This window comes from Anastrepha obliqua, chromosome 5 (assembly GCF_027943255.1).
Source record: "Anastrepha obliqua isolate idAnaObli1 chromosome 5, idAnaObli1_1.0, whole genome shotgun sequence".
Taxonomy (NCBI): Eukaryota; Metazoa; Arthropoda; class Insecta; order Diptera; family Tephritidae; genus Anastrepha; species Anastrepha obliqua.
Window position 1 is genome coordinate 107,027,053 of NC_072896.1, and position 144,179 is coordinate 107,171,231.

General features: G+C 37.8%; 1 protein-coding gene and 2 pseudogenes across 1 annotated transcript; all 3 read left to right on the top strand.

Moving 5' to 3' along the window:
• The first annotated feature begins 951 nt into the window (after positions 1–951).
• LOC129248301 (alpha-tocopherol transfer protein-like) lies at positions 952–60,013 on the top strand. Its single transcript, XM_054887793.1, has 8 exons — positions 952–1,478; positions 55,018–55,235; positions 55,349–55,440; positions 58,173–58,326; positions 58,720–58,778; positions 58,854–59,099; positions 59,269–59,419; positions 59,511–60,013. Exons 2-8 carry the CDS (start codon positions 55,049–55,051, stop codon positions 59,555–59,557), a joined length of 936 nt encoding a protein of 311 aa, XP_054743768.1. The 5' UTR covers positions 952–1,478; positions 55,018–55,048; the 3' UTR covers positions 59,558–60,013.
• Positions 60,014–132,129: 72,116 nt separating this feature from the next.
• Positions 132,130–132,313, top strand: LOC129249530 (U2 spliceosomal RNA; annotated as a pseudogene).
• Positions 132,314–132,567: 254 nt separating this feature from the next.
• LOC129249522 (U2 spliceosomal RNA) lies at positions 132,568–132,753 on the top strand (annotated as a pseudogene).
• The last annotated feature ends 11,426 nt before the right edge of the window (positions 132,754–144,179 follow it).

Genomic DNA, 144,179 nt, shown 5'->3' on the forward strand with positions numbered 1-144,179 from the left:
AAGTCTTGAACAAATTTGTTTGTGGCTTGAAAGCACATCCCACGAAAATTGACAGCTGAAAGATTAAATTCAATTGGCTTCAGAAAATCCTAATTTGCTTGCAGTGCGATCGAGGTGGCAGGCCAACATATAGGATAAATAAAATATTAACTTAAACATAGGCCCGTTTTCTTCTAAAAGGACTTATTACGATGAAAATAAAACATACTTCAATTTGTTCTAAGAACTTAAACAAAAAAAAATATTGCTTATACATTAACATTAACAAGATTAACATTGTTTTTAGTAAACAATATTTTTGTTTTTGTAAAAAAAGGGAGAAAAAATTGGTTTCCATAATACATAATAATATGTATATGTATAGTATGTATGTATGTATGTATGTAGGCGTATGTACTTCTTGATATTGCCAAAATCCCACCAAAACCCATTCAAGCCTATCAATTTAGCAAAGGGGAAGAATTCTACCAGTTTCGGTAGGAAAAGCTCAAAATGGCGACACTGGCTGCGCACATCGTTTAAATTCAAACGAAACTTATTTGAGTGCTTTTATGCCAATTGCGGCGCCGTTGTCTTAAGCTCAGCTTAAAAGCTTTTTGTTGAACTGCTTTTCATACACACACGCACTTATATATTACACGTGAGTAACCATTTAGAAGGGGGGATAAGCGCCATGACGCGATTTGGATACATTCGCTGTGCGAGCTTTGGCAGCAGCTCCAACACATGGATAGCTAAGGTTAGGTGGTCTGCTCTGAGAAAGAGTTCACATGGATAACTAACTCAAGCGGAGCGGAGAGCAAATACCCACAAACCCATTACATTAGAGTAGTTTAAAAATTAAGTTGAGTATATTCGTGGCTCATCAACTTCAAGCGCTGTAGATGGAGAACTGAGCGAAGCGTCATAAAAAGCCACAATGCGGTGTACTTCGCCTCAAATGAGTTTGCTTCCCACTCCATTTCGTAGTACAACACATTTCAGCTGTAAAGTAGGTTTTTGCCAGCTATCAAATACCAGTTACTTGCGCACAACGGACGCGAATACAACAAACCAATTGATCGACGGCAGCGTACACTACGAGATATATTTTATGGAGGGTATAAGCGATTAGTGGGGAATCAAATGAAATACTTGTCTAAAGTCTAAGAAAGTGAGATTAACATTGCCGATAGCAGCGATTAAAAAAGTTTGACGGTTAAGAAAAAATAAACACAGTTTGGTAGCCGGTGCGAGTATAAATTGGCACAAGACACGGCGTATGCGCTGCGAACATTTCAATTCATAAATAAATGTAGCCAGTGGTACATTCGAAAAGAACGATTGTTTCATTAAATTAACTTAGTACGGAGTTGGGTTGTTGGTTGAGTGCAAAGCGCAGAGCCGAAAAGTGAAAAAAGTGCCAAGGCAAAGCAAACATAGAATTTTGTAAGCTTCGAAAAGGCGGAGACCACAAATAAATAGTTATTTAATTATCGGTAAGTAAAGTGAATGGCAAAGGGGGCATTAACGAAATTTACTATATAAATATGTAAATAACTAAAAATATAAATATATACGTACATACAAAATTGAAAGTTGTACTTTTTAAGTTCGAAAATTTATATAGGGGAAATAATGCGAAAAATCGTAAAAGTCTGAAATGAGCGCATGCGCAACAGCTGTGGCCCACAAAGCTCCAAGTGTTGTTGAGAAAATAAAAAAAATATGTAAAAACAACAAATGCAATTATTGTAGCAACAATCGCGAGTAATAAGCTTAGCAAAAAAAAAAAGGCAACAACATAATGACGATGGCGAAATTTTTAAAATTTTGGAGTGAATGAATGGCAAACATGAAGCACAAAACCAAAAACTACAGATTACATTTTTTTGGTTTTTTAATACCTGCACGTATAGACATTTTTACGATTTGTCTATTTTATGCTAACTCTATATACAGGGTGAAACAAACGGGAATATCTTTTTGGGAAAATTAAAAGAAAAATATATTTTTTAAATAAATGGAAAAAAAATAATTTTAAAAAATATATATTTTAAATAAGGAAATAGAAAAAAATGTTAATAAAAAAATAAAATAAAATGAAATAAAAATATATATGTATATATTTAATAAAAAATATTTAAAAAAATGTTTATTTTATTTTTTTATTAAAAATTTGTTTTTTTTTTTTTATTTAAAAAATATTTTTTTTTATATTATTATTTTTTAAAATATTCGAAATATAGCAAAAACATTTTATTTTTCCAAAACAATATTTTTGTTTGTTTCATCCTGTAGAGTTAACATAAAATAGACGAATCGTAAAAATTTCTATATGTATATTCAGGTATAAAAAGCAAAAACAAAAATTATAATATACTATATAGGTATGCATATATAATTGGCGCTTACGTCCTTTATTTGGTGTTTGGCCGACTTCTACTTCAATTTGTGGTGTACGTTTTGATGCTTTTCCACAAATGGAGGGACCTACAGTTTTAAACCGACTTCGAACGGCAAATGAGAAGCTTTATGAGAAGCTTTTTCCTGGCAGAAACACACTGGGAGGTTTGCTATTGCCTGCTGACTGACAGAAGAAACTTTTTCTGTCATTTAGTGTTGTTGCACGGAGATTCGCACCTGTGTACTTCCGAATGTTAGTCACACACCAAGTCATTCGGCTGCAGCGGCCGGCTTAGAAAGACCAATAAATCACTTTTGCTTTTTGCAATTACGATTCCATTCATGTGATTACTCTGACTGGCTTCGTAGTTCGAGTGCCAACCTAATTTTTCCATGACCTTGACGTTGATATTCGTTTCCAGGGAATCAAATCGTAGCAGCGAGACGTCCAAATCAAATCGCCATGGTGGCTGATAAGATAACTTTCGAACTTAGTTCGAATAAAAAGTATTATTTGACGAATTATGTAACTTGGCTCACCACCTGCCTAACACTGAAAATTTTCCAAGTGCATATTTTCAACTGGGCCTATGTTCCACGCTGGAACTCTAGGAATTTTCGATGATATATTCAATACTAGCCCAGAGAAATTGTTATTGTTGCAGCAACTGCACCCAGCCCTGTTTAGGTAGGTGTTCCACTAAGTGTTGTTGTTGAGTTCTGCCAGCAGTACGCCCGCCAAACGTGTAAGTTTGACGGGGTCGGCCTAAAAGAAGCTAATAATTATGGCTCTGATGCCAGTGGCAGAAGATGCCACCACCCCGAAATTCCCACTTAACTGTCACTTATTTGCATTGTACAGATCCATAAGTAAAAACACTCTCAGTTGGTTGTCAAGAAATACCCACAGCTGAGATCACCTGCTTCCAAAACGCTCTTTTATGGAACAGGGTTGCACAAAAAATTATTAAAATTCATTGAAAAATATATGAAAAACGCTATAAAATGAATATTTCTGAATAAAAAGCATTATTATATATTAACTAAGAGATATATTAAAAATATTTGCTATAGTAAACTTTCCGAGTCAAAGATATAATTTTGTCCTTTTTTTGGTCAATATTCTATTGTTTTTAAGGTTACCATAAAAATTCTGATTTGGCATAGAAACCCGCAAAACACTCAAGCAAAATGATCAAGCACTCACACCATCACACACTGTCAAAAAATAAGAAGAAGAAGCGTGTTTTTACTTGCATTCTTCTGCAATGCTCATTTGTGAATGCGCTCAGCTCCCCACAATCACTTGCTGGCTTTCCCGTCGTCAGATATGGCAAATATTGTTTGTTCACAATAGCCAGTGAGCTCAAGCCTTCGCTTTTCGAATAATTTTGTAATATTCCGTAAAGTTCCCCCTTAACGCGGAGTACAGCTACAAATTAACACCTAATTGAAGGAGATACCCGTGTTTTGACCACCCTTTGTTTTAATCACATTTACTTGCATATATGTATGTACGGTGCGTGCTTCATTATTCATATGAAAAATTCACTACTTATATTTATAACTATACAGTCTTAATCACTTTACTTGTTCCTATAGGTATGTCTGTATGTATGCCGGCATGTATGCAAAAGGCTTAAACCCAGTTCATCAACTGGTTGTTAGCCACAATATGACTGACAAATCACTGTGCAAAGTAGCTTCTTGTAACCACTTAAATTGATTTGGAAATTTTGCTATTTTATGGCAATCATAAACCGCAGAGCTAGATTACAGATTACTTAACAAACGTAGAAATATGCAAATACCGAAGCAGAAGAGTAGAGTTAATTTTTATTGAAAGGCTTCATTTGGCTTACAACCCCAGGTAAAAGTAAAAATAAAAAAATCTCCGGTCACTCTACACATTTTGTCTAGACGACACTGATTTTTTGGCATCTACGAGTAACTCGAATGTCTCCCTTATTTGCCACTTGTTGATGTCCTTGCAAAGTAAGAGTTGAATTTGAAAGATGCAGTTGTCGGCACAAGACCAGAGTGAAGGGTTTAGCCTAGCTGACACTGCATTCATGAGTATATTTTTAAAAGCTTCGAATTCATGCCAGCTAAGAAAGAATGTCGCACAACTCTGGCGGTAAAAAGTAACCACCATTAACCTTCTGGAACCATAGTTCGTAGATGAAATATAGGGCCTCAACCTTCTGGACCCATGGGCAAGTAAAACTGTTCTTAGATGAAACGGAGATGGAAATAATTGACGGTAATTTGTCAGAATTTATGTTATCAATCACAAATAGAAGCTTCCCAACCACTGTTTTGAATTAGTAGGAGTTTACGTACCGAAATTTTGCTGGCATTACCAGGAATACCAAAATGAAATTTTGTTTTCTAAGAGCGATCGCAATGGCTTCTCATTCCTATTTCTGCCATTAACAGCTCCTCATAAAAAATATCTTCCGTTCAGAGTCGGCTTAAAACTGTATTTCCCTCCATGCGCGAGAGCTCATAAGGCATCAGTGTAATATACTTTACTTGCGTTTACTCTAACAGCAAAGCGACCATCAAGCACTTATCTTTCGAATGCCTTCTTTTTAAACTTCTATAGCTACGTGGACAAAGTAATGTACAAGGGCATCGTAATTAGACAGCCAACTCTGAGCAATAGGTGTTTTGAGGCTCATTTGCATCAAAATTGGCAGGTTTGCTACAGTTTAAGGTCGAGAATTTATGCTATCCCGAAGTTGACGGTGATTGTAGACGTCAACAAATCAACGCAGAAAAAACCAACTCAGCTAACTTAACTTTGGTGAATTTTTGAACAAAGTTTAAGCTTGCGAGCTTAGAAATTTTATCTTAGCTTAGTTAGAAGTAAAAGCTTAAAGGGCCTGCTAGCACTAAAATCTTCGTACCTAAATATAATACATAACTCGAATCTTACTATACTCAACCATAGTTTCTAGCTCTTCGGAAGATCTTTCAGTGTAGGAATCCAAGAAGGCAGGAGCTTTCTTTCACTACATTTCATTTGTTCTTAGTTTTACATGGAAAAATTTATAATTTTGCTTGTGTGGACCGCTTTTGGTGTTTCTTGTTTGTTTCAGTCTATTTAACAATTTTCGGAGTAATTGTCGATATACACAAATAAACTACGAACAATAGGTTAAGTTGGCAGCCATTTAAGGGGGTGGTAGGGCTTAGCGCTAAAAAAAAACACTTTTTTTTTGAATTTTTTACAGAAATATGGCTTAAGATACTTTAATAAAATCAGTTGCATGTTATTGTACATCTTTTCAATAAGTTTTTAAAAAATATTAATAATAAAATATTGATAAATAAGCCCATGACAGAGTTTTTTTGGGGATATGTTTTTCGAGAGGTGCTCTGCGGTGCCAATCGGCATTCGTCGTAGAATCATCTGAAACTAAAAAAGTCGAATTTTTCAGTTAAAGTATGACGTAATCCCCTCCCCCCGCCCCCCCTAATAAAATTTTTTTTTTTTTCATTTTTGTAGTTTTGGTGGCAAACAAACGTAAAACGAGCATTTTTGGCGAAAAATTTCGCCATATTTGTAAGTGAAAAACAACCTTAAAATAAAATAAATAAAAAAAAACAGTGGGGGGGGCGAGGTATTTTTGATTTAGAAAACGTGTGCCAAATTTGAAAAGAATCGGTTGAATAGTTTCGGAGTTGTGATTGGCACCGACTTTTAAGAAGTCGTTTCGGGAAAAACGCGTTTGAAAAAATGACTCTGAAAAATTATCTATGCTCCGCACTCGAAGTAGAGTGCCTACAAAGGCTATAACTTTGAGAGTTCTGCTCCGATCCACTTAAAATTTTGACACAACATTCTTGAAATGATTTACTATAAGATGAGTGAAGAAAAAAAATTTCGATTTTGTGACCCTACCCCCCCCCTTAACAAACAATTCAATTTTTCTTCTGAAATGGGTTCTTGGGGCCCATACAAGGATGATAGATTTGAAGGTTTAATTGATGGATATGGTGAAACAGAAAATTTGAGGGGAACTATGCTTCCACGTCACTTGGGATATGTTTAACAAAATTTAGCTTGTGTTAGTGATATACGAAAAAAATCAACACAGTTAATGCTCATGTCATTCGTATATCACTAACACATGCTAAATTTTGTTAAACATATCTCAAGCGACGTCAGCCCATTAACCGATTCTGTCAAATTCACTCAGACTCGAATAAGGGTCTGCTCATAGAATACCTCTAAAAATCTTTTCAGATGAAAGTAAAAAAGAAAAAATAGAAACTCATTGCGGCATGTTAGGCTGTTCTTAAAAAGAGTTCATTCATAGGCCACAAATAGCCCACTGTAAATATTAGCCATTAAAGATGTTCTCAGTCTTATCACTACACCCCCAACCCGAACTTAGGCGAATCTTATTAGCTTCTCCAATGAGAAGTTGCTTAATCGCTCCAGATCCTGATCCAGATTATTCCTCAGAATTTTGAAACCAATTCTTTGAAGTCTTGCACAATCGTGCTTATGGAGGTGAATATTCTCTGACCCTTTCTCATATTACAGATTCTACGGAAATTATTATGCGCAATATTGTGCTGTGACAATTTGGCCGCCAGTTTCATCGTTTTTACATAGACATAGAGACTTAAGAAGTTTCAAGAAACACGAAATTTTGCAGCTATCCAGATAAGTCCATCTGCTGGCACTAGCTGTTGTAGCCATTTCTTGAATTTGTTAGACCAAAAAACTCGGCAGGGTTTGTTTGCTAAGGCTTGGAGAAGGTCTTATTTGAGTTAGTTCTCACCGACCTAAGCGTCCTTATTGCAGAAAAGTGGAATTTTTCCGAAGCGAGGACCATTATGCTTACCAGCTTTGTCGCCAAATCATTTCTTTGAATCTTAGCTTGAAAAACGTTTGGAAGTTTAAAAAAAATCCTTTTGTTAGAGTTACTGTGACGCTCTTCCACTCTATCCATTTCACTTTTGAAGAGGAAGCAATTTTAAGTCAAAAGAGTTTGTATGTGACTATGGTCCTATTCAGAAGGGCCCGGTTTTGAGAACCACTGTGTGCACAAAACACCAAATGATGGTTATAGTAATGGTAACGGTTGTACGGTTAGGCAGCCGAAAAATGGGGTTGGCCAAATAAATAAAACTTTTGCGCCTTTTTGGCATAAAACTCTGCCTTCTCGTTTTCCTTCGTGTCTCTCATGTCCTGGTACCCAAATCAGTGATACCTAATTATGGGTGGCCAGTTTGTTCAGTGCATTGCTACACTCTACATCAAATGATAGAAATAGTTAAAAAAATAGCGGTCACCTCTCTGTAGACAATGGCAAACCTCCGAGTGTATTTTTGTTAAGAAAAACCTTCTCATAAAAAATATCTGCCGTTCGGAGTCGGCGTAAAACTGTAGGTCTCCATTTGTGGAACAAATACACAACGCATACCACAAATAGCAGGAGGAGCTCGGTCAATAAAGGCTGTAAGAGCCAATTATATATATATTTGAGTTGTGCAGGAAAGTGCGCAAATGCTGTGAATGTCGGAAGCAAGCCGATAAAGCTTAGCCCTATGATGTTTTGAATAAATTTTTGCTTTCGGATGTTTAACCAAACCCAACTGGTCAAGTGAAACTAAAGCCAGCATAGCTATGGAAAATTTTCTATATCTTCACCCCCCCCTCTATCAATCATCTCTGTCAGTCATCTACCGTTTACTTACCTACTACAATAAACTCATTGAAATACATTAAAACGAAATTTATTGAAATACATTTCAAACGAATCAAAAGACAGTCTATAAGTAACCACTTTAAAAAATATCAATAAAAATATCTTTGTGATGTTGACCAAAATGGATTGACAAAATTGACAGCCGAAAATAGGCATAAATATGTAGGCATATATGTAAGTGTTTTATTCATTATTAAAAGTCATATATGTTCATATGTATAAGTTTACAGAAATACATACCATACATATTTTTGTGCATAATATTATTTATACTTATAGTATAAATATAAATACATTAAAAATTAGGCCTATTAATACGAGCTGCTGTGTCTGCTAAACTTGTCTGCCATTAAATATCAACACTGCGAAATTTGTATTTGTTGGCCAAAGATTTATTAATAATACTACAGGCTGTCCTTGAGTGCAGTTCGTTGTTGCCAAAATCAACTTAAAACTGTGAAAAGAAGTCAACTTAAATAAAATAATTTAGACATGCACGTTGCCAGCGGAAAACAAGTTTCAAAATGTTTTTCGCGAAAAGTAGGCCAAACTGCAGACGTTCCAAAAACGGTGGTCAGCACAAAAGTAGCCAATTCAGCAAATCAGAAAAAACAAAATAAAAAATTAAAAGTATAACAATTTTTAATTTGCAAGAATAGGCTGGAGCTGGTTAACAGTAAATGTACATATTTATGTATCTAAATATGATTCGTCATCATTCGCGGAAGACCTTGAAGAAAAAACCGCAATAAAAACATTTCCTGCTAAAAGTACTTACAAACTTATGTATGTATGTATGTGTACATCTGGTACTTTTGCGATATCGCTAGCACTTTTTGGAGGTCATATTTTCAACATAATGTCGGATAGGGCCATTGTGAATGGTGATGAGTGGGCATTTATGTATTATATTTATTTTTAACGGCTTTAGTAGTTAAAATATTTGCGTAGTTTCTGGAAGAACCTTATAACTCATAACAAGAAAAATGCCATCGAATTCAATTCTTTTTCAATTTCTTCTTCAATTACTGCTTCAATTTACTTTGCCTCCATAAGTAAAAGTAAATACGAAGGTGGCTTGAAAACTTCGTGCGAAGTCAGAGAGATGGCACTAATGGCGCGTATCGAGATCATGTTTAGTTAGTAGCATCTCTTGGAAGAACACACACCAAATTTCAGTCAGATCGGTCTTTGCCTTTGGGCTTGGCTTGAATCGCGGAAGACTAGTGATTTTCCATCATTCCATTCCATTTTTCCATTACGACAACGCACCAGTTCCCGCCTCAGCAGTTGTGGTCGCAAAATGAATGGGAATAGGGTTCCAAGTCATTTAATCTCCTCCCTATTCTCCATACTTGGCTTTTTAACTTGAGCATTCCCTCTAAGCTTGGTATCCAGAGTCACACCTAAGTATTTGGCGTACCACGGGATTTGCACACCCGTTATGTGTGCAGTCTATATGAGCCGATTTTGGGTTGTTTAATTTTATGTGTCATGTAGCGGCCCACTCCAGGTTTTGAAGTTTTTCGATTGAATTAATCGGTATTTCTCCAACCGACAAGTTGGCTGTGTCGTCAGCAAAAGTTGCTGTGGAGCAATTTGTGTCATTAGACAAGTCACATGTGAAAAGTCACACGCGACCCTGTGTGACTCCAGCTTTTATTTCCTTAAGTTCGGAATGTGCGTCTGCGTATTTTATTCGAAAAAACCGATCGGATAGTACGATTTTGGAATATGAAATTTTGTTGGTAGAAGCGGTAGACTATTGCTCACATCTTTTTTTGGCCAAGTACTAAACAATGAGGAATTTATTGCCACATTTTCTCGTTCCTATAGTTTCTGTGAAAAATGTATTCTATCCTTTGTAAATATGTACGAATAAATCAGCTCTGTGTATGGTAAAATATATTTCTTAACTGGAGGTATGTTTGTGAGTTTTGTATCTGAGCCTGCATAGATTTCAAATAAGCTGATACCTCAACTTTTATTCAGCTTTTCTTCATCCACAAAGTGTAGCTATTAAAAGCTGTTTATACGCGTTTAAGTATTATTTGACTTTAACTTTCAACAAATTGCTTTCAACAAAGTTGGTCGCCAGCCAACTTCGAGCCATTCATATTTTTCTGCAAGCAATACTGGTTTTTTATATATTCTGTGCCATATGTGGGCCCATTTTGAATGTCAAATAGAAGCGAGTGGATCGTTTACGATTCTTAGTGTTATAATATATAATGAAATTAATACTACATACATAGTTTTTGGAACGATAAAATCATTATTCTGAGTTATATTGGGCACCTTCGATTCGCCATTTCCTTGCTCGCTTTGTTTGTGCTCTGCTCACTTGATTAAATATTTTATATTATGATATCGATACACTTTTAGCAATCAGTTCATGCTCACTAGAAGCATCCGATGTCTGCTAATGCTTGTGAGAATTGGGAATCAACAAACGATAGGCAAAGCCGGAACGAAGCCGCTAATCCATCTCATATGTTCCCACGACAGTCGGTTCTACCTTACCGAAACCACTCGGATTTATATCCGCTCAAGGACTGTCACTCCAGCAGCATTCCCCGCACACTAGGGCGGGTTGATTTAAAAATCGCTCATTGCTCTGTGAAAATCGTATTCTAGGGATCAAAATAAGAAACTTTGCCGAAGGAACCATGTTGTTGAGGTGGTTGAACATTTCTTAGCTGAAATGCTCCTAATTAGTGACCAGCACCGTTTTAATACCACTATCTCGTGAAATGATGAGTTGTTGTTGCATTTTTATTTTTATTTTTATTTTTATTTTATTTTTTTTTTTTTTTTTTTTTTTTTGGTGTTTCCGGGTCAGATCCACTTAGTGAGGTCCAAGTATAGGATCAAATCCTTTATCTCGATGACTGAGATCTCCTTAATTTGCTGTAGGAAAGGCTTACCGAAGGATCGGAGTCGTGCCCTGGCTAGTCCCGGACATTCACATAAATAGTGGAACAGACTTTCCTTCACCCCTTCCGTTTGACAGCTTCTACAGATAGGATTAAAGGGTAGGTTGAGTCTAGCTGCGTGATCCCCTACTTTCCAATGTCCTGTAAGGGTTGCAGTGATACGTGAAATGTTTGGCCGAGAACATCCTAACAGGTCATTCGTCCTTTGGATTTTATATGACGGCCATGTGTTTTTTGTTGTGATACATGTAGGTATTTGCTTCCATCTTCTTTCGGCTAAAGCATGATAGTGTGAAGCAATAGATGCTTTAAGTTTGTTCAGTGGGGTGGAAACTGCCACCGCCTCTGCTACGTCTAGTGTTGAGCCCTTTCTTGCTAGCTCATCCGCTATCTCATTGCCTCGTATGTTCCTATGACCGGGAACCCATATCAGGGTAATTTCAAGCCAATGGCTGAGCAGTTTCAGCTTCTCTCTACACTGTAGGACCAGTTTGGATGAAATGTAGTTGGAGTCTAAGGCCTTGATAGCTGCTTGACTGTCTGAGAAGATAGCTACTCTTGCACCAACTACCTTGTAGAGTTCTAGGGATTTGCATGCTTCTCTGATCGCTAAAAGTTCTGCCTGGAACACGCTGGCATAGCCGAAGGAACCATACCTCTAAAACGAATTCTGATGTCCCCCAATTTGGATCGAACGAAAAATCCCACTTTGACCCATTTAGAGTGCTCCAATCGAGTCCAAATGTATGATCGACCCCCACTAATTTTGGACGGCCGATCCACCCATGCCAGTGGCACACCCCCTGGAACTCCCCTGGGGGGTTCCCCATACAATAATTTCAAAATATCACCATTTTTGGCCTTTACATGAGAAAAGAAACTAAAAAGTTCGACCCAAATTAGGGGACATCAGAATTTGTTTTAGAGGTATGGTTCCTTCGGCAAAGTTTCTTATTTTGACCCCTACTATTATACGATTTTCACAGAGCAATGGGCGATTTTTTTGCCTCCCCACAAATCGACCCGGCCTACCGCACACGTATTAGTAGTGAATGTGCTTATACAAACACAACAACATCTCCTATCATTTGATGAAATTCTAATCTGTATTGGACATAATTTACTGATAATTAACTATCTTTAAACAAATTGTACGGATTTGCAAGTTCCACACATGAGATCATCACTCGACTGTCAATGTTGTATGCCGTGCAAATCAGAAACTGCTTATTGTTTTATGCAATGAATAGTAGCTAAATTAAAAAAACTATTATATATCAACAACAACAATGGGGTGACCGGATAAGAATGATAAGAAATAATTTAAATTTTAATTTTAAAAATTTAATTTAATTTACTAAATTTATTAATTTCATCAACATCATCATATGATGCTACAGCTCTGTGTGAGCTTTGGCTTGCTGCACTAAATGTCTCCATTTGAACCGAACCTTGGTGGTTTCGCTCCAATTGGTGTTCTTAAGTTTCCCCATGTCGTCTTCTAGTTCGTCGATCCCTCTTGATCTTGGTCTGCCTCTTCCTTTTGTTGCAAATGTTTTAGCGTCAATTAGTTTTCGTTGAGCTCTCGTGGGGTCCATTCTCATGGTTTGGCCTACCAATCTTAGTCTTTGAGCTTTGATGAACCGCGCAACATTTTCCCCTCTTATAAGATGGCCCAGTTCGTGGTTCCATATTCTGCGCCACTCACAGTTGTCTTTGACAGTACCGAAGATTTGCCTCAAAAGTTTATTAAATTTATTAAAATTAAAGAAAACAACAATGCTGTGAGATATCAAATTGATTCTGGCCTTTATTATGAAGCTACATGGCATGACGCACCATGCATCGAATAACACATCCTTTAAGTGGCTGCCTCGACTTCACCGACACTGCCGCAAGGTGTGGGTTCAATCTTTTATGCCGCCATGCAATATATGCCGAAATGCGATAATATTTCCATCATTTCCACACGCTCTGCAAGCGTGCAAGTACGTAGGATGAAATGGCAAATAGGTATGACTGAATATTTTTAAAGCTTGATGACATTGGTAACTTTAGGTCTGTTTATTTGAAAATTATCCTGTAACTTGCCAGTAACTTAATTTCCGAATATTTGGTCTGAAAGAGAAAAATATCAAAAAAAAAAGACATTAAGCCAAAATCAGTAAACATTTCCAAGTTTAACGAAGAGCTGATGAAATTGTTGGCTGGAAAAATTAGAAAAAAAAATTCAGTTGCAAAATAACGAGCTTTGGCATCACATGATTTTATATTGTTCTCAATAGTTTGTTCCATTTCATCATCGCTGTCAGGTGAAGAACATTCCATTGGCAATTGTATTGTTGTGGCAATCACAGCTTGCGTCAGATTTTCTTTGCCTCCGTCTAAGCGACGAGGAACAGACCCTTAGGCAAATCAAACGTAGATAGTGGCGATGGATAGGTCACACATTGAGAAAACCACCAGATAGCATGGCAAATGGCATTGGGCGGGAACCTGCAAGGGAGCAGAGGTCGCGGTCGACCAAAAAACACTTGGAGAAGGTCGATACTGCGCGAACTAGCAGATGCCGACATCTCATGGGACGGTGCAAAAGCAATACGGTGGAAGAGTTTTGTCGAGGCCCCATGCTTCCAAGAGGAGTGAGCAAGAAAAAAAAACAAGCATAAATCACAAAAGACACCTTCAATAGTCTAGAGTTGTATTTCGGAAACTGCAGCATTGGTGACTGGAGGTTGTGGTCCCGCAGTGCATGCCTCTATACCTTTGGCTGATTCCTATTTAATAAACGACTTCGAATAAACTTGATGAATTTTGTCTCAAATAAATTTACTTACATTCTCCACTTTTTTTTTTTTTGTTTTTTTTTTTTTTTTTTTTTTTGTAGGGACAACTAGCAAGTGCAGCACTCAGACATTAATTGCACTTGAATTTCCATTCTCCACTTTAATCACCTTTTTTCAAATTTAGAATTTTGACTAAATTCGCAAATTTTAATTCGTGTTTATTTTTTTTTGCGATCAGCTGATTTTCTCACTTGCAAATTCTTGCAAGTAAACATTTATCCCGTAAAAACTTGCAACTTCTCCTCAAAATGAAATATCATTTTGCTCGCTCACTTTCCCCTACTTTACAAGCTTTTTGGATGCATGAACACCAAAACTTGATGATTTCTAATAATTATTACAAATTATTCGCTTCATGAACAGACCTTTTGACAGCTGCTGAAATATAATAATTGAAAAAACTACCATTGCTATTTAGTCACCCTAGTCACAACTGCAAACGGTAGCAGAATTATATATTTTTTCGTATACTGCTCGCGTGCAAGCGTCAAAAATGGGAATTCGTGAACCTCATCCCACTTACATATCTGCATGTAATTAAAAAGTGATAATTGGCTGATCTGCAATTACTTACATTCGAAACGTACAGCTAATGCATGAAGACAGCTGCAACCTCATAAACGCATATTAACACATATTCATATTATGGCCGCTTTCAAAATAATAAGTTCAGCAAGATTGCACTGCTGTCAGCCCTCCCGCTGTCCGCTTTAGTTGTTGGCAGGCCCAGGCATTGATGGAGTTATCAAGTGCACGCAAAGTGTTATGAAAAAGCTAATTAAGCAGCTTTTGATGCAAGAAAAAATAAAATAATAAGATCGTAAAAATATGAATATTGCATAATTGCTAGATATGCACTTACTTGTGTTTGTGCGAATATTGCAGTTACTTTAATGGTTTAGGGTATTTTAATAAAACTTGCACGTCGCTTGTTTGAGATGCTGGTCATCAGTATCGAATGTAGTAATGCGGGGAAATTGTAGTAATCTTTCGAGACTTCGTTTCTTCACCTGCAATGGGCACATGTGTATGTATGTAAGTGTGTATTAATTTCGGAGTTATGATAAATGTGGACTTAGTAATAGATGGAAGAGTTGAAGCGCAATTGTTAAGCAGTGAATCAAATTTCCAAGTCATAACCTTTCTACAAATATGAACTAGTCTGGCACTAAGCAGATTCCAACCGGTTGAGAGGGTCACGAGTACTTTAAAAACAGGCAAGGCTTTGTAGTTGTTCGCACTACTTCTCTACAAATACCCAGAATGACGAGAGCAATCGATTTAGCTAAGTATAGCTGCCTCTGTTCGCTGTGCACACGATAAAGCGAGTAAAAATTTAGATAATTTATTGGAATTAAGTATTCAATTTACCCCCTGTTAAAGTAGAAAACTTGGTTCAATTTTAGCAGCGTTAGTTGTAACTACTTTTCATATAACGGCAATGCTCAAATAAATGCGAAAAGTGCAATATTTCTGTAACTAGCAGCTAAATTTCAGGCATTTTGTAAATTTCCGAAAGTAGGCGCGCCAACGCCCACTTTTAAATTAATGTGCATATCTATAGAACTAATTTGGCACACACATTCCATTTGAATTTACGTAGCGAGTTTTTGACAAGCATTGAAAAGGGTTAAAGGTTAAAGGACGCGGTTCATCTTCCATTAAATAAATTTTGATTTCCGATTTATATGCGTATATTTGTATTATATTATATTACATAAATTGTAATTATTAGTTGCTATAGTGCCGACTTTGGGTGCGTAGCGCCGATGCTTGAATGCTTAACGACTAAGTCAAGCCAAATTTGGCAAATATATGATGATATTTAAAATATGCATGTGCAATCGGCAATCGACATCGGCAAATAACTAAGCCCCACTTTTTATAGCAGGGCAGTTTTAAAATTTTCAAAAACATCATAAATCATTGCTTAATATTGGGTTAGAGTATGACCTTTTATTCATTTTTAATTATTTGATTTACCAGGTGGCGCAAAATTAATCACTCAATCTCATGATTAGCCAAAATCATTTTTTTGTTATTTAGTAAAAACTTACTTACTTAGGTGGCCATAAAAACCCGTTACCGAGTTACGGCCGACCTCACTAGCTCTCTCCAGGCGCCTCTGCTCCGCGCGCACCTTCTCCAATTCTGTATACCAAGCGAGCATAGGGTTTCCTCCTCCTGGTCTTTCCACCGGAGTAATGGTCTTCCTCTTCGTCGGCTCCCTTGGACTTCGCCCTCGAACACCTTCTTTGCTGGAGCTTCTTCATCCATACGCACGACATGCCCTAGCCAACGCAGGCGTTGGATGGCGATGCGTTGAACTACGTCAATGTCGGCGTAGAGCTCATACAGCTCGTGGTTCATTCTTGAACGGTAGTCTTCGCCAACGCGCACAGGACCGAAGATCTTACGAAGAACTTTTTTCTCGAACACCCCAAGAGCGGCTGCATCGCTTTGTGACACTACCCATGCCTCTGCGCCATAAAGCAACACGGGTATGATGAGCGTCTTGTAAAGTGTTAGTTTGGTCATGCGAGAGAGGGCTCGACTACTCAATTGCTTACTTAGCCCATAGTAACACCTATTAGCAAGAGTGATTCTCCGTTTGATCTCCAGGCTGATATCGTTGTTGCTGTTAACGGCGGTGCCAAGATAAATAAATTCTGGCACAACTTCGAAAGTATAGTTGTCCGCAATGACGTGCGTTCCTACACGCCGTGTGTTCCGCGTTGTAGACAACATATACTTCGTTTTACCCTCGTTCACCGCCAGACCCACTCGTGATGATTTCTTCTCGATAGCAGAAAACGCAGCCGTGACATCTCGCTTACAGCGGCCGATAATGTCAATGTCATCGGCGTACGCAAGGAGCTGGACACATTTGTAGAAAATAGTGCCATTACAATGCACACCTGCTTTTCGGAGCACCCCTTCCATCACGAAGTTGAAGAGGTTGTATGACAGTGAATCGCCTTGTCTGAAACCTCGAACGGTACTGAATGGCTCGGAGAGGTTATTTCCTACCTTGACGGAGCTGGTTGTGTTGCTCAACATCATTCTGCAAAGCCGTATGAGCTTCGCTGGTATACCGAACTCAGACATGGTGGCGTACAGGCAATCCCTTATCGGGCTATCGAACGCAGCTTTATAGTCGACAAAGAGATGATGGGTGTCGACTTGCTTTTCATGGGTCTTTTGGCGTAATGTGAAAATCTGGATGATGGACTTACCACTTCTGAAGCCGCACTGATAAGGCCCGATCAGTGTGTTGGCAAACGGCTTAAGTCTTCCACATAGGACGCTAGACAGGACCTTGTAAGCGATGGTTAGAAGACTGATGCCCCGGTAGTTGGTGCAGATCGTCGGGTCACCCTTCTTCAGTACAGGACAAAGGACACTGAGATTCCAATCGTCGGGCATGCTTTCTGCTAGCCATATTTTGCAGATGAGCTGATGCATGCTCCCTATCACACATCGCCGCCAGTCTTGAACAATTCAGCGGGCAAGCCGTCAGCGCCAGCCGCTTTGTTATTCTTAAGCCGTTGGATGGCAACTCTGACTTCGGCATGACTAGGTGGTGGAACGTCCAAATTATCGTCGATTGGCGGTATCGGGTCATCTTCTACTGGGTCGGAATTGTGTGCGTCATCGCCAGCAAGTAAATTGCAGAAGTGTTCCCTCCATATGCCCAGTGTGGACTGTATTTAGTAAAAAAGTGATTAAAAAAATGAATGATTAATTTTGCACCACCTTGTACAAAACAAAAATAAGAAAACTTAAGATGGCGGTTTTTTTTCAAAAATGATAAGAGACAATTATTTTAAATTTTGAACAAAATGTAATTCTCTTTTTTTAAATAAATTTTTTCCAAAGGGTGTTTTATCCTAGAAAAGTAAAAAATATATATATAGAAATGCTATAGAATGCCAAAAAAGTCTTTACCATAATTTTCAACATTGAATGAATCTCAAAATTATTAATTTTTTTTCAAAGTCGTTTGAGCTCACTTCTCAGGGGTTACTGAGCTAGCTTAAGCTAGCCTAAAAAACAAAACAGAAGAAGAAAATCTGAGGTAGTGTGTTTTTCAAAACGTGTTTTTTTCAAATATAAAAAAATTTTTTTTTGAAAATTTTTTAACAAAATACATATATCTTTTTTTCAAATTAATTTTTTTCAAAAGTATATGTTTTCCCAGGAAGGTAAAGAAAAATATATGGAAATCCTAAAAAGAACAGAAAAAAAAATATCACTTCGAAAAACTGGTTACCAGAATTTTAAACTTTAATGAATCTCAAAATTGTTAATATTTTTTTTTTGTTTTCAAAACCTTTTGAGTTCACTTCCCAGGGGTTACTGAGCATAGTTTAAGCTACTATTAAAAAAGGAAAAAAATTGCAATGGGCATGATTTTTTCAAAAACAGTATAATTTACAAAATAAAATCTCTTTTTTTTCTAATAAATTTTATTTAAAAGTATATTTTATACTAAAATAAGAAAAAAATGTCTACATGGAAATGTTGAAAAAACCCGAAATAAAAGTTCTAAATAACGAAATAAATAAATTGATTAAATCTCAAAATTATTACATTTTTTTCAAAATTTTTAGAGTTTATTTCTCATCATACTTCTTCTTCTTCTACTTCTTCTTAATTGGCGCGATAACCGCTTACGCTAACCGGCGCCAGTTGGTCACACCAAGTGAAGCCAAGTTCTTCTCCACCTGATCTTTCTAACGCAGAGAAGGCCGCCCTCTTCCTCTGCTACCACCAGCTGGTAACGCATCAAATACTTTCAGAGTTGGAGCATTTGTATCCATTTGAACCTCATGACCCAGCCAACGTAGCCGCTGGATCTTTATTTGTTGCGCTATGTCTATGTCGTCGTAAAGCTCATACAGCTCATCCTTCTATTGCCTGCCATATTCGCCGTTGCCAACGTGGAAAGGTCCAAAAATCTTACGCAGAATCTTTCTCTCGAACACTCCAAGCGTCGCTTCATCGGATGTTGTCATCGTCCACGCTTCTGTGCCATACGTTAGGACGGGCATGATGAGAGCCTTATAAAGTGTTAGTTTTGTTCGTCGAGAGTGGACTTTACTGCTCAGTTGCTTACTTAATCCAAAGTAGCACTTGTTGGCAAGACGAATTCTACGTTGGATTTCCAGGCTGACGTTATTATAGGTGTTAATGTTGGTTCCTAAATATACGAAGTCTTTTACAACCTCGAAATTATAACTGTCAACAGTGACGTGGGTGCCGAAACGCGAGTGCGCTGACTGTTTGTTTGAGGATAGGAGGTACTTCGTTTTGTCCTCGTTCACCACCAGACACATTCGCTTTGCCTCTTTATCCAGTTTGGAGAAGGCAGAACTAACAGCGCGGTTGTTAAGGCCGATGATGTCAATATCATCGCCACCCGCCAACAATTGTAAGCTCCAATAGCTACTTTCATTATATTTCAAAAGAAGAAACGCGAACTAATTGTGGCTCCACATTCACTAGAAACGCACCAGTCGAAAGCAGTAAATTCAACTGCGTGGTTTTTATGTAAGCTTATCTTCAAATAAATATTGTACAAAGTCTAGCTTAATGACGAAGCAACGTGAGCGTCACGTTCATTTATGAAAATCGACATTTAAATATTTGATTTTGTAAGTGTCATTACTTAAAGTGTTAAATTGGCATACAAAGCGAGAAAAGTGAATGAGTTACAAATACTAACGCACAACACGTATTTGTGGAGCTTTTCTAGGAGACAATGCATTAACTATAACAAATTGTGACAATTATTTCATTATCAGCAGGTGCGTGTACATAAGAATAACAATTAAAAGCTAGTTAAATATTCTAGATATGGTTTTTTCTGGTTATGGTTATGGATATGGTTACACTGTAGCTCCTGAAAGGCGCATGCAATTTATATTATTTGTATATATTTATATTATTTGTAAATATTTTTATGTATTTATATATACATATATACATATATATGTATGTATGTGTGCATACGGTAAAATACACTGTAGCTCTTGAACGGCGCATGCAATTTGTATTATTTGTATATGTATATGTATATGTGCTTGCGGTAAAATATGCGTGTGATTTCTATACACTTACACTTATGTGTATGTATGTGTGTAGTTTAGCCAGTCTAATTCCAATCGAACTTTGATTTATAGTAATTACTTGCATGCGAGTTCGATTGCGACCAAAAATTATAGTGCAAAGGTTATTGGGTGTGAGTAAGTTTTGGAATTTTTTCTTGTGAAATTAAAACTTTATATTATAAATGAGTGTGTCGATATGTATTTGTATAGAAAAACTGCTAGATATGAAAAGTTAATAGTGAATTGGGAGCCACAGTTCTTGAAGTTTATCTTTCAAAGCTCTGCTCAAACGCTTCAGTTCGCAGAAAATCCTCAGTAGAATAAGCGAATGACGGCTTTTAAGAATGGACTAGGTTTTACAAGCAATAGGTTAGGTTTTTGTACCAGTCGATTTAGAAAGGCCAACTCATTTAGACCATCTAGATCACTTAGACCATCTCGTACCACTACATATGTAACACAGGAATTTTTGTGTTTATTCATTATTGCAACCATTTAGATGCTTATATGAGGCTTTATCCCAACACCGAATAGTTTCGTAAGGGAGTCAAAAGAGTGTTTTCCTAACACTCTTGCTCTACTCCTAGCTAAGGCTGCTCAATTACAGAGGAAGTGTTCTACTGTTTCTTCCGCTTCCTCATGAGAAAATACTCCTAGTCTAGAAAAGTGCCTACGTGACAGTCATAGACTGGTAACACAAGTCACGACCTTCGAGATGTTCTCTCTTGAGTGGTTGAACAATTTTCCTGGCCTTTTCTTATCTATTTGCGGCCAAATTAGCCTGGTTGTAACACAAGTATTTTCTTCTCTCCATGGCCTATTGGCATCTTGGAGGATATTATTTTTTATTTTTATTTGCAAGTTGCGATAGGAATTCCAATTTTGTACCTCTGTTTTCAAGCAGTGGAAGATTAGTACCCTTTCTGGATGGCCCATCGGCTTTGCAATTTCCTTCAATATCTCTATGTCTCGGAACCCACATAAGACTGACCTTGAAGAGTAGAGATGCCAGTCATTTCTGAGCAACCTTTGAACTTAGTATAACTGCCTCCATTGATTTGATGGCGGCCTGGCTATCGTAGTTTTTGTAACGGCGTGTGTGTGCTAAGGTACACAGTTACCTCCTTTATGGCCAAGACTTCTGTTTGGTAGATGCTACAGCAGTCCGTAAGTCGGACAGCTAATTCTAGTCCTAATTCTTTTGAAAAAACTTCATAGCCTACATTATTTTCTAGCTTGGATCCATCCGTGTAAAAAATTTATGAGTTTGCCACTCTCTTCTTGACGGGATGTTAGTCTTGATGAGCCTGTCGAAGGTGGGTTTAGGGGAGAAGTACTCGATTTCTTCATTATAACTACTCGTAGTATGGAATATAGAAGTGTGACTGAACCGGGTCGAAAAAAAAAATATGATTTTGAGTGATGGAAATATTTTTTTTGGACTTTTAAGCGGTCTTTTTGCTTGACTGTTTGTATACAAGGTGGCGAGAACTAATCATCCAATTAAGTTTTGGATTAACTTTTGTACTAAAAAAAAAAAAAAATTATTTTGAGTGTTGGAAATCTTTATTTTAACCTTTACGCCTTCCATTGCTGTTTTTGTTTGTATACTGCAGCTGTTAAGTTCACAAGTGTCAAAAATTATTGACGTGCGACGAAATTTGAAAAAAGTATAAATTTTCCGAAAGGGTGATTAATTTTGCGCCATCTGGTATATACCTTCAAATGTAAATATTTATATGATTTTATTTATTTATTTTCATAATCGCCTCGCCATCCTCTATTTACTTGCTTAGCGACACATGTTTGCTTTTTTTTAAAGAAAAAAAAAGTTATAATAATAAATAAATATAAATTTAAAAAAATCTCTATATGAAATAAATATTTGTTTTCCGTACATTGCCAGCTCAGCCAGTTTTTTAAGTCTGCGCACTTTATTTATCCGTCAGAGTCATACTTTATTTTCCATGTATATGTATGTGTATATCAGAGCTCTGTTATTGTTGTTACTGTAACAGATGTCTGATCTTGCTCTTCTTGGGGCCTTTGTACTTGAAATTGTCGTTGCTTGCCAATTAGCGCATTTCGAGTGGCATTGGCACTTGGAAACTTTATCGCTTCATTCGCTCAAGCGGAGCATCAACTTTCGATATCTATGGATTGTATGAACTACTTCGTGCAGCTAAGTTTTGATGATTAATTGTTGCAGCCACCTTGATGAAACCTAAAGATTGACGCTTCAGGTGGTTTGCGAGTTCAATGAAAACCATTTTTTAAGTTATTTTCTTATTTATATTAACACTTTAAACGTGTTTTTAAATCGGTCAGCGATTAAATGCGGGGTTAGGGTAGGTTAAGTTGACTTAGCTTCTTGACAGTGATCTCAACTAGTTGTCATTCTTGCTAAGAGATTTTACGGAGCCGTAGGCTTAGCTCTAATCCAGTTGTACGGTATCTAGAGCGAAAACGAAATTATGTGAAGAACGCGAAACCAAAGCAGATAAATTGGGATTTTTAAAATGCTGGGCAGTGACTTAGCATTACTTTCGTTAAAACTACGCCTATTGAGTTGTGCAGTCGTTCTAAATTGGCCGCGTAAGATAGAGTAAGACACTGCTCCGGCTATACGTTTCAAAAATTGCTGAACGAGATGCCCCGTTCATCGACGATGGGCTTGCACCGGCTTATTTACTTTTGTGTCTTTGTGTTCAGGCACTGAGTAGATTATGACTTGCTTTGTCTTTGCATTGTACTCGTGCGCAAAGCAAATTAGTCATCGCAACAGTTAAATGACTATCTGGCTGTGTGGCTGCATGGTTTCTGATTGTTCGGCTGTCTACTCACATACTCACACTGTTTCATCTGTTTCAGTTTGAGTAATTTTTAAATCAATTTTTCTCATGCCTTTGGTTGATATTGCGAGTATTAAGGCCAATATACATACATACAAATATAATACAATCCTGTATACTTTGGAACAAATTTTTGATTTAAAAAAAGTATAAATATTTTTCCGAATAATTTTAAAAAACTCAATAATAACAACAACCAATGCATTTATTTTGATAGTTACTATTTATTTATTTGAGTTAATTACAAAAACAAAAAAGATAAATAAAAAACTGCGTCAATATTAGCGCGTAAGAGCTAATTGGCTTAAACATTTTGAAAAATAAATATTACCTTCGACGAAATAATCATCTAGTGTTGATAACCGCTCGTAAGGTAAACATTCACCTTTTGTGTAACCAATTTTGGTTAGCACAAATTTCTTGCGTTTACTTAATATTTTGCCGAAAATTTCGTCACTGCCAAAAAAACAAAACTTTTTGTTTGCAATTTACACTAACGTTTATGCCACCTTTTTAGTTGAGAAGATATGCAGGTCGTGAAAAATATACAACACCTCAACAGTTGGACAGATTTTGACTATTTATTTGTTTACTTATTTTTTGTTTAAATAATATTTTTACACAAATGTACTTCATACCATCATTTTAACTCAAGTTTCAAACTTTGTACAAGATTTGAAATTCAAAAAATTTTCATCAACATTTTTAATCCGAATTTAAAAAAAAAAATGTGGTACGCAGTCTTTTGGCCCAATAAGTTTTAGTACAGAGTGGCTGATGAATTTTGCTACATTAAGAAACTCAAATAACTTTTTTTTAGTGTATGGAATTCATTTATTTTTTTTCAAGTTGAAGGTCATTAAATTTTATTAAATGTAGCTTAACTAGTTTTAAAAATAATTGAATTTAAATGCCCCCCATGCTCGTTGACACAAGTGCGGCATTTTAGTAAAAAGTTGTTCATTGCTGCTTTGAGAGTTGCGACAGGAATAGCCGCAATTGTTGCCCGAATGGATTGTTTTAGTTCATCCAAATTTGTTGGCTTTGTTTTATAAACTTCTTGTTTACATAAGCCCCACAAGAAAAAGTCAGGTGCAGTAAGGTCAGGCGACCTGGGGGGCCAACGAAATTCGGAGTTTCTTGAAATCAGTTTACTGGGAAATTTTCGTCGCAACTCTGTCATAACAGTCTGGGCTATGTGAGACGTTGCCCCATCTTGTTGAAACCACACAGAGTTGAAAGGAATTCTCTTTCGGCGTAGTTCTGGATAGAAAAATTCTTTCAGCATTTTCAAATAACGGTCTCCAGTAACCGTAACGGTGTGACCATTTTCTTCAAAAAAATAAGGCCCGACAATACAGCGTGAAGAAACCGCACACCACACTGTCACGCGAAGAGGATGCAATTCCGTCTCGTGGAGTATCTGTGGGTTAGAAGTACTCCATATTCGACAATTTTGTTTGCTCACATTGCCGTTTAAATCGAAATGGGCCTCATCAGACATGAAAAGGCAGTTTAACATGTTTTGGTCTTCTTCCACCATTTGCAGGATCTTCTGGCAAAATTCCAAGCGAATCGGCAAGTCTGCTGCATTCAGTTTGTTAACCATTTGAATTTTGTAGGGAAATAAGTCTAAATCTTTGTGCATTATTGTTTGCAAAGACTGTCGGCTGACACCAAGTTGAGCAGATAAGCTTCTTGTTGAAACCCTTGGATTGCTTTGTATAGCTGCAGCTACAGCAGCGATCGTTTCTTCCATCCGAACTGGTGGGTTTCGATGATAAGGCCTTCTTGCCACTGTTCCTTGCTCAGCAAAATTATTCACCAGTTTCATTATGGTCCATCTGCTCGGGGGATCGCCGCCAAATATCCGCCTGTACTCTCTCTGTACCAAAACTACGAACTCCAGTGCGTGATAGCGGCGGACTATCCAAATTCTTGTTTGCGTGTCCCAGTTATCCATTTTAATAAATTTTAAAAATCAATCTGCAAATTAAAACAAAAATGGAACAGATAACTTAAAAAGAAAAAAAGTTATTCAATTTTTTTTTGGTAGTGGCTTTCATCAGCCACCCTGTATAATAAAGAGCAAGTTTGAAGAGGCTCACAATTCTTGTTGACTTTCGGCAATTTTTTCCCCTGCTTGTGTTGCATATTTTTTCCACATAAGAAATATTTCGTGGATTTGTATCACAAATGATGAACCAAACTTCTTTCGTCCAAGTGGGCCGACTTTCTGGACAACCATAACAACCTATATGGAGAAAATGCGCAACACCATAAAGAAAAAAAAATATAAAAAATAAAGGCATTTTCTAACCACTTCAAACTTGTACTTTATTGAATTGTTTTATTTTTAATTAAATCTAATTCATTATTTTATTAATAATTCAATTTTATTATATTAATTAAAATTTTGTTCAAATAATTCACTTAATAAATGAAATTAATGCGCCTTAAAACTGCATATCGATTTTTTAGTTCTATTTTAAAAGTTTGAAATGTTGATGAAAATTGGGCCAGTATCTTTAATTTTTGTATAAAGTTTGAAATTTGGATTTATATGATTTTTTTGTTAGATATTAAATAATAAAAATAAATAAAAAGAGAAAAATAGTCAAAATATTGAGTTGCTATATATCTTTCGCAACCTGCAAGTCCTAGGGGAGGGACCAATACCCTTATTCACTGCGATCAGAATTAATATATTCAACAAACTTTTCGTTTTACAAGTTTTTATTATGTAAATCTCATAACAGGGTGACAAAAAATAAGTGTATACAACATTTTTTAATGAAAAAAATTTATCAGTGATAGTAGCTCAAAACAAATTGTAAAATTTTAATAGACAATGTTTGAGTAACATTATATTCAGGCAGTTTCGAAGTGCCCACCCCTAGCACGAATACACGAACTCAAACGTTTCAAAAAATTTTGGGCTATAGGCCGTAGTTCGGCTACCGTTATGCAAACCCACTGTCGACGCAATGCTTGCTTCAAGGACTCCAAAGTTTTGTGATGTTTTGCACAGGCCCTCGCTTCCAAAATCGACCATACACTGTAATCTAGCGGATTCAGATTCGGTGAGTAGGGAAGTAATGAAAGAAGGGAAATTGGCTTTGCACCACTCTTGGGTTGATTTTGCTTCGTGGGCTAGTGCCGAGTCCTGTTGTAATGTCCACAATTTGTATTGAGCTTCTATCAATGATAAATTTTTTTCTTTAAAAAATGTTGTATACACTTATTTTTTGTCACCCTGTAAAGAACCGCGCAGGGTTCTTTGACGAGACGTGAAATAAATGTCTGGGCTCGGTAAGATCTTCAAAGTGAAAAAACCTTTCTTACCGGTAAGAAAACGTAGTAAGATTAAAGAGTATTGTGGATCTACTTCGTAAATATTTCAACCTTTTACTTTCCATTAACTTCCATATTATACAATAAAGTGGATCCTTCTTATGTATTCAGATATGACACCGTGTCACAAAAATCAACTTTTTTGTTAGATAGGAAAAAATTCAACGCACGCGAAACTATACAGTAAGACTGCACATTCAATTTATCCTTTTCTTATCAACTTAAGTGTTTAAAGGTCCTTAGAGCTTAATAGTGGAAAATGTTAATATAAGTACCTATTGCGTATGCTTTATTTCGGAGGAGAAAGTTCAACTATGTTTGTGTATTTTTAAAGGATTTTCCAATAAGAGGTGTTATTTCGATATTCAAAGAAAAATGCTATTTTTTAATATGCATAAATGATCGGATGTTTATTTCATTATAAAGAGGAGGGTATGGCGTTAATAGTGGAAAATAACATCAAGCAAATGACCATCACAACCACGCTTACAGGACAATATCCTTTTGATGAAATTTCTCATAACCGAATTGCAAAGTGGCTGCCCTATGCACTCGATAGCCTCACGAACTCCATCTTTGAAGTCGACCCTGGGCTGTTGGCGTAGATCTTCTCTTTCAGGTGGCCCCAAAGAAAAAAGTCACAAAGTGTTAAATCACAAGATTTCAGTGGCCAATTGTGATCACCTCTTCGAGAGATAACACGGTCCGGAAACTTTTCCCGTAAAAGATTAATGGTTTCGTTGCTTGTGTGGCACGTAGCGCCGTTGTCCAGATCAATACCATCCAATTCCGGTCATTAGAAACCGTTAATCATTCCTCGAAATAGGACCTGTTATTCAAAATAAGACCTGTTATTGGAAAACCCTTTACTTACGTACATATAACTTCAATATAAATTTTATTAAATTAATTCACTCGTCAACTTCAAGGCTATTTAACGATACATTTTTCAAAGCACACTTTGGCACTATATTCGTCCTGGCGAGAAATAAGGAAAAATTTATTTTCAGTAGCTGGGTATATCCTCATTCGATTGATGCCCCTATTAATACCGAACATTTAGTATAATCATTTAAAATATAATAATTTTTTGAAAATTTAACCTTTTGAAGCTTTAAAAACTTGTAAAGTATTAAATTGATGAGAAAATTAAATACTGAGTATGCAGCATTACTCTATAAGTTCTATAGGCACACCTTCATATGCAAGTTTTACACGATAAATTTTACCGTCACACGGTGTAGTAGTTTTGCCAAATGGGGCTTCATATCATTCCGAGGTGCTGGGCTAATATATTTTTGAGCTGCACTTTTCTTGGCAAGTACCATATATCTTCTACTTCAAGAGCCTATGTATCCATTGTGTCTAGGTAGCTATACTCAGTATAAGTAGGAATGGGCATTCATAGTTGAAGGCAGCCCCACATGAGCTTGGAGGTATCCCACACGAGATTTATGTGCTTTCAAGGCGAGGGGAGCCGCTCTGCTCTCCGAGCCTATTAACATTTGTTTATTGCTCGCTCTCCCATTTGGCACATAATTCTATGCCTCATAGTTCTCACCATGAAAAACAGTGTTATCTTTGTTCTTGGCATTGGCGGTTGGTATATAAAAGTATTTTAGTTTGATTACCACAAACCTCTGCTCCAATGCTTTGGTTTCTCTTTGAGCTTTAGAAAGCCATTGATTAGTTTAGGTCGCTCCTGGTCCGAATTGACCCAGTTTGTGCAGAATATCTTAAAAATGTGTGTGAAATTAAAATTCGGTAGTCACCGTTCCTTATTTTACTAGTTGAGGACGGTTGTATTAGCTTCTTATCCACCGTTATGAACTCTTTTTCCAATTTTTCTTTTACTTTTAAGCTCTTTAGCTCAAAAGGTTAAAGTAAAAAAAGTTACAAAGCTTAAAAATTCATTCACAATGTCATTACGAGGTGTTTCCTTATTATATTTGGTGGTGGATGGCTGTATTAGCTTCTTATCTTCAGCATTTTTTTTGTTATGGTAATATTAGGTTAAGTTAAAATATTACCCATGAAAGAGCTCACTTGCACTCTGGTATGACTCGTCTTCCAATTTTTTTTTACTTTTTTACTTTTTAACTGAAAAACTTAAAAACTCATTTACTCATATTTTAACAAATATTATTTTCGTTTCAGTTGATTACCAATGCTGTTTTCAAATTAATTGCTACTATTTTTCCCTTTTCTGCTTCTATTTATTTAAATGTATTTTAATTGATGTATTATTGCTATTTGTCTACATTTATTGTCACCATTTGTCTCGTTATTTGTCATTATGGCTTGACTTTGACGCTTTTTGAATGCGACCTTGACTTTTACCTTTAAATTTTGAGAGTCATCCAACTCAAATAAAATAAACTTGACAAAAAACAAAACAAGATTGCAACAACAACAAAAAACGACTACCTTCCGATCACCTACAAATACCACTAAAGTTACTAATGATCAGCGTGAACAGCCTAATGGCGTTGGGTACACATCTACATATGTACGTGTGCATATAGAAATGCCTGTTAGTATGAATGCATGGTTGCCCATAACACTTAAAAATGCACCGTCACGTTCGCGACAGACAACTAAAATTAGAAAAAAATAAATTGAACTCAATTGTCGCTCGCACGAGAATATGGGCTGCAACAGTAGGGCTGCGCATGCGCATAAGGTGGGTTTTCATATTTCTATACTAAGTGGCATGAATGGAGTCGAGGCAAAATGTCTTTGGACAGATTTACAATAGATTAATATTTTTTTTTTAATATTAAAGTGGATAAGATTTGTGGCAGGTTTGCATATTTTATTACTTGCATATTCTTGAATTTTATGTACGCACTTTTATTAATGAGCGTTCAGTACGAAATTCACTAAGGCGACAAATTAATGCGTTGAAGGCCGCTTCTTTGAATAGAAATATGAATGAATTATGAATGGAAAATTAATGACACATTTTCAAATGTAATTTTTGTACTTAGTTCTGACTTTTTATTATGTATTTTCTAATACATACGTGTATATGAGATTCTTTAACTACTATTTGGAGAATAGGGAGTATTTTCTAAAAGGTATACAAAATTTTTACACCGCCTTGTAATTTTTCCATTTTTTTATTAGAAATAACTCAGCTCTTAACGATTAACCCCATGCCACTTTGAACCAATTAATACTCGTATTACTCATACGTCCTGACAACTTTATTCTGAGTACATAAACAAATTTTATTCGCCTATGGGCAATAATTCACATATGTATGCACATACTAATATATCAACCAACAGAACGAATCTTAATGTTAAGATTTACTGACAATTTCTCACACAAATTTGCGGCGAATTTACACAAATCTCCACTTCACGGCGCTTTAATGTAAACAATACTTAAGAATTACACTGAAGAATATTTGTTCACAATAGGCGGCTGGAGAATGAGTTAAATAAATGATAAATAATAAAAACAAAAACGGTAAGGTCGAAATGAGCATTCAAAATATGAGAATTTACATTTGCGGAAGTAATTAAAAATCCGGTAAATCGTAAGTTTTTTTGTTTATATAGCCTCTATTATAAAATAAATACCTGAATCTTTAGTAAACAGAAATCACCAGTATATTTAATGGGATACTTATTTTCCATAAATCAATAACTTCCCACTCACTTTGTTACACAATTTCGCACGCTTTTTCATATTAACAAACTCTTAACTCCGGCTTTGAAAGTATTCGATGCGGTACCAGCTGGTGGTAGCAGAGGAAGAGGAAGGTGGAGAAGGTGTCCAATTGGCGCCGGTTAGCACGAGAAAGAAACGACTGGCGCGCTTTGTTCATCTCGGCCAAAATCGCGTAAGCGGTTATCGCGCCAATTAAGAAGAAGAAGAAACTCTTAACTCTCTATGCCCTTTTTAGGAATGTTGTTTAGGATGCACGTCACAGCAGCTTGAGTGTCTTCAGTTTACTTTCTTTTCATCGCCAAAAGCAGTTTCATTAAATTGATAATAGTCCGACGCGCCAAATTTGGTGAATATGTCGAATGCTGCCTTTTTGCTAGAAATCCATTCACAACTCTTGTCCGAACGATCGATTTTACTGCCTTCTGTCAGTTTGTGTGCCGCAAATCTTTAATAGAGTTCATGAGTCTGAGGAGCCCACAATTACCTTTAAATTAATTTCATATACGATTTATTATTATTTTTTTAAATTAAATAATGCACTTTTCGATATTTTCTAGGAATAACCCACTTTACGGACGATTTGGGTTATAGTTGTTAATAAGCGTTTTTTCAGGCAATGAAAATCGCTTAGGAAATTCATAAACTTGCGTACTTTTTGAAGGCCAATGATGGATTTTCATACCGAATTCAAAACCATTTTACCAAGCGATAAGGCAATACGTTCATTTTATTTATAAAAAGTTTGGTTTTTTTGGAATAGAGGATGTAGGTTCTTGTAGGTACAAATAAGATTCAGCAAAAAGCAGATTTTTAATATAAATACATATAAAATTTGCCCTTTTTGTGCTTTATTTGAAAGCTGAACTTGCGCTGCGAGAGATGCTCGCTTTTCTTAAAATTTGTAGTCTTTCCCATGGAAACAAGCGAGTGTTCAAAATTTATATATTATCGGCCTGAACTCGAACGTCTAATAGCGAATAGCAACGAAAATAATAAAGACGAGACCTGAAATATGATGCTATAGTTGAATGGGTTGGTGCGCGGATCACTTGAACTTGGTTGAAACAGTTAGTGGGGGAGTATTCTGCGAGGAGCTCCCTATTAAACTCAAATTTAGGCTTCCGGACAAAATTCAATTTTTCAACATTTTTGAAATAAAAATTTGATAATGCAGATGTTTTCTTAAATATTCAAGGCAGGTTTCCTGAAAATATTACTTAATTTAAAAAAATTTTCATTGTAGTTTTTTGACTTTAAACATGAAATTGTATGCAAATCGTACTTCATACAAAAGTTTCATTTTCATGTCTGCAAATAAATATTACCATTTGATTGTTAACCAAATATTGAAAAACAAAAGATAATTGAATATATTAACGGAAACAGCAATAATTCTCTTAAGTTGTGGTACAAAATCCAATTTTTGTTTTTTGAAATTTCAAAATTTTTCGAAAATTTTTTTTAAAGATCATTTTTTCGAGTGGTCCACACCGGTCCACTTGAAATCAACATGAGTGATGTAGCCACATATTTCAGCTATGATCTCAAACTGAAACCTGTTGCGCAAAGTTGCGCAAATTAAAAATAATGTAGCTTTTGTGCATTTACCCACAGGCAAAACGTTACATATGGCTTATGCAATTTTGTGTAAAAGACAGAAAAAGACATCACAGACCCCATCAGCATTAAGAGACAACTAAAAAAAAAACTTTTATTAAAAAAACAAAATTTTTTTTTAATATTATTACAATATTAATATGATATATGTATATATAACACTATATACAATAAAATTATATATTTATAATAATATAACATTTTTATCTGTCACTGGAGGAACGGGCATAAGCCGATTAGAATATTAACGAACATCTGAGAATTCCTTGTAATAATAAAATCAAAATGACGTGTGCCTATTGGCCAACTCTCCGAAGAGGCTCAGGAAGCACGCAATAAGGATTTGAAAAATTTTAGACAAAACAATACACGAAAAATGTCGAGAACTGACACAATGACAGATTTATTAAATGCTTTGCTTTGTTCATCAGATGTAGTTATAATATCAAAAACTAAGGTTCCGAAAAATAAGCCAAAACCATTTTCAATTTTCAATTTTTCTTGCGCTTTTAAATTTGAAAAATGATCCAGCCTCAGAAAACAGCTCATCAGAAACCGAGGATTCTGAATCATAAAAAAAAATTAAAAATGAAAAACAAAAAAAGAAACAACTAATATATATGTATATCCAAAAAAAATTTAAAAACTAAACAAAAAAATTAAAAAATTAAAAATAAAAAAAAAATTAAAAGTAAAAAAAAATTTAAAAATTAAAAAAAAAATTAAAAAAAAAATTAAAAAAAAAATTAAAAATAAAAAAAATCTAAAAACAAAAAAAAAAAAAATGAGGAGAGAATAACTTTACCGTAAACCTCCACGTGGTACTCTCTGGGGTTGTGAAAAATATAAAAATGAACTCACCAGCTAATTACGGAAGTAAAAATGTATATATAGTATTCAATGAATTTAAAATTTGCTAAAACTAAGGTCAGATTCGCCATCACTGATCCTTAAAACCCCTAAATATATATTTTCAGCTTAATTAAATGAGTTTTTAAATTTTGTCCGTCAACGCCTTCTGGTCGGACCACTGTGCACTGTAGTGATTTCCAGGCGGAGGTAGCCGCAGTTAAGGAAGCAGTGGATTGGTTGCTGACTTCTTTAATTACAGTAAAAGGACGAAAATATTTACTCCAACAGCCAGGCGGCGATTAAGGCCTTGGGATCGTTGTTTGCGCGTGCGAAATTAGTCGGGGAATGCCTTACTTCTCTCTCGATTGCAACCGAATATTTCGATATAAGGCTGATTTGGATTCCATGTCACAGGGAAGAGGGAAACTGTGTGTTATTAAGCGGCCTAGACAGGAGACTCTGAAGAGAGTTTCATTACAGAACGAGAGGAATGGGGTTTCCTTAAGAACCTGCGGTCTACTCCTGGAAGCATGAGCCCTGTGATCTTTCTGGTCACGGGAAAACCGGAGGCGCTCGAGTGAACTTCTAAGGCTAACAAAGCCACAGCTCTCGAATTTGGTAGGTATGCTTACCAGACATTGTTCGCTAGGTGTCCATGCGGTGGGAATTGGGATTGCTTCAAATCTTTTCTGAAGAAGTTGTATGGAGGACGAGGACGAAATCATCTCAGCACCTCCTTCTTAACTGCCCTGACATCGCAGGGCAAAGATTTAGATACCTGGGCTCTCTTTTTTCGACCACACCTGCGGATATTGTAAAGCCCCTCTATTCTAAAGCCCCTTCTTCCTAATTCCACCTGTTTGGTTTTTTTGTCAGATAACAAGGAAAATCTGGCCAAAAGCCAAAAAAAGTGAAAAGGTTCATATGGTCATGTGTCTAGATCGTTTCGCCTTTGGCTTTATGATGATGCAAAATAGCAGAACTCTTGCCATTAGACGGTTTCCATCGCAGGAGGTCGATTTCTATTACAACCGCAGAGTTGCCCGTTGGAGAATGTTGTACACTATCCTGCGCTGTTCCGCTTTGGCTGATACTTCTTTAAGTGCATTTCCGAATGCCTAGTTGAATATTTACTCAGATTAATTTATTATTAAATTGAATGAAATTTTCACTCTTCTTGAAGGAAGCCCAATCGTTCAGATTTAAGAGAAGGCAGCATAAGGGAGACCACTCCATTCGGCAGCCCACTTTAATGTAACTTTCACTCAATATACTCAACCTAACTTAAGGGATCTGCTTCCGGGTAGTTTTGTTTGGTTGCCAGAGAAGAGCACTAACTCTCTTTTCTCTTAACCACTTGAATGTGTAGCCTGTTAAAATAACTCGCTCTGCTTGTATTACAAACACAAAAAAAAGGTTTCAATGCCATACAAGAAAAGTAAAGAAACACGTGCCAAATTTAGTTGTGCTCGTTTTTTGAATCATTTTTAAACTAATGCGTCTTATCCATCATCAAGATCAGCACCCCTATGACCCGCACACATCGAAAATTCCAATATAAAACAATTGGCAAATCACGAAAACGCACTCGATAGTGAGTGATAGTGAATGATGAGCGCATTTGCATAAAGAACATTCTTGACCTTTGCGAAGGGAATAACCTAATTTCCAGTCAATTAAAATCCAAATCAAACGTACCAAACCAATGCGTATCAAATTAGTACTATTTTTTCAGTTTTCTCCACGATTTGTTTGTGTAGCCGCAGCGTTGAGTGGCTCGGTTCGTTATACACACACACACGCACACTGGTGTGATGTATGCAGATATGTAGTTGTGTTTATGTGCAATGTTATTGACCGCTGGCGTTGCTTCTCTGTTTTGTTTTTTGCGCTAAAAATTCGATTTAAAGTGATAGCAAAAACAAAAAGAAATACATTTTCAATTGTTCAAATGAGTATCGAACGCGTGAGTTTTTGTTATTACTTTAGTTTTGTTTTGTTTGCTTCTTTTTGTTTCTTGTTTTTTTATTTGGAAGTTCTAAAGGTCAATATGGCACGAATACAATATTTCAATAACAAAAACAAAACACAAATCAAAATAGCAACTCAACCTAGCGTAATTATAATCACATCATGGCACATGAAAAAAGAGAAATAATCGATTAATGGTATTTGCTGTCTTTTTATACAGCTGCGAGCTTTGCTTTATTCGAATACGACAAAATAGAGTTAAGCGGTTGCTGCGCGCAAAAGCATAACCATTTCAGTGTTTGGCATTTAGCAAAGTAAGTTGGTCCACATGTTTGTTGTTATTTTATTTTCTTGGAGCAAATCACAAATGAAAAATAAAAAAAGTGTAATATTTCCGATTGAATTTGATTATGGATGACAAGAAATGTATTCATAACATATAGATATATACAGTTACATTTGGTTGGGGGGAAAAAGCAACCCATTGTTTTTGCGTAAATTTTTTCCGAAAATGGTTTAAAACTGTTTTATGGCTCAACTTTAGCTCCCTAGGCGATGCTACGACTACCTAAATGCCGGCCTACTTAGATTATTTCTGTGATTTTATCGACATTTCCAACATTTTCGACGATTTCAGCGGCCTGGCTTGGAAAGGAAAACCTTTATCAGAGAAAAACTAAAAAATTGTTAACACCCTGTAACTCACAACTGAATGGAAGAAACAAAAAATAGCAAAAGAATGTTTTTAATGTGAAATATCACCTTGACAGCGAGCATAAACTTTAAATTGTTTGATCGATACTTTACGAGATATCGCTCACTACAGCTCTCGACCGAGGAAGTTATGGATTTCTTTTTCTCAAAAAACTGATAGATAGGATTTTATAAACAGAGGCGTTATTTTGATATTCAAAGAAAAATTATATTTTTTAATATAAATGATCGGATGTTTATTTCATTATAAAAAGGAAGGTATGGCGTTAATAGTGGAAAATAACATCAGGCAAATGACCACCACAACCACGCTTACAGGACAATATCCTTTTCATGAAATTTCCCATAACCGAATTGCAAAGTGGCCTATATGGCCCTATGTCCTCGATAGCCTCACGAATTCCATCTTTGAGGTCTTGAATCGATCCTGGGCTGTTGGCGTAGACTATGAATTTCATGCCACTCATAAGAGCATGCCGTTGCTCATTGTTTGTACGCATCTGTGGATACATACTTACGAATTTTCGAATCTATACTACTGTAGCAATTGTTATACCCGCACATTTACAAATTTTCATACTCCACGTGTTGTAGTCGCACCTTTGCTTTTAGCTGTGGTTGAAGGTAGTCCGTTAACATTGGTATTGAATCTGAATGAATAGGCAAATTTTGAAAACTGGTTGGTATTTATTAGTTGGTAGGCTCTTTTCATTGGAATATTCGTGTGCGCTAAAAACTTATGGAATTAGTTGAATTAGTTGAATTAAGATGTATTCAGCAACAATTTAATTACATTTTTATTGCTTATTTTATACCAAAATTTTATATACTGATATAGGGTTTTTCGGTAAGAGCGCTTCAAGTTTTGAACTTTTTTGAATAAAACACAAACGGTTTGACTTTTTTAACTAATTTTTTTTTTATTATCGAGTTTGAACATATACATTTAAGTATGAAACTCGGTTTCTTTTGCATGACCACCGCGTGCACGTTTTACGAAGTCCAATCGTTGAACCCAATTTTCGACCACTCTTTTGCATAAATCGGCCGAAATTCCAACAATTTCGCGTTCAATATTGGCTCTGAGCTCACAAATCGTCGCCGGCTTGTTACTGTAGACCAATCACTTCACATAACCCCAAAACGGGACGGCTTGTTAAATGGACCGTAAAATGGCCGTAATGCTCTTAAAGTAGCAGCAACAGAACGATTATTTTCATAAAAAATTTGCAAGATTTGCAATCGTTGCTCAAGTGTGTAGCGTTCCATGATGAAATGTTTACTAATGAAGTTTACAAATGACAAGCGAAAAATAAAAAATATTGCGTCGTTCGCCTCCCTATCGGAAAAAAGTTGAAGCGCACCTATTGAATAACCCTAAACATACAGGTATAGGCATTTACACTTTTGTGCTAACCACTATTAATTCGCGCCCCTAAGATTTCTTCTCATATTTCATATGCAAACTCTTTCTAAGCCTCTTCTTCATAAATATATCTTATATAATACACAATGTGGCGCAAAATGAATTAATTTTGTCTTAGAATAATAGTTTTACTAAAAAAAGATGTTGAGGGACCTATTTGGACCTTTAGGCTCTCCATTGTTTGTCTGCTTGCAAGCTGCAGCTGTCTAGTACACAAATGTCAATTATGATTGTCACAACCTGGTATCACTGGAAGGGTGTTTTCTTATTTTTTCAATTTCTCGTAGCATTTGGAAGCCATAAACAACAATTTTTGACAAGAAAAAATCGACAGATTTCTTATTGTAATATTAATGATTACTAAAAAAGGCCCGAGGGATACCTGGAATACTAGATTTTGAGTTATGGCGTCCACGAACTTCAAACAAAAAAAAAAAGGAAGAACAAAAACGCGGGAACAAAAAAGTTGAGCAGGCATAGAAAATCGGTGTGCCTTTCCGTAATTCGATAGTCGGTACAATCCTTGGCTCGATAAGTCATTTCGATATCGAACTTTCGACGAGACCGTTTTGGGTGCCTGTATTGAGCAATGTAAGCACTCTCGTTTTCGTATTTTAGGGAGTGTTTCGAAAATGCTTTGAGTTGCCGAAAACTGTGTGGAATACATAAAAATCATTTGAACGTTTTGTGCGATATCGAATTCCCGAAAGCCACCCTTGGTCTAGAACAAAAGGTGCTCAAGTACTTAGAACTTTGTCAATTTTGATCCGATCGACTTGAAGTAAAATTAAAAAATAAAAAAAAGTTTGAATACCTTACATATTATAAATAGTGATATACATATGTAACTAACATTATATTAAAAAATATCTTAAGTTCATGAAAACAAGAACAAATCTACCGCCCGAGTACAAAACTAAGCAACTTGCAGGGCGGTTATGCTATAATTTGGAAGACTGCAACAGAACCTAAGTGATTAATTAAAAAAGCAAAGCTATAGTAAATAAAATATAAAAAAAATATAGTAGATTTTTAAATTGAAGCTCTAATTGAATATTTAATTACATAGTAGTGCGAGTAGTAGAAATGTTGCTTTGTTTATTTCAGCCTCCATTCATACATATTTAAGCGCTATAAATATCATATAATATATACATACATAAATAAGTATATGCAGCTAAACTAAAAACCAATTAAAATATTATTAAAACACGACTATGAGATAATAGTCGTAAACACTCAGGCAATCGGAGTCAAGGGCTACTGATCTAGAACCACTTAGACGAATTGTGTGCGAGCCAGCTTGGAAATTATTGATTAACCGTAAAGCGCTTTCATTAAATGTTGTTCTATTGAGTTAAATTTTTTTTATATATGAATATTTAAATAATACATATAATAAAGAAAATACTGGTATGCCTTTGTATTTTTGCGCTTAATACTATTATAAAGGGGTATCCAATAACAGGTGTTATTGGTGAATGGATTGCGCTATCGAGAGATGATTGACGATTTCTTATGGCTAGAATTGGATGGTATTGATCTGAACAACATTTATTTTCAACAAGATGGCGCTACGTGCCACACAAGTAGCGAAATCATTGATATTTTACGGGAAAAGTTTCCGGACCGTGTTATCTCTAGAAGAGGTGATCACTATTGGCCACCGAGATCTTGTGATTTAACACTTTGTGAGTTTTTTTTTTGGGGCCACCTGAAAGAGAAGATCTACGCCAACAGTCCAGGGCCGATTCAAGACCTCAATGATGGAATTCGTGAGGCTATCGAGGACATAGGGAAGCCACTTTGCAATTTGGTTATAGAAAATTTCATGAAAAGGATATTGTCCTGTAAGCGTGGGTGTGGTGGTTATTTACCTGATGTTTTTTTCCACTATTAACGGCATACCTTCCTCTTTATAATGAAATAAACAATCGATCATTTATATTAAAAAATAACATTTTTCTTTGAATATAAAAAAACACTTGTTATTGGAAAACTCTTTATAATCCAAAATTACCAATAACGTCATGGTTTTGAGAAAAGAAACGTGGTTTTTGATATTTTTATTCCTACAATTTTTTTTAAACTTTACGTGATAAAGAATTCAACCTAAGTATGCTCAAATTAAATTATTCTTATACCCCGTTGGTATACAAATAAAACAGGCTCCAACCAGTTTTTTGGTTAATCGTCAATTTCAGCAGGTCTTTAAATAGTTTCGTCAACCATCGAGGTCTACCAAAACAAAATATGGTTGTTGTTGTTATAGCAGCAAAAACATTCATTAAACATGTACGAGGAATGCTGCTGGAGTGACAGTCTTTGGTCAGATATAAATCTGGGCCGTTCCGGTAGCGTATAACCGACTGTCTTGGTAACGACCAGAATGACATCGTTGGAACCACAGCTTTGCCGTTGCATTCGATACTGTATTGGGTCCATAAAGAGAACACAGTTTTTTTGCGGCTTGTTCCCGCTTTTCACCTTGGTCGTAGTTATGGTTGTACGGGATAGGTTAAGGCCTTTATGCGACCAGATTGTGCATTCCTAATAACTTAATTATAATTATGTAGTATACCGAGGAATCAAACCAGCTCCTTAGGAGAGAGCAATAGTAGGTATTCCTCCTCTAGTAGGTATGAGCCCTGGATTCTGTGTCTCCTGTGGCCTAATGCCTCACAGTTGGTGATTAAATATTCCATAGATTCCTCTTCATCACCGCAGAACCGACATGATCTTGCACTAAATAATCCTATTGTGTTAAAGTGTTTATTACAGCCAAAGTGACCTGTAAGTGCTCCGCAGAGTAATCTGAGGCCCTTTTCATCTAGGGTTACAGCAGATTTTGCTCTGTTGGCATTGAAGTTCAAACACTTTTTGGAGTGGTTAAGGCCACTTGTGCCGTTCCAGTGTTCCCTGATTTTTGTTTGGATACATTTTTTGGTTTCCTGTTTTAAATTATTTTTGTTAAAGTCAAAAAATGGGGTTGGTCCAATAAATTGCCCTTCTGCTCCTTTTTTGGCATACATACATATCTGCCTTCTCGTTTCCTTCGTGCCCTTCATGTTTTGGTACCCAAATCGTAGTTATACTGGAGAATGTATAAAATGTTCTCTTTTTTTACCTTTGCCTTGGAGCGCTGTAACATATAATTGACTTCACCAAATAAACAAAATTGTCTAAGAACTTTTTTACAGGAATCATTCGATGCATTGCATACATCGTGAGGTATCGCTCACAAAAGACATCTAGTAGAAAATATTCAGAACTTTTTGTAGAATTTAATAAAATATGAAAATGGAAGATGAAATTGGAGGTCTTGATGTTGTTTCACAAATGGAGAGACCTACAGTTTTAAGCCGACTCCAAACGACAAATGGTTATTTAGGAGTTTCTGCATGGCAGGAATACACTCAGAGGTTTGGTATTGCCTGCCGAGGGGCAACTGCTATTAGAAAAAACATTTTCTATCATTTTCTTGCATGCACGGAGATTTGAATTTACCCACATCGGAATGGTAGTCACACACCACCCAATTCGTCTACGGCGGCCGCTGTCACCCGCTGGCATCTGTTGTAAATAATTAAATAAAGTATTTTTCCAAAGAAATTTAAAATTAAAAACGGCAAATTGTTTCAGTAAATTATCCGACGTCAATTAGAATTACTATAAAAATATTTAAATGGCTGCGTTTGTAAACAAACTAATGTTACTGAAAGTTTACGAGTATATCAATAAAGCTTTAGTCATCCACTAAGTGCTGAGTAGCTAATTACATATTTTAGTGCGTAATATTTCCTACATACATACATAGTTGTGGCTGTTTGCAGTCATTTTAAAATGGATTTTTCAATTTTTTACGATAAAACGGTGCATACAGTAGGTCAAAGCGAAATTTGTACCATGAAAAAAAATTATAAATTCCCCTGATGCTGATACATATTTGAAAAAAAACAATATAAAATATATAAATGCATAATTTTTTTCATATGTATTTAAAAAATTCATTTACACTTTTCATTTTATCATTAAAAGTTCTTTCAATATACAGCCTTGACAAAAAGTATTAGACACCCCATTAATTACTGAATTTTTCGTACTAAAAAGTGAAGTAATGATCTTTTATAGATAAATCATTACAAATAGAAGGAATTCGTGATAAGAATATAAATATTGAGTAGGTCCACCCTTTGACTTGATAAGAGCAGCAATCCTCTGGAGTATGCTGTGCTCAACCTTGGCACATTCGGTTGTACTTATGGCACGCCACTTCTGACTTAAAGCCTTTTTTAGGGCTGTTTGCGATGTTATGCTGTGTTCCTTTATCTTTCGTTTTGAAATAGGCCACACACACTTTAAGCGGTTTAAATTTGGAGACTGTGCTCGCCAATCTAAAAAAAAAATGTTATTGTCTCTACGCCAACGCATCGTGGCGGATTATTTGTGACAAGGAGCATTGTGTTGGGAGGAATTGAACTCCATCTAAATTAGTGTCGCCGAATGCGCGTTAACAAAGGCAAAAGTAAAGTTTCTAATTTACTAATTTATTTATACACTTTCGACTGTCTATGCGGCCCCCACCAATGAACATTTTGCCGACACCATCAGCAGCCATACAACCCAAGATCGTAATGCTGCCTCCGCCGCCTTACGAACGCCACACCAGGTGTTCCAAATACCTGTAGAAAGAAGGGAAAAATCGTTTTATAAGATTGTCGGAATTAGATTAGCGTAAAAAGCGTGATTGTTGATATTTTAAAATGATGTAAACGAAGCTTACTTCGAAGTTCGAACAGCTCGTTTTGGAGGTATCCACTTATGGAATGGAAAACGATAAAGTGCTTTGAAAATTGCTTCAAGCAAATACAGAAGTGATGAGTATTGACTTCCACCTGAACGAAGAATTTTAGTTCTTCCTTTGTAATACCATTGTAAGTGAAAAGAGGTGAGGGAAACCTATAGGACGAAAGGAGAGAGAGAGGAGAGGGTTAAGTTTTTGTGGGTTACTTGTGGATTACGACGGGTGACTGTTTTGCGGTAATGTTTGCCGCTTTATCCTGCCGATGAAGTTCATCATATTTTTGATATCAAGACCTGCTATATCAGCAGGAGTAGGAAAGAAGTGTGAGCCAAGTTGCTTAAATCTTAGTCCCGCGAGAGCGGTGCAGCTAAGGAGAAAATGCTGAGATGATTCCACCTCATCCTCCATACAGCTGACACAAAAAGGGCCGGAATAATTCCAAGTCCTACCGCGGGCATACCACGCGAATAGTGCCCCGTGAGAACACACACGAAGTTTGAGAGCTGAGGTTTTGTCATCCTCAGAATATCCCTTAAAATCCTCCGATCCATACGTGGCCTTACAAGTTTGTGTACTTGTCCATCGCTCGCTGAGTTGACGTGAGGCCCATAGTTTCAGGAGTGGAACGCAGGTTCTCTAGGGGATCCCGATCCTCTCCTTTCCCGTGGAAATTACCTCACAGGTCCAGTCAGCTCGTGCGCATCGCAGTTACCCGCAATGTCATATTGACCAGGTACCCAAATTAGGCGTATGCCAAAGAATTCGGATGCAATCGATAATTAAGCCCAGGGCTATGGTTGCTGTTCGGCTATCGGAGTAAATATATACTTTCTTAACAGTTATTACGCAAGTGAGTAGCCAATCAGCTCCTTCTTTGATAGCAGCTACTTCTGCTTGGAACACACTGCAGTGATCCGGCAACCTGAATTTCAGTCTGATGGGGACCTCTTCACAGAATACTTCTACGCCAACCTTTGCGTCCAAGTTAAAGTCATCCGTGAAGAGATTCACCAAGTCCTGTCCCCAAGTATTGCACCAAGTCCACTCTTCCCTTGATAGAATGTGGGTGGAGAAAGTTCCGCTTGGACTAAGCGAGGGTATACACTTATGCGTTGTCAGGGGGACGTACCCAAAGCTTCTAAGGATACTTGAGTGTCCGTGAGCGAGGTCGAGCCTCGAACCTCTCAGTCTGTTTGCGGTACGTACAGCGGCAGTTTTGCCCCCGATGTCTACAGGTGACTTCCAAGCGGGAAATTTGAAAAAGAGTAAAACTATTTCCATTATTGTTTTACTATGTTTTTATTACTTGGCACAAAATATAAAGAACAATCCTCGTATCCCTTGCTACATATATTTCGTGGAATGGAATAATGGAATAAAACTATAACCTTTACTTTTAAAAATTTAGTCCTAGAAACATAGTCAACATTTGATAAAATTACGATAATACATTAATTTTCCTTTCTTTTCTTAACCCTTATGACGCCAGTATGGCACCTATTACCGCTATTTAAAATTATATATTAGGTTCCATAAGAACTGCACCATCGACCAAAAAGACCGTTGAAAACGCGATTTTTCTTATCCAATTTAACAATAAAAATTAGTTAACAAATTTTATTTTCCTTATTAAAAAAAATATATATACGAACCTCTAAATTTATGAAACGTGGGTTAAGGGTGACCATTTCCATTTTTCCACCAACTTGGTGCTTTTAAGGGGACAGATACTTGTAAACGGCCATATTTTCCCTGATTTTCATTAAAATTATTTAAAATGAAGAAGTCAATATATTCTTTTCAAAATTGGCATACATTAAAATAATATAAATTTAATCATTTAAAATGGCGGATGTACATTCAATTCTTCTAGGAAGGTTGCAGCGGGGCTTCTCAATCGGCCGGCATTGTAGCATCGTGACCTGAATACAAAAAACCAAAAGTTTTTTGTTTATTAATGTCATAATTTCTATATGAATTAAACAAAAATGGATAAAATGGCGGAATAAAATGCTTAAAAAAATGAATTTCGGGGCGAATTTTCCTATTATTTTTGCTTCGAAAAAATTATTTTTTCGAAAAATTTTCGAAAACTTGAATCCCATAGAAAGTAATATCATAAAAAAGATATGTATGTGGAGATCAAGGAGATCAATAACTTTTCGAGTTATCGTCTATGCCAATTCGAAAAATCTAGTTTTGAGAAAAACGCGTCTAGAGTTTGAATTCAACGTAACTATACCTCTCCCAGCACTCGAACGCAAAGAATAGAGTCGTCACTGTTGACGATCTATAATATAAGAAATACTTAAATTTACGTTCTAATCATTTTTTGACAAGTTCTTAAAGGATTATACTAACTTTTTATGAAAAAAAAATTAATATTTTCGAAATTTTACGATTACCTGCCCCCTTAAATTGCAATAATTTGTTTTTTAATTTATATCAATATTTCCTCTACAAAATATTTCTTCTTTCAAACCCGATTGCGCCATTTACGCTCGAGATTTTTGTTCGAATACTCGTCATTATTCATATGACATTTTTCTATTTTTCTATGACTTAAATTACATGCGGTTTGAAAAACAATCACGTTAAACGAAAATTGAGTAAAAAATTTGAACAGATAAATTATCATCCATAAAAAAGACTATCCTAATTATGTATGCAGATTTGGCCAATTAAAAATCTCTTTATGGTCATTGGCGTGTACCCCCCAGTTCGCGCAAATTTCTGTGGCGTATCGCTTATCAGCACATTCATGCATCTATGTATGTGTGGATGTGTGCATTTAAGTAGTTATTTGGATTCAAATCTAATAGCTGTTTACTACACAAATCTGCAAATTATACATTTGTTCATTTTAGTGCGATTGTGCGAGTGTAGACTGAATTAAATAGCAGTTGGAATACCAATAAGTATAAGGTGCATACGCATACATACACAGGCACATATAAATTAACTGTTTGACAATATAATTTGTTATTCCTAAACAGACAATTAAAATTGTCGTCAGCCTTTAAACGCAATGTGGATGAAAGCCTTAATAAAATAATTAATATTTACAATTTATAGCATTCACGGGTACCTGTGTAGACGAGGATACATACCTACATACATACATACATATGTATGCACTTATGTGTATAGTCATGCAGCTGAGGAGGTAACTGAGCGTTTTGCGATAATTGTGGTTCAAGAGGGATTAACCAGGTTTAAGTTGTGCAAGGTGCAATAATTTTAGTACACAACTGGAATATTCCGATATTTATGTACATTTTTAGAATTTTATAATACTTTTGTAAATTTTATAATATTATATTAGAGAAATACTGGTTTTTTTATTGCGCTTAGTAATGCCTGTAGATCATTTATTGATAATCGTTTGGTTTTACGTTACGGACTCCAGTTCCTATTGAGGAGTGCGGGAAGTTAATTAATGATTCGGGGTGAGCTCGTTTATTATTTCATTTATTAAAGCTCAATTACTCTGTGGTAGGGGCTGTTGAGAATAGCCTATTCATGATTTCGCAACTCACGGCTCGTGAATTGAGAATTGCAGGGCTGTGCTGGGCGAATGCGATAATAAAATAAATATTCGCTTGAATATTCTATGTAATATCCTCAGTCAGCTTAGTTCAGACCTTTTATTACTTAAAAGTCTCTAAAATCAATTAGCAGTACCACTGCATTCTACTTTGAATTATAAGTCATTTAGACCATCAGGCGAAGTAAGCGAGGGTCATTTGAAAAGTTCGTGCAAAGTCAGAGAGATGGCACTACTGGCGCATATCGAGATTATGTTTAGTTAGCAGCATCTCTTGCAAGAACGCACACCAAGTTTCAGATTTTCAAGATCGGCTTATTTCTTTGTGTTTGGCATTCGTTTGAACCGAGGAAGTCGAGTGATTTTCCTTTTCCATCATGACAGCGCACCAGCTCGCGCCTCAGCAGTTGAGGTCGCAAAATTAATGGAAAAAAGAGGTTCCAACTCGTTTTACATCTCCCCTATCTCACTCGAAACACTCAGACTACTATTTGCTCCTCAATTTAAAGAAATGGCTGGCGGGAGAAAGAGGATGTGACGAAAGGCTATTTTCCAGATTTGGACAAATCCCATTATTCGGAGGCGATCAGCAAACTAGAACAGCGCTGAACGAAGTGTATAAGTCGGAAAGGAGACTATGTCGAAAAAAAAACAAATTAATAATTTATATTTTTGTACGAACTGTTCAAACGACCCAAGTAATGGGAAGTGACCGTGAGGTGTGCTTCGGGTATTTCATAAGCTTGATGAGAATTCCAGTGTAGGGCAATTACTCTGACTAACTACGGTAGATAGACAACTGTTTTGAGTGTATCGAGAAAGCTTTCGCAGCGTTTCCACTAGTTATATGCCAAAGGAAATTATATGGAAACAATTCAACACCTTTTTTGCACATGCCCAGCTCTAGCAAGAAGCAGGAACCGATATGTAAGATCCTACTTCTAACGAATATAGATAATCTATACTAGGCCAGGTCGATTTGAGGGGAGGCAAAAAAATCGCCTATTGCTCTGTGTGAAAGTCATATTCTAAGGATCAAAATAAGAAACTTTGCCGAAGGAACCATACCTCTAAAACGAATTCTGATGTCCCCCAATTTGGGTCGAACTTTTTAGTTTCTTTTCTATAACTCACTTAAATTAATTTTTTCATTTACATATGTTCTGACTAAATAAATTTCTTAAGAGAAAAAATAGATATTATTATAAATAAATAATAAATATTATTATAAATAAATAAAAATAAAGAAAAACATAGCCATTTAGCTGATTTTTTCATGTAAAGGCCAAAAATGGTGATATTTTGAAATTGGGGGACATCAGAATTCGTTTTAGAGGTATGGTTCCTTCGGCAAAGTTTCTTATTTTGATCCCTAGAATACGATTTTCACAGAGCAATGAGCGATTTTTAAATCGACCCGCCCTAATCTATACACTTTAGGTATCAACAACATTTTACGCTTTGTCAAAAGCTCAGGATGGTTCAATATGGAGAGGGACACATTTCGTGGTCTAAGTTGCATCGTTGTCTCTATGTGCGATGCGGCTGCCAAACCTAACCTAACCTATATGCCAAGGATTGTAGTAGAGTGGCAGAAAGTAGGGAAGGTAAAAGAAAGCGAACGAGTGTGAATGATTCAAAGCGGATGCCATTAAAGAGGACAAGGTATTTCAACTTTTATTTAATTTTAGAAGGCGATTGAAGAAGTTTGAAAAATTGGCAAGTTAAGGATAAATATTTGAGCGTCAGTTGTTTCAGGTCTTATTTCTATACTTACTTGAGTTTAAAGTATTTTGTTTTTACTATTTATTTTTGAAGTCCTTGTGTACCATAATTCAAATTCTACTAGACCAATCCTTTCCAAATACCTCGGCAGGCAATGGCAAACCTCCGAATGTATTTCTACCACAAAAAAGCTCCTCATAAAAAATATTTGCCGTACGAAGTCGGCTTAAAACTGTAGATCTCTCCATTTGTGGAACAACATCAAGACGCACGCCACAAATAGGAGGAGCTCACCCAAAAATCCAAAGCCAATTATATACTCGTATAGTACAATATATATATTCCTTTTCAGATTTTGCGTTGTAACTATTCGCACAATTTGCAGATTTCACTTCGAGCTTTTTAATAATTATTAATCTAACGGAAATATATATTTTTTTATAAAAATATGATTTTATTTACTGAATCGTTTATGACTTAAGCCTTATCTGATTGTAAACCCGTCGCGTATCTCCATCAAAGGGTGATCTCTTCATCCTAGACGTGAAATGCCGATTGTGTGTGGCAGAACAGTAGGAAGAGGGCGGGTGGGTCTGAAACCTCGCTTAGTATCGAACGACTAGGACGGGTCCTTTCCGATCCTGACGGAGCTTACCCCAGCGCTCAACGTCATTTTATATAGTCATACCTATAAGCCGAAATTTCTTCGATAAGGCTCTACAAAGGTTAGGTTGTGTCTCTTAGGACCGGTTTTTTAGTGCTTGTTAGGCTTAGTTTGTCACTTAAACGAAATTTAAGTTTTTAAGCACAGTTTAATTTCAAACTTTGGGTTAGTTAGAGTTCAACTATCAGCTGTCTATCAACTATCGTCGGCTTTGGTTGCAAAAATTCAGTTGAGCGCATTCAAAATGTTCTTAAGTTTTTGGATAAAAAATGGATATTTTCTCTGCAAATTCAAAGTAACTATTGGTGACACAGAAATAAATGAAGCAGTTGCTATTACTGAGAAGAAAACGAGTCAATTTTAAATGAAAGGAGCACCCAGTGGTCTTAGGCATCTAGCTGCCGAACCCGGAGATTTACGGAAAAAGTGCTCAAGAGTCTTCTACTCTGAAAGCTCCCCACAGCTTCTGCAACGCGGGAGCGAGGGAGATATTAACATTTCTTTCGATAGTCAGAGTAGAGATGAAATCTCTTGGGTATGCAGGTAACATTTCTTTGATCTGGATTTCAGGACATAGGAACATAGAGGGAAATGCAATTGCTGATGAGCTTGCCAGGAAGTTGGTCTCAGAGGTCTTTTACCCTGTTAGCGGCATCACCCTAACTGTTGTTAAAGGGGAATTATTATTATTATTATTGATTAAAAAAAACATTAATATTAATATTAAAGAGGAATTGCACAACTTATTTCTCAAAAAAGCATAGAACAAAACGTTGTATCTCAAAGACTTCTGCCTGAAAAACACTAGCAGTATTCGGCAGTTTTAAGGAAATAGATAGATAAATTGGTTAATTTAGAGAAACCCTCTGCTTCGACTTCCGATTTCGAGTCAAATTTACTGACTCAAATCATTTTTATGTATTTCATGACAAAGGCTTTGTATGTACAAAGTAATTTTTTATTTGCAAAAAGTGCTTAACACCGTCAGCTAAAAAATTAAAAAAGAAATCAGCGGCATTTTTTAGTAACCTTGCACTTGAACTTTATTATATTAAAATTTAATAAGCTATAAAACTGCAAATCAATAATCTTTCTAGAAATTCTAATTATAATAAATAGTCCGCAGTATTGCGATGAAAATTAATTAATTTTTGTATTGTACAAAATTTAAAACTGGGATTTATAGGTTTTTGTTAGATAATGAAAAAAAATTAATATTAAAAAAAAAACAAAGAAAACTGGTAAAAACTGTTAAAAAAAATTGAGGAGTGTAAGCGGTCGTATATTTCAGCATAAATACAGGGTGGCTGATGGAAGCCGCTACCAAAAAAAAATTGAATAACTTTTTTTCTTTTTAAGTTATCTGTTCCATTTTTGTTTTAATTTGCAGATTGATCTTTAAAATTTATTAAAATGGATAACTGGGACATGCAAACAAGAATTTGGATAGTCCGCCGCTATCACGCACTGGAGTCCGTAGTTTTGGTACAGAGAGAGTACAGGCGGATGTTTGGCGGCGATCCCCCGAGCAGATGGACCATAATGAGACTGGTGAATAATTTTGCTGAGCAAGGAACAGTCGCAAGAAGGCCTTATCATCGAAACCCACCAGTTCGGACGGAGGAAACGATCGCTGCTGTAGCTGCAGCTATACAAAGCAATCCAAGGGTTTCAACAAGAAGCTTATCTGCTCAACTTGGTGTCAGCCGACAGTCTTTGCAAACAATAATGCACAAAGATTTAGACTTATTTCCCTACAAAAATCAAATGGTTAACAAACTGAATGCAGCAGACTTGCCGATTCGCTTGGAATTTTGCCAGAAGATCCTGCAAATGGTGGAAGAAGACTAAAACATGTTAAACTGCCTTTTCATGTCTGATGAGGCCCATTTCGATTTAAACGGCAATGTGAACAAACAAAATTGTCGAATATGGAGTACTTCTAACCCACAGATACTCCACGAGACGGAATTGCATCCTCTTCGCGTGACAGTGTGGTGTGCGGTTTCTTCACGCTGTATTGTCGGGCCTTATTTTTTTGAAGAAAATGGTCACACCGTTACGGTTACTGGAGACCGTTATTTGAAAATGCTGAAAGAATTTTTCTATCCAGAACTACGCCGAAAGAGAATTCCTTTCAACTCTGTGTGGTTTCAACAAGATGGGGCAACGTCTCACATAGCCCAGACTGTTATGACAGAGTTGAGACGAAAATTTCCCAATAAACTGATTTCAAGAAACTCCGAATTTCGTTGGCCCCCAGGTCGCCTGACCTTACTGCACCTGACTTTTTCTTGTGGGGTTTATGTAAACAAGAAGTTTATAAAACAAAGCCAACAAATTTGGATGAACTAAAACAATCCATTCGGGCAACAATTGCGGCTATTCCTGTCGCAACTCTCAAAGCAGCAATGAACAACTTTTTACTAAGATGCCGCACTTGTGTCAACGAGCATGGGGGGCATTTAAATTCAATTATTTTTAAAACTAGTTAAGCTACATTTAATAAAATTTAATGACCTTCAACTTGAAAAAAAAATAAATGAATTTCATACACTAAAAAAAAAGTTATTTGAGTTTCTTAATGTAGCAAAATTCATCAGCCACCCTGTATTAGATAATACAACCGTAGCGTAATATAAACAAACAATGGGAGTGGAGTGCATCGTCGTGATTTACGGCACTCGTGAAATTCAAATTCAGCAAATTGAGCAGAAATACTCTTTTTGTTTTTCTTAAATTAAAAATGTCTAGTTCTTGCGCAAATATGTTTGTAAGTATGTATGTATTTATGTCATAGCGAGCGGCTTTGATTACTCGCTCTTAAGAACTCGCACAAAATGCACTACGAGTGCCATTAATTAAATTTGTGTTTAAGTGAGTATTTTAACATTTTGTTCGCAGCTACTCATTCTCTAATTTGGTAAAAGAATGCATTATTTTGTATTCATAAATGCACACATACATGCATATACGTCTGCACACACAGTATTGGCGAAATTTAATTAATCTGTTTAATATTACTTATACAAATGTAGGCAAAAATTTTATGATGGTAAACAAAATATTCGTAAATTAAATAAATTAAAAGTTGTAATTCAAAAATTAAAAAAAAAAACAACTTAAACCCACTAAACAAAATGGGTAAAATTGAATTCGAATTCTATTCGTCAATTTTAGTACATCACAGCGACTTTGGACTCCACTCATCAGTATTTACAAACGCGTGTTTCACCAGATATAAATACTATTTCATGTAAAAATGTATTTTTTTCCATCTTGGCCAAAAATGGCAGGAAACAAGTATTCAGAGTAATTAAAAAAGATAAAAATTAGAATTGAACGAATAGAAGAAAAAAAGAAGAGCAACAGTAGCCGAATTAATCTGCAAAAATATCTTTCATATCGTAAAAGAACGAGAAAGTCAGGTTTGGAACCGCCAAAGTTCACCTCGACTGAAGTGTTTGAAAATAGAAGACTGACGAAGCTGAGTACCAATTGACACAAAATTAATCATACAATTTTGATTTTGAATAACTTTAGCTAAATAAAAAGAAAAAAAATGAGTTTGAGTCATGGAAACTTTTATTGTGACCTTAAAGCACTTTATTGCTTATTTGTTTGTATGCTGCGGCTATCACGTTTCAAGTGTCAAAAATGATCGACATACGACGCCATTTGCAAAAATTATAAATCTTCCAGTTAGAATAAGGCGTTTACGCGGACCAAAAAGAGAAAGACTGAATCCAATGTATTGGAAGTAACTGTAAAGCAACAAGGATAGAGTATAATCTATGTATGCATGGGAAAAGGATATTTGATGGTGTGACCCATGATGGAAAGAATAATGAGATGGCGCCTATCGTGGTACCGTTACTTTGCGCTTAGCGAATTTGCCAATGAGTTACGACGTTTTAGCACCAGTATGGCTAGACTACCATTTTCATAACTTGATTTATAATTTTTTTGTTATTATTTAGAACTAAACCTCCGAGAGTTCTTTCTTCATGACATTTTTCTAGCCTGATCTAATTAAAATGTAAGGTTTATAATTCTGTAAAATATACATTTTTTTTAATTAGTTCACTAATTCACTCAGTTTTATTTAGCTTTACTTGTTTTAACATCTGGTGGCATTGCCCGCGATTGCAGTTGTTATTGGTGTTCTTCTGCTTTCAGCAGTCAAATCTCTCTCTCACTACTGCAGTGTTGCCTAGCTTTGGATATAAAAACGCATTAAAATGCCCATTTAAAGAAAATAAAGTACCAAATTTTTATTGAATTACGTAAATAACTTTGTATGCGGGAGAAATTGTCTTTAAAATGTGCGTTTTTTAATAAATGTGTTATGGTTATGTACAATTTAATTTATGAGTTTTTTTTTGTTAAGAGAAACTCTTTTGTTAAGGGAACGACTGTTTTGCTATATTTGAGGTTATGTAACAAGATCCTTATCTACAATTTGTAAAAATGTCGTTATGGTTTCTTCAGTATTTTCTGGTATTTTTTGCTCATTTTTTCTACGAATACACCTCTTGAAGGCTTATGTCCCACGAAGGATTGAGGACCTCAAGAAACGATTACACTACTATGGTTTTAATTTGCATTCAGCAGATTCAAACGCTTGTTAAAATATGTAAAAAGATGTTCAAAGTTAAGAAGAGTTGAGAGAAGAAGATTTAATAATATTCTTGCATAACCTTAAAAGGAACAAAAAACTAAATTTGCACTTGCAAAATATCAAATTTTATAATATAAGATTCAACAAATTTTCATTAGCACTAAAATCTTCTCGGACTGACCTTTCTTAATAATACAGTTTTTATTAATATAACTTACAGTTGCAGCAGCTTTAAATAACACCGCACGTAAAAATTTTCGCATTATGGGTATGAAATAAATAAAAGCACTCAATTTATTGTGAAGGGCAAATGGTTGGTCATACTGCACAACTCAGCTAATTTGATGTCACGCACTCTCTATTGAGCGCAATCTTGTTTCTGATGCTTTCCATTTCAATTCAACCGGGCTATTCGGGTCATGTTCTCTGATTTCGATGTAACTTAAATATGTTGCTCTCTGGTCAAAATAATGAGACACGTATTTTTTTGTTCGCCCGAAAAAATTTTTTTTCAAGAGTTATCGGCAATTTTGTTTTTTGGCTCAAACTCGATTTTTTTTAATTATAATATATAAGAAAATTTTTTTTTAAATGCCCATAATTTAGTCAAAAATAAGCTGATTTGAATGATTCTGTGTTCAAAATAATCGTCGTTACTTACACGAGCGACTTCATGCAGAAACAATTGCAAAAAAGTAGTTGCCCGGTTGAATTGAAATGGAAAGCATCTTCTATCATTCTTGGTTGTGACCAATATCAGGCCGTTAGCCGGCTCTCAGCCAATCAGCTGGCGTAGTAGGGAAAATAAATCGGTTTGTGTACGAAAAAACTAAGAATGTGTTTGTGATACACAAAAAAAGAAAATTAACACAATGTCATTTCGTTGCCGTCTGAGTAAAGACCGATTGGACATGGTAGCCGAAGTTCCCCTCACAATTTTGATTTTGACTAAACCTCGTAAATCCGCCACAGTTTTCGTTAAGGCAAAGTGATTTTATATATCTCACTGACTGCAGTCTGAGCCATTTTTTTTATCTTTTAAGTCAATTATGAAGGGACGGGTGTCATCATTAGGCCTTTTATATTCGCTACTTCTCTGCTTCTCTCACTTGATGAAAAATATGCATGTGAAAGCAACATTAAAGATATCGAGCAAGATTCCCCACCAGCGAGTATGGTTATATGTACTTTATTTTGCAAATATTTTTCTTTTCTTCAGAATAAAATGAATTCTATTCCAGACGATATATTATAGTAATATCTTTGTATGAAAGGCTTCAAATTTTTATTTAAGAATATTTCAAATATAGCGGAAAACATTAAGAGATACATTTAATCCGTTGGAAACGGTTGACTTCTTGTAAAAAATAAAAAATGGCGCACTTAAGCTTCTCTGCAGTATTTTTCCAAAATCTGTTCTCCTCCACTAATTGCATTTTCTTGTACTAATTTCAGCAACTGAACGTATTGCTGACGCGTTGTTAAACTTTTTAACCTCGAACGAAAATTAACATATTTACAAGCAAAATTCTTAAAACAAAACAAAAACGCTTATACTCGTATTATATTAATATTTATATTTGTATTGGAGTCAAATGTGCTAATTTGAAATCTAATTTATTTTTCCTACTTCCATAGAATCCAAATAGTACAAGTAAGTTTTATTGGCTTGCCTTTTAAATCTTTAAATTTCGTTTATCCTCTTCCGTTTTATAGGAGTGTTTGGTGTTTGCTCATCAGTTTGATGTCACTTGCGCCCGGATGTATGCAACTTAAGAAGATAAGCAGAGCATTCATTCGTAGAGCATGGCGCTTTACTATATCTTTCATGTCCAATCTCCATACATATTTACAGTGGAAATTCCGTTCAAAATAACATTAACTGTTTTGATATTTCGGAGCAGTTTCAGAAATTGCAATTTAAAAATTTTTATTTGGCACTAATCAGCATAACAACCGTCTTTCAAATTAAAATTTTAATCAGAATTAATTGTGTCGGTAATCCAGATTAACGCCGCCGTCTGTCTAGACTAATATATAACTCTTATAAAATGTATGTAATTTGGTTCCGCGATAATTCGTATTTTTATCTTATCCGAACAACTTCGCTAATATTTTTCTAGTCATTCATGCTTGAAAAATCTACTCTACTCCTCGTGTTCATTATTCATATTTCGCTATAACTCGTAATTAACGAAATAATAAAAATTCGCAAATCGCTTTTAAACGTTACTTTGAGTTTTCGTTTTGCAAAAGTGCTTTAATTAATTTAACTCGTAATATTTTGATGGTCCCTTGGATTAGGAGTCGTTACGATTCCAGTGTATTTAAATTTTGCTTCCATTGCAAGGGTATTTCGGGAGTTTATTAACATCTCCAGGTGCTTCGATTTGAATTTTACTCTCTTAGATCTCTATTTTTTCTCTGCTTGCTTGTTGCGTAGCTTTTTATTTGAAATTCGAGTTAGTTAGAATTATTTCTAAGACAACGTTGGCACCTCTAGCGTGTGAGGGTTTGCAACCATGGAATTAAGCAAATAAATGAAATGAATTCTATAAGCTTTAGAGGCGTCCAAGTGTCAATACGTAATAATGCTTTGTCATCAGGGATTAATACTAATTTCAAAATGTTTGTCATCATTTAATTTTCTTTTAGATTTCTCGCTTAAAATTATTATAATTAACTGCGTATCTATGAACCTTTGAATTCCTAAGTATTTGGCAATACTAAAATTATAAAAAAAATTTAAAATATGAAAAAATAAAGAAAAAATTCAAATGTAGTGCTCACGTTTTAGCCAATACTGTACTTATATTATATATCAGGTACCTAATATGTAAGTATGTATTTGCTAGGATGACCGGTTCCACGTGTTGCATTATTCCATTATGTTTTGTTATGGCACGACAATAAAAGCGCAAACATCAGGTGCGGATCAGCCGCCAAGCTACACACTGATTACACCCATTTGTACTTAAAGCAGGGGAATTTTTTTGTATTGCCTATGTATTTAAAAATAAAAATTGCATGCAATTAAAATTATTATCCGCGAAATCTACACTTTATATTGCCTTTGAAGAATGAGAAGATTACAATTAACTACTCAACAAATAAATTTAAGCGTAAAACCAAACTTGTTGTTGCACCTTAATTTAATAATTATTTTATTTGTTTTAGCAGCATCTACACACAAACAACATCAATTGGCAATATGGTGAAGGCCGACAGCATACAGTACGATGACAATCAAGTGCCCTACATCGATTTGGGTACAGCAGTTATTCGCATGGAAAAAGAGGAGGCACCCGAGTGGGCGTTGGAGATAGCGCGTCAGGAATTGCGTGAGGTGCCAGAAATAATGGAACCGGCCATTAAGAAATTGCGTGAACTGATACAGGGTAAGTGTGTGCGTAGCAAGCAGCAAGCTGTGCTGAAAGCTGATGTGAAAGTTCTCTTAATTTCCATTCATCTGCGTAATTTTAATTTATTTCTTCTTCTCTTCAACGAACAGAAGAAAAGCACTTGAACCTGCCGCTAGATGATGAATATATGAAAATGTTCCTCCGCCCATGCCATTATTATCCGGAATCGGCGTTAAAGAGGGTAAGTTTTAGTGGATGTGAACGCAAGAGATTCAAAATTTGGGGGAAAATAAATCCATTATTTTCTCGGTAGTGATCTATATCTCGTAAAGTATGGATCAAACAAATTAAAGTTTATGCTCGTTGCTAAGAGGGCATTTCACACTAAAAAAATTATTTTGTTGTTTTTTGTTTGTTCCATTCAGTTGTGAGTGACAGGGTGTTAACAAAAGAAGCCAACAAAGAGAAAATTCGGTGCATTTTACAGATTTTCTTTGATAAAGGCGAAAATGCAAGCCAGGCTGCTGAAATTGTGAGTGGTGCTTATAGTGCCGACGCTGTAAGGGTTAATTATGTGCAATTTTGGTTTCGTCGTTTCCATTCAGTCATTTTTTACGTTAAAGAAAATGTCGATAAAATCACAGAAGTAATCACAGTTGGCCGGCATTTAAGTAGTCTTAGCATTGCTTAAGAAACTAAAGATTCACCATGAAACAGTTTTAAACAATTTTTCCAAAAATTTTACGCAAAAACAATGGATTTCTTGCTCCCTATTTTAGTTAGTGCTAGACTTTTAATAGCTAGAACATAAAGTGTTAAGGCGGAACATTTTTATTTGAAGCGATTCTAGTTGTTGTTGTTATTATAGCAGTAACTTTGCCCTATCAGTGTAGTGTAGTCACCGGTCTTCTTCGTCTAGTTCATCTAACAGTAGACCCAGGAAACTGCTCTTTCGACAGGTTAGGTTCAGAGGGAGAGAGGTGTTAGATGAGTTGGTTTGATGGGGCATGTGAAAAGGTGGTTAGTGTCGTGCCTTCACATGCTGGAGGTTTGGTATGTTGGGTATGTCGGGTTTGGTAGGTTTGGTATGTCGGGGCGATTCTGAATAGGTAAGAGTTTAACCTGGCTCAGTTTTCAGAAGGTAATAGTGCCAAGGTTAAGCGAGACTCTCGGGGAAGTTGGAGCTCTTTGTCTGCAATAGGTGGGGGTTGGACTCTGATGACTGCATTCGGGGGTCGGGAGCTTAAGGAGGCGGTAAGGGTCTCCCGATGAAAGTCGTTGATTGTCTGCCTCTACACTGTCCGATCCAGTAGTTGTCGGTCTGTTTTGTCCTGGATCTCGTCCGCGTAATTGAGAAAGTGCCTGACATGCCTGGGAGGTGGCTCAGGCTCAAGCAGGTGTCTGCATGGGTGGAACCTACGGTAACACCCTAATAGGAACTGCTTGCTGCTTTTTATACTATCATACTTTACAGGGAGGATATGGGCATGGTCATGTAGATGTTGTAGTGGGGACATCAGAAGACATCCTGTCTTAATGGCAGTGTTTTGATAAGTCTGTAGCTTCGTCCACTGCGAAAAGCGCAAACTAGCCCTGCCTAGTGTACCTCAAGCGATTGTAGTACTCTAAGACGGCCGTCATAGCCGAATGGGTTTGTGCGTGACTACTTGATTTACAAGATGGCGCAAAATTAATTATCCAATTAATTATTTCATTAATTAAAAAAAATATTTTGAGTGATTGAAATTTTTAATTTTACCTTACGCATTACTCGTCTGTTCGTATTCTGCAGCTGTCTACTACACAAGCATCAAATATGATTAACGTAAGATGCCATTTGCAAAAATTATAAATCTGCCAAATCTTCCGATAGGGGGATTAATTTTGCGCCACTTTGTATTTCTAGCAGAGTAGTGTTGTCATTTCCAATTTCTTTTTCTTTGGGGAAATAATTTCTTTCAGTGTACGTCGCAACCTTGTCCCCCCGCAAATTGTAAATTTATTCATTTCTAATAATGAAAATAAATATTTTTAATATTTTTTATTTTAAACTCCATTTATTACATACAATCTGTCATTTAAAAATAACATTCCCTATTACTTCTAGGTACAATTTAATTAGAAAAGAAAATTGACATTGAGTAAAAATTCTCAGTGGAATTCATTGCATAATTCTAAGCATTGTTTAACAAGAAGCAAGATTTATAATTTTATACATTTTACACCTCAAAATGTTGTATTCGCCATGCATTCTTTTACTCTATGCGAAGCAAAATTGTTGTCTAATAAATTATTGGCTCAAAAATTTCCATGAGTGGTAAGGCGATTGCTGTATCTCTGACTGATTTTGCCGATTTCTTCATGTATTGTTGAAAGTTTCAGGTCAGGGTGTAAAACATCGTTGCTTACAAACCCAATAATTGCGCACAGATTAAGCTCCGATTTGCATAGACCTTTTTGTATTTTTAAGCTAATCTCTCATGGCTGGTTTTTGTAGACATAAATTGCATGAACTTGAATTGCGCGTCTATAAGCCGAAATGTGTTAGGGAATCACAAAATTCATTTTCAATCTGCAACAAATCAAAAAGTACACAACCAATTGGAGTACCGTTTTTTTACTTTAAAACTTTTATATATTATATTTACTATCACTCTGCGTTAATCAAACTTTTCAATTATTTCCTGTTGCTATTGAAATTTTGAAAACAAAAGGAAGATGTTTCAAAAAACTGCTGTTTGTGTGTATGTTCGCTGTGTGCTAAACTCCACTAAACAGAAATAAACAGGCAATGCAAAAAAAAAAAAAATATATACATATGTGCTCTCTGAGTCGTATAACTTTGTTTGATTTGTTATTGTGTTGCTCGCTGCTTTTTCGTATACCCATACCTTTCTTTAATGGCACAGCAATGCATGCCGGATGCTTGTTAATGTTTTTTATTATCTAAAACAAACTTCTTTTTATATTTAGCTCAAAAACTTCTACCACATGAAGGCGAAATACGGTGCTCCCTGTGAGAACATTGTGCCCAGCAAACTTCGCAACGTTTTTGAAGAAGATCTGCTGACGCTCTTTCCCAACCGAGATCAACATGGGCGTCGAATACTTGCTCTGGAGGCTGGAAGTGAGTGTTTAAATTTTAGTCATTTAATAATTATAAAATAAAAAAAATCCAAATAAATAACTAAATAAAAAAGTTAAAAAACAATAACAACAAAATATCAATTAAATTTCTCATTAGAATCTTACAGTGAAATCATTTATAGATTGCATAGTGAGTGTTTTTTGTTGTTGAAGAGCAAAGCGTTGACTCAGTAGTCTGAAGTTATGAAATGCTCTCTTAACATTCGGCACTTCGTTTTGTATACGATGGAGATACTGTGTAGACTGTAGAGCTCTACAATTGTACATAAATATAATAGTATATTAAAAAAAAAATCTTTACGTAATTATTTGCTACTTTTTATTATTAAAAAATAATAACAAATTAATGCTTGTTTTTTGTTTTTATTCACAGAAAAATGGAAACCATCACGCGCCCCTGTCATTGATCTCTTCCGCACCATACAGCTAACAGTGAGTGTGCTGCTCTCTTCGAATCTCATTTTCGAAATCTTTTATTTAACAAATTTCTCCTACTTCCACCACCAGGTTTTGGGTTCCATGGCCGAACCGCTATCGCAGATTTGCGGTGCTCTAGTCATTATCGATATGGAGGACCTACCCATGAGTCACGTGATGCAGTTTACACCCTCTTTCGCTGCCATGCTGCTGGACTATGTACAAGAATGTATTTGCATGCGTCTGAAGGCGGTGCATATAGTTAATAATTCATATATTTTCAATATGCTATTTGCTATCTTCAAGCCATTCATACGCGAGAAGCTGCGGAAGCGGGTAAGAAAAAAGTGAACAAAATACTATTACGAAGCACAAGGGATGCAGATAAAAAATGAATAAAAGAATAATAAAAAAAAATTATATTTTGATAAAAGTTGCAAATGCTGTGCAGTTGTAATGTTTTGCTTTTTTTATTGATTGTAAAAATGCGGTTTCTTTGTTTTAGATTTTCTTCCATGGCAAGGATTGGAAGTCGCTGACGTCGCATATCGATAAGAACGCGCTGCCTGTGAAATATGGTGGCACGGGTACTTGGGAACCGCCTTCCGGCAAGTTGTTGGGCGACTTCTTCGAATGTTACTCAGCTGATTATGAATGTAAGACGCAGTTATTTTCACATAATTTTTTTTTTTGTTGCCTTTTTGCACTATATTTTGTTGTTTAATTTTGCTTTTATCTCCTTTGCAGTGGCGGACTCTTACGGCTACACAGAAGACTATAAAATGAAGAAATAGTGCAGAGTACCCGTGCCCCTACTGTACTCCTACACACATACACACACATATATATATATCTAAAATTGAATTCAAAATGTTTTTGGTACTAGTTTTGCTTTCTGTTGTTGTAAATACATAGCAATTTTGTATTTGTGTTTAATTATTTTTTATAGTTAACTGATGTGATATTGAAGAATTCTTTAGTGAAACTATGTACAACCAGAAAGGTGTTGTGAGTGTATATTTTATGAAAAAAAATTCTAATGCTTGCCAATATGCACCATTTTACCTTCAAAAACAAAGGAAAAGAAAGAACAAAAATAGAAACAAAATAGTAAATGTTCAGTACGATTAATGAAATTTGTTAATTTTTTAGAGTCTAGTTAATAGGTTAAGACTTTTGGTGATGTTTGTAAAATAGAAAAAATAAATAAAATATAAATAAAATTATTAAAGAGTGAACAAAACAGCTTGTGCACGTCTTTTAAGTTCTCTCAGCTACGCACGTTTCGGTCCTGCATTTCTGACAGAGATAACACTGTGAGAGAAAAAGTCTAGGAGCGCAATAATTATAATTGAGAATGAAATTATTAGACCCGTTAAAGCTTCTTCCGTTCTCAGGTCTAATTAAATGCTAAATTTTAGTCTCCGTGTTTTTCGAAAAAGGGGAAGAAAGGTTAAAACGTCCTGGGGGAATCGCAGTGAATGGGTAAAAATGCAAACAGGTGGCATTTACGCTCAAAACAAACACATTTCCAGCTACTGATTTAAACAACGTAACCAATGCCCAAGATAATAACGTTGAGTTCCATGGTATACACTTGGATAGACGCCTTGCCTGGAAGAGACACATTTTTGTCAAAATGTTAAAGGGTGTTTTTTTTAATAGCTTGAGAACTTAAAATGGCAATACAAAACATGGTTAACATGGATGGTTAAAATTATTTTTTGTATTCTAATCTGATAGATATTTCATAGCCTTTAGTCGATATCCGGCATGTGTCCGCGGCGGCTATGAGTTGCATGGTCCATTCGATTAGTTCAATAAATCAATTATTAAGTGCGCTGTATGGCAAGTTGCGTCGTCTTGTTGGCAACAAATGTCGTCGATGTTTGGCTGATTAATTTTTGGAAAAAAAAATTCAGTCAACATGGCTCGATAGCACTCGCCCTTCATCGTAACGGCAGCTCCTTCCTCATTTCGAAAGAAAGAAGACCAATTATGCCGCCAGTGCTCTATGAACTTTGCGAGCAGATTTTTTTTTTAAGTAAATTTTCACAATTTGGAGACGTTGTTCGGGCATTAAACGATTCATGATGACTTACCAAACCTTACTGAACAGAAATACCAACACAGTTTGCTGTTCTCAGCTGCCCATAGTTACCGATATTGAAAAATCCCATGCAGCAAAAAAAAAACACTCGAAATAAACAAATTTGAAAAATGCACACTCAAATTGGTTAATATACCTGAAATGTGTATTAAAATTAAACTACGGAGTCCTACTATAAAAATCCATAATAAAGCCAATATAGACGCTTGGTGGCCCCTGTCCGGCTTCTAAAACAGAGAAGGCATGGACTTCGATCCAACGACTCTCTCCATGCCCCTTGTTTCCATGCCATCAAGAGTCGTATTTGAGAAGAGATACAGTGTAGTGCTGCCAGAGGCTCAGGTGTCAAACTAAGAAAATGAGCCCGGCAAACACTGTTTTCGCATTTTCACGGATGGCTCCAGGACCGAACATGGTCCCGTCTCTGGGGTCTACGTGGAATCCAGCAGTTCAAGAAGCGATGAACTTTGTTGTGGAAAACCGATGGAGAGGCAGATCTCTATGTGTCTGCAGCGAAAGTCAAGCTGCGCTTATGGTCTTAGACAGCCCCCAACCACATCAGGGGTAGTCGAGTCCTGTAAATCCAGGCTAGCCGATAGACATAATAGCCTGATGCTAACAGCGGTTCCGGGACACGTGGGTATCGTGAGTAACGAGACCTCTGACTCCTTAGCTAAGATGGGCTCTGAGACCAACTTCTTTGGTCCAGAGCCCGTTTTGCCACTGCCTTCTGGGGCCATCAAAGTCACGGTTAGCAAATGGGTTACTACAACCCACAAGCGAGCTTGGCAGGCTGAGAGAGGCAGCAGATGGACTAAACTGATGTTACCTGTCATGTCTGACTGTCGCAAACCCTTCTGTCATTAAGCAAAAGGGACTGCAGACGGCTGGTTGGACTGATGATGGGCCACTTTCTATGGGCGAAGCACATGGAAAAGGTAGGCATCGCAGACAGTGCACTCTGCCCAGCTTGTGAAGGGGAGGATGAGGCGGTGGAACGCTTTCTGTGCGGGGTAGAACTTCGCTAGAATCAGGCTTGAGGTCTTTGGCACTGATGTGTTAAGAAGCGACCATCTTGGCTCCTTGGCACTACAAGATCTACTCCGATTTCTTCGGAGATCGGGTAGATTTAAAGAAAATTAAAAGGGAATCCAAAGTTAGTATAACTGATTTAATTAATGTCTGAGTGTTGCACTTGCTAGTTGTTCCGGCAAAAAAAAAAAACGCAGGGTGAACAGCTTTAGGAAGGGCACAAGCTATTCTACTTGTAGCTACTTGAAACTTGCCCTTTGTTATACTAAAATTCAATGAGTTATACAACTGCATATTCAGAAAAATTCTACAAATTCTGTTTAAAAAGTTGAAAGTTGTAATGAATTAAAAAAAAAAATTAAAATTTTGTACGAAGTGTGAAACCTTCAGTAATGTGGCTTTTGTTGTAGTATGAACTTTATTAAAAAAATAGTGGTGTGTTTATAAATTTCGAATTTACGTTCTCTGCTCATACTATTTCCTCTCATGTACACCCCTTTGGAAATTTATCAATACACCACTATTTTTTTGTTTAATTCGTAAATTAGAATTTACGTTCTCGGGTATAGGTACGAATAAAAAGTGGTGAGGGCAAATACTAGCATCGATATCACAGGAAGAGTATACAATATTGGGCCTTAGAGAGTGGATTTCGATCGGATTATCGAGGTGTGACACCCTCCATTATTTGAGGGTAGCCTTCGATAGTAATAGTAATAATAATAATAATAATAATATTAATACCAAAGAATTTGTTTTTGTTACAAGTTCTCTGTAAATAAATTCCTTTGCTTATTTCAGCCGTTAATGAATAATATCAAATTGAACGCCTAAATGTATGCCATGTTTTCACGTCTTGCTCTATCACATTGAGTTTGGCGCCAATGGAGCCAAGCAATGCAGGAAATAGTGCAGACACAAACCAAATTGTTTAAGTGAGGTGACCAGAATATTTAATTACACACAGATCTGATTATAGTTAGTTGTGCAAAGAATTTAATTAAAAGATTATAATATCAAACAAGTTAGCTGATGCGTCTAATAAATTTTATGGAAAAACATATATAGGTAACTTTTTAATTGCTTGGTTACTTGGCAAGGAAACTTTGATTTGCAGAAAAATTATTTGAATTTGTCAGATAATACACCATTTCGTCAAATTCATTGACTAATTTCGGCATTTTCTGGCTATTGTCTTCCTTTTTTCTGTAACTCGCGCGATAAGTTTAAGTTGTTTCAGTTGAAAGTTTTAGCGTTGTAACAATTGGAGACTCTTGCATGGATAGGTGACTTATTTGATAATGAAATTTTACTGATTTGTTTTCCGAACATTTTTTATATTACTATTTAGATTTTGCGTTAAGAAGCTTAGGCTTTTAGAAGCCGATTGCAGCAGCAGTGAAGAAGAATAATTTACTATTACTGTTAACAAACAAACAAACAAAGAAGAAGAATTACATTCCCACGACAGTCGGTTCTTCGTTACTGGAACGATCCAGATGTATGTCTGGTCCAGGACTGTCACTCCAGCAGCATTCCCACATACATATTGGGAAATGTTTATGCTACTACAACAAACAACAACAAGAAGAATTACAAGACATATAACAACAAACAATAACAAGATTTTGGTTTTTTAGCATAAAAGCAAAGCAATTGAGGAAAATAAGAAGTGAATGGTTTCAGAATTTTTGCTGGTTGCAGGAAGAAGGCGGAAAGGCAGGTGCTTGTAGTTCGTGTGGGAAGGCACTTGGTAACCACTTTGCACACTTAAAAAACGTTCTAAAATGGCGTCGCATATTCAAAAAGTAGAAAACAAAAACAAACCAACTGCGTTGGAATACTTCTTAATTTTTCTTAGTTTTTTTATATTTATTTATTTTATTCTATTGAACTTGATTTTTACTAGGTTAAAGTAAATTTAGGTAACTTTTTTAGGTTGCAAAAATTGTAACTTTTAAATTCTGTTGAAGAAATGTTTGACGAGTGGCAATCCTGTGTATCAGCCTGTGCAATAACGGTCGGTGCAATCAGATCATGTCCTAGAGAGGCTCTCAATGCACTGACACACGTTATTCCAATAGACCTACATATAAAGAAGACGGCAACCATGAGTGCATTTAGGTTAAATGAAGCGGGTCGCTGGAAAGAAAAAACTTATGGTCACGCTAGTCTATTATTGCGACAAACTCAGTTAACCTAGGTGAGGACTGACTACATCGTCCCGATAGTAACGTTCAATAGGAATTTTGCCACTCTCTTTCCATCTAAAAAAGAATGGAATAAGGGATTCTCTCTAAACAACTTCGATACCACAGTCTATACAGATGGCAGTAAAATGGATTGTGGTGTCGGAGCTGGTATATATTCTCAGAGACTTGGAATTGAAAAATCTGTGCGTCTCCCTAATACCAGTAGCGTCTTCCAAGCGGAAGTACTAGCAATTGGGGAAGCCTGTAAGTTACTAATCGCAGATTTCTCTTTTAAGGGCAATATCGCTGTATAGTAAAGTAGGAATAGCCTCACCAACTTGAGTAAAAACCATAGAGTAACCTTAATTTGGGTCCCGGGACACCGGAACATAGAAGGTAACGAAAAAGCTGATGAACTGGCAAGAGGGGGATCTGCCATGAATAGCGCTCTTGCAGTACCAGTACCCACTCCACTAGGTGCGGTCAAGAATGCAATTTCCCTAAAATACCTCCGAATCGCGGATGGTAGATGGAGAGACCAAACGACATGCAAAATTAGCATAACGTCATGGCCTACCTACAGCCTAAAACAATCGCCGACATTAATAAGCATGAAGCGACGGGACGCCTGGAGACTAACGGCAGTCATAACTGGCTTTTGGTCTGTGGGAGAACAAACAGCCAAAATGGGCATCCCTCACAACACATACTGTCACAGTTGCAAACAACCGGAAGAAAAAGAAACAATCTTCCATTTCCTCTGTGAATGCCCTGCCCTATGGAAGGACAGAATGTTAACCCTGGGCAAACCGCTGTTCGAGAGTCTCGAGCAGCTGTCTGGCTTAGACGTCAACAACCTAATAAGGTTCCTAAACCGCACAGACTGGATATAGTCCTGCTGTAAATAACTGTTAAACAATTTGGTAACGAGGATGTGACAACAAAATGGTGCGGAAGCGCTAGTTGGATTCTGGATGAATCACCACTCTAACCAACCAACCAACCAACCAATCCTGTGTTCTACCCAATCAGGCTATTGCGGTTATGCCAGCATCAGATTGAGCCAAAGCTCAGTTTTGGAAGCACAGAAAAATTCTACAGTCAACAACATCACTCGAAAGAAACAGAACTCAAAGCGTGTTGTCCGAGCACGAGTAACTCGGTGCCACTCTGCCTTTTCCGTCTTATCTGAACACAGTCTAATAAGAATTGTCTCGCTAGTGGCGAGTCTGGCTCGATAACTTTAACGTTGCTTTCACATAGCCAGAAAGCGATAAAATCCCTCACAAAACTGTCGACATTCTACAGGGTGCCATGAAATACCGCACATCTCTTAACGAGATGGTTCAGTCATTTTACCTAAAGGTAACATGGGTATCTGGCTATTGTGACATTGAGGGTAACTGTAGGACCGAAGAATTAGTTAGACTCTTGACTAATGGGTACACAGAAAATGACATAGGCATATCAAAACAGACATGTAAGCTACTTATCTTAAATTGTAAGCGAATATGCAACCAGCTGCGGATTCGTCCGACAATTGTGGCCATTCCCAGCTAAACGCACGGAATCTCTGTTCAGCCAAAATAAGTATACTCGTATTCGTAGCACCCTGATTTCAGTTATAACAGAGCACAGAGCTGTTGATGTAATTGAGAAAATTGACGAGACTTAGGTTGGCGCATTGCCTAGGCTGCACCCAGTCAGCTTAATTGTCTGACTGTCAAGCCCGGACATTTGCAGAGAAAGTGCTCAACAGTTTTCCTCTTTGAAAGGTCACCATAGGTTCTGCAATGGGGATTAAATGGTAAACCTAGCTTTTCTGCGTAAGTGCCAATCGTCCAATTACCGGTAAGCACAGCTACAGAAATTGAATGCCATGAAGTCCCCAGGACTATCTACGTCCTGCATCTATTGTACTGTGGCTATAGAATTTTTGAAATACCACACGAAGAAATGGAGCTCCATCTGTGATTACCTAAAAAATAAATTGTGCAATTCCCCTTTAACAACAGTCAGGAGGATGCCGATGACCCGGTAGGATACCCCTGACACCAATTCAGAGAAATGTTACCTGCACACCTTAGATATTTGATCTGCTCCTTGTAGGAGTTGCCCTATCCTTAACCTCATAGAACGGGTTAGGTATGGGTTCTGAGGCCAACTTCTTTGGCCCATTCTGCCACTCTCTTCTGCAGCCATCGAAGTCACGGTTAGTAAATGGGTTACTACAACTCACAAGTGAGCTTGGGAGGCAGCTGGTTGGACTGATGACGGGCCACTTTTTATGGGTGAAGCACATGGAAAAGATAGGCATCTCAGACAGTGCACTCTGCCCAGCTTGTGAAGGGGAGGATGAGACGGCGGAACACTTCCTGTGCGTCTGCCCCGCCTTCGCTCGAATCAGGCTTGAGATCTTTGGCACTGACGTGTTAAGAAGCGACCATCTTGGCTCCTTGGCACCACAAGATCTACTCCGATTTCTTCAGAGGTCGGGTAGATTCAAAGAAAATTAAAAGGGAATCCGAGCGCAGTTCAATGGACTTAATTGTGTCTGAGTGCTGTACTTGTTAGTTGTCCCGACAAAAATGAAAAACTTAAAAGAAAACTTATGGGCTGACATCAAAAAATAATTTAATAAAAAAGGCGTTCTTTTAAGTTTTTTTTTTTCGATACAAGAAAGTACTCGTATTAGATTATTCAGACAAATTTCATATAATATAATTTAAATTTTTGCAGTAAATTTTCATTGTAAAATATTGCAAATTGAGCGAGTGACAGTAAATTTCAGAAGACACCACGAAAAAAAAGGAATTTTGCTGTGCGTATCATAACTCATAACAGAATAATTTGAAGTAAAAAAATTAAAATGCATTTGTTAAAGATGAAGTTTTCTGAGGTATTCATAAGAGGATTTTTTTGCCGATTTTCGCAGTTTTCGTAGCCAAACTTGGAAGCCAAAAGACTGATTTTCGCTAAGGAAAAGGCAAATTTATCGTCGAAGGGTTAATAATTATTAAAAAAAAGGCATATTTGAGGAAGGACTATGCAAAATTTCAAAACAACTTAGACTTTGAGTTATGGACTTTAAAAAAATAATAAGTTCAAAGAACTTTAAAGTCGAAGAGGTATAGAAATCCCGCCTTAAGCTATGGACGCTCGAATATCCATAATTTTGCCACTTTTACTCTGATGGACTTGAAATTTTTACGCAATATTTCTGAAATATTATCAAAGAAAAAAAAATATATTTTTAAATACCTTAGCCCCATCATCATGTTTCGACTTGACTTTAGCAAAATTAAGAAAAAAAACAAATTTATAATTGTAAAAGTTATCGCTGTTTTTGTGGAGTCCGTTTCTCCAGAAGTCCCTTGCGGTGTTCATCACAAGTCCTTGGAAGTCATCTAAAATCAATCGGACAAGAAAAATTAGTTTTATTAATAGACTAGCAAACCCGGCCCGCTTCGCTGGGCAAAGACACGGCGGGTCCACGTTTTGGCATATATTTCGAGACCCTAGTCATCAATAGGTATGAAAATTACCCCGTATTAAAGCACTTATCAACAGCTTTCATTTGATACCCATATTGTACATATACAACCAAAGGTTACCCGAGTCCACGTTTTGACCTATATCTCGAGACCCCAGTCACGGAGCGGCATGAAAAATACTCTGTACTAAAGCATGCACCAACAGCTTCAATTTGATATCCATATTGTACAAACACATTCTAGGGTCCACGTTTTGGTCTCTATCTCGAGACCCTAGTCACGGAGCGGCATGAAAAATACTCTGAACTACAGCAGTCACCAACAGCTTCCATTTGATACCCATATTGTATATACACATCCGAAGGTTACCCGGGTCCACGTTTTGACCTATAGCTCGAGACCCTTTTTTTTAATAAGAAGTATCCTATTTTACTTCTAGCACCTCCAAAAACATGTGTACAAAGTTTCATAATAATCGGTTAAGTAGTTTTGGCGTGAAAGCGTAACAAACAAACTTATATTCACATTTATAATATTAGTAGGGATAATCTTGTGCTGATTGAAGCTTTTTTTCAAAATTAACAATATGGTGGCCTCAGGAAATATTTTCCACATTCTCGAGAAAAAAACGACAATTAATTGTTTCAAAAAATCGAAATTTTTGAAAAAAGTCTTTCGATCAGGCTCGAGTTTTTTATGTTTTTCAAAAGCAGTATAAATTGTATTGAAATCTACTGAGCGGTTTTTAAATTACAGTGATCACCAGCTCACAAAACATAGTTTTCCCAAAAATGCATTTAAAGTTTTGCTATCGATTGCCGATTTGCCCGAGCGCTCTTTGTTAATTGTTGAATAACTCGAAAAGTATTTGTCGGATTCACTTAAAATTTTCACACAATATTTTTGAGATATTATTATTTAAGAAAATGCTACAAAAATTTATTTTTTTGAAAATTCTAACTACCGCTAACCCCTCAAGATGAAACAGCTTTTTTTCTTATAAAATGTTAAAAGTTTTGTTATTATAAATAAATTTATAAATTTATGGGATCCTGTTTATTTGATGGTATCCTGTTTCCTTGTAGCAAAACAAATCTGCCTTAAGAAGAAGCGTAACATTTCTATGTAAACATTGGAGTTTACCCCTATCGCTTCCTTTCTTCTATTTCTGCATTTTATATAAACACGAAAACTCAAGAGCCTGCGTTTTTATTTATTACCTGAAATTTTTAAATAATAACAAAATACGGCCAACCCATTCATTCACTTCACATTCACAGGTCTGCAGTCATTTCTATTGTTTGGAAAAATTTGTTAATCTTGCATTTTGTCAATTGCAATACAACTTCACGTTCCGTACATTTAATTTGGGTTACCCTTGCCACAGAATTTATTTACTGCCTTTCTCCCAAGACAATGCTGGAGGCAGCATAGAAAAACAGGATATGAGAACTAAAAATTATTATACCCAGTGCATATATTTGAGGAAATTTTTGAAAGTTGTAAAATATTTTTGGTTAGAAATATAATGGAATTAGTTGCTATTTTAACTTCTGTAAATCTCACTGTTCCTCGTCAACAAATATGGCCTGAAAAGACGTCTAGTGAAATTTTCCGGCAAATAATTCTCTAGGGCATTTTGAATCTCTAGCAGCGCCCCAATTATCAATTATTGTAAATTTTGAGATTTTACTATACGGGTCTAGTAATTTTATTGGATTCATTGTGATACGGAAATCGCTGTGGCGCAGATGTAAATATGGATAACTTGAAATTAGTTTGCCTGCACCAAAAATGGCTTCGGCTATAAAATTATAAAAGCACCCCATAGTGATAAGTATTGACTATTTTTTTATATATATTTTTTGTTTTTAATTACGTGTTTTATTGATTCTTGAAAGTTTCAACAAACTTTTCAGTCAGAATAGCGAGACTTAAGCGACGAACACTCTAGTGTTCTTAAAAACTTTGAGTTCATTTCCATGGTGCTGGATCATTGTACACCCTCACAAGGATCGAGTGGTGCTTTTTGCATGCATATATTCCCTCAAAATAGGAGTGGATTTTTGGATATTTCCTCAAGGTAGGATATGCAACATTTGGAGACAGGGCATGGCAAATATGTTTGCGGATGGCTCGAAGTTGGACGGAAGAGCTGGTGGGGGAGTATTCTGCGAGGAGAAATTAGTCCGGGAGTGTTTGACTTCTCTATCGATTGCATCCGAATACTTCAATATTAGGCTCATTTGAGATCCCGGACACAGCGACACAGAGGGAAACTGCTGGGCTGGTAAGCTGGGTAGGGTCCTCTGGGTAGGAACCCCTCGAGACGGTCTCATAATAGCGAAAGGATTGTAGTACTCTTGAGAACCTGTGGTCTTCTTCCAAAAAGATGGGCCTCACATCAACTAAGCTAGCGCCGGACTGGTGCGCAAACGTGCAAAGTCGCGAGATCATTCTGGCCACGGGTAGCTCGGGGACGCTCGAGTGAACTTCTAAGGCTAACAAAGCTACAGCTCTTGAGTATGGTAGGTATCCTTACCGGACTTTATCAGCTAGGTGTTCATGCTGAGAGGCTTGGGATTGCTTCAAATCATTTTTGCAGTAGTTATGTGGAGTGGAATCATCTCAGCACCTTCTTCTCAGCTGCCTTGCTTTCGTCGGGCAAAGATTAAGACATCTGGGCTTTCATTTTTTTGCCACACCTGCGCCTATTGCGGGCTTAAACAACACACACCTGGTAAAATTCATCAGTCGCTTAAGCGAATTACGAACGTAATTAGTCACTGTTGTTCGTCAACCTCCAATCCAGGCGCTTTCTTCCTATTTCCACCTGTTTTGGTTCTCTTCCTTCTGCCTGTTTGTCCTATTTCACTGACTGGAAAAGTCTACAGTGAGCTATAAATTAGTTTCTGAGCAGGATTTGCTCTCTAAAGCAAGGGCTCTGCGATCCAATTTGATCATAACATTTATTCTTCATAAGTTCTTAAGATTAGACAAATGGTGTTGTTATATCCTTGTTTTGTTGAAACTTTCAGGTGAAGTTTCCTTCCAAGAGGAACTGTGGAATATACAAAATAAGTAGCGAAGATTCAATCTTCATCTATAGGGATGGGTTCAACAACCCACACTCATTTATGCATTGGCTATAAGAACTGTGACGCTGATTTTTGCCGCCTGTGCAACAGCTAATAAAGCGTTGAAAGTCTGTGCGGCAGGTCCTTGTTCCTGGCACTCTTTTTTTTTTTTAATTTTGTCAATTTAGTTTCGTTTCAGTTTTTTTGTTGTGTGTAATTATTTCCTTTCAATACATTTCCTCCCCGATGCCGACCTCCTTGCAGGCGCTGGCTTGTTGTAGTTGTTGCTCGTTCAAGAAGAAAGAAAGTGGCAACCGTGGGAACAGCAACTTGTGCAACAAAGCATTAGAGAGTTTAATGAAACGGCGAAGATGATGCACATGTGCAGCCAAGCCAAAAAAAAGGAAAAAATTAATATCAAAACAACAACAGAAACTGAAATAAAAGGAAATATAAAGAAACAAAAAAAAATCGAAATTTTAAAAATGGATCGATCGATGTTAATAGCTGCGCCCGCGCACAGATTATGAACGATCGATTTAGGGGTTGGAGCTGAGACACCGAATATTTATGGCTGTTGTTTTATATGGAGTAACATAGCCTAGAATGGTGGCTAGTATGTTAGGATGCGTGTGTATGTTTTGCACGTCTGTTGCACCGGCTTCAAGTAACCAACATCCATCCAACAACAACGACACGACCCGGTGCGGTGATAGCGTTGTTGTCGTGATTTAGGCACTTTTTTGGGTAGAGGCATTTAATTTGTTGAATGGTTTCAAATTTCATTGGAAAAAATGTCGAGAGCGAGGCACTCACTCGATTCGACTCGTCTCGACTCATTGCCGAGTAGCGAAGAGGATGCAAAGGTATTGTAGCACACATACAGATACAGTTAAACATTACGGTGAGCGCTCGTACACATCTACAATTAGTTTACTGTAGGTAAGTAAGTCTGTATGTCCGTCTGTATGTTTGTACATATATTTGTATGTGCATAAGTCTGTCGCTGGGGTAATCAAGTGAGGCGAGCAAGAATCTCAGGAATGCGTGCCTTTTATTGTTAATTAAGTAGGTGCAGTCGTTGGCGCAGGAGGCAAACGAAACGCGGTCGCGCGCGCGTAAAAGATGCACACACACTCGCATACACACAGATTCATTGTTACTCTCCCAAGCGCAAAAGTTTGAAAGATACTAAAGGGTGCTCCGAATTCAAGCTTATTCTTTAATCAAATGTTATTCACACACTGACAGCTGAAAATCTTTACTATCACTCAGCTTCATACACAAGGAGCGAAATGGGTTGCCTGTTTCAACTTATTTCAAAAGAGAATGCAGGGCTGCCCAAGTTTCGCGTTTATAGAAAAATGTTGTAGACCGTTTGACACGTTCGCTAACAAGCGTCACATATACGTGTCAGCTGGGGTTTCACATAGGACCGTCGACACAAATATGTGGCCCTGGTTAAACTTAATACAATTGTAACTCCATTCGCCACCGTCTGCGGGAGCGGGGCGTGACATGCAGATGGCTAGATGGTTTATAAGAAGATCTCGCACACTTTTGTATAATTTTGTAAGCAACAAGACCTGGACCTTCTACATATTGATGAGCAGGGCTACGAACTAGTGAGCACCTCAAGCTAATACTCATTGTGCGAAAAAATTAGCTAAAGGTTGAAATGCCGTATAAAACACTACAAACAATAAAAATAAATAATTGGCGCAAACACTTCTGTTCAATGTTTGGCCGAGCTCCTCCTCCTATTTGCAGCGTTCGTCTTGTTGTTGTTCCACAAATAAAGGGACCCCAGGCTTCAAGCCGACTATGAACGGCAAATGGTTTTTTATGAGGAGCTTTTTCATGACAGAAATATACTCGTGGATTTGATTCGAACTTGGGCACTTCCGAATAGTAGTGACGCTACGGTGACCGCGAACCATGACCAACGGAAAAACGAAAAAGGATGCCTGAATGAAGGCATCTTTGGGTATTAGTGGGACAAGCACACATTCAATATTTTATGAACATTTTGTCGTCAAGAGTATTTGGTTTTGTTGGAAACCACATCATTTTATAATTGCCCTAAAAAGGACTCACGTCCCTTGGTGAAATAAATGTTGAAGAATTTCAGCCGCGGTGGATCATAGTTCGTCTATGACATCGTAACAGGCGACAAATCTTGGTTCTACGCATATAAATTGTAAACAAAACAGTAATCGACAGTTTGGGTGTTCCAACACGAGCTTAATCCAACAAAAGTTAATCGCAGAGAAAGCAACTCAAAGCAAATGGTGGACTGGTTTTTCGGAAAATCTTATCACGCCGAAACTGTCATCATCAGAAACTTATTATTATTATTACCATATTTCTATTTATTAAAATATAATTAAAATTATAGATTAATCTAATATAAAAGCCAGGGCTATCGGCTTAATCAAGTGATAGTAAATGTAAGTAAAAAAAAAATTGTAGGACTAAATAAGTTGAAATAAATTTATAAAAAAATTTATAATAGTCAATTCTGAGTGCTACACAACCATTTGTTTGCCAGAAGTTTTCGGAGAATTAAGGAAAACGAACTACCAAAGACGAATCATTCCTTACCAATCCAATTTGAGCTCGCACGTATCGGCTAGCCTAAGAAAGTTTTTGAGCGCTCAAAAGATCGAAGTAATGAGTGAGTCGCATTGAAGCCGTAATTTGGTATCTAATTATTTCTTTTTGTTTCCAAACCTCAAAAATAGAATGCGAGGCCAACGTTTTTCAACGCCTGAGTTTTTCAAGAGGCTGTCGAAGCCTTTAAGCAGCTCGCTTGGGAGGTATCCACTTCTGAGTGGTAAAAGTGCTTTAAAAATTGGTTCAAGCGAATGCAGAAGTGATGAATATTGAGTTCCAAGGAATATGTTTTGAAAGAGAACAAAGCCATTTAAATTTTTATTTTAATTTTTACATTTTACTTTATGTCAAATTATTAGGCGCAAAATATAAATGAAAAATAGTTTAAAAAAACTATTAAAAAACACGCTTTTATTGCTAATCGAATTAAAAAGTAGAAAATAAATTTTAATGACAAAGGGACCTATAATGAAGTAATAGCAAATCGAACGATCAGTCATAGTCAACTACCTCAGAACAGAATTATAACAAAAATTAAGATACAAATAGAGTAATTCAAATTAGAGTTAAAAGCGTGGGATGCATTTTGTTTCACTTTCATAAACCTCTGTACATAGGTAGTTGCCAATAGAATGATTGTAATATTTACTATATCAAGCATCCCACGCTTTTAACTCTAATTTGAATTACTCTATTTGTATCTTAATTTTTGTTATAATTCTGTTCTGAGGTAGTTGACTATGACTGATCGTTCGATTTGCTATTACTTCATTATAGGTCCCTTTGTCATTAAAATTTATTTTCTACTTTTTAGTTCGATTAGCAAAAAAGCGTGTTTTTTAGTTTTTTTAAACTATTTTTTATTTTCTACTTTTTAGTTCGATTAGCAAAAAAGCGTGTTTTTTAGTTTTTTTTTTAACTGTTTTTAATTTTTAGTATATGTAGGTGTTTACGAGTAATATACTATTACACAATCGCACACTAAATACTAACCTCAATGGTGGTGTAGAAACTAAAAATTCCCAACTTTTGTTTAAAAAATACCCAATTCATGTTTCTACCGGTGTGGCAATATTGGCAAATATTGGCAAATGTCATTCAGCTTATTCATTTTTTTTCATTTTGAGAAAAGATACTTTAGATTGTTCCACCCTGTATAACATACATTCATATGAAGGCTGCAGCACTTGAACACGCACGTCCTTAAACGAGGATAATTTTATACATAAATCTACATACAAACATTTGAATTCACTTGAGCGCAGTGCGCACAATTCATGGTTACCCCCGCGAAGTGGCCGGTTTGTGCTGCTCAACTTCACACAACATCCGCTCCGGCATTTTTTGTACAATTGAAGGCATTAAGATAACTTCCAGGAATTATCATCAGTAGAATCTTTCATCTGTGTTGTTGATTTTTATTCTCTTGTTCTTACATAAAAATGTTTGATGTATTTTATTTTTATATTATTTTCCTTTGTGGAATTTGAACAATTTCATAAACCTTCATAACTGGATGGCACAGGAAGTAACGAACTATCAATTGTGTCCAACATTTGTTGTGCCTAAAAGATCAGCAATTGAGGCATTATTTATGGTGGGAATTGATTTTTTTGCTGAGAATTGTTGAAAGGTGGTAATCAATTTTAGGTTCTCCCCATTAAAGTTTTACTAAGTAATAATTTCCCACGTCGCAGTTCAACAATAAATATTTGGGAATATGCTTATGCAGTGTTAGTTTCCTCATTTCTAAATCGGAGAGTTAGATAAAAAGTAATTTGCTATCAGTTTATAGGTGAGAGATAAAAAATTAAAATTCACTGTCCGTGAAGGGATTCTTCATTTTGAATCGCAATTTGGATCGGGATTAACAAATTGTGCTAGACGTTTCCACGTACTCCTGCTAAGTTAGGTAAGATTAATAAGGTTGTCAGCGGCCGCCGTTGTCGAATGGATTGGTGCGTGACTACCATTCGGAATTCAGAGAGAACGTAGGTTCGAATTTCGGTGAAAGACCAAAATGAAGAAAAAAAATTTTCTAATAGCGGTCGCCCTTCGACAGGCAATGGTAAACCTCCGAGTGTATTTCTGCCAAGAAAAGCTACTGAACATAAAGACGCACGCCACAAATAAAAGGAGGAGCTCAGCCAAACCCGCAAAAATGATGTACGCGTCAATGTTGAAGTAAATTGCTGATCTTCTAGTCGCCATTTTCCCTCAATGTGCCCGCTGACACCAATTGTACACACAAAGTAAAGTGCCCATTTCATGTTTCATTGAGGTCTCCCACAATGAATAATGAGCCTGATTGCATCTCAAAGCGGACAGCCGCTGCAACCAACCAACCAAAAAAGGAGGCCTTGCTCTTCCTCTGGTAACCGCAGTTCGAACCGCAACATTTTTATCCGTTGAATTGTAGGATGTGAATACGTTTCACTAGCTCGTCATCGCTGTGAAGAGCATGGCTCCCTGAACTGCGTTAATTGCCTTTGCTAAAAATATACGAAGATCCGTAAACCATTCGTGGAGCCTTTCGAATATTCGTAGAGCTGCCTCCGAACGGGAAGAAAGTTACTTGCTTCTTTTTGAACACTTCCTTTGCTGCTGCCCAGTTCTAAGCAGAACTCGTTACAATTGCCTGGGATCAGTATACTTTTCATCTCTGCAGGATATTGCTGACAAAAGTTTAAACTTTTTATTAAAACTCGCCAAGTCAAGTATCATAAACTATGTTTAACACGACTCCAACAACACTGGTAACACTACAGGCCCTTGTGGTTTATATGAGATCTATTCAGATCAGTCAGAGGTACCTACCTTAAACTTCTTTTTGATTAGAACAGTAACCCCTTACCTGATTTTGGTCGAGTTCAATAAATGAAAGTATGAAAAACTAGCTGGCTCGTCGAAAGAAGATTTGTCTATTAGCCTACCAGTATCCCCAATAGGTTATGTAAGGCTTTGTGAGTCTCTCAGTAGTTACCATTCATTGGATTCTGGATCGAAGCCCGATCTGGAGTGCAACATTGAAAGAAAGAAACTACTCTATCTCTCTGCTACGCAATATTTATAGGTATAATATTTTTGTTCAGTCTAACGCATAGAGTTTATAGACCTAAGCAGTTCTTGAACGTTAAATTAATGCTGCTTAACTTTGTTCAACTATCAAAATAAGGTTCTTCAAAACATCTCATTTTAGTTCCACACAATACGGCAGGATATAAATAGCTGCCTTAGAAACCAATCACCAGTGTCCTCTGGAAACAGCAGCTATTGAGTTTACAGTTCACGCTCAGCATCAATTTTTTCTTGCACAACAACCGCTTTCAGGATTGAGTTCGGAAAGTCAACGAAACTCGGTGATTCGAGATGGTACATTATCACTAAAATTCGTAGCGAGCTGATCAAATCACTTGCTTGGACTTTGGTTTAAGGCATTGCACGAAAATATTGACGATTTAATAGGCTTCGATAAGAGAAGGAAAAAATCAAGTTTCGTGCAGTGATTGAATCTTAATTTTTGGAAGGTTTAAAAGCAACAGAAATTTATGAGCGAATGTTGAAAGTGTATAAGGACTTTTTCCCATCAATCAGTATAATAGAAAGATGAGTTGCTCAATTTAAATATTGAAGCCTAGAAGATTGATATCAAGGGTGTCCAAAAACAGCAAAAACACCAGAAAACATAGAAATAAACAGAATATCGTATTGGAAACTCGTTAAGTGACTGTAAGAGATGTAGTAGAAGCCCTAGGCATCTCATTTTGACTATGGGGTGTGGGCTTTCAGAAAGATGTGTGCACAATGGGTGCCGCATTCGTTTACAATGAAAAAAACACATTCGAATACGACTTTCTCAGCAACATTTAGAGCGTTTTCGAAAGAATAAAGTGGATTCATCCCTATTGATGAGACTTGGGCCTACCACGCCATTTCAAAATGAAAACAAGAGGATAAAAAGTGGGTTCTTCGGCTCCGAAACGAGTTCGTGTCCAGAAATCGGCCAAGAAGGTATTAGCAAGCGGTTTTTGGGATGCGAGAGGAATTTTGTTTGTGAATTACTAGCAAACTGGTAAAACACTAAATTCTGAATATCATTGCAACCTTTTAGATCAGCTGAAGGAAAAACTTCGTGCAAAGAGACCCCGCTTGCAAAGGAAAAAAAATATTTTTCACCAGAACAATGCACCGATCAGAAGAGCATTTTGACAATGGCTAAAAACCTCGAGCTAAAGTTCGAATTGTTGGCGCATCCGTCGTATTCACCAGATTTGGCTCCCATCTGTTTCCAGAAATAAAATACTTCATACGTGCAAAGCGTTTTTCATCAACTGATGAGGTCATAAAAGCTGTGGAAGCGTATTTTTCAGGCCTTCTAGATTCGCGCTTCAGGGATGGAATTCATAAATTATGTAGAATCTCGTTGGAACGAGTGTGTGGGTGTTCAGCGAGACCTTGCTGAATAATAAAGTGTATTTCAAACTATAAAATTATGTTGTAAGCAACGACTGACGTAAATATCTATTTTTCCAATCTATTTTGATAGCTGAATATTGCCTAGCCTAGTACGGAGATCACAAATTCCTACACACCCTAACTGCAATTAGCCAAGCTTAGCCGTTTCGGGACAGCACATCAGCCATTTCATTGCCAAGAATATTCTCGTGTTTCGGCACTCATATCAGGATAACGCCAAGAAGACGGGCTAAGTTAGTAACATGCATCCTGTATTTGCTTTTGGAAGCTTATCATTTGATAACAAGCGTAGTATATGACAGAACACGGTCTTAGTTTACTAATTTTTTTTAAATATTTTTACTGTCTCATGCTCAGCAAGCAACTTCATTAAGAATTTGCTTTTTATTTGAACTCCTTCGAAACCACCAAAAGTATCTAGAATTAATTAGATCTACATTGAGCCGCCGGCGTCCGCCCTAACCAAGTGGGTTTGTGCGTGACTGCCCTGCAGTAGGGCCAGGCTTGGCAACCCACTGTGGGCACAAATAAACTAAACGATGTAAAAGGGTTTTTTTAATAGCGGTCGCCTCTCAGCAAGCAACGGCAGACCTTCAAGTGTTAGAAAATCGTTTGAAAAGTCTTTGCAAAGTTAGAGTGGCACTACTGGCACGTATCGAGGTTGTGTTTAGTTAGTAGCAGCTCTCGGAAAAACGCACACCAAGTTTCAGCCAGATTGGTATATTTCTTTGTGTTTAGCATTCGTTTGCATCGAGGAAGTCCAGTGATTTTCTTCTTCCATAGCGACGACGCACCAGTTTACGCCTCAGCAGTTGAGTCGCAAAATGATTGGAAATAGGATTCCAACTTGTTTCACATCCCTCCTATTCTCTAAATTTGGCTCCTTCGGATCACTCGGACTGTTATTTGTTCGCCAATTTGAGGAAATAACTGCCGGGAAAAAGATTTTATTCAAACGAGTAGGTGATTGCAGAAACGAATGGACAAATCCTATTATTCGGAAGGGATCAACAAGCTAGCACAGTGTTGGACGAAGTGTATAAGCATGAAAGGAGACTTGTCGAAGTCTAAAAAGAAGATTACCATAAACAATTAAATAGCTTTTATTTTTGCACGAACTTTTCAAATGAGCCTCGTATTTCTGCCATGAGTTCCAATAGAAAAGCAGGTTGTAATAAAAAAGCAGCATCTGCAGTTCGGAGTCGGCAAAAAACTGTGGGCCTCTTCATTTATGGAACAACATCAAGACGCACTCTCAAATAGGTTGAGGAGCTCGGCCAAACACCCTACTTAAATACAAAGGATGCGAGTGCCAATATATGATAATTATATTAATACTCTTTAAAAAAGCATCCATGGTAATGCGCCTATCAAAAAATTTAACGTGTCACTTTCGGTGTTCTGAAGGTATTTTGGGCATTGGCGGTTTGAAAGGAAACAAAGTGTTTATCTAATGTATGAAATCCAATATATATTTTTTTATACTTATAGAAGACTCCTTCTCCATCAGATAAAGCGAATTTCGTTATTCCTTTTGACATACTTTTTTTTTAAGCGGTATACAAGCCAGTATAGCCTTCAACTACCTTATTGGTTCTTCAGCCCAGTCGCAACGCACTAGAACTGTTCAGCCTAGTGACCCAAGCACTAAGAAGCAGCAATGCATTAATTGTTTACGGATTTATCTGAATACGATGACACCTCTTCTGTTTCATTTCTTTGTTTTAAACACAACCTGTTAGTCAGTGCAAAATGCACTTCTTCCATTTTCTACGTTTCTTCATTAAGAACAAATTACGAACACCAAAAGCTACATAAGTTTCCGTCAATAAATATGGATGCAACATTATCCGCCACCGCCTGCACTGCACCCCACAACATCGCCTGCTAAGAAAAGGCCTAAGTAATGCGCAACTGCAACTGCAACCGCAAACACAACCGCAATAGCCATGTGGCCTCGGTTCATTTGTTCAGAGATTACGTGAAAGGTGAAAGTTGTATTGGTAACGGCAATAATGCCAACGCGCGAGTGACGAACGGCTAGGAAAGAGGCAGCGACAGATACAGACAAACGATGAGAATCACCAACCGCTGATCGAAAGAGCCAGTGAGACTTTAAATTGCACGAACTCTAATATACCATAGAGTGGACGGGAACTCGTCCGCTCTGTCGCGAGTGACACCACCATCGCCACCGCCGCCGCAGCCACAGCGGCAGCCATCGTCTTCATCTTCATTTACGTCTCGCCGTTACCAGCACGTTATCGTCGAAGTGGATCGGTCGAACGAATGAACGGTCGAAACTGATGGCATTGGTGTGGCGTGCGACCGCGTCTAACGGACAAGTGGGTAGCGGGTTAATTTTTATGGCGCGTTGCTGTGGCCGACTGACTGCAACAACGGACATAACAATAATGTGGACCAGTAGTGCAAAAATGTGCATTCACCCGCTCTGTTACCGGTTCTGCGGATACGTGTACGAGTAAGGTACATAAATGGATGCTTGTATGTAGTTGATGTATGAACACACACACAAACATACTCGTACATGTGCACTGTAAGATGATGTATGTATGTATGTAGGTGCATCTGTAGACATCCGTTTCAATTTGCCCGTATATGCAAACGTTGCTATTGTTGTTATTTTTGTTGCTGTGCTGTGATATTTTTTTCTCTTGCTTCGCATCGGCCGAATGAGCACAGCCGCTATGCCCCAAACGCCAATTCCGACATACAACAAGATCGCCTCGCTACCTACCCCCCGCCATCCACCTGTCTGTCCATTGTTCGCCAATCTGCTCTTCAACACTTTGTGTGAATTACCGCATAGCCGTAAAGCTGTGTCGGTCTGCCTGTCTGTGCGCCGTTGTGATTTCTTGGTTGGGCGCTGCATTTCAGTGATCGGTGATCGTTCAGACGTTTGCCTGCCTTCTTCAACTTTTCATATTTTTTGCCATTTTTCTATTCTAGATGCTTTTCTTCGGCATTGTTCCATTGCCGCTTGAGGCACGCGGATTCTTTTCTGCTCATTGCACATATTTAGCGGAGCGGTAGCATCCCAAATCCAAGTGCGCTTGATTCAGTCCAGTTTTTTTTGCTTTTTTTTTGTTTTGGTTTGCTACTTTAACGTAGTATTACTTTTTTCTGGCTATCATCTTTCATTTGCTGTGATTCCGGATACGCTCAAACGCATGTGCACAGAGCTAACCGGGCGCTAAAGCAGAGGCGACCACAAAAATATGGTTCGTTGTAATTAAGCGTTGTTTTGTTGATTTTAAGTAGAACAGCTGCAATGCGCAACAGGGAAATGTTTGCGTGCGCGTATGTACATATGTGTATGAGAAGATCGCGATCGTCCAGTGATTGTGACGTGCGCAGACTTTTAATTTGGCCTGCAAAGATATGTGGCAGATAAATAAGGAATTGCAGCTTGTCTTCTGCTTCTGGAGCGGATCTGACTTCCGTGCGCGGCTTGTGAACTTTCACATATATTTATGTATGCGTGCGTGTATATTTAGGAGTAATTAACCTGTTGTTGGGTCAGTTGGGAATCTGATTCGGAATATTAAAACATCTTGGAACCCAGGTGGCCTGAATGTTAGGATGTATTTTTTTTTTCATTGATATCTGGAGCAGAAGGGAGTAATATTGAATATATTTATAAAATTTATTTATGAAAAAATAAAAAAAAAAACAAAATAAGGGTTTTCCAATAAGACGTGTTTTTTTATATTCAAAGAAAAATGTTATTTTTTAATATAAATGATCGGATGTTTATTTCATTATAAAGAGGAAGGTATGACGTTAATAGTGGAAAATAACATCAGGCAAATGACCACCACAACCACGCTTACAGGACAATATCCTTTTCATGAAATTTTCCATAACCGAATTGCAAAGTGGCCTATAGGCCCTATGTCCTCGATAGCCTCACGAATTCCATATTTGAGGTTTTGAATCGACCCTGGGCTGAGGACGTAGACCTTCTCTTTCACATGGCCACAAAGAAAAAAGTCACAAGGTGTTAAATCACAAGATCTCGGTGGTAAATTGTAATCACCTTTCCAAACTTTTCCCGTAAAAGATGAATGGTTTCGTTGCTTGTGTGGCACGTAGCGTCGTCTTGTTGAAAATAAACGTTGTCCAGATCAATACCATCCAACTCCGGCCATAAAAAATCGTTAATCATCTCTCGATAGAGCAATCCATTCCAAAATAACACCTGTTATTGGAAAACCCTTTACTACGATTAAGCTTTTTCTTTAGCAGCCTTTAGGAAATTAATATAAACTTCTTCGAATACAAATGTGGTTCAAATTAAAAACAAACAACTTAAAAAGAAAAAAATAGCTTAAAAAGCTAAAAAAATTACAAAACAAATTAATTTAGTTTCGTCTATACAAAACCAAATTTTTCTAAAATAACCAGGTTTCGGTAGTGGATTCTGGTAAATAAGACAAAAACTTGTCAAAGCTGTCACCATTTTGCATATGGTAAGTTGACACCGCTTAAAAAGCCAGCCTTGAATTGTAACAGAGAATCTTTCTTGCCAACAAGTGCTACTTCGGACTAAGAAGGCAATTAAGTAGTACAGTCCTCTCCCGATAAAACTAAAACTCTATAAGGTTCTCACCATGCCCGTGCTAACGAATGGCGCAGAAGCTTGGACGATGACAACCACCGATGAGGCGTCCCTTGGAGTGCTTGAGGGAAAGATTCTGCGGAAGATTTTTGAACCTTTGCAATTGCGATGGAGCAATCAGCTGTATGAGCTTTATGACGACATTGGCATAGCGCAGCGAATAAAGATCCAGTGTCTTCGTGGGCTGGGTCATGTGGTTCAATTGGATACAAACGCTCCGGCTCTGAAATTATTCGATGCAATACGAGGAAGGCCTCCTCTGCGTTGGAAAGATCGGGTTGAGAAGGACTTGGTTTCACTTGGTGTTTCCAACAGGCGGCGGTTAGCACGAGGAAGAAACAGCTGGTGTGCTTTGTTAAACTCGGGCAAAATCGCGTAAGCGGTTATTGCGCCAATTAAGAATAAGAAGTCGACATCGGCTACTATGTAATCTTTACATAAAAAAAATATGGTGAGCATTTTTGTGAAGCATTCGAACCGTCTAACTTCTCAAAAGCTGGGTATTTTTGTTTATTTCGCGGGAAAGGATCAAAGATCAAAAAGCTCCCGGAATATATTCAGAAAATACAAGTTTATTCCTTAAAAGTGAATCAACCGCAACTCACTTATGCCAGCGTTTGATCCAGCTCTCGAAGCATTTCTCGAACTCTATTTTCGGTATAGCCATCAGAGGAGTCTTCGACATTTCCATTACTTCCTTTCTGCTATTAAAACACATTCCGCGTAGTAATTTTTTGTCTTAAAGAAAAAAAAACATCTCAGGAAGCCATATCAAGTGAATCAATGGCTGTTGGATGGTATTCGTTTCAGTCTTGGTGAAGAATTCAAGGCTAATGATAGCACTCCAAAATCCATGACTTCTTTTCCCACAAATCCTTTCCTTTTTTCAATACAAAATTTGTTTCGACCAACGGAATTAGCGCACTGCATACTTGCAGACCTATATGATGGCCGTCAGGGACCCGTAATGACTGTGGAGTGTTGCTATCTTGGTGTGCTTATGAGATCCTTTGTTTTAGTTACATGGTCTGATGTCTGACTACCTTCTATCACCTAGATCACGAAAGTCCAATGAATCTAATCTAAGGATTAGACCTAGGAGGTCCACAGGCATGACCCTGTGCATTGAATGCAACGATTAGCAACCCATATGGAGGATGCGAATAAATATCAAGCGGCTACGTTGGCTGGGTCATGTCGTCCGAATGGATACAAACCTCCGACTCTGAAAGTATTCGATGCGGTACCAGCTGGTGGTAGCAGAGTAAGAGGAAGGAAGGTCTCTCCTGTGTTGGAAAGATCAGTTGGAGAAGGACTTGGTTTCACTTGGTGTTTTCAACTGGCGCTGGTTACCACGAGAAAGAAACGACTGGCGCGCTTTTTAAACTCGGTCAAAATCGTGGTAGCGGTTATCGCGCCAATTAAGAAGAAGAAGCAAACCCATATAAGATGATCATAAACTGGAACTTTACAGTACTCAAGGCGAGGTACTTTGGCAAGTTGTAATTAAATAGTTTAAGTATGTAGATCAAGATTTTTCCAAAAAGTGGAATATCTGCTGATGGCTCGTAAGTCTGCGGATGGTTCTGCGTTTTGCATAAAATCCCAAAGAGAACTTGTTCAATAGAAGAGGCAAATCTTATGAATATGAGGTTTTTAAACTCACTTGAAACAGCCTTACCAGCTTTATATCTATGAAGCCAGACGGTTCTAAAAAAAAATGCAGGTTTATTATGCGATAATGGTAGGAAATATTTTCTGAACTGTAATGTGCCAGATGCACATTTTCTCCATTCTTTCCGACAAGAATGCCTCGCTAAAATACTTGAGCGTCTTATGTCCAGAACCCATTACAGAGCTTTTTTCAATGTTCTTCACATTTAGGTGTATTGTCACTAAAGAAAATCGGGACTTGCCACTTCTTTTGGCATTCTAAACTTGGTAGCTTTGACATCCAACACCTTAACCTTGCGTCTTGATATTGTTGCACAAATGAAGGGACCTTGATTTATAAGCCGACTCCAAACGGCAGATGGGTTTTTATGAGAAGTTGTTTCATGGCAGAAACTTTGAGGTTTGCCTGCCGAGGGGCGACTGCTATTAGAAACAACTTTTTCTATTATTTTGGAATGTTTTAGTGTAGATTAATAGAGACTAAATTTCTATTGAATCCTGTTTAAGTTGTACACAATTTTTCACAGCAGAAATGTTTGACTCACTAACGTAATACCTGCGCCAAAATACCCATTTATCTTTGTTATTCGCCCTTTGTATTCAATTTATGAAATCTAATTTTCTACCTGACCCTCAATGCCTTAGTAAGCATTGAGTGCCGAAAATATGCAAGACATTTAATATAAGTATGCATTAATAAGTCTACCAGCCACTTGCTCTAAATACTCACCCACCAGCTGATAAATGGCCGCGTACTATAAATATACTCTGGGTACGACGATTGCGAAATTGCAGAAATCTAATTTACTTCCACGACGATGATTTCCTGTCAAAGGAACGAACGTTGCTACTTCCGTAATTTCCGTCGTCTAAAGGAATTTCAATATTTTCCACATCGCTTTCATTAAGCTAGCGGCTGTTGCTGTTGTAGCGCAAATATCATCCCTGCCATGCCCTCGATCGCCGCTCTGACACTTGTGTTGCATCAGGAAGTACTGTTGTGCACATCCATCCTTCAAGCAACGTCGCAACGGTATTTTGCGACCATATACACTCACACTCTTCAGCGACCTACTTAACATCCGCCCAATTCAACGCACAACACAGCTTAGCTCATCTCAATGCTTTGCAGTGCTGAAATCAGAACTTTGTATGCTACACCTACTCGCCGCTACACCCCTTCCGTTCGTGTCTTCCTTCCATGTTACTAAGTATTTAGTGTGTGCTGATGTATAAATGTGCGTGCCAACAAGGGTTGTGCGTGTGCGTGTATGTGTGTGTGTCCTACTGGGTGGTCGAGGCGTTTCATAGCCTCACACCCAACCGATTACGTCCGCATCCGTGCAGTTTCGTGCCCTTCGCCTCATCCTTGCACTCGCACCGTATATCATTGTTGTCTTGTTGCTATTTGTGTCTTGCCGACATAATCGCTTGAGGCTTTTGCTCTACTCTGTAGTACTCAGTGTCTTTCCTTCGCACCGTTCTTCCGCAGTACTCTTATTCCACTGAGCCTGATGCGCTTGCGAATGCCTCTTCCTTGAAAGCGCTCAACTTCCTGTTTCCGGGATATAATGTTCATATTTTCGAGGACATTTTCAGGAAATAAAGTACGTCGCCCTCAGATTTTCCTGTCTGTAATGTGCTTGGTTGGTTCGTTCGTTCGTTAGCACCCACGCCCCTTTCCACTCGCTTTGCTCCCTTACATCCAGCTATACAGCTTCACTGGCTGATGTGTTGGCTCGCATTGGCTTAGTGGCTTTCAAGCGACCCAGCAACCAGACTGGCTGGCTGACTGGCTAACTGGCTGACTGAATGTTGGCTCTATGTTCAATGGTTGTACGGTCGTAGGTCGGATGGTTGACTGTCTGGCGAGTTAGTTGGTTGCTTGGTCGATCAGACGTTTTGCTGCTTGCCTTTGTGATTTCTGTATCTGCAAGGCAGGCAGCAAAGAAAAAAGACACTGCAGTGTTTTGCGGGCTCGTTGCCCAATATGTTGGTCTGCTGGTCTGTTGGTGTGAGGTGTATGTCGTATGGTGGTGTGCTTGCGAAATGACGACCAGGCATTCATTTCCTCTGTTGCAACTTTGCTCGGCATTGCACGTGCATGTAGGCTTGTGCTTTCAGTTAAATAGTGCTGTACTTCCTGTGTGGCTGTGGGTCGCGTGGGCGTCCCTGCTACTTGTGTAGAGGCCACCATAGCCCATTCTCGCTTCCTAGCAACATCGATTGTTCAGCATCATTTCCGCATCAGAGTCGTGTTTCGCACTGCCTAGTGCACCGACCCTCTTCTGCCTTCGTTGCTAACGTTTATATTTTGCGCTCTTCATTTTAAAGTTTTCGTTGTTGTTGTACTTGCCTGAAGGTGCGACTGGCAAATGATAAAGCCGTAGTGTGTTAGGCGTGTAAACAGGGAGAACAAAAACCTGCACTGGAGTGGTTGTCGCATTTGCCAAGTGCGAGCACTAAAATGAATATATTAACGTATCATCACGACACATCGACACATCATGTCTTCTTATGGTCATTTGTGATTGCCATGAAATGGATTTGTTGCCGATTTGCTTAGGTCTCTTTGCTGTGCGCCGCGCTCCGGAAGTGTAGTATTGGGTGGTGGTGCTGTCAGGAAGATTTCATAATCAATGCGCTGGGCGAAAGGTTCCGGATATCCGACATCGAACTCAGGCTCTCAACATCTATGTGCGGAAATGAGAAAGTTTTTATTTCCTGCACAGCATGCAAAGCCACGCATGAACATGTGTGCATGTGCTTGCGTATTAGTTGGTGCTTTGAATCACGCACGCACTCTCATCGCCATAGAGTAAGGGATCATTTAGAGTCAAGTGGTAAATCAAGTAGAGATTATAACTGCGAATCAGTGTGCAGCTTCATCAAACAAAAATAAATATTTCCTTTTAAGTGATGACATCGTAGTTCCTGTGCGCTTTTGGGCTCAATGAGGATTGGCTTACCCAAACATATTCCTTAGTACCTACTTAGTACCTAAGGTCAACATTGAGTTCAAAATAATAAATCATTCTTATAATAAGCCTACTAAAGGATTGTAAGCTTAACATTCAAGTTATGAGCTTTTTTCGTTAAAAATTCTAACTTGCAGAACAACGTGGAGACCGAATTGAAATTGTAATAAGAAGCTAACTTTGTTTCCAGTCTTACATACTTTTATTCTTATATATATATATATAATTGGCGCGTACACCCTTTTTGGGTGCTTGGCCGAGCTCCTCCTCGTATTTGTGGTGTGCGTCTTGATGTTGTTCCACAAATGGAGTGACCTACAGTTTCAAGCCGGCTCCGAACGGCAGATATTTTTATGAGGAGCTTTTTCATGGCAGAAATACACTCGGAGATTTGCCATTGCCTGCCGAGGGGCGACCGCTATTAGAAAAATGTTTTTCTTAATTTTGGTGTTTCACCGAGATTCGAACCAACGTTCTCTCTGTGAATTGCGAATGGTAGTCACGCACCAACCCATTCGGCTACGGCGGCCGCTCCTTTTCTTCTTACCTTCAGAAATTCAAAACGTGGAATGACTTTCCTCAACGCTTAGCGTATTGGTTTCGTTATTGTACGCTTTGAAAGTCTACATTCCAAAACGTAAAAAAATGGCTTAGTTTTTGGCCATTTTGACGAGTTTAACAAAGCGTGCCAGTCGTGAAGCCAAGTCCTTTTCCACCTGATCTTTCCAACGCAGGGGAGGCCTTCCCCTTATTCTGCTATCACCAGCTAGTATCGCATCAAATTCTTTTAGAGTCGCAGGTTTGTATCCATTCGGACGTCAAGACCCAGCCAACGAAACCGCCGAATCTTTATTCGCTGCGCTATGTCTATGTCGTCGTAAAGCTCATACAGCTTATTGTTCCATCGCCTACGATATTCGCCATTGCCAACGTGCAAAGGTCCAACAATTTTCCGTAGAATCTTTCTCCCAAATACTCCAAGTGCCTCATGGGATATTGTTATCGTCCAAGCGTTTGTGCCATACGTTGGGACGTTAATTAAAAGGGCTGCTGGTAAAAAAAAGCTTTCACTCGAAGTCCACAGATGTCCACAATGGTGCACAGAAAATAAATTCCCAGTCATATACGTAAATATCTTTAAGCTATACCCACCTTCTGACGACTTCTATGGGCTCCTCTTTCTGAATTGTCCAGCATATACTTTGGATCATCAAGCATTTGCACAGAAATCCTTGAATGGACTTCATTTCTTCTCATCCCATGTGGCAATTTTTATTTTTTTATTTATTTTTTGTTTTTTTGTCGGGACAGACTAGCAAGTACAGCACTCAGACACAATTAAATCCATTATACTGCACTCGGATTGCCTTTTTAATTTTCTTTCTCTCGACCTCCGAAGGAATCTGAGAAGATCTTGTGGTGCCAAGGAGCCAAGTGTGACAGTTAGTTTCCCTCTGATGAGCCGCACCTTTATTCTACGTTCATCGTATACTGTTACGAGTAGTAGTTTTTCTAGCCTTCGCCTCAACTACGGAAAACAGGCAAGGCTAAGAGGCTTGTCAGTTTACGCTCGATTTCCTAATCCAGTTTAATACCATTTCGTCGTACATTTGACTGCCTTAGTTCAAGAAACACCACCGTTCTCCAGTATTGATTCCATTACGGATTGACGTTGTGCTATTCAAGAAATTGTATAGATTTGGATCTTCGACATGCTTGCTCACATTTGAATTTCTAATGCCTAGAAGGTTTGAGAAATAGACTCTGTTTAGTCGTTGGTATAAAAATGGGTAAAAAATGGTCGAAGAAAAGGAAGCAGGTATTGGCCTAGTGCCAGTTTGCGAAGATGTGGGTCCTACCCTCAAATTGAAGCACTATGCATCTGAAGCTGCACCAGAAATGCACAGGAATGCAGTGGTTTATAGTTGGCCAGGGATTTACAGGAAGCAAGATCGCCGACTTCAATTTTGTCAAATGGAAGCCCGTAGTACCCTGAGACCAGATCTACTTTGTGAGCTTAGCTGGTCTCCGTTTATGGGGATAATAATTGATTGATTATACTTGGGGAGCGGTAACTAATGGAATTTAAAGGCGAACCTTAAGTGAATATTTTCTGGATACCACTCTGATAATAATGATGACATATTTCTTGCGCAGTTGTAATCGACCGGAGGGTGATGAGATTTGATTGTGTCTATCCTTAGCTGTATCTAGCTTAAAATTATTTAGGAAAACTGTAACTAATGCTGTGCTATAGGCGAGTGAGTTTGTGTGTGGCTACTTCGGCTGGTCCCGGTTCGAAGTACAATTTAGGAATGGAAAGTAGCGGTCGCCCCTGTTAGGGCAATGGCAAATCTCTGAGTGTATTTCTGACATGAAAAATTGTCTCTTACAATTTTGTATACCATTCGAAGGCGGTATAAAGGTTTAAAACCCAATATTTATAGGTCAGCATCAAAACGCCTCTCACCATTCGAAATAGAAGCTTGGCCAAACACCTCGCAAAGAACGTACGCGCCTGAACTTAATCGTTAGGAATGCGGATACTAATGATTTCCTAGCATTCATTAGGGTTTAGGATGTTGGTTTATTTCTTCAGTTATTTAGTTATTGGAGGTTAGATACGTGAGGGAGGAATTTTAGGGATAGCAGGTCTTATAGGTCACAGTGTCACTCTGCCTACTACATAGATGGTCTACACGATTTTCTTTATATGAAGGGATTAGTTTCCGAAGTATTTTTGTACGCTGAACATGATTTTGGGACCTAAAAGTACCAATCCCATCATGATTTTGAGGAAAGTGAGGGGTAAAACGAAAATTAAGTTTTGAGCCCCTTAGAGTAAACTCTGTAGGCCTAAGAGTAATACTACTTAAGTGGGCAAGTCTTTGCTTAGCGACACCCACACATTCTTAGAGAATGTATATCGACGTTTTTCTATAGGGTTTTCCAATAAGAGGTGTTATTTTGATATTCAAAGAAAAATGCTATTTTTTAATATAAATGATCGGATGTTTATTTCATTATAAAGAGGAAGGTATGAAGTTAATAGTGGAACATAACATCAGGCAAATAACCACCACGACCACGCTTACAGGACAATATCCTTTTCATGAAATTTCCCATAACCGAATTGCAAAGTGGCTGCCCTATGCCCTCGATAGCCTCACGAATTCCATATTTGAGGTCTTGAATAGACCCTGGGCTATTGGTGTAGACCTTTTCTTTCGCTTGGCCCCAAAGAAAAAAGTCACAAGGTGTTAAATCATAAGATCTCGGTGGCCAATGGTGATCACCTCTTTGAGAAATCAATGGTTTCGTTGCTTGCAGATCAATACCATCCAATTCCGGCCATAAAAAATCGCTAATAATCTCTCCTATTCAACACCTAACACCTGTTATTGGAAAACCTTTACTATCTGCAGGGTTCAGGCTACTGAGGAGATATTGGAGGCATAAATAAAAAAATAACTACTTCGCGCATACACTGCTGTTAGGTGTTTGGCCGAGTTCCTCCTCCTATTTGTGGCATGCTTCTTGATGTTTTTCTACAAATGAAGGGAACTACAGTTTCAAGTCGTTTTTGATCGGCAAATGGTTTTTATGAGCAGCCCTTTCATGGCAGAAATACTCTCGGAGGTTTGTCATTACCTACGGAGGGGCGACCGCTATTAGAAACACAGAGATTCAAACCTACGCACTCCCGAATGGCAGTCATGCACTAACCCATTCGGCTACGGCGGCCGCCAATAGTAGAGTACTCAGTAAAGGTTCGTTTTCTACCTAAATTAAGGAACATCAACCTCTTGATTGGAAAACTTTAAGCTTTATGCTGGGCAGTGGCAGTTTCCTTACAGCTTCAAATGGTGTCTGTAATGCATTGCTTGGTAGCTGAACAGAAGTGTTCCAGACCACCAAATATCGGAACAGAAGTTTCTATAGCGAGAATACACCAGAATGCCATAAACTGGTGCGTTGTAAATCAACTCCTGTATTTCAACAGAAATCGATGAGCATTTTTTTCGGCGGGTTGACGCTTGTGTTGTTGTTGTGTAAATAACCCAAATCTGATTATCGGCCAATCAGACCGGCAAAACAAATGTGTTGATTTTATTATCTTTTTTATATCAAGAATGCATGCGTTCATTATGAATGGATTCATCAGAAGCCCATTATGTATTGTTCTTTTCAACGATGCATTGTCGCTCGTTGTTGTTGGCGTCGGAAAGGAAATTTAAGCCATCGTTTAGATATCAATTGATTTGCATTCCCAACAAAAGCTCAATTGCCTGCTCAAGACTTGAAAAAACGCTCCAACAAAACCAAGCCGAAAAAACCCACAAAACTTGTACGTGCGCAATGCTGAAGTCCGGCGAATGGACGAGAGTCTACAATTTCTTCGACCGCCTGCGCCACCGTGCGGGGGTAATCATATTGGTTTCATGTCAGCTTCCGCATTATTATAAGCAATTTTTTCTCGATTGCATTTTTTTGTTATTTCAATTTTTCTTTTCATTGTTATTGTTGTGAGTCCCTAGCCTTTACAATAGCTTGTCTGTTTTTTTTCCTTATTCGCTTGCCTTTTTTACTCATATTCTCATTGTTTTGCTTTACTTTTTGTTCTTTTGCAGCAATGATGAGTGTCATCAACGCCACCGATCAACGATCACCGATCAGCGATCAACCGGATCGTTGTTTGCTTGTTGATTGTCGCCAACAGCGTTACACTGCTTACACCTTGGAAGGCAGCCAATAGCAGCAACAACAAAAACAATAACTGCAACAACAAGTACAACAATAGCAAGAACAATAGGCAATTGTAAAGGATACGATTTGTGGTCAATTGCGATCGAGTTCTCAGGTTTTTCACCTATGTACGTAGTGCACAAGTAATCTGATATTCAGGTCACATACTCGTACAAGCGGCCACATCAGTTTTTTTACATAACATCTACGAAGCTCAAGTACGCAAGTATGAACCTTTCGCTGTGACTGTGCCCCGAACTGTGTGATGTGGTGTGGCACGTATGGGACCAACCTTCTTCTACTGCTTCTTTTTTCTTTCTCTTCTTATTCGCCTTCTTCTTGTTCTGCTTCTTGTCTCCTCATTAGTCAGTCACTGGTGGTGCCCGCTCAAGTTGTACTCAACAGTCCCCTACCCGCGCGCTTACTTTCTTCTACGGCCAGTCGTTCGATCGATACATCCAACATCGGCATAGGCAGTGTGTGGCTTTTGGAGGTAATCAAGTCAAGCAGGTAGCTAAGTACAAAATTTGATAGCACGGTGTGCAAGGTGCGCCCTCACGCCGCTTTACATCGCCCTTCCCTTTCTCTTGTTCTCCACTTTGATTTCCCTTCCTATGCACTTGCTTGGCTTATGCCCTTCACCGCCATCAACATATCACCAAGTATTGGACATTGCACCAGCGGCCACAAATCGTATTCCGATTCTAGGGATTGGCCAGCGGCCTACTCGTCGTCCGTCCGCCGTCCGCCGTCCGCCGTCCATGGGGCCATTGGGCCGTTGTTCTGTGTCCCCGCGGACGCGCATGCGCACGTGATGGCATTTTAAACGCCAACACCAACGCCGCCAGTACTGCACCGAAATGACCACATTTAAGTGCTGGATATGTAGCTGTGTTGGTGCGCGGCTACCGGCGAATCGCGCGGGATCAGCGTTTATCCAAGCCAACTCGCTTGCTTGTTCCTGCTACGCTTGATCGCTGTCGCTGATGTTGACGTTCCTCCCAATTGGTATGCACACATGGAAATGCGCACAACGAAGTGTTTATTTCATTTGAGTTCTACGCCGAAATGTTCTTATACCGTGCAAGAATGTTTTAAACCGCTACGAAAATGCATTTTGACAACAATAACAACGCATAAGTCGGCTTGTATGTGTGTTGTATCTTAATTTTGTGCATTGCAGGTGAGTAGGAATATCAGTGTACAAGTGTACAAGCACACATACGTACATATGTATGTATAGGTAATTGTTCAACGGCGTGAACGCATTTGTACCAATTGCGTGTGTCATTGCTCTTGTGGCTTAAGTGCACTGAGACAATTTTTTTGGAGTTTCGATTTATGAAATTTTATTAAAAAAAAGTACAGATGTTATAAAAAGAAAAGCGAGAGGAATGTCATGAAATCCCTACAATTCTTATTTCCGATAATGGACCCCCATTCAATTCTTTAGGATTTAAACATTTTGGTTTAGAGTGGATGCTCACCATATTTTTTCTAGTGCCACGTTCAAATGGTCTTAGAGAAATATTAATACAAAAAAAAATTATGCTTCACAAGGATCAGCAAATCATACTACACTTTTCACTAGGTCCGCCCTATTTTGTAGAAGGGATATTTTTTTTATTAAAAAAAAAATAAATAAATAAATAATTGGCGCGTACACTTCTGCTAGGTGTTTGGCCGAGCTCCTCCTCCTATTTGTGGTGTGCGTCTTGATTTTGTTCCACAAATGGAGGGACCTACAGTTTCAAGCCGACTCCGAACGGCAGATATTTTTATGAGGAGCTTTTTCATGGCAGAAATACACTCGGAGGTTTGCCATTGCCTGCCGAGGGGCGACCGCTATTAGAAAAATGTTTTTATTAATTTTGCTTTCACCGAGATTCGAACCAACGACCTCTCTGTGAATTCCGAATGGTAATCACGCACCAACCCATTCGCCTACGGCGCCCTCCATTATTATTATTACGTTGTTCAAAAAGTACCCAGTAAAACGAAAATAGTTCAATTACTCAAAGAAATTTTTTCTACTAAAGGTGTGTACTTTGAGTGATTGAAGTGAACACCGGTTTTATTTTTGCGAAGTCGGTTCACGAATTCATATTCTAGTATCCATTGTTTTTCTTCATTTAAAAAGAACTGGCCAGGTAAGAGTATCTACTTCATACAACAATTCCACGGGAGTTGATTTTAATTCTTCACTCCAGGCGGACTGAAATCTGAGAAGTGATAAGGGTGAATTTTCGACTCATTTGTCTGTCGTATAACATTTAATAGCACTTGCTGAAGTTCGCTGAACTATGATAGCATTCAAACAATCCGTTGAAAGTAGTGGGTCGTATATATTTTATTTCGTTTGGAAACTTTAAATTTCGCATTTAGTTATTTTAGTTTTCTAACATTGGACTCTGATTTACAAGGTCCGGCACTCGAAATTTAACCCATTTCAGACCGCTCCGTGTAAACAACTAACTACAGCTACACAGGTATCAGGTGACCATTAGTTGGCTAAATGGCAGTCCAGAGTATTGTTTAGAAGAGCGCGGAAGTAAGAAAAATCAAGTAAGTAGTAAGAAAGTAGTAAGAAAATCAGTAATGGATTTCAAACGTAATAGTGTGATTGCATTATACTATTTGGCTGAAATATCACAACCAGCGATTGTTCGTGAGCTCGAGCATCTTAAAGTAAATAAATTTTTTGTTTATCGCATCGTTACTCGTTGCAATGGTATTGGTAGCATCGCGAAACGTCATGGAGGTGGTCATCAAAAGACTGCAACGTCACATGAAATGGTTCAAAAAGTGAAGAAGCGCCTTGAGCGAAATCCTCGACGAAGTGCCAATCAAATGACGGAAGAACTGAAAATATCTGACAGTAGCAACCGCCGCATACTGAAAAATGATCTCAAAGTCAAGCCTTACAAGATCCAAAAGGCGCAAGATCTCACACAAAAGCAACAACAAGTCAAACTTGAGAGAGCGAAGGAGTTGCTTCGCTTGGCCGGAAGAGGTCAATTTCCGAATATTGTGTTTTCTGACGAGAAAATTGAGCAATTCGTAGACTCCCAAAACAATAGGGTTTATTTGACCGACCATTCATACGAGAATTTGAGTCATCGATTGGCCACCAGGAGGCAGCACCCGCCACAGGTAATGGTTTAGGCTGCTGTCACCGCAGTTGGGCGCTTTCCAATCGTTTTCATCGAGCCCGGCGTCAAAGTAAGTGCGAAATATTGTATTATCGGGAAAGTATTCTGGAGGTTGCCTTGAAGCCGTGGGTAGACAAACATTTCGGTGGCAGACCATGGACGTTTTAACAGAACTCGGCACCGTCTCACGAAGTTCGAGTAAACCGAGAAAGACTAAAAAACAACGTTCCGAGCCTCGTAATGTCCACACAATGGCTCTCAAATTCACAAGACGCGAATTCGATGGACTATTCTCTTCGGGCCATTTTGGAGAGCAAAGTCCCAACTAAAGATTCGCCAGTCTCGAGATGCTGCAAGTCACATTCGGGCAGTTTGCGATTCGTTTGCGGACCTTCTCAAGGCCATAGTCAAGGCAAAAGGTGGCAATGTCGAGCAGAAGTAAATTGATTCTTAATTTTTTATTATTTTCACACATTTTTTACTTTGAATTGAATAAAAGTAATTTTCCAAAGTAAATTTATGGCCTTTTTATTAATTGGTTACACTGCGAGTGCCGGACCCTGTAAGACATTGTACTACCTAAAATTTAAATCAATTTCAGGAATTGTATGGTTTTAAGTATTAGACGTATAAAGCCGTAATAATAAATAAATAAATTTTGACGTTGAAAATCAAAAGCCAAGCTTTAACCATCTTCAACGTATGCTTGGCTAGTTTTAGAATAAGACTTAAACGAGATAAACATCCAGTGCCAAATACTTATTTCAATAAATTAAATGTAGCAGTTTTTCCAATTGAAATTTCAAAACAAAAATTGTTTCTAGACTTAATATCTTTCAGGTAGAAGAAAAAATAGTCAAATAGTAACTTGAATGCGAATTAAGACTTTGGCTTTACTATTTTGTTTACTGAAGCGGAGAGGTACTGCATTTGAAAGAGAAGCCTCAGAAATTGTATTAATAGGCACCCCTCGTAAATCCAAGCCATACAGTTGCTATACGGGTCTATTACTGACATCAATTTTTGTCAAGCCTGGACCAATTTGGTTTTAAGTGCTCATCAGGTTTTGGTTGTTCACTAAGCCCTGTTAGCGCCGTGTAGTCACCGATCTCATCGTCGAACTCATCAAATGGTGGGCCAAGGAATAGATGGTTTGTGTCGCGTGGGGTACCTTCATCTGCCGGACATAGTATGTATAATGAGTATATCGGGGTCGATTCTGGAAAGATAGGATAGGTAGGAGTTTAACCCGCAACAGGTTCATGAGGTGATTTTCTCCCTTTAATAAGACTGTGATAAGGGGTGCAGTTTTATGTGTCTCCTAGCTAGCAGAATAAGTGGCTGTTTTCCGTTTTATTTAGCTTTCCCTTCTATTGTACCCTTCTATTGCATTGAACAATTTATTATTTAACGGCTCGTATCATTTTTAAGAGCTACAAATAAAATCTCTCCAAATATTTTTTGCTGCGTAGGTACTTTGAAAACATACATACCTATGTATGTATGTATTATTTCTTTATATTCCGTTTAAGGTGGAACGAATGCACCGCGCGATCGAGGTACGAAGACAAGTTCGAATAGAACAAGCAATAATTACACACTCGCATATACGAGCATGCATATATGTATGTGTGTGTATGCAACACCTTAACACGTATAAACACAAGTTCTCGTACACCCGGATCTGTTAGGGAGTGAAGAAGAGCTGCCGGTGCATTTAAGCGCTAACCTCGAATTACACGCTTCGCATATTAATTGCACGAAGAAATTGTAAATAATATAACAAACGCATTATCATTATTATTATTTGTTACACGATGCACATATGAACACACACTTGTACATGTGTGTACGCACACAGTAGTAGCTAAATATGTGCTTATGTGGAGGACAAACAATGTTCAAAAATTACAAGAAGCGACCGAAGCAGGAAAGAATCATAGAATGAAATGTGGCTAAAATAAATAAATAAAATAAATAAATGCGTAAATTTGTTGACGTGTTTGGAAGATCGAAATCGGGGAATATTTAACGGTCAGCACTAAATGTGAGTTACTGTTTTTTAATTTTTTGGTGGGGTTTTGTGAAAAAATGCGGAAGCCTCAGGAATTTCAATTTTGGGACAACACCAACGCCAATAACACTTAAGTATGCCATTAAGGAAACAAAAAGAGAACTCGAGGGGTGCTGCCTTTGCATGATAATGCAGCAGTAAGTGCCGTACTCGTATTGTGGTGATGATGGGCTCATGAAGACGCTTGTCCGGTGCTTCTACCCACCGTTGTACTATTTTTACCTAATCCAACTAAGGACGTGACATCGCCATCTATAGCGCACATCTGTCACGTTTTTCATCTGATATGCCTTTTAAAGAAAATAAATCTCGCAATAGGTACTGATTCGATGATTCGAGATCGATGGCAAGAAGCTGTGAAGAAAGCAGTGGTTCAGCAAGGACTGTGATGCTAAGAAGAAGAAGAGGATAGGTACTGATTAGCTTACTGAGAGAGAGGGAACGAGGATAGAGATTTGTTATTCATTCAATTTTATAGGGAATGGCGTCTGTTAGACCGCGTTCACACCGGACTATTTCTGTTGAGGCAATTCTTCTATTCCTTTTATGGAAGAGGAGGGCACAAGAAAAGGAGAGGGACAGCGAGTTACTCGTGCTCGAGCCAACACCAAAAGAGAGTTCGCAAAGTTGAAGCAACAAAAACTCCTCTGTGTGAACACGGTGGACGTGGTTATGTTAAAATTTAAATGCAATTTTGCTTGCACCGAATACGAAGAGAGAATTCGCTAAAAGCAGTTGGCTCTACGTTACCGGAACGACTGGTATTTAAATGCGGCCAAGACCTTAATAGTGCTCCAGCAGCGTTCCCTCTGCATGCATGGGGAATGTTTGTGCTCCTACTATGTATAAGAACACCAAAAGCAACACTAACAGAGCGTTCGCCAACTCTCACAGCGAACAAAATTTGTCCGGTAAAGAGACAAATAAATATTGTATTGTTGCCATATACAAAAAAGTTATTGATGATCACTTCATAGGTCAAAAGACAACAATATGATATTGTGATCTGACGCGTCTAGGATTTTGAAGCTCTAATAATATTTCCATAAATGTTACGACTTTTCTTATAAATTTGTGTTTTCTTCAGCCAAAAATATGGCATTCTTTGGGTATTCGTTTACAAAGTGTATATTTCGTTACCCATTTTTAACGCTTCTTGTGACAAGTATATATACGTGCTTTAATTAGTGCTGCCAATAGGAGAGAAACAGACTAAATACTGCTATCAGGGCAGCTACGGCATGTCTTCTGATGTCCCACTTGCAATACCTTCACAACGAGAATTCCATGCTCGTAGACCTCCAGGAGCACAGCAAAATGCCCAGGAAGCAATTTCTGCTTTTGTGCAACCGTAGGAAACGCACCTGCAAACATTTGCTAGAGTCTGAGTCACTTCCTTGACGAGTCAGGAGATATCTCATCGACTACACCGACGCGATCTATTATGTAACAACTGCAACTACTGGACCGAACAGTATTTATAAGTAGACAGACATTAAACGACATTCTTCAGGTGACTCTCGTTACCTGTCTAAACTCCCGACTCCCGAATGCCGTTAACGGATTCCAATTCGTGAGATGCGCGGAACATTGGCTCAATTACGATGTTGATATTGTAGCGACCCAGACATCCTCAATACTAACCACCTATTCACATTCAAATAAATTAATATTATAATAGGACTATGAATAAGTTCGTGCGGTTTTTTTTCGAAATTTGAAACTTTATTGACGTAAAATGGTTACAAATTTAATATTCAAAGTATTGTCCATCGCTTACTACTACTTTTTCCCATCTTTCTGGCAATTCACGGATTCCCTTTGTGAAAAATTCGGTCGGTTTTGCCGCAATCCACGAATCGATCCATTTTTTGACTTCATCGTAATTACGGAAGTGCTGGTCAGCCAGGCCATGTTGCATCGATCGGAAGAGATAGTAATCGGATGGCGCAAGGTCTGGACTACACGGCGGGTGGGGTAGGACATCCCATTTGAGCGTTTCTAAGTATGTTTTGACCACTTGTGCAACATGTGGCCGAGCATTGTCATGTTGCAAAATAACTTTGTCGTGTCTATCGGCGTATTGCGGCCGTTTTTCTCGCAGTGCTCGGCTCAAACGCATCAATTGTCGTCGGTAGACATCCCCCGTAATCGTTTCATTCGGTTTCAGTAGCTCATAATACACAACACCCAGCTGGTCCCACCAGATACACAGCATAACCTTCAGGCCATGAATATTCTGCGCCGACGTCGATGTTGAGCATGGCCAGGGTATCCATACGTTGCCCGACGTTTTGGATTGTCGTAATGGACCTACTTTTCATCGCCAGTCACAATTCGATGCAAAAAACCCTTTCTTTTGTGCCGTTGAAGCAGTTGTTCGCATGCCATAAAACGGCGTTCAACGTCTCTTGGCTTCAATTCATACGGCACCCAATGGCCTACCTTTCGGATCATTCCCATGGCTTTTAAACGTTTGGAAATGGTTGATTGATCAACTCCCAAAGTTTTTGCAACCTCTTCTTGCGTTTGAGCCGGATCTTGATTGAGCAATTCCTCCAATTCGGTATCCATGAACTTTGGCGGCGCACCCTCGTGTTCTTCGTCTTCCAAGCCAAAATCACCACTTTTAAAGCGTGCAAACCACTTCTGGCACGTTCGCTCAGCTAGAGCATGCTCACCATAAACTTCCACCAAGATACGATGACTTTCGGCTGCTTTTTTCTTCATATTAAAATAATGAAGAAGAATTCCCCGCAAAAACACATTATTTGGCACGAAATTCGACATTTTCAAGTGTGGTAAAAATATTGTTGTTTACGCTTCAAATAAAAAACTTATACTGACGTTTGTGCCTTACGACAGTAGCTCTCCAATGAATGTTTGGAAATGTGGATCGATGGAATAATAATCAAGTTACGCCATCTGTTGTAAAACCACACGAACTTATTCATAGTCCTATTATTTTTTTCAAACCATAGCAGAATTTTAAAATTTCCATTGTTTTTTTTTTTAATTTCTATTTTCTTTTTTTAATTTCCATTTTTTCTCTCAAATAAACTTTTACATTTGACAGCCAAGCAGCCATCAAGGCAATAGCAGGAACTGGGAAATAAGCCACCATCTACTGGGTCCCTAGAACAGGCACTAGCCAGAACAGGCACTTATCTTCAAGTAGCCAAACTGAAGCTACAAGTCAACGTGAGAAGAACTCTGGAACACCCATTCTGCCACTGCCCTGCACTTAGCAAAACAAAAATAAACTGCTTAGGTTCTGCAACATTTTCAGCATTAGAAAATTTGGTAGATCAAAAAATTAGCAGCCTACTTAAATTATCCAAACTGTGTATTAAAGAAAAAATATAAAATGAACTCTCCATACTAACACTTGGTTTCACTAGGGATCAATTTGTGGTCTATGTGCGATCTAGAGGATCAACCAAGTCTAACCTAAAACTTGCTTGTACCTTTGTAAATGGTGGCTCAAAATTAATAACCTGTTGCTTGATACCTTTGTTTTTGTTTTCACATGCAAATTTTTCGTCAAGCGAGCAGAACCTAAACATAGTGAGCAGAGAAGTGGCGAATCGAAGACGCCTTGTATTTGTAGTATGAAGATACATACATACGAAGAAGGGGTTCCTTTTGCGCCTAATAATGAAAACGGCTTCATTCTTTTTCAAAACATACTCCCTGGAAGTCAATACTCATACACTTCTACATTCGCGCCAACCAATTTTCAAAACATGTTTGCCACTCAGAAGTGGATGCCTCAAAAACGAGCTGTTGAAAAACGTTGGCTTCGCATTTTATTTTTTAGGTTTGGGAACAGAAAAAAAACATGATAAGGTGCCAATTCTGGGCTGTAAGGTGAATGACCCTTTAATTCGATCTTTGTGTGCTTAAAAACTCTCTTGTGTGAGCCGATACGTGAGAGCTCGCATTGTCTTGCTAAAGCAAGAATTGTCTTCGACGGTTGGTTTGCCTTAATTCTCACAAAACGTCTGACAAACATATGATTGCGTACCATTCAGAATTGACTGTTTTGAGTTTCTCTAGTGGCACAGTTATGATATGATCAGATTTTCTGAAAAAACCGGCGATCATTTGCTTGGAGGGGCTTCTTCCGCAATAAACCTGTGTTGGATTAAGCTCATCTTGGAGCACCCATACTGTCGTCTGTATCCGGATCACATATGTATCTCCAAGACTCGTCACCTGTTACAGTGTTATAAACGTGTTTTGAACCACCGCGGCTGAATTTCTTCAACGTTTCTTTACACCGATATTGAAAATCGACTCGAGTCCCTTTTTGGGAAATTGTCATTATGCGGTATCCAACGAGAACAAATCTTTTTGACGACCAAATGCTCATGCAAAATTAAATATTTGCTGGTCCCATTAATATCCAAGGATGCCTCTATCTCGCGATATGTTACATGACGATCTTGCGTTATGAATGGACGCCAAGCATCGATTATTTCTGGCACAAAAGCCGTTTTTGGACGGCCTTCACGAAATTCATTCAGCAAGGATAGATGGCCACGTTGGTACTCGTTAAACAAGCGCTTAACAGTGGCTAAGTCTGGTGCTTAAACGCCAAAAATAGAAGTAAGTTGATCAATGCACATCTGTCTCGATAATCCATGCCGAAAATTGTAATAAACCAACGCTCGAAAATCTCCAAGAGTTAATTTAATCTTTTGTAGGCCACTGAAAGAAAAAAAAACAAATATAGCCCGTATTATATTTAAGTTTGTGATAAAAAATGCCAAACTTTTCGATAAAAATATGAAAGGCATCCCTCGTATGTATGTATGTATCAAATGTCAATTGATTGAGGAATCAAATATAAGCAGCCCTTCAATAAGTCATCAATACACCTGGGTATTTCTGCATACTTATGACATTTTATCACTTACAAATTTATTTACATATAAAATTTCGAAATAAAAATGTGTAAATTTAATTGAAAATTTATATTTGATACTAAAATATTTATGAAGCATATTATTTCGGTCCCTCCAAGATAAAAAAAGAAAATTAACATAAAAAATTTCTATATACACATGTGCAGCTAAGTACAACAACTCTACGCATACAAAGTAGGTATGCCGTGTGTTCAAAAATGAGATGACTCATCTGACCTCTTCCTAATTCCGAAAAGCACATATCGTCAGTCTACTTATGTATGGATGTGTATACATGCATGCTCAAAATTGTACGACTCTCTAGAGTGAGTGTGTGAAATCATTTGTCGACGGCAACAAAAAATACTAACAGCACCGATCTTCATCGAACAGGTGATCGCTACGCACAGGCTGTGTTGTGTTATTTGTGGTTGCTGTTGTTGCTGCTACTTTTACAAATGCTGTGGTTATTATTAATGCTTTTGTTGTTGCTGTTGTTTGGAATTTATTGCCTTCGTATTCACACGCATAGACGTATGTATGTATGTATGCATGTATGCATGTACGTATGGGTGTTACGGCATGTGCTTTCGTCGACGACTCCTTCTCAGATTGATTTGGCATTTGACCAAAAAATTTTTGTCTGGAAACATTTCCGCATCTTCAGCATAAACGAATGGGCAGACAAACACATACCTACATACGTACATACACGTACAAATATACAAATATATGCTTGTATACATTTTTATAAGTGACTGCAAGCATTTTATTTTTAACAAATTCGGGGTGTGAGCGGAAGCATGGCGGTGTAGCAGAAGCTGGTCTCGTTTATGTGCACGACAAGTGCGTTTTCATATCTCATATCTGTGTTGGTGTGAGGTGGCTAAAGGGCCGCAATCTAGAACATACTAAACACCAACTGCAGACGAGGAGCTGCAATTGAATATTTTGATGCTCTTGCATTTTTCGCTCCGTTATACTTTTATTGTTTTTATGCTCTTTTGTATTCGTTGTTGTTGGTGTTGGGGCAAAGTGATCTTTTATTTTATAAATATTACTTTTGTGAAATTGTAAATTTTTTGAGCTACCGGAATATGAAAGTTGGACCGGAATCCCTGTTGGAAAGTCGACAGGTTTCGAAGTGGTGTCTACCACGACGACGTTCCCACAACAGTCGGTTCTTCGGGATGACCCGAATTTATATGCGACCAAGGACTGTCATTCCAGCAGCATTCCTCGTAAGTGTTTGGCGGCATCTTTTATTTTATTTATGTATTATATATATTTTGGGATGGTCCATAACTTGTACAGTCCTTTTCGGATCAAAAGATATGAACCTTTGAAAATAATTCTAATTAGAACCAAAATTCTCCAATTCGTGTATTGCCTCCTGAAGTTGACCCAAAAATGCCGAGGTCTGTCGGCAAATTGCCTTTCGATTTGTTATTACCTGCCGGAAGTTATATCCCAGAAAATATATTTTTTCTGAATTCTTCTTCTTCTTCTTGTTTGGAGCGATAAGCGCTTAAGCAATTTTGTCCGAGTTTAACAAAGCGCGCTAACCTTTTTTCTTGTGCCAACCAGCGCCAGTTGGACGCACCAAGTGAAGCTCAGACCTTCTCCAGCTGACCTTTCCAATACAGGAGAGGCCAGACCCGGAGCGTTTGCATCCACCCGAACGACATGACCTAGCTAACGTAACCAATGACGTAGCCAATGTCGACGTAAAGCTCATAAAGCTTTATGTGTGAAGGTCCAAGGGACGTCTCATCGGATGTTGTCATCGACCAAGCTTCTGCACCATACGATAGGACGGACATGAAGGGAAACTTATAAAGTGTAAGTTTTGTTCGTCGCGAGAGGGCCTTACTACTCAATTGTCTACTTAGTTCAAAGTAGCATTTGTTTGCAAGAGAGATCCTCCGTTGTAAATATTTCAAGGCTGTCTTTGTTACCGGTGTCCATGATGATTCCTAGATAAACTAAGTCTTTCTATTAGATATGCTAGTAAACGGCATACGCTTTTAGGTCGCTCCATTTGTAAGACAACATCGGAATTAAATAAAATCACCTTACTTACCGCTACCCTTTCTTATCATCCATTCATTCAAATTTTTTTATTCTTTTAAGTAAAAATTAGTCAACAGAAACAAATTATCTTAGAGACTAACTGTACTGTTATTTCTTGCTGGGTACAATTTATGTGAGCATGTACGGGCAAATATAAGAGACTGAGGTACGCTTCCTCATTACAGATGCGCAGTATAGCGGGAATGCAATCAGATCAAGCGGCGTGTAATGATCCAAACGAATATGTCATACATATATGATGTAAAGCTTATTAGCTTAAATACAGGGTGTCCTATTTAGACCGCCTATTTCGAAATTTTAAGGAAAAAGCAGTATCTTTAAATAGTTCTGTTACTTTTATTTTAAATCTTTATATAGAACCAAATATCTTTTAAATGTTCGCAACAGGGGTTTGGTTCTTTTGATGGAAGTTTGGAATGGCGTCGGCTAAACTTCCTTAACGACTTATCGAATCTCGAGAAACCTCAAATAAGGAAATCCAATGACGGTAATAACATTCACGAATCGTCTCCACTCCATTTGACTATTTTCTGTGAGCTGCCAAAGCTGCCATTGATGAGATAAGTATCGAATTACGCGAATATGTACAGACAAATTGGGTTGACCGAAAAGTATACTGTGAATCCAGCCGTGGAGTTGAAAGAAAGAGTGTGAAAAGAAGTCATTGAATTAAATTTCAAATGCTATATTATCTGAACCACCCTGTATTACCTATTGCAATTGCATTGAGTATTCGCTAATACACAAACGCCCTTAACTCTACTGCGGGATCTTTCTCTCGAACTCTCCAAAGGCCGTTATATCAGAGGCTTCCTCGTCATATGGTACGATTTTCGTTCGTCGAGAGTAAGATTTTCGTTCGTCGAGAGAGAATTTTAGTCCTTAATTGATTACTCTGCGCAAAGTGGTATTTTTGTTGCTATTTATTATAAGATCGACATTATTAATGATGTTAATGGCGATTCCCAAGTTATTGAAGTCTTCCATTAAGATAGGATAAATGGCGGCGCTCACTTTGACAAATAATCAGAATTCGTCTATTGTGATACCATAAAGGCAAAACAAAGAAAAGTAGCAAACAGGTGGAAATAGGAAGAAGGGGCTTTTAATTAGAGGATGACGACCAACAGTGACTAATTACATTCGTCTTAACTGCTTGTAGCTACTATACGCAATATCCGCAGGTGTGGTAAAAAAGTGGGTTCCCAGATGTCTAAATCTTTGCCCTATGAGAGCAGGGTACCTGGGGAGAATGTGCTGAGATAATTTCACCTCGCCCTTTAGACAGCTTCTGCAGAAAGTAAGCTGAAGTAATCCCAAGTCTCACCGAATGGACACCTAGCGGACAATGCCTGGTAAGGATACCTAAGAAATTCGAGAGCTGCGGCGTAGTTAGCCCTAGAAGCTCCCTAGAGCGCCTCCGACATACCCTTCGCCAGAAGGATCTCGCGACGTTTGCATACTAGCCCGGCGCTCGCTAAGTCGACGTGAAACCCATCTTTTCAAAAGTAGAACACAGGTTCTCAAAGGAACCCCAATTCCTTCGTTTTGCGATGAAACCGTCTCCAGGGTTCCCTGTGTAGTGAACAATCCTCTATTACTTCCGATTAATTTTGGTTGACTGCCTAAAAATGGAGCACCCTACTTCTCTTAACTCACAAAATGGTTCAGAGACTAAGGTATTCAAGAGATCTAAGAAATAGTACTTCTGAAAACAGATCTGCATACGTCTGTTTTGTGCACTGCTACTTTTCGCTGCAATTCCCACTTACCAACCAAGAACGAAGTATGAATATTAGAATACCGAAAGCTACAAAAAATTCTTTATTCGACAAAGTAGTGGCAATTTGGATGACTTCAACGGCGAACCCAAGCATTCTTGCCAGTCATCAGATAGTACATCAAGCTGTGTGTCGTTGCGCATCCATAAGTTGCTACTGTCAACTAAGCCCCAAACAATGTATGCCTGCGTAAGTGTGCTAGTGCGTGAGCGCTTGGCCGCTATTAAATCGGACGCTTCACTCATCCGCCTGCCTGCCTGCCTGCATACTTATACCAACCGCCTTCCTTCCTCTAATCTTAAATAACCGCGCACATGCAGGCATTTGTATGCCTGTCCGTCCATGCCACGGCTACTATGCTTGATTGGCTCAATTGATGCTATTTGAACTCTGACCGAGACGATGCTGCGGTGCTGCTTCGGCGAGCACTTAAATTTCCCCATTTTTAAATGAGTTTACAACCTCAGCTGGAAGTGACGCGCACTCGTATACACTAAACGGGCGCGATCCAAGACGCCTAGCGATGAAAACATTCAACTAAGCTACAGTCTTGCATACAAATGCAGCTACGTTGAGTATATGGATGTGTAAGCATATGCGTTTGTGTGAAAGGCAGAGTTGCAAGAGGCAAACGGTTAAAATTTGGGCCGCACCTTCTACAGACGTGCCTCTCTCTCGCTCCTTCACTGGGACATTAAACGAATGATTCAGAAATGCATGACTTGTTCTAGTCGTTTGGATACGTGTAGAACTCATTTGTCGCTTAGTACATGCGATATTTTGTGGCATCCAGGAGTTGCGGTTAATGATCTGCTAAATATGTTGATAACTAACAATGTGAGGTTATTAAAGCAACTTGTTGTTTGTACGTACCTACTCAAATTGGCACGAATATCTTGATCAGATGGGTGTGTTATAGGTCATAGGCTCTAGTTGTAAGTTGGTTGTTTAGCCTTTGGGATGTTTTGCAGTTCCGGAAAACGATTGCTTTGCAAAGGGGCTATCCCACATATGGGCAAATGGGAAGTTATCACAACTATATGCCTACCCTTAACCGGCGAAGAAGTACAATAAAACGGTTTTGGTGGAGGTTAAAAAATTCTGAATTTTTGTGCCAGATCATAAGACGAAATTCTTCACTGTCCATTGTTAGTTAAATTAACGCTAATACTAAAATTACGTACATACATTTTATTTATTTTTTTTCAAGAAGTTGAGAAAACATGATTTCGAACTGTTTACTAAAGCTAAAGGTTGTAAGAGGCCATCCTAACGTATGGCGCAGATGCGTGGACGATGACAACATCCGATGAAGCGTCGCATGGAGTGTTTGAGAGAAAGATTCTGCGATTGGATTTTTGGACCTTTGTGCGTTGGTGACGGCGAGTATCGTAGGCGACGGCATAGACATAGCGCAGCGAATAAAGATCCAGCAGCTATGTTGGCTGGGTCACGTCGTTCGAATGGATACAAACGCTCCGGCTCTGAAAGTATTTGAAGCCGGCACCAGCTGGTGATAGCAGAGGAAGAGGAAGGCCTCCTCTGCATTGAAAAGATCAGGTGGAGAAGGACTTGGCATCACTTGGTGTTTCCAACTGGCGTCGGTTAGCATGAGAAGGAAACGACTGGCGTGCTTTCTTAAACTCGGCCAAAATCGCGTAAGCGGTTATCGCACCAAGCAAGAAGAAGAAGAAAAAATAAGGTCTTCACCTGGCTTAGGCCTATAATTTGGTGCCAGCTTACGTCTCTTAGCTTTAGCTCTTCACTTCTAGGCTACTCCTTTATAGTGCGTTGTCCCTCAGCAGGGAAAGGCTCGGCCTTATTAATAACGAGGTCGCTGCCTCTCTAGCCAGTGCATTCGCTACTGCGTTCTCAGTTATACCCTTGTGTCCTGAGACTCATATGAGCCAGATGCGATTGTGCATTTCTAGCAAGTTTAATTTTTCTCGTTGCACTCGAGGATCAATTAAGAGTAGTTTTCCCACTCTTCGGCACAGATCGCTTTGCCTTGGGACCATATATTCCAGTGCCTATATCTTCTGATGTTTTCGAGTCATCAGTCAGTGCAGGGTACACTCTTGGAGTTTCCCTTCAAGTGCAGGTGTACTCCAGTTTGTTTTATCGTACAGTTCAATCCTGAACTTCTTCTAAAATGTAATAACTCTGGTGCTATCCTTCCTGGTTAGCTGGGAATTATTTTCTATAGTAACAGTTTGAAAAATCCAGACTCAACAATATTTTTGAGGTTTGCTTCACTCACGAATAATCGATATACATCGATTGCCACAGCCAAGTACGCTTATGGGTTTTGTCGGGTTCGATACAAACTGTGATGAAATGAAACGTAAAGAAAAAGTGTTTCTTAGTCATTCTCTGTGGCAAATGAAAACTCGCGAGTGTATTTCTTCCATGAAAAACTGGTAAGAATAAGCATCTGCCATGCGAAGATGGCATAAGAACATATGCCACCCTCTTTGGAGGACAACATCGATAGGCACATCAAGAATGATAGGTTACAAGGTTTGGCCATCCGAAACAAAATTCTGAAAGTAACGACAGCTGCCACGTTATAGGGAATGCGGCAGCACAATTCTAACCACTCATTTCGCACCTATTCTTACTCTCGTCCAATCAGTCGTTCTTCGGTAAGCAAGTAAGGAGTAAAGGTTGTGTTGAGTTTTTCTTATATCACTAACACAATTTCAGTTTTGTCGTAAACAAATCACTGTCACATTTCAAGTGACGTCAGTAAATCAGCTGACTCCTTCAAATTCGCTAATCCACTTCAGTTTAAAGGGAACAAAATAAAAGCACGTTTGCGTGAATATCGAAGAACTTCTGATAAGCACTGTTTGGTATTGCCTTGAGCAATTCTGGCGAATAAGTCTTTGTTCCTACTAAGCTCTTTCATTGGGCTTTGGTTACGTGATCTTAATCATTATACACAAGATTCGCGACCGACAAACTTCCTTAGCACACGTCACATGTCCAAAATATGCGAAAGAAATGAATAGCACGAACCATCCGATGTGATAATATCCTCAGCAACTTCTCAAAAAGCGTTTCGATGATTTCTTCACTGCTCCAACGCTTTCATCTGTTGTTGACTTGTTGGGGCGTCCAGAGCGAAATTGTTCATTAGCATCTTCTCGGTCATTTTGTAAGAGCTGGCACCACTTATAAACAGAAAACTTTTTACTCAGAGGTGACTCACCATATGCCACTTGGGAGCACATAATTCCTCCTCCGACCACATCAAAAAATGTCTAATTTTTGTATTTGCTAGACACGCCAGAATATGTCTACCGACACAACAAAACAAAATAATCGCAAATCGAGTGTAAGGGGTGATCAGATTGGAGGTACTTTTTCCAATGGTATTTTTTTGACAGATCACGCGTGACTATGGTCAAACTATACATAATTTTTTTTCAGTATTCATTGACATTGCATCATGGAAAGATTTGCGCCTCAACAACGTTTACAAATCGTGCAATTGTATGTATTACGAAAATAGACATTCTTTAAAAGTGTTCCTCGCGCGCTCAGACCAACGTTGAGGGCTCAGCGATGATGCCTATTTTTGGATTGATGGTTAAGTGAATAAACAAAATTGCCGTATTTGGTCTGAAGAGCAACTCGCAGCCATTCAGAACAGTTATTACATCCATCGAAAAGAACCGAATGATGGGTCGGTGGGCCGATGGGCCCATATTTTCTCAAAGACCACATAATAAGCGCCTTTTTGATACCAGCAATTGAAAACCGTGATCCCCACAGCATTTGCCATACAGCCCTTGAGACAATGGATTTACTACGTCGTCGTTTCGGTGAGCAATTTATCTCTCGTCTCGGACCTGTAGATCGTGTGATATCGCACCTCTCGACTTTTATTAGTGAGGATATGAAAAGTCTAAGCGCTTTGTGGATAAACCAACTTCGATTGAGGCATTGGAAGCCAACATTACTAAAGTTATTCACGAGAAACCGTGACCCGAAAAAGGCAATTTAACATTATCTTTTCAAATTCCTGCATAAATTCTTCTCGTTATTGAATATTATCCCCGGTTTCTTGTTGTCTCTTATCAGCCACTTTCTGTACTACAACCGCTGCTCAATAATCCAATCATTTTTTATACTTCTGTGTTGGATACAGTCGTGATTCACAAATATTAACTAATAGAATTTATATAAAGGGTTTCTCAATAACGGGCGTTATTTTGATAAGACCGCTATTTCGATAGATGTCACTACTGAAGTTGTCATTTTTTGATATTTGACAAGAAGAAACTACGCCATTAATAACAATGGAACGATACACCCTTAAACAACGCATTGAAATTATTAAAATTCACTATAAAAATGGTGAAAATTTGGCAGAGACGGTTCGTGAAACTCGAACATTTTTGGGTCATCGTGAAGCACCTTGTTGGACCGCAATACAGAAATTGGTGAAAAAATTCGAGCTATTGGGACGAATTAGTGATGGGAAGAATAAAACGCGTGCACGTCGCTCAAGAACAGCCAAAAATATTGCTGTTGTAGCCGAAAGTGCTGAAGAAAACCCAGGTTTGTCCATTCCTCGTCGTTCTTTGGAATTAGGCATTCCACAAACGCCATTACACCGTATTTTGCATAAAGATTTGGATCTTAAGGCTTATAAAGTTCAATTAACATAAGAACTCAAGCCGGCCGATCATCAACAACGTCGTGTCTTTTCTGATTGGGTCGTTGAAATGCATGAAAATGATCCGGAACTCTATCAAAAATCATCTTGGGTGATGAGGCCCATTTCCACTTCGGTGGCTTCGTCAACAAGCAGACTTGTCGGATCTGGAGCTTAGAAAATCCAAGAGTTATTGTTGAAAAGCTTCTCTATCCTTAACGTGTGACTGTTTGGTGTGGTTTATGGTCCGGTGGAGTATTGGACCTTACTTTTTCGAAAATGAAGCTGGAGCAACAGTTACGGTGAATGGATTGCGCTATCGAGAGACTATTAATGATTTTTTATGGCCGGGATTGGATGGTATTGATCTGGACAACGGCGCTACATGCCACACAAGCAACGAAACCATTGATCTTTTACGGGAAAAGACCTCCAATAACATATCTTATTGGAAACCCCTTTACAAATGTATATAGTAAATTTAATACATATTTATTTTTTTCGAGAAGTCTCCATGAAACACTCATGCAAAACGCTTGTTGCTAAGCTTTGTTGTGACTGCAGTTGCCCGGAAATCGCTAAGCTATCTCTTACCAGCTCACTCTCTTACCAATACTGTTGCCCCGCCACTTTTTCTCAATTAGCCAGTACGCCAAATTCAAGATGGCATAGACTTCCGTAAGGAATACCGTGGCCATCTGTCCTGTGGCATAGGAGTACTTAGTGTCTTCGTCTAAGTACCATCCAAATCCGCTTCCACCACTGGTTTTGGATCCGTCGGTGTAGAAAGTGTGCTGATATCCCGTTAATAGGTTCTCTGGACTTAACCATTGATCTCTATCTGGGATCAAAACGTCATACTTCCTACCGAAGCTAACGACAGGCACCCGATTGTCCACCGGCATCGAAAACAGTGTGCACCGCTCTGACAACTGGTGGTATATCTGACAGTGACCAGCGCTTACTTCATTTCCGCAGACTTCGTTTAACTTGAGCCTGTACGTCGCCTTCATTGCTTCCTTTCGAATTTGAAGATCTAGAGGTTGCAAGTTCAGATTGGCATTAAGGGCATCACCAGATGTCGTACTCATGGCACCTGTGATACCCAAGCACACACTTCTCTGTAGCCTGTTTAGGGGTTTTACTCTGGAATTAACCATTGTGGCTTTCCACCATACTACAGAGGCGTATGTAATAATGGGTCTAATCAGGGTGATGTACAGCCAGTATGCTATCGCCGGTCTTAGACCCCATGTCGTACCAAAGGTTATCTTACACTGCCAGAAGACTTTTAGTGTTCGAGAGACCTTCTGCTCGACGAACCATAAGGTTCGAATAAAGTGGGAGTATCAACTTCTTTTTAATATTCTTATTTCATCTATACACATTTTTGCTTGTAATTTTTTACTATTGGTTCTATTAGGTTTTGAGTTTAGTTCTCCAGCAATTCATTTCCATTATCTTACATTAGAGCATAGGGCTTCAATAAAGCATTTCCAATTGGTCCTGTTTTTGACTAGTGCGTTTTAGTGTGTTTTTTTAGTGCGTTCCACGATTTCCCGCATTCATCGACTTCTTTTTGTAGCGATTTTCTTCAAGTAGTCTTAGGTCAGTCCCTCTTACGGCTTCCTTGGCGGTTCGAATCAAGAGCTTGTCGACAGACTTCTATTGCATCTTTTCGCCGTGTGTGGCCTATCTACCTCCAACTTTCGTAATTTTATATGGTTGGCCATTGGCTGCAAGTTGCACTTTTTAGAAGTATACAACTCCTCGTTGCTAATGACGTTGGGCCACCCCACCTTGAGAATACGCCGGAGACATCTGTTTGCAAAACTTTGAATTTTTCCGGTTAGCTGATCGGTTACAAGTCAGTCTCACACCCATAGAACAGTACTGAGATGATATTTGTTTTGAAAATTTTGTTTGGAAGGATATTTGTGATGGGTTCCGAATTTGGCGCAGCTGAGTCAATGCGCCAGTTGTTTTATTTATTCTCGCCAAGCTATCCTTTCCTGCACTACTCTCCGCAGATATTACACTGCTTAGGTAGCTAAAATCTTCGACTTGTTCAATTTCTTTGCCATGTAGCATAAAATTGTTGTTATTTTTGGTGTTCATTTTTTTTTTTTGATTTCGTTTTGTCGTTGTTAACTTAAGGCAAAAATTACCCCCGTCGAGTTTTGCTTGCATGTCAGAGTGCTTTACTGATAATAAGCAAATGCCATCCACATAAGCGAGGTCTTCTAGATGTTCGGTGTAGTTCCAGTAGATGCCTCTTCTCTTATCATCTACGAATTCTACAATTGCGGAAAGCAACTTTCAGGGTCTTTTTTTGAAATCAAAACTCACTATTTTTGGTATTATTATTTACTGTTATCTTTATATGTACAAAATTTAACACTCTCTTTTACTGGTATTTATGTAGCATCCAAGAAGTATATAAGCCACCTAATGAAGATTGCGAAAAAGTGATTGCATGTCTGCCAATATCATACTTTTGAAAGCTTAAAATATAATAGATTTCAAAACGGTTACATACCATTTATATACAGGTACCGGTTGCGAGAGCCGTATAGATAACATATTTTATGAGTATCAACAATAGGTACAATTTCCTATTTTAAACCTCCACTTTAATATAATTGATTAATATTATTGGGCGCTGGTAAGGGCGTAGCTTCCAATTCTTTTAAGGGGGGCCGACGGGCAGTGGGTCGAAAGCGGCCTCACTGTCTCAAAAACGCGTATTTCTGTTATCTTAAGTGCAAATAACTTGAAAATTTGCACTTATCGATTGAATATATGGACTTTTTAATGAAATGGAATGAAATAAATTTTAATGAAGTTAGAATGAGACTTTATTATAAAAAAGATGTGAGTGTTGAAAAGTTGAAAATGTAAAAAAAAGAGGTTCTCTGTAAAGTCGGTTTACTGACGATAGTTTAACGTGATAACGTCATAAGAAAATACTGATTGAATGGTTGCATTTTTCAAAAGAAAATTTTAATTTTATTTGTTTGATACATATTTTGTATGGATATAGAGAATGAGTTAACATTAACATAACATTAACAACATAATATACCCTAACATAACATAACATAACATAACATAACATAACATAACATAACATAACATAACATAACATAACATAACATAACATAACATAACATAACATAACATAACATAACATAACATAACATAACATAACATAACATAACATAACATAACATAACATAACATAACATAACATAACATAACATAACATAACATAACATAACATAACATAACATAACATAACATAACATAACATAACATGCTGTTCAAGCAAGGTAACGACGCATGAGCAAGATAACGACGCATTTTTTGGTACGTGCAGCCGGCTACATAGAATTATAAGACGTTATCACGTCAAAAAATAATAATAACATTAAAACAACAGGTATTATTAACAAACTTGGTTTTATTTTAAATTCTTCAAGTAAATCAAATTAATAAAAATCAATAAGAAGGCATATGTAAATACAAATACGTGAATTTATATATGTACATATGCGCATATACATACACATATACGCTCACTTAAGTAGGAGAGAGCAAGATGTCGATGCCGTTCGTTTGCTTTGTCGTTCGTTCCGCGCTTTCGCTTGCAGTTCATTCAAGGTAACGGCAATGAGCAAGGTAACGACACATGAACAAGGTAACGGTAATGAGCAAGGTAACACTAATGAGCAAGGTAACGACACATTTTTTCGTGCGTGCAGCCTGTTAAATCGAATTATAAGACGTTATCACGTCAAAAAAAATTATTAACTAAAGAGTGTTTATAAAGATAATCATTAATAAATAAATAAGATAAACAAGACTGAGCTAAAATAGAAACGACAGGAGCGTTGTTTTGAGATCTTCGAGTTTATTTATTCAAAACAGTCCCCTCTGGCCTCGATACACTGTTTTGCGCAATCTAAAAGCTTTTCGAAAGAGTGTTTCATGTCATTGACCGGAATGCCCTTCAGGATGTCGGTACAATCCTTTTGGATGGTTTCTACGGACGTAAAACGTTTTCCTTTCATGGCCAAATGCAATTTTCCGAGTCGGTAGAAGTCACAGGCGGCCATATCAGGCGTAAACGGTGAGTGATTGATGGTTAAAATGCGATTTCTAGTCAAAAAATCAGTCACAAGAGTGGATCGATGAGATGCTGCATTATCATCCAATAAGCGCCAGCTCCTCCTTCGCGGTATTCAAGACGAATTCGACGAATGCGATGCAACAAACGCTTCAGAACGCCAAGATGGAAAATTGTATTGACGGCTTGGCCCATTGGAACGAACTCTTTGTGGATAACTCCCTTGGAATCGTAAAAACAAGTGAAGATCGACTTGATTTTTGACTGCTCCAAACGCGATTTTTTGGGTGGTGGCTCGTCTGGGGCCTTCCATTCGGCACTTTGACGCTTAGTTTCAGGTTCATGTTGGAAACACCACGTTTCATCACCAGTAACAATGTTATAAAGGAAATTCTCGTCTTTTCTCGCATCTTTAAGGGGTTAGGTGGGTTTGAAAATTTCAAAAAATCGATTTTTTTTGTCCTATTAAATAGTATAATATGTTTAAAATATTCTCCTAAAATTTCAAATTGATCCGAGTAAAATTCTACGAGATAAACCCTTCAGAAGTTCCGCCCATCAGGCCATGTCAGTGCAGCGTTTCGCAAGTATACGCGTTTATCTCAAAACTCGATTTTTTAAGTCGGTGGACACGATTGCTCGAAAAGTTATGAAGCGATTTTGTTCAAGTTTTGCACACATCTTTGGAATAACATTATCAAGTTATTGAACGAAGGATTTTTTTTTATTTTTATTACAACTAATTTTTTCGAGCCAACATATGACGAAAATTTGACCAAAAAATGTGTTTTTTTGTTCAAAGTCGGTCAAAAATTCAAATTAAATTTTTTTTTTCCTTCGTCCAGTAACGAGATTTATCCATGTACTAACGAAATATTTTTGGTTTTTTGATTTTAAATGAACCAATAATGAGTTATGCTGTCCACGGCAAGAGCATTTTTTTGTGAGACGTTAAGGGAGATGAGGTACCAACGGCTGAGTTTTCGGAATTTTTAAATAAAAATTTCACAAAATACTGTTTAAATATGTATCTTTGATATGCTGAATTGTTTAAATAAAATATATGATTGTATATATTAAAAAAAAAAAATAGTAAAAATACCCTTTTCTTGAACCTCTGTAACCCACCTAACCCCTTAATGAGGTCTTTCGAATGTTGAATTCTGAGCAAATTTTGGTGCGGAATGAAACGTCGAAATGATCAGTTAAAATGCGATAAATTGATGTGTTGGAGATATTTAACTCCGATTCCATGAATTTCGGTTCATTTTTGATAAATTTAAGAACAATTTCGATGGAGTTTTCGGTAATAACTGGCGGCCCGTATGTTCAATGTCATTTATGTCCTCACAACCATCTCTGAAACGTGTAAACCACTCATGAACTCTGACACGAGATAGACAATCATCGCCATAAACTTTTTTCATCAATTCCAATGTTTCGGTAAACGTTTTACCGATTTTAAAACAAAATTTGATATTAGCTCTTTGCTCGAAACTCATTTTTGTACAAACATACTTTAGACGCAATAACTTCGCTTCCACTGAACCAAATGTCACCAATTAACTCATTAAAATGATGGCGCCATCAAAAACATTTTTATAACACCAGTCTTGTTTATTTTAGACTTGGCTTTGTAGGTTGGCGGGAAAACATTCATTATTTCAGCGATTATTTCTGTGATTTGATCGACATTTTCGGCAATTTCAGTGGCCTGGCTTGCATTTTCACCTTTGTCAAAGAAAAACTGTAATTCTTAATACCCTGTAACTCACAACTGAATAGAACAAACAAAAAAAGAGAACCATTTTTTTTAGTGTGAAATGTCACCTTGACAACGAGCATAAACTTTAAATTGTTTGATCCATACTTTACGAGATATCGATCACTAAAGCCATTTACCGAGACAATAATGGATCGTCTACAGTCTTTGTTTCCCGTTTCTTGTGCATCGACATTCGAAGTGTAACCAATTGAAAAGGCCATAAACATAGTTTGGAAAATTACTTTTATTCAATTTAACTAAAACAATGTGTGAAAATAATACAAAATTAAGAATCAATTTACTTTTGCTCGACGTTACCACCTTGACCCAGAAACGAATATGATTTTCAGGTATTTTGGCCCACTTGCGGACAATGGCTTTTTTCAGCGTCTCGAGACTGGCGAATCTTTTAGTTCGGATCCTGCTCCCCAAAATGGCTCAAAAAGAATAATCCATCGGATTCGCGTCTGATGGATTTGAGAGCCATTGTGTGGACGTTATGAAGTTCGGAACGTTGTTTCTTTTTAGTCATTCTTGGTTCACTTGAGCTTTGTAAGACGGTGTCGAGTTCTGTTGAAACGTCCAAATTCCAAATTCTCGTATGAACGGTCGGTCAAATAAACACTATCGTTTTGGGAATTTACGAATTGCTCAATTGGAAAATATTTCTCGTCCATCGTTCTCTCAAGTCTAACTTATTGCTGCTTTGGTATGAGATCATGCGAGTACGTCTTTTGGATCTTGTAAGACTAAACTTTGAGATCATTTTCAGTATGCGGCGAATGCTACGGTCAGATATTTTCAGTTCTTTCGCCATTTGATTAGCACTTCGTCGAGGATCTCGTTTGAAATCCATTACTGATTTTCTTTTTTCGGAAAAATGCTTCCGCGCGCTTGTAAACAATACTCGGACTGTTATTTAGACGGCTGAAGCCCGTGCATGAGAGGTCGAGCGGTCTGAAGTGTGCACAAGCGCTCTGAAGTTCGAGACACTTCGAGTGCCCGACCCTGTAAAATTGTGAAATGTCTTATAACTCTTTCACCATGAATAAGGATTGAGCGAGGATGGCGACGATTAAATTTATTAACAAATATTTGAGCAGCATCCATTTCGTATTGGCCGAATTCGGTAGCATTTATTGCGACTCCAGATGACATCGTTTGTAATATTAAATTATATAAAGCCGTTTTATCAACTTTTCGTCAATACCAGTACCATTGATTCATTGATAGTTTGAAGAAAAAACTTCGCGCAGTATGTATTACCATCATTACTGTTGCCAGTTCTTTGTCGAGGCTTGTCTATGTGGAGACGAAGTTCATTTCGAAACCTTCACGCACATATTTTTTCTTCTCTTCCTGGCTTATTTTATTTTCTGGAGTTTTTGTTGATCATTTCTTGATCTAAGATTATAAGAAATATGCGAAATGGTTTCCAGAAATCTAATCCAGGCATTGAGTGGGGAAAGGCCATGCATTCTCGGGTTTAGAAAACACTTTGCTCAGATCATTCATCTCTATAGGCTTAGCGCCACATATAGGACACACACCATTTGATGGTATATCAGTTAGTACTTGGGCAATATTTCCATCAATCATGGCCATAAGTAGTTCATATTTGACTTCAGCGCCATCTTTGCTAATCAGTGATGGCGCAAGCTTTTCAAGTTGCCTTCTCGCCTTTTGCCATCTATCGTTAAACTTAGATAGTAAATTTTTCTGAACACTGACTCCAATTCTTTTCATCAAAAGAATTCTGGAAAATCTATATATATGATATACTCAAAACTCTGATGTTTAAGTCAAAATGATTCAGGACCATTTAATTATGACACGGATAGCTTTTTCGTGCTTGAAATCTTTGCAGTCAGTCAGTGTCAGAGGAAATAAATTAAGCGCCTACAGCTTGAAAAACGTTGAGAATTATTGTAAATCCTTTTTGGGTGTTTGGCCGAGCTCTTCCTCCTATTTGTAGCGTGCGTCTTGTTCCACAATTCCAGTGTTCCACAATTTCAAGCCGACTCCGAACGGCAAAAATTTTTTATGAGGAACTTTTTCATGGCAGAAATACACACAGAGGCCACTCTTAGTGCTCTTTTTTTTTGATTAGGTTAATCGGAAATCGTTATGCGGTTAAGCGGAAATTCAGAATCCATAAACAAGAAAAGTCCTTAACACGAATACCGTTGGAGCCAGCAGTGAGTTAGGTTAGGTTGAAGCGAATGTTCAGTCTCATAGCCCATTGTGATGCCACGTGGGGACTTTGTCCTTATCACTCCTAAAACCAATGTGTACTTTTCAAAAATTTTAGAAGATTCATGATTTCCACAAAACTGAGATCTTCCAATTCATTAAAAGTCGTGAGTTACAGCCAGAAACTATTAACAGGCTCTTTGCGCCACCGTGAATCCCGTCGAGGCAGCCCCATAACGAATTGGGAATCATAAAGTATTTTGCTTCATCTTATTTTATTTTTCAAAAAAAAAAAAATCTTTTATATTTATAAAAAAGATAGAGCGAAAAAGCTGAAATCTTAACGAATCTTGTTTCAAGTAATTTTTTGCTGGTCACTTTCCTGCAAGGAGTTATAAAATTGTTTGTATATACTTCCAGAATTTTGTTAATAATTTTGCATATCACCAATTAAGTGCCTGGGGTTTTTCTATACAATCTGCCATATTTAAAGAAATTCAAATGTATAGTTTCCAAGTTTACTCAATAAAATTCAATTGAAAATGTATTTTTTCGTAAAACATTTAAATATGTGCGTATGTATGTATGTACTTATATACTCGTAGCAATTGCAAAGCTATAACTGTTACAACTTGTTCGTTTTCCAAGAATCTCATTCCCCACTGGGGTGGCATGCAAATGTAATATTCAAATTACTGAGAGCCATTGTGGCGCTGCCAATGAGAATGGGAGAGCAGATAGCGAATAAGTGTAAGAATGTTAGTAAAGTGTGTTGGTGTCAATAAAAGCGACAGAGTGCTTTTCGCATTGGATACTTTTGCCGATAAAAAGGTAGCCTGGCATTTGTTTTGAAACTTGAAAATCAAACGTTATGTGTTTTTTAAATGTTCAAATGAGATTTTGCGTTGCAATTCTGAAAAATAATTATTTTTAATATTTACATACATACACGTAATATATGTATTCATATACATATAACTAATATTCCATTTGGAACAGTTTTTTTTATTCTGCAATCTGAAGACATAATTCAGAATCGATTTGCATTGAAAAAAATAGATAAAAAGTTACGAAGAAAGTTTTAAAATCTGGGTTTTATTATAATTTCGGTCACTAGTCGGCATTATTTAACTTGGTTATCGTGTAAACATCAAAATTTTTGTGTAGTACTCGTATAGAAAACTGATTAACGCGACGTCAATACAAACAACATTTGGCGCTAAATCTAATCCTGAAGGCAATGGCAAACATCCGGCTGCATTTCTGTCCCAATAAAGTTTCTTGTAAATGAAGCGTTGTAAAACTGTTCTTAAGCAAACTTCAGTACAAATGTATTCTCTCTTAAGCGGATACCTGAGAGACTAAACCATTTCTCCGTTCATGAAAGGTGTTCGCTTATGAGAAAAGCGTAAAAATGTTAATAATATCTTATGGGGTGGGGTTAAAGTGTTATGGGAAGGATGTCCGCTCAAAAGAATCAATTTACAAAAAACAAAAAACAAAAATAAGAATTTGTCGTAGATACGAACTGAAAAAAGTGCCCACTTAAGAAAGGTGCCCGTTAGAAGAGAGTATACTGTACATACTACGAAAATGGAAAGAAAAACTCAATTTTGGTCTTTCAAGACAGTACCATCCCATAATTGGTTTATCATTTTAAAAGCCTTTTCATCAGAGCCATAACAAAACAAAAAATATCACACCTACTTTTATATGAGCCAACTGCTCTTGAAATGAAAACATTTTTTCTAATTTTAAGTTTGCAACTAAATTTAATTTACATTATTTTTTGAATAATTCGCTTTTACATTCTTTGTTTTCGAAATTGAAGTGCTTCGACTGGCTGGGGTGGGGTAGTTTTCATAAAAAAAGAAAAATATTTTAAGTTGTCCAAAAACTACTTTGTATACTCCCACATTGCTTCTTCAAGTTTAACGGACTCCTGGTAATCGGAAAATACCGTTAAATTTACCCTTTGGGAATCCTATTGAAAATGCGATTATCTCATAGGTTTCCTACACTCTGTAGCAAATAAGTTATGAATCGAATCTTTGAATGATCGATGATGGTATAAGAATCATATATTGAAAGTTTATCTATGCGTTTAGTGGTGGGTACAATAATGCCCTCCTTAACATCCAAAATACTTCTGCGGGTGTCGACCAGATATAGATTCGGCGAGCATTCATAATATGCTACGACTTCATCATCATCATCGGCACGATCATTTAGCTTTACAACCCGCAGTGGGTTTCAGCCTTCGCTACGACATTCCTCTAGGCCTCTCTTCCTCTTGCTAGAATTTTGCACTTGATTACTTCGATCCTTTGTAGGTCTTCTTCTATGTAGTCCATTAGTCGCCTGCGCTGGTGACCTTTACTTCTCGTTATCATAGGTTTGTGCTTCATTATTAGTTTTTGAGCACGCGTATCTTCCTTCCATTCTTAGAACATTTCCAAGGTGGATTGGAAATCCACGCATAAACTGGAGTAACTCTTCGTTGGTTCGTGTTATGTAATCACCTCTTTTGTGTAATCAGGGGCCATATACATGCCACCATGAGTATCTTTCTCTGAAAAACTCTGAGCGATTCTTCCTTCCTCGGGTGATGTCATGGACCACACTTTAGAGCCATATGTGGCAATGGGTCTCACTATTGTTTTATATATCAGGTCAGTACATAAGTTCGTGCGTATTTTACCCATAATTTCACTTTTGTACGATTTTTGCATACAAAAAATTATTCGCGGAATATAAAGGAAATATTTATATTTTCTTTGATATATTGTGCATTCAATAAGTGATTTTAATCTCGGATAGAAGCACGTGTTGTTAAAAAATAAAATAGAATCTTCGAACACGTATAAGAGGCATATTTGGTATTTTTTTATAAAAGTGGTAAAAACGCAACAACTGCTGCTGCAGAAATAAACACTGTTTATAGAGAGGATACCGTGAGTGTAAGGACTGCGCAAAAGTGGTTTTCAAAATTCCAAAGTGATAACTGCGAAGTCTTTAACTCCGACGCCTTGCTCGGACTCGTGGAGCTGAGCCAAATTTGACAGTCGATATGATAGCTCAGAGATTAAATTCATCGCATGGAACAGTTCACAGGCACCTGGTTCAGTTGGAAAAGGTTTCAAAGCTGGGAAAATGGGTTCCGCATAGACTTTCCTTCGCCAACCTTTAGCAGAGAGTGAATGTGTGTTCTCAGCTGCTGCAACGGCTTGAAAATGAAAGTTTTTTGAACCGTATCGTTATTGGTGATGAAAAATGGGTTCTTTACAATAATCCTGTTCGCAAACGCCAATGGTTAGATAAAGATGAAACAGCAGAACCAACCCCTAGAGATGGCCTTCACCCCAAGAAGATTCTCCTGTCTATTTGGAGGGATATGGCCGGTATTGTTTATTATGAACTTCTGCAACCAAATCAGACGATAACTGCTGATTATTATTCCCATCAGCTATCAAACCTGAATGAGGCACTCAACAAAAATCGACCGTCTTTAGCGAATGGACGCACAGCTTTGCTTCACCACGACAACGCAAGACCTCATACCGCAAGGCAAACATTAAGCAAGCTGAACGAGCTCGGATGGGAGCTAATGCCGCATCCACCATACTCTCCGGATATTGCACCTTGTGATTATCATCTTTTCCGTGGACTTCAATCCCATATGAGTAACAAGAACTACTCCTCAAAAGAAGCTATAAAAAGGGATATCGAAGCATATTTTGGCTCCAAAGATACACAATTTTTTTGAGCAGGAAATTAAAAATTTGATTATTGATTAATAAATAATTTAAGCATCATGTTTGTTAATTTTAAAACCACCTTTAAAGAACGCACGAACTTATGGACTGACCTGATATACTCAGTGTGCAAGCCCTAGATAGTTTCTTCGATTTAAATAAGCGTCCCGAGGCCGTATGGCGCGGCCTATGGACTAAAGTCATCATCGGTCCATATTTCTTCATGGACCTTTGCGCCATGATAAGCGGCCTTTTGACGTTTCATCTCCGCCACATTTGGTTCATTGGTTCTTACAAGACGGTGCTGCTTGCCATAAAGCCCGTGAATCAATGGACTTACTGAGTCGTCGGGTCGGTAATCAATTTATCTCTTGTCTCGTACTAGTGGATTGGTCACCAAGATCGTATGATATCACACCTTTGGACTTTTATTAGTGGGGGTATGCAAAGTCTAAGCGCTTTGTGAATAAACCAACTTTGATTGAGGCATTGGAAGTCAATATTACTAAAGTTATTCACGAGAAACCGACGGAAGTCCTCCAGCGAATCATTTAAAATTGGTGTTTAGGAATGGCAGAATTACGGTGCAGTTAAGGCCAACATTTGAAAGAAATTATCTTTAAAAAATCAATATTATGAATTGTTCTACACGAAAAACATAAAGATTGCCCGTGAATTTTAATTTTCGTTGTTCTATTTCAATTTAAAACCGATATCTTTAAATTGATCACCCTTTATAACCCTTTACTGAAAGAAATTGCTTTAAATATAGATGACAAAATGCGCTACACGTGATCACTCACGTTATCGCTCTACTACTATCGGGTAAAATATCAAACAGTTTTTTTTTAATTTCGCTTCCTTATCGGCAGATAACGGCAAACCTCTATACATTTCTGCTATCAAAAAGCTCTAACAAAAACCGTCTGCAGCTTAGTAGCGGGTTACAACTGCAAGATGCTCCTTTGAGAAATTTGAAGAGAAATTTTGAGAATTCCTTAGCGAAGGATATATATCTTTATTATAAGTAAAGACGAAAGGAGCTTAAGAGGTTTCGAACGAAAAGTGCTCCGAAGGGTTTTTGGTCCTATACACTGCAACTATGCAACGTACCGAATACGCTACAACGATGAGTTGCTAAGCTTATGCCAAGTGGAAGATGTCGTGAAACACATTAAATTGCAAAGGCTTCGATGGTTAGGGCACACTGTGCGCATGGAAGACAGCACCCCCGAAAATCTTTTTTTAACAACGAATTGTCTAATGACTTCCAAGGTTAACCTGGCTTGACCAAGTCATAGCCAACCTGAAAAAGCCACGAGTTAGAGATCTATTGCTATGAACCGCGCAGATTGGAAGAGGATTGTGGATGAAACTAAAGCACACCCAAAGCTGTAATCGCTACTTGATGATGATGATGTGTGTAAACATATATAATTTACTTATTTAATTTTTTTTATTTAAGAAATGAGGCTGTATCTGTTAGACCTTTATGAATTTGATAATACATCGCTGTTGGAAGATTACAAAATTCGAAATCAATTATTTTTATGCAATGCAAACTTATAACTGATAACTTAGAAAATACTAGAGTAGAATGGGGTAAGATAGGTATGGGGGCACAATAGGTAGGTGGGGTTTTCGTCGCACTGTTTTTGCAGAGGTCACTCGTCTTATGTGAATTGAACACGTGGTGGGGAACAACGTTCGCGACTGTCATTTCGGCCGTCACCATTGATTAGTTATCCTAGTTCTGGCGTCGTTTAGTTTTTTGCGAGCTTTTCTCCGACATAGCATTTTTTTTTATTCTACGGTGCAGTGCATTTAATGTATGTAAATATTTGTCAGGTGAGTTTTATTTTACGTAGAAAATAATGCTGAACACGAATAATGTGTTAGTTTTTTGATATTTTTGTTTTTAAAAAAAATATCGACACTAATATAAAACATGTGCTTGGGGGCACTATAGGTCAGCCGTCTGGGGGCATTATAGGTCACTACTTTTAATTGAATAAAATAAATTTTAATTGTTTTTGCAGCAAAATGGTGCGTAATTATGTGCGAAAAACGCCGAAACGAAGTGAAGAGGACGTAAAAAACGCAATCGCGGCAGTCCGAGATGGCGCTAGTGTTCGATCAGCCTCTAAACAATTTAAAATTCCGATCGAAGCATTACGTGCTCGCGTGATGAATTAAAGAAAAATTCCTAACTTTTATAACATGTGCAGTGTTCATACTCTATAAATAAAAAATAAAACGTTAATTTCCAAGCCAAGTACATTGTTCTTTTCACATCGTGCCCCCCGATTTTGAAAATATCGAAAAAAAAGTACCTTTGTCTTATTGAATGCAGCTTCCAAAATATTTAGCCAAACATAAATCAGTATAACCGAAATGTTAGCAGATAAATAACCTTTCAAAACCTTGCTTATTTTTCAAAATCAATGCAAAAACACCGTAGCAAGAGCTCTCCAAAAAAAAATGACCTATCTTACCCCATTCTACTCTAATATTTAAATTTAACTTTATAAATAGTTTTTGTGTTGACTAAATCAACACGTTAAGAATAATTGTTGAGCAGTCGGCAGAATGGAGAGCGGCGTTACACCTCGGTTTCGCCTACTACAGTACCGCTTTCGACAGCATTTATAGTGGATGCATCTGCCTATATCGTCAAGGCATTGTACCGAAAGTCATCCAGCTAATTAAAGTCCAGTAGTCCAAAAGTTTGTCGTCTACCTTTGACTCGATATATGGTGTTCGGCAAGGTTGCCTGATTTCTCCTGTGCTATTCCTATTCGTGCTCGATGACGTGCTTTCAAGATCTGTAGACGAATCAGCGAACACTTTGAAGACCAAGATTACGCCGATGGCATCTGCCTATTGTCAACAAAACACTCCAACATGCAGTAGAAGCTCGACGTTTTGGTAGAAGAATCAAAGAAAGTCGGGCTGAAGATTAACGGGGAAAAAACTAAATCAATTATAGTAAATGTCGCGGATCCAAGCAGTAGCTTTAGCGTTATGAACTCCAGTCGTTTGCTCAGCAGACCAAGCTATGGAATTCTAAATCAATTTCCATACATACAAAGCTGCGTATTTTGAACTCAAATACAAAATCGGTTCTTTTGTATGGCTGTGGGACCTGGCTCATGACACACTTGTTCGCAAATAAGCTGCAAGTTTTTGTTAACAAATGTTTAAGAAGTTTATTGCAGAATTGGTGGCCCAGAACAATCAACAACAAAGGGCTTTGGGCGAATTTTAAGCAGTTACCCATCCAGACTGAAATGAAGCAGAGGAACTGGCAGTGGATTGGCCATACTCTCCGGAAGGATCCCACAGAAATATGCAGGCAAACGCTCGATTGTTACCTGCAAGGCAATATAAAAAAAGGACGTCCTAGGTGCACTTGGCAGAGAACTCTCGGAAAAGAACTTAGGACTACAGAGAAGAATTCAAAGAAGTCAAAGACATCGCGAAGAATCGTCACCGTTGGAAACGTTTTGTAGAGTCCCTATGTCCCATCAGCGAAGACAGGAATTAAGAGTATAAATAGCCGTGAATAATTGCAATTAAAATTAAAATAAACTTAGTGATAAATATAGAATTAGCCGGACACATAAATAGAAACATGCAAGATGCGGACTTTTTATTTATTTATTTAAAGAGAAAAAATTATAAATCTTTGCTACGCTTAAATCTAAAGCACTGCCTGCCAGGGCCGTCGACTAAGATGAGGATTAGTCGTAGAGCTTAGAGAGATAGAGAAATGGTAACAGTTTTATGACAGCCACACTCCCTTTACAGATTTAATCCAGAATTAATAATGATGAGCTACTGCGGAGTTCGTTTAAGATGTGCCACACGAACAGTCGTCCAAAGTATGCGTCTACAGTTTCCTTATAGGGCGCCAGGTGCCATCCAACCAACCCAAAAGCATTTTATGTTTCACATAATATTGTCTTGTCTATTTATATGTTACTCGAACTTCCAAATCGAAAGTATGCTGCGCAAAATAAACAAGATAAATATTGTAGTTTACATATTTATATTATATATTATATTCCTCATATTTTTATAAATAAATTAAAAAACTATTGATAATAAATAATGCTCTTTAAGTATAATGTGCGTCTTAATTGAGGTTTGGTAGCAAAAAGCTAAACCGTAATATGTAAGTTATGAATAATGGGTATTTCTTTATTGGCCTTAACTCATTATGGTAACCTGTTGGATGCCAGTGTGCTGTGCCCGTTTTAACTTTCTTACGATTCTCTCGCGCTCTCTCCTCTCTCTCTCTCTCTTAGCTTAGCTTTTGCATTCACTACCTTCCTGTGCAAAAAGCTAACCAGCCGCTCTCCAAAAGAATACTAAATATACTCATCTCGCAACTCTCTCTTTTAATACTATTTTGCCCATCGCCATCGAGTAAGCCAACCGGCAACCCTATTCGTACACGGCTGTTCGTTCGCGCTACTGCTTTTGAATATACGCGACTTACGAAAATTTATTGTTGTTATTTGTTATTTGTCTTGTGTGCGGTTTGGTTGTGCGGTGTGCCGTCGGGTTAAGATAAATTCTATTCTATTATTTTATATTATTTAATACAAGTGCGTTGAAGAACTACTAAAGAAAAAAAATGTATAGAAGTCAAAAAACGAAATATAATTATGACTAAATGACTTATAAACAAATATTTAATAACAAATAAGGGTTGTGGTAAATTTCATTTCTATTATTTTCGCGTTTGCTGGTATGAAAAGTGCATAACGCAAAGTGCGAATAAAAGTAGAACTAATACATAAATAACTCGAAAGTACCGGTTGCGGATGCGGATGTATGTAAATGTAAATGTATGAGAAATAATGACAAAAAACAACATTCGAGACCAACAACGCACAACAACGAGAACAGAAACAACAAAAACAACACTTAAAGTAACTTTTATAAAAGTAAGCAAAAATGCAAAAATAAAACCGCAAATCAGCAAGAACAAGAACAACAACAATTTAAAAGTGATTCACACTCGTCGGTTTATGATTTCGTCGATAAATATTTGAATTGTTTTTGTGACAGATAGGAAATAGCCGAGCACTGACACTCATACCGACATCTGAATGTGTGCACATACATACATACAAACAGAATCAAATAAAGTAAGCAACTTACGGCAGCTGAGTAGTGCAGAAGCAGAAAAAATCGGAAATAACACAAAACAGTCGTAGCCGTAATAAGAGGAAAAAATAGCAAATTTGCGAGCGCGCGTGTGAATTTGGAATTTTTCTCATTTTTATATTTGACTCTTTCGTTTGGTTTGTTAATTTCTTGGTAAAGCATATTTGTATTGCTTTTATTGACATGCCAAAAAAATACTTTTGTGGGAAACAAGTGTGCGATTAGCAGGGCATGAAAGGAAGTAAATTCTTCCATGTGTATGAGTAAGAACAACAAAAACAATAAAAGTTAAATATGAAAATTGAATGCCTTCTCATATCGCTAAACGGAAATACCATTAGACCTACGGTTTAGCGGGAGTAAGTACGGAAGAGCAACTGGCCACAAGGCGACTCAAGCAGTTGGACAGACAGTTGAGGCAGTTGTGCGGCAGTTAATGAACGGCGGAACACTAGCCGTAATAGTAATAATACTAAGTGCGTTAGTGAGTGAAGAGTAAATAAACAAATGTAAGAAAAATAAACAAAATTAAAGCAAAAAGCTACAGAAACTCAAGTAAGACGAAGAAATGAAATAAAATAAAAAAAAAACAACAGAAAAACTATTTATAACGTATAATACGCACCAAGGAATGAACAAGTGCAGAACCTGAAATGTTGCAATAAATGAAAGGATCAAAATAGAAAAGAAAGGAAAGAAAAAATAAAGACCCAACTGCAACACTCTCAAACAGAAAGCAGCAGCAGCGCACACGCGCGGAAGTGTGGAGCGACTATTGAGTTCACACAGGCACACACCGCCCCCCTCCTTGTAACGCGTTGCGGCCTACCCAACCAGCTGCATGCAAACCGTGTCGCTGAGCTTTTAACTACGCTGGTGTGTTGGTTGCATTGTTGCCGCGCCAGCAGCGTAAAGCAAAGTAAAAGTAGAATGTCAAACGAATATAAAGGGAAAAGAACGCGCAAATAAGGAAGTGCTGTGGTAGTAAAAAACAATTACAATAAAACAATTGTGTGCAACAGCGCAACAGGAAGAAAGTCTTCTTTCAAGCGAGTGGAAATTTGAGTATTGAACAAAAAATCAAGTCAAAGCATTGAGAATTGGGATTAGCAAGTAAAAAGGCGCAGAGAAATAACACTTCAAAAACGAGCCAGTGAAAATGTATATGAGTGCAACATTTAATGACGCCAACAACGGAACTCAACAACAATTCTTTCGAAAAAATACAAAAAGCAACAAAAGTGGCAATCATATCAGCAAACAGTCGCATACACGAGATATAAATAAAAAGAAAACGCTGAAGTTAGCTTAGCGGTAGCAGAGCACAGTGAACAGCGAACAGCAGCGGCCACTGCTGCTGTCAGTAGAGCAACAACAATTGCAAGAAGAACAACAGTAATCACAATAATAATAAACAGCAACAGCACAAATCGAACGTCAGCAACAAATCAACTCACACCAGCCACAACATAAGCAGAGTGTGAGCACACACATACATATGTGCATACGTATATATGCATGCACATAAATAAATATCAAACACAAAATAAGAACAAATAAAAAAGTATAAAATCAAAAGCAGTAAAAACAAAAAAACAACAATAGTTCAACAAACGGCTGCGAGCAAGAGAGAAGAAGAGAAAGGCAGTCAGCCCCAATTGCCAGACAACAAACAAACAGACGGAAAACCGAAAGGCGGAAAGCTACGAAACGCAATCGCATAAGTGCTTTAAGCAAGCGAGAATACAACAACAGACAACCAATGCGTCGGCCAGCCTGCTAGAGAGTCAGTCAAGCAGGCGGGTAGCAGGCAAGCAAGCAAGCAAGCAAAACAGTCAGCCATTTAGCCAGTCAGGCCAGCCCTGTGTGTTGTACAACGTCGGCAGGCAGTGTTCTGGATCTGGACATATCCGCTTCCGCATTGTGTTTGGCTTCGCTTTGCGTTGTTACGTGGCGTTACGCTTCGTTTCATTCGTTGTGCTTTGGTTTGGTCTTTTGGAATCTTGGATTTGGCAAAGCAGAAGGCGGTCGCCAATAAGTCAACAACTCACCAAGCACCAAGCACCAAGCGTGTGTTGGTGGTGGAGGAAATAGCATTGCTGCAAAACCAATTTTGTTGCATTGGAGCGGAAGAAACATATTAGAGAATAAGGTAAGCGACGCCACAGATCTTATAAAAGCTACAGTAGAATTTATAGAAATAATATAAATATAAATAAATTGCAAATTTTTTGTAAAACACAAAAAATTTAAATATCCATAAAAAATTTAAATATTGAAAAAATTTAAAAGCAATACACAAAAAGTTTAAATATTCAAAAAATTTAAATATTAAAAAATTTAAATGAAGTACTCAAAAAATTTAAATATTCCAAAAATTTAAATGCAGTTCACCAAAAAATTTAAATACAGTCCCAAAAAATGTAAATACACAATTTATTTACTAATTGACAATTCACATTTTTGGCAATTAGTTTAATTAAATTTTTTTTAATTACTAATATTTCACACTTAGATAATTACTTATATTCCGTTTGATATATATTTGATCCTTTTATTCCTGTATGAAACATAGGGCCTCGTTCTCCGTTTATACATAAGATAAAAAATTCTGAAATGGGTTGTTGTTGTAGTCGTAAAAATATACCATTTTCCCAATTTTTGAAGATTATCGCTGAAGTGGCAGTCCCTGGACTGATATATGTAAGTAAAAGTAGTTGTTGTAGCAGCATAAACATTCCCCATACATTAGGCCGGGTCAATTTGTGGGGAGGCAAAAAAATCGCCCATTGCTCTGTGAAAATCATATTCTAGGGATCAAAATAAGAAACTTTGCCGAAGGAACCATACCTCTAAAACGAATTCTGATGTCCCCCAATTTGGGTCGAACTTTTTAGTTTCTTTTTTCATGTAAAGGCCAAAAATGGTGATATTTTGAAATGGTTGTATGGGGAACCCCCCAGGGGAGTTCCAGGGGGTGTGCCACTGGCATGGGTGGATCGGCCGTCCAAAGTTAGTGGGGGTCGGTCATACATTTGGACTCGATTGGAGCACTCTAAATGGGTAAAAGTGGGATTTTTCGGTCGACCCAAATTGGGGGACATCAGAATTCGTTTTAGAGGCAAAGTTTCTTATTTTGATCCCTAGAATACGATTTCCACAGACCAATGAGCAATTTTTAAATCGACCCGCCCTACCATACTTATACTGGGAATGCTGCTGAAGTGGCAGTCCTTGGCCGCATATAAATTCGGAACGTTCCGATTACGTAGGGTAGGTTATATTAGCCAGGTTGCTTGTCTAAAACAAGACACTCGGTGGCCCTAAGGCCCATTGTGATAGCTGCATTAGATTTCCATCATCTAACTAACATAAGTGGCTTAAACCTCTTTTATCTTTTTAACAAGGTAACTAGTCCCTCTAGTGCAACATTTTGAAAATTTCCCAGGTCTACAAAGATATTTTGTACGGCTTCTTTGAAGTGCAGAGCATTCATAGAAGAGGTGTTGTACCGACTCAATTTCTTCCTCTACTCCACAGCTCCTATAGAAATCATTGTGAGGTACACCCATTCTACTGGATAGGGTGTCAATAGTGCAGCGATCAGTGAGGACGCTGGTAGTTAAACTGTTGAATCCAAGCAGACATTTGGTATTTTTAAGATTCAATTTTGACCAGAGCGCTTTGAAGACCCTGCAGTTAGTAGTCAGAGATCAGCTTCTACCGGTTACGTAGAACTGATGGAGGTGGGAACGAGTCGTATCGCTAACGTAGAGCCAGCTTAGTTTGGCGTGTCCTTAAGACATGTTTTCAAGAATTTATTTAGCGATACAGATAGAGTTGACTTATTCAGCAAATACATATCTTTCATAATTATGCAACATTTGAGCAATACTTTCCGTAATTTTTATTGCACAATATTGAAAATTTAGCGCGTGATTGTGAAACTCCAGAGAGTTCTCGGAAAAAGTTGGTTTGCGATGCACATCATAATTCGCAACAGTTGTATCTAAAACAAAAAAAAAATTTTTTAAAGAAGATAGATTGACAAGGTATCCCTGGGTGTTTTTTTCGATTTTTCGTGGCATTTGGAGGCCTTCGCCTAATTGGTATTGCAAAATTAACAATTATAAAAAAGCTCCCAGAGACAGCTGTGAATTATGTGCAATGCTCTTGTTGTTGTTAATAAAGTTGAGTATTTCTATTGAAATAACCCTAATTAGCGACTAGAGCCGTTTTACTACCACTGTTCTCATGTGATGTCTACTTTTTTTAGTCAGATCCATTTCGTGAGATCCAAGTATAACATCAAACTTTTGAAGTGAAAACTTCTTTAGAATCGTTGGGAGTGATTTGAGGAAAAGTGAAACGAAAAAAGCGACCAACTTGGCTACGAAGCGTTATATTATATGTTGATATAAAAGTAGCGACGAACTAAATAAAAATAACTTTTATTTTTTCTTGTGATTCGAACCAAGGATTTTGGATCGGAAGCTCACATTGCTAGTCGCTCGGCTACCGCGCCATGCTGTCGCCGCTGGCCTAAAAGTTATTTAGTTACGAAGCGTTATATTATATGTTGATATAAATAATTTTTGTGAGCGTGTAATTCTCAAAAGTTTTATTAGGTTTATTATTTAAAATGTATTGACTAGGTAGTGTGGTTATCAGCTTAACATCTGATATATCCTCCATCGGAGGACAACAAATGTTAAACCGATTTTTGGAAATGGGCGGAGTGTTTTAGGGGCTTGCTCCTTCTCTGCCACGGGTTGGCCCGGTATTACAGTACCGCCGGGATTTCGGCTTAGAATAAATACAAAAAAAAATATACTAATACATTTAGCTTTGGTGGGAAGAGCCATAAATTTGTATATGAATACATGTAGACGAAAATGGAATTTTTTTTTTTTGAAATTTGCATTGTAGGACATTTCTGATTATTTATTGAAAACAGTTTTTTGGCTTATCTATTTTTGGTTTAGATACTGAAAGTCAGTTTAAGTGAATCGGTATAAATATTTCGTACATTAATTTTTTTTTTGTGAGCGTGTAATTCTCAAAAGGTTTATTATTTAAAATGTATTGACTAGGTAGTGTGGTTATCAGCTTAACATCTGATAGATCCTCCATCGGAGGACAACAAATGTTAAACTAATTTTTGAAAATGGGCGGAGTGTTTTAGGGGCTTGCTCTGCACCTCTGCCACGGGTTGGCCCGGTATTGCAGTACCGCCGGGATTTCAGCCTTGAATAAATACAAGAAGAAATATACTAATACATTTAGCTTTGGTGGGAAGAGACATAAATTTTTATATGAATACAAGTAGACGAAAATGGAAGAAATTTGTAAGTCTGTTTCTTCGGTCCGTTTGGGTATTTTTTTTGACAACATCGAAACCAAAGCATTTGTATCATATTTTATCTATCATAAGCCACTCGTATCATTTGTTGAAATTGAAAACATTGAGGATGAATAATGATAAAATGAAGAAAATAAAATATGAACTTTATAGCAATATTATAATGAACCTATAATTATCCCGCTCCTAATGCTGCTTTCGTCTTATTCTCTCTCAGTTTGTTTTACGGAAGGTTTCACTTCTATCAAGTCTAACCGTTAGACTGGTTTTATTTTTTTTTTTTATATTTGTCTCTGATATTTCAGTACTTTGCAGTAAGAAAGGCTTACCGACAGAGCGAAGTCTTGCTCTAGCTAGACCCGGAAAAGACTTTCTTTCGCCCCCTCAGCCTGACAGCTTGTGCAGATGGCATGGAAAGGCAGTTGAGTCTGGCTGCATGATACCCTATTTTTCAGTGACCTGTAAGGTTTGCAGTAATACGTAAGATGCTTGAGCGAGAGCATCCTAACAGGTACTTCGTACGCTGGATGTAACTCGACGGCCATGTTTTTCTCGTTGTAGTGCACGTAGTTAATTGCTTCCATCTTCTTTCGACCAAAGCACAAAATATTCAATAATGCAAAATTTCAAAATGAGTGGTCCAGTAGACTTTGTTGTGTGCGGTATATGGAAACCTTCGATTAAATAGCAGGGCTGGTCACGGTCCAAACAACAAAGGAAGTTGACTCAAGAGTGCTGAGTTTTTTTTAAATATACTTTGTTATAAATCCTAATTATGGGTTTTCAGAGTATGAAGAATTGGAATTTCTTTATAAAGCAACCAGTTTTGAAAAAGTTTTTTGTTCGGAAACTTTGTCGAAACCTATTACAGAAACATATGATTTATGATATGCCTTAGAAGAGGTCAATTTCCAAGACACTAATATAAGGCCAGATATGAGTATATATAATTTTGAACTTTTTTATACAATATATGTAGGATTCAATGCTTACTAAGAACACTTTTTTGCTGGAACTGGTAGGTCTTGAAAGTTGTTGGATCTCAAAGGGTGGTTATTAGAAATTATTGGATAAAACCAACTAAGTACTTCGTTTTCACATAGTTGGACTTGCTACTGTGGGCAAAAAGTAAGGTGAATTTAGTTGTAAAATGAAAAATCTTTATTTATTCTTGTAAATAAATTTCATCCCCTTAAAAATAATCCCCTCTCGATGAAATACACTTATGCCAACGATTATTCCAATCCCCGAAACATGCCAAATAGTCCATTTCCGGTATAGCCATCAGCACCTTCTTCGATTCAGCTTTTATCTCCTCAATCGACTCGAAACGCGTTCTCCGGAGTGGTCTCTTGAGTTTTGGGAATAGCCAGAAGTCACACGAAGCCAAATCAGGCTAATACGGTGGTTGCGGAACGATATGCGTGGTATTTTTGGCGAAATGGTCACGAAGAACAAGTGCAGTGTGAGACGGTGCATTATCGTGATGCAAAAACCAAGAGTTGTTGGCCCATAATTCTGGTCTTTTTAGACGAATTGCTTCACGTAAACGACGCATAACGCTCAAATAATATTCCTTATTAACAGTTTGGCCAGGTGGAAGGAATTCATAGTGCACCACAGCACGAAAATCGAAAAAAAACTGTCATCATGACCTTTATTTTTGAACGATTTTGACGTGCTCTTTTCGGTCTGGCCTCGCCTTTAGCACGATATTCGCTTGATTGGTCGGTTTTTTCAAAGTCGTAAGCATAAATCCAAGTCTCATCTCCTGTCTTGATAGTCTGAAAGCATTGTTTCACAACATCAACGCGACGACAACAAGAAATTGAGAGTTTTCGGTACCAAACGAGATTTGACTTTTCGTAGGCCCAAATGGTCTTTAAAAATGGTTTTCACAGATCCTTCTGATATTCCGATCATATCAGTAAGGTCTTTAACAGTCAACCGACCATTTTTGAGCACTAACTCCTTCACTTTATTGACGTCGATGGTCGTCCGGAGCGCTCCAAGTCATCAACACGTTCTCGACCCTCTTTGAAGTCTTTGTACCACTTATAAACATTTTTCTGCGACATGGTCGAATCACCAAATGCCTTCTGCAACATGCTAAACGTTTCCGCAGCCGAAATTTCATTCCGCAAACAAAATTTGATGGCACTTCTCTGCTCAATCAAATCAGACATTGTAAAAATCGAAAAATGCACTCTTGGTCGTTTGGTAAACACAAGCGTAAATATATTACTGATAATGACATTCACATGAAAGTTGGCCCAGATGTTATTAACAGTGCTGCCAACTCATGAAAAAAATAACTAGAGTGAAATTTTAATCCCGCGAAGTTTGACAAATAAATTCACCTTACTTTTTCCCCACAGAGTTAGGCCTCGGCAAATACGGAGTATATATCCGATCGCAATAGAAACAGGCACCGTGTAGTTGTACTACTTCCAAACACATAACTAATGAACTCCATTTGGTATGGCTATCCACCGAACCGATCTAAGCATGACTACAAGTGAACCAGTTCCTATCAAGAACAGACGCTTAAGTAGAACTCCTGTCACCAGATGTATTACGCAGCAGCATAAAGCTACAACAATAATAACAAGCAACCTTCGCTTCCAACTTCCAGTACTACGTTGAGAGTTCACTTCATGAAAGGCTATGTTTGTCCAGAACCAAACCATGCAAGCTGTATTGCAGCGTTGCCAAGATACATATTTTCATTTATACCAGTTGGTTCATCTATTCGCTTGGCGAAAAGAAGAGACCTATATTTACGTATTTTCAACTATTGAAATACAGTTATAACATAAGTAAAGCTGGCCATGTCTTTTAGGTTTTTAGATTTTTCAAAAAATACGATAATGCTTGCCGCTTGTGTTTTTTCAGCAAAATAAATTGCTAGAAAAATATGACATTGCATTTTCACACTCAGCTTTGATTCAGTTTTTGGCGATTTTGAAAAATTTAAAACAGATTTATAATCAGCGACCTCAAAAGCCTCTTTTTATTTTATTTATTTATTTCAGTCTACAGGGAGATTAAGACATCTCTACTCAGACTCTCAGTCTAATGCATTTAGTTAAATTTTTCAAAAAGATTAAGTTTATATTTCTTAATATTAACCAATCTAGGACCTTAGCTCGTAATAATTTGCAATTCGAACGTAATCGCAGGACCTTGAAGGGCTAACTTCCATTTATTGAAAGTTGATTTTTTGTTTTTTTGTGAACTTGCTTAAGTGGTTATTATAATTACATAATTTTCTAGTACTTTCGAGGTTTTTGAGAAAAGAAGAAAAACAGGGTTTAAAAACGCCCAAAAAACAAGTTTTTACCGCCCCAAATTGTCTCAAAATGAAGACGAGATAAGCACTTTTGGATCTCAGAATTGTGTTCAGCATCCAAAATGCATTAAGGGGTTATATACAGTTAGAAGGCCGGAAAAAAGCGAATTTTACAAAATTTTTTCTGCGAACACTTTTAAATTTAGTGATGTAAAACTTTGTACACATATTATGTTATCTTTTAACTGTATTTTAAGACTTAGTATTAGTAAAAATATTTATTTGGAAAGGAGCTACAGCTGATCTCGGGGAGCTCCTCTCAAAAAAGATGTTTTGCGGTGACCACTATAACTCTGAAGTTCTCATCCGAGGCTTTGTTGCTGTTTTCATTGGGGGAGCTTTTTAAGTGGCGGGTCCCAAACCCAGCGCACAACCAGCTATGCTGGGATGCTTCGCCTTCTCACTTTAGCTCACTCCCGAACGGGTGTTCGGAAGCTAACCAGAGGATACGCGGGCTAATCCCGGACGTTGTGAGCTGCTTGAACCATATGTAGAAGAATCGTCCTGGCCACTCCCAAGTGAATGGCGATCAGTAACTTTCCCCACTTGCGTGGACTTCTACACATGGAACCAGCATTAACACCGATAACAATGTCAGCCTTGAAATCCAACGTAGAATCTCTCTTGCCAACAAGTGCTACTTTGGACTAAGTAGGCAATTGAGCAGTAAAGTCCTCTCTCGACGAACAAAATTAACACTCTACAAGACTCTCATCATGCCCGTCCTAACGTATGGCGCAGAAGCTTGGACGATGACAACATCCGATGAAGCGACGCTTGGAGTGTTCGAGAGAAAGATTCTGCGTAAGATTTTTGGACCTTTGCACGTTGGCAACGGCGAATATCGCAGACGATGGAACGATGAGCTGTATGAGCTTTACGACGACATAGGCATAGCGCAGCGAATAAAGATCCAGCGGCTTCGTTGGCTGGGTCATGTCGTCCGAATGGATACAAACGCTCCGGCCTTGAAAGTATTCGATGCGGTACCAGCTGGTGGTAGCAGAGGAAGAGGAAGGCCTCCTCTGCGTTGGAAAGATCAGGTGGAGAAGGACTTGGCTTCACTTGGTGTGTCCAATTGGCGCCGGTTAGCACGAGAAAGAAACGACTGGCGCGCTTTGTTAAGCTCGGCCAAAATCGCGTAAGCGGTTATCGCGCCAATTAAGAAGAAGAAGACTATAACTCTGAACTATATCCTCTGAAATAAAAAAACCAAACAGCGAAGTAATGTTAAATCTAGTAATTAATCGAAAAAATAAGCAAAATAAATATTTTTGACAAAATCGCGGTTTCTAAAAAAAAATCGATTTTTCGGTCTTAAATTGTTTATAAAAAAAAATAAAAATCTTCGATTAATTACTAAAAAATATATTTAAGAAGCTCATGTTAAAATTTGTCACCGACTTTGAAAACACCATTTGGAGAAAAACGCGTTTAAAATTTGGCCTTGTACTTTGAAGCACTCTGAAAAGCCTTTCCAAATTTGCGTGTAACTTCGAAAATATTCACCGGAACGATATTATATTTTCTGTGTACACTCTTAAATAAAGGGTTTTCCAATAACAGATGTTATTTTGAATAGCCCGCTATTTCGGTAGATATCACTACTGAAGCTGTCATTTTTTGATATTTGACAAGTAGAAACTACGCCATAAATAAAAATGGAACGATACAGCTTTAAACAAACAGACGGTTCGTAAAACTCGAACATTTTTGGGTCATCGTGAAGCACCTTGTCGGACCGCAATACAGAAATTGGTGAAAAATTTCGAGCTGTCTGGACAAGTTAGTGATGGGAAGAATAAAACGCGTGCACGTCGCTCAAGAGCAGCCGAAAATATTGCTGTTGTAGCCGAAAGTGTTGAAGAAAACCCAGGTTTGTCCATTCCTCGTTGTCCTTTTAATTAGGCATTCCTCAAACGTCACTACACCGTATTTTGCATAAAGATTTGGATCTTAAGGCTTATAAAGTCCAGGTAACACAAGAACTCAAGCCGGCCGATCATCAGCAACGTCGTGTCTTTGCTAATTGGGTCGTTGAAATGCATGAAAATGATCCGGAATTCTATCGAAAAATCATCTCGAGTGATGAGGCCCATTTACACCTCGGTGGCTTCGCCAACAAGTAAATTGTTGGATTTGGGGCTTAGAAAATCCAAGAGTTATTGTTGAAAAGCTTCTCTATCCTTAACGTGTGACTGTTTGGTGTGGTTTATGGTCCGGCGGAGTCATTGGACCTTACTTGTTCGAAAATGAAGCTGTAGCAACAGTTACGGTGAATGGATTGCGTTATCGAGAGATGTTTAACGATTTTTTTATGGTCAGAATTGGATGGTTTTTATCTGGATAACGTTTATTTTCAACAAGACGACGCTACGTGCCACACAAGCAACGAAATCATTGATATTTTACGGGAATATCACCTCTTATTGGAAAACCCTTTATACATATGCACATTAAGAAAACAAAATCGATTTTTTGAAAATTCTAACTGTGTGTAGCCCCGTATCAAATAGGAACATATAATAAAAAACAACAAATAAAAACAAAATACCAAAAAAAATAATAATAATAATATTAAAAACAAATAAAAACAACAAACACAAACTAGAAACAAAAACAAAAACGTAGACATGTGTTATGGGTTGTTCCAAATCCTGCGAGCAGTACGTCCCAACCGCCTTCGAAGCTATTAAAAATTTACTTTACTTCGATTATTTCTATGACTTTATCGACATTTTCTTTAACATCAAAAACGCCTGAATGGAATCGAAGAAACCAAAATTGCACGTAATTAACTGTTACAGCATCGGCACCATAAACACCATTCTCAATTTCAGCGGCCGGCTTACATTTTCGCTGATTCGCCTTTATCTAGGAAACACTTTGAAATGTGCTGAATTTTCTCTTTGATGACTCCTTTGTTAACACCCTGCAACTCACAACTGAATGGAACAAACCAAAAACAACAAACGATTTTTGTTAGCGTGAAATGCCGCCTTGACAACGAGCATACACTTTAAATTGTTTGATCCATACCTTACGGAATATCGATCACAACAGCCAGCTACCGAGTAAATAATTTATTTATTTTTCTCCAGACTTATTAGCTGTAAATATAATAATTAAAAATAAAATAAATGTAAAAATAATAATTACCAAAAAAGTACAAGCATAAGCATTGACTAATTTCCTCCCTGATTTGCATGTACGCCACACCTGTCGATGGCAATGCTTATAATAAAAAACGGCACAAGTAGGAAAAGCAGCGCAGGCACAGCAAGCGCCGATCACTCGAATTGCGATCAATAATTGCGGACATAAAGTGCTGAATTGCAAATTGCCATTCTCTCGCAATTAAAGAAAAAAAAAAAAAAACAATAACAATAAAAAATAAATAAAACAAGTGCGCCATTGTGCTCGAAGTACGAGGATGTGTATGTGTGCGCGTGTGTATGTGTATGTACATTTGAGTATTTCCTTATGTATGCACGGGCAACTGCACTGTTGTTCAGTCTTATCGCTAATGGAGCAAGGCAAAAAATCAAAAGAAATTACATATTCCTGCAAAAATATTGAAAAAGCAATCAAAATAACGAATTACTTGCTGCAGTGCCTGCTGCTTCCGCGAAATCCGCGTGTGATTGCATAGTTGATTTTCCCAAGCACACAAATGCTTCTAGTATGTATGTATGTATGCATGTTTGTACTTAGATTTGTACACACGAGTATGCATGGATTTGTGTGGCAGCAGGTCTGCCAGCACCTGATCGTGTGCTCTTCGCCTCCTACACTGCCTCACTTGTGGGTTGCCAGCCATCCACCAGCCGCTGGCCGCCAGCTGCCAACTACAAGATGTATAAATATGTTTGTATGTATGTGTACATATGCTTGTAGAAGCTAGAAATTGCTGTGTGTGCCGCCTGCAACCCTTCCGCCCACCGAGGACACCAACGCTAACGCCGGCATGGCGCACCATTAAAACGTGCCAGGAGCAGAGGAGAGCGCCACTGCGGGGTTATCGTTTCAATTACAAATACATTCATATATGTATATGTACGTATATATGTGTAGCAGGCGTCCGCTAGATTTGCTGTTGCTAATTTTTTTCTTTCCTGGTTTTGATTCTGGCCGTCTGTTCCACCACTGCCCACAACTCAAGCCAAGCAGCAAAGAAAAGCAACACTAAAGAAACAGAAACAGAAGCGAGGCAAAGCAAATACAATAAATTAAATTCACTTCCGCATTGCTCCACAAATACAGCAACAACAAAAGCAACGACAATGTAAGAGCAACAGCAATAAGAGCAAACGAATGAGTTGAGCACAACGGTGACTTCTACGACGACGACGACAACAACGAAATACGACCGAAAACTTTGCGCAAATGTTTGTAGTTGGTGTGGCGAAAAGTGCTGGCTGTCGTCATGCGCTGCGGTCACCGCTAGAAATTACTAAGTATAATTTCCAGTTGAAAAGTTACTCCGCGTAACTTACTTGCACACTTTTAGAAATACTTAACATAAAGTTTCAATATGGACTTGCCGCATGCGCGCGGTGTCGACAGCGACATGCAACGACACTCGCCCGCTGATCGGTCGGTCGGTCAGTTTGCCAAGTGATCAGATGATAGGAAACTCAGTTGGCCTATCGGTCGTGCAAGGGGCCAAATATATGTATGTTTGGCTGCGGTATGAGATTCGATGTTTCATAGGAACTAGAATGCATATACATACATACATATTTACTTAATATGTATGTATGTCTAGACAAACAGATGCTAGCATTCCCTGATTGTCTTAAATTGAGCACTAATACAGTGTGCAATTTAAATGAAATCTGTGACAAATTTTAAGCAATGACATACACACATATGTACACACTTATGTGCGAGTTGCGCCCGATCTTTTCATTTTGCCTTATGAAACCGTAAAGTGAAATATGTTGGGCTGCGAATGCAGTATCTAGAAGTTCAACAAATTTGAGAAATGTTAACTAGCGCAGCATGTTTTTGTGCGATTACAAGTCTCCATCCGAGCTAAAGGGCTAAACTAAATACCCACGTAACAAAAAGGATATACCTCATATCTACATTCTCATGGCAGTCGGTTGTAGGTTAATAGTCGATATTGCTACTCAGACATGTAAGAAGCCTTACTGTACTACTGTTGATTACTTGGCCATTTCAGTTCTACAGACACTAAATACTGTCCAGCACGTTAAGAGCCACAAACACACCCACTGTATCCCAGTCATGCATCCATGCGAATGCGACATAACGCCAACCTAACGACCGCAACCAAATCTCAATCTCAGCAGTGAGTAAAATAAGGGGTAAACGAATAAAGTAGGAAGTGAACCAATGAGCTCGACGCTGTGGAAGGTGGACACGGGCGCGACGAAAGAAAGCCATAGCAGCGGTCACAACGACAATGGCAAAACAGAAGAAAACAGAAGGCAACGCGAAGAGGCGAAACAACAAAGTATATATATGTGTGTATATATGTGTAAAGAAACATTAAAAGAAATATATACAAACATACGAAGTAATTTGTGGGTACACGACGATGACAGCTCTCTCGCGCCGCATTACACTTGTAAAAGATTACGCTATGGTGAGTGTGGAACGATCACTGAATGCAAAGCATACTCGTAGAGCAGTGCGAGTATGGTTTAAGAGCAAAGCGGAGGAGAACACTCGAGTGAGCAAAGGTGCCGCACAAGCGAACGCGCTGCATTTCGAGGAATGCGCGGAATGTGTGTGTGTATGTGATGGAAAATGAGTATGAAATTTGTATACACAATAAAGTGACTGCCTATGGTCACAATGAGTCCCTTTATTGCAACCACAAATTTGGCGCTCGGTGAGAAAACTGCACAATCTTCAATGAGCGGGAGAGCGCATAAGCTAACTGAGAGTGAGATGGCGTAGGGGCGTACGATCGTTTGGCGGTGACGCATGTAGAAATAAGTTGTATTTACTATTTTCTACAAAGAAGCTTGCTGACTGACTGGACTGGATTGATTTAGCTTTGCTTTGCTTTATCCCATAATAAGCTTCGGTTTTTTCAACTTTAACGCCAACTACCGCCTCCCGTCTTATCGATACAGCTGGACGCTTATACTCGTACTCGCTGTCCACCTATGCCTGTTTGGTGGGGACAGGTGTGCTTGCAATGCTGACGACGATGAATGCAATTGGCAGCGGTAAGAAAGCAAACCACAGCCCGCCGCCATATACGGAAATGAAACTAGTTTAGTGATGTTTCACTTGACTTGCTATGGATGTGCTCCACTTACAACAATCGTACAATAGCAACACATCAGTCGCGTAATGCGCCTGCATACATATGTACATATGTATGCATGTGAAGGAGATGCAGACTTGCTCACTTACTTAAATGAGTTTGTGCTCGTATATACATACATACATACATCCCTACGAATTTACTTAGCACTTATGTATGTGTATGCATATTTGTTTACGGGAGTATTATAACATAACGTCGATTATTGTGTTTCCCGCTGGAGTTGAGCTCTTTGAGTGATCGTTGACTTAACTTCGACTGCGTTGCTGCTGATTATTTTAACTTACGTGATTGCATATTTAAAAATATATGCACTTATGTAAATACATGCATACATACATACCTATATTATTGTATAAGTACGACTTCTCGTATAAATCTAAAATAGATTTTGCCCAGCTGCTCATATCAGCAGACTCGCACACACACACACGACTTTATGGCTGTTAAATGACTGTTATTGATATTTTTGGAATATGTTGGTCACTGCAATATTATTAAAATAAAATTGAAAGTAAACTTTATTATTGATTTCCTTTAATAATTTTTTTCCATAGTGCTTATATTAAATTACCTTATCTGTTGGTTATGAAAAAAAATAAATAAAAAGAAAAAATATGTGACTAAACTCGTAGCAAATTTGTGGTTTTAATATTACAGTTTTCTGAAGTTGTACAAAGCCATATTTTATTTTATTCTGTATGAGTTTTTTCTGCAAATGAAGATGTTTAAGCGAGCTTTGCTTAATAAATATTTTTCTCGCCTGCAACTAAGTTGCAATTTATGCGTTTTGTTCATAATTTCATTCGCTTTTCTTCGTCTGTATCTTCCAAGTGGCTTAAAAAATGGCAAATTGTCAACGTATACGTCTCAATAAAAGTTAGACTTCTGCTGCTGAAACACCGATTCTCAAGACTGTCCTATATATAATTGGTATACGGGCCACCGTTATGAATTAGCCTAGCTTCATAATTCCAACTTCCATATCAGGCTTATGAAGCTGACTGGATGTCTGCGTAAAATTATGTGAGCTCGATAAATATCTTAGCAGACGAATAGGTGTTAACTCACACTCTCCTCTAATTATATTACCCTTCTTTTCCATTTCGGCCCCAGTCTCTGTTAGTCTCTATTCAGGAGGAATCTACAGTTATAAGGCAAACACTCTTTCAAGCCGCTTTGTCTTGAAGAATATTTTTTATGCAGAGTAACAGATTAGCTAACAGACGCTTGTCTGAAGATAATACATCTCTATATGGAGATTACGCAAGTGGGTTTCGCACCCGGGCTCTACTGAAAGGTATTCACGCACAAACCCATTCGACTACAGCGGCCGTTTATTTCATCCTGCTAACTTTACAACAACTACTACTCTCCTTTCATTCACCGCCATAAAAACTCATACTTGAATCTGTCGAGGGCTTTCGATACAGTCAGCCAGTCCACGCAACGTGATGATATCCAACAGGCGACCTTCCCGCCGGGACTGAAGAGGTGGTAGGCGAATTATCTGTGGGGTCGCCAATCGCCTGTCATTTTTCGAGATCGCAGCTCAAAACAGAGACGGATAAGCCGTTTGGTGTCCTTTAACCCTCGCTTTTCAACTTTTATATCTCGAAGCTCCCTTAACCGCCAGAGGGAGTTTCACTGATCTCCTATGT

Coding starts and splice junctions, on each gene's coding strand:
- LOC129248301 (XM_054887793.1), top strand. CDS start 55,049: ATGGTGAAGGCCGACAGCATACAGTACGATGACAATCAAGTGCCCTAC. Junction 55,236..55,348: donor ATTGCGTGAACTGATACAGG/GTAAGTGTGTGC, acceptor TTCAACGAACAG/AAGAAAAGCACTTGAACCTG. Junction 59,100..59,268: donor GCGAGAAGCTGCGGAAGCGG/GTAAGAAAAAAG, acceptor TCTTTGTTTTAG/ATTTTCTTCCATGGCAAGGA.